The sequence below is a fragment of the Chiroxiphia lanceolata genome, chromosome Z, assembly GCF_009829145.1.
Source record: "Chiroxiphia lanceolata isolate bChiLan1 chromosome Z, bChiLan1.pri, whole genome shotgun sequence".
NCBI classification, from domain to species: domain Eukaryota; kingdom Metazoa; phylum Chordata; class Aves; order Passeriformes; family Pipridae; genus Chiroxiphia; species Chiroxiphia lanceolata.
Window position 1 is genome coordinate 23,315,647 of NC_045671.1, and position 120,718 is coordinate 23,436,364.

Below are 120,718 nucleotides of genomic sequence, written 5' to 3' on the forward strand. Positions count from 1 at the left end.
CTTATGGCTAATTGTTCTGCATAAGAGATGGTTGTCTTATTCCTACTCACTATTTTGGAAATTCATTTCATGTAGTTGCACATAATGAGCTGTAAAGAAGGTTTTATGAAGCCAATAACACAGATATAACACTTGAGGAATTCCTTTTGGATTGGACATATTTATTTTTCCAAACATTTTGTTTGAGAGAAAACGAGATTGCTATCTGCTGTTTCCTTATTTTTTTGCAGGAAAGCAAAGGGTTGTTGACTTCCTCTCCCCTCCCTTCCTTCCTTCTTTCTGAAGGTACTGTACTCATCTGAAAAAAAGAGAACGAAATGATTGTTCCTGTTCTCTTTCTTAAGTCATTTGAAACATTGTCCCTGCTAGTTTTCTAAGTTTACTGCAATCTCTGCACAGGGGGAGGGAGAAAGAGGGAGAGAGACACAGATATTACAAACCTGAGAGCAGGTAGAGTTTAGGGCAAGACTCCTTCCAGCTTCAACAATTGGTAAGTTAAGTAAAATTCTTTTATGGTTAACTTTTTAGAAGTGCAATATATATATGCTTTTGTATTAAGAAAAGACACTAATCAGATACACATTTAACTGATAAAAGGATAATAATCATATGCATTGACAAGCAGTCTATTTATGCTATAAATACCTATAGTCTGGTTTTTAGATACCGGTGCTAATACCATATGGTTTAACCTATGCTGATACGAAAGAATTTCCCAGTAAAGCTAGAAACAAAGCATAATCTGCTGTGAATTTCGCATATATATGTCCTACCAGAATCTTGTTACGGGCTTCACTAACTTTATCAGTGCAGTTTCAGCAAGAGTCACTGGGCCATTGCTGAAATATAGAGAGGAGCTGTGTCACAGGCAAATCAATATATTTCATTTACCTACTGAAGTCTGCTCCAACCCACCAACCTGTGCTATATCAGGAGAAGAATTACCAGGGCCATTGGGTTTTTTTTCCTTCTAACTGTATTGTGTTTAGGATTACACATGTTTTTCTCTACTTATCTATGTATATGATTAGTCCAGAAACAGTAGCATTTAAGAGGTGTTAAAAAAAGTTCCTGATTCTCTTGTGGAAAAAAAGAAAACAAAAAGTTCATGTTGTGTAGTATATAACAACAGTGAGGCTAATTACCTGCATCAGTAATAGGATGGACTCAATTGTTTATCTGTTGTTTGCATTGTTATAGACACCAATAGCATTTTTCATGTTGGTCATTAATGTATCACAACGATCAGAACTGTCATGTGAAATGAGTGATTGAATGCAAGGGTATGTTTCAAACATTGGAAGAGAAAAATCCCCTCCTGCACACTTTTATAGAAGCAGAATGCAGAGGTGGGGGAAGAATTGGGACAGGTGTCCCTTTCTTTGCAGAAGGAGAGTTATTCATCTTATGATTCAGTATTTTTTCAAGCTGCATCTCTCTGAAGTGCAGGGTCCTCTGCAGAATGCCCAGAGTCCAGACAGAGAGGTTACAAATGGTGAGCAGATAGGGCAGAGAGCCAGCAGGCAGCTCTAGCTGCCCCTCTCCAGCTCCTGCTCCCACCAGGGTACCTGGGCTGCACTTCCGCCCTGCAACAGCCTTCTGCTCCCACCCCTCACTGAACCAACTAGTGGAAAGGACTTTCTGCCCCACTCTATCTGGCATCTTTGTGCAAGTTTTTTCATAGGAAGGAATGATCTACCACAAATTCAGCCCAGTTTCTGGGTAAGTTGTAGATTCCGTTTGCTTTGGGAGCAGCTGATGGGTTCTGCCAAAGGAGATTAAAATAGCTTGTTTCTTGAACTTCTTAGCTTAAGGTTGCAGCTCCATTTAGTTTGGCAGCAGTTATTAGTTTTATTTCATTATATTTAACGCACAAAGAATCCTCTGCTAATAGAAAGTGTATGCCAGGCGTTGCTGTGAAAACCACTTGCCACATTTTTTGCTTGGGATATCTGGGTTTATTTTTTTGTGACTATATACTGATCCAAATTTAGTAGATTATTTGGACATCTATTTTGACAGTTACATGTTAAACACCTGGAATACCACTTTTTACTTTAAGTGAGAAGTAGAAGAGTCTTCCAAACACAAGAAAAGAACCCCATAAGCTCTACATTTGTATTTTGCTCAAACTGCAGAGTGTTACTCTGGATTGCAATCACTTGTAGGTTTTGGTCTGGTTAGTTCAGAAGTCCGGTTTGTCATATAGGTAAGAGCCAGCCGCAGCCTTTAGGTACAGACTTTGTTTCTGAAGATGATAAACATTAATGTATTATTGATTTAGGACATGTATACAACAAATTCTTTCTCTCAGACATTGTCAGAAATCTATAAATAAGAACATGTGTGTTCAAAATCATAGTAGGTGACCAAAAGCAGTACATACTATTTTAAAACCCAGTCCTCAATAATGAGCACAGAGAAAAAACATTTTTAAAGGAATGCTTAGTAATTTGACAGTAAAAAGTAGAGCTTGAATTTTGAACTTCATTCTTAGATTTTACCTCTTGGCTTTATTTTTCCTTCAAATGATACACTTTTGCAGTCATTTGGAGTTTATTTGTTTTCACTTCGTGTAATTTATTGCTGGGAGAGCTCTAACATGATTCAGTATAGCAGGAATTTGTAACAGAACTAATATCTTTCTTGAGGTATCAAGAAGATGATTCTTTTGCTGACATGTTATCCTTATCCCACATTGCTGAGATACTTGCAAGCAAAGAAAGGTATAATCTGAGTCTGGTTGGAGTACAGATCTACTACCGTCTTCTGGCACAAATTAAATATTTGTGAAATGAATTTTCAATTATTCACCTCAACATTATAAAAAATATTGGCACAACAACCAAAACCAAAAAGAGAGAGACTGTGTTTATTTTTCTTCTATTGCTTCTATTGATAAAAGCCATATTTATACATATATATAATAAATATATATGCTATATTTATGTATATAGCATAAATATAGTTGCTCCGTGTATGTATTTTCCCAGAGTATTATTTAAAGCTGTTATTTCCATTTGATTTGTTCTCAAGTATAATGAAATAAAATGTAGAGGAATTTTCCTTTTTTTTGAAATAGAAAAATAAAACCACAACAGTAATGGCAAAGTTGTTACAGAAACAGGTTGTAGCCTTGGGAATCTGAAGGTAACATATCTAATTCAAACAGCACAGAAGCTTAGAGAAGTCTTTATGCAAATGTCAGTTGCCTTTTTATGTTTAGGACCAGCTTCTTTAATGGTGAATACTATTGAGAATGGGAGTTTTGGATGCAGAACAGTAGCACTGAGTTGCATTCCTAGTAACATTTTGGCATCTTTAATGCAGAGATTTTGACCAGGAGTTAATTTGAATCTTTGAATCTTAGTGAGGTTTGGCGTTGTGGTAAGTTTTTTCATTTTTAGTTGGTTTTGGGGGTTTGTTGTTGGTTTGTTTGTTTTTAAACAAGCTCATCAATAAGAACCTTGCCTTCAGACTATCTGGATGCAGAGCAGATACTGGTGATCTGAAAGCCATGATGTGCATCTCACAGATAAACATAGTGTCATGCCTTTAAAGTGCTGTTTCTAGTAGTGACAAACAGATATACAGGATTTAGAATGGGAGAAGCACAAGGGGATGAATCATGATAGCAACACAAGATAAGCCTAAAATACAGAGGCAGAAGAGTATGGATTACTCCAGAGAATGCTTAAGTTGTTTCTAATCTTTGAAATTGCAAGGACACAATGATGCAGAAAAATGTCTGTTTGGATGAATAACTTCATTCTGCTAGGTACATCAGCAGAACAGCACCATGAGAAATAAAAGCCATAAAGGCTGCATAAGGTAATAGGGTTTTTCTATGACTGTGGTTTAAGGACACTAATTGGGTAACACTGTGTAAGGAAACATCTTATTAGTTGGCAAAAAATGAGCCATAGCTTTCGAGCACTAATGTACGTTCCTCAGTAGCAACTCATGCAATGAAACAAACTGCTCCTTCAAACAGACCTTGTAAGTGCTGTGAGACTGCTACAGATTTTTCATTTGTTTGATGGACTAATTTTATACCCCAACCTATTTTTAAAAATAGACCACCTATTAAAACCAAACAGTGGTTTTCTTCTCGAGTGCAGTAGTTTTCCTCATTCTAGTTTTCCGACCTAGAAGACCACTGAAAAGGAATGAACGTCATCTTGGACAAGAAAGAATAATAAGAATAATGGAATAAAAGAATAATGGAAAGCCTTTAAAAAGAAAGAAATAAATCTGGAAAAAATAATTACTTGGGATTATCTTTTTACTGCTGAAAAGCTGATATTCTGAAACTGAGACTGCAGCTTTCCACTGCTGCGGATAGAATGGCATTTTATGGGTGATATTCAGATTTTTATTCAGTGAAGAGGCCTAAGTTAGTACTCAGCAGTTGTTTAAAACACTGCATGCTGGATATCTGGTTTTTATTTATGTATATGGCAGGGACTAGTCCTTCTTGCTTGGCTTCTAAAATGCTAATGATCCAATTAAAAATGTTACTTAATAGTTGGTTTAGTTCCTTCCAAACTTAATACCTTTTTGACTTGCTTTTGTAAAACAAATGATTTTATTTGAGCATTACTCTGCTCTTGATAAGCAAAATGCATAATTTTCCTTCTAAACCAACAATGCTTAATGTACTGTAAAAACTTCTAATGTCGTTGGTAGTAATTAAACTAAGAAATCATACAGTAGAAGAAAATATTTTTCTGCTCTGGAGGTTATGGGAAGAAATTATGTGAATAATTGCCCCTTTTTTAAATTTTCATTCTTTATTTCCTGCTTTTTATATTAGAAACCACCCCCCCCCCCAATATTAACTATTTGCTTGAAGGATGAAACACCCTATTTTTAATTTATCTTCCCTCTCTCCTCTACTATGACATCTAAAATGCAGACACATATTTCCTTCTACTTTGTGGGTGTGCATGAATTCATCTGATTTAAAGGAAAAAACCCCTTGCCAATCTTCAAAAACTCTAAACCTGGAAACACCTAACTTTTCATCTGTATATGCTAATTAGCGGTATCAGAATTCAGAGGACACTGAAAAATATAAATGTTACTGAATTGGAAGATTTATTTAATTACAAAAACCTACAAGGCAAACTGAGTCTCCTACATTGATAATATCCCCTTTTGCTAATGAATTTGCAACAGGTACAACTGAATTGAAATTGAAAGCAGGGCTGTAAGAAGGGTTGTGCATTTTCAGTGCTAGAAGGAGAACTAATGCAGAGCAAGTAGGCATTACCCACGCAGTCCTCTGTCTGGAGGCCTGATGAAGAACAGAAATCACCTAATTTCCCTGCAATTAGGAACTTTGAAAGGTGGTCTTCCTAGAATGGAGGAGCAGGTGTGGCGGCTCTGGGATCCCAGAATGAATCACAGAATATTGTGGGTTGGAAGGAATCTGCAAGGATCTTCAAGTCCAGCTCCTGAGTGTCCCGTATGGGGATCAAGCCCACAGTTTTGGTGTTATTAGCACCATTCTCTAACAGCTGAGCTAGTCTCAGGGACGGAAGAATGTGATTTTGCTCCTTTTTGGGGAGCAGCTTGTTCTGACAGCAGCCCCTCTGAAAAACCACAAGTGTTCTGGCTGGGAGGGACAAAATGACTTCCAGCCTTCCTCTTCACTAGTTTGTTGATGTTTGTGACTGTGTAAAAGTCACTTATACTTCAGTCATCCCTGTTTAAGCTTGCAGTGTAACTGTTGGGCTCTTTTTTCAGTGATGAAAGACCTTCTGTTTTGTGAAGTGCTCTGTGCTGGATCTGCCACTAAAGACTTTGTAAATTGGAAAGAGTATGTGTTCTTACCAACACACAATACACTGGATTTAATCCAAACTTATACACACTCTAAAGATATCCAGGGAGATCATTTTGGAATGTAGTTTTAGGTTTAGTTGTTTCTCTGTGCTGCTTTCTAAAGCATCAAGTGTTTCGGCTTGCTACTTTTGCTCCAGGTAAAAATGATTTGAAAGTACTGTTTGAAAACGGGCTGTCTGTCATACAGTACTTTCAGTTAGCATATTATTTTTCTACCTGTCTTCTTTTTCTTAAAATTATTTAGAGTACATATGTAATGAAAACAATATCAGGACGGGGAAAAGGAAGGGATGACCTGTCTTTAGAGTATCTGTCAGCTTCTAAGGAACACCAGAAATTGTTTGAACCATCTGGTAGACACCAGCCCACACTGGGTCAGTTCCTTAGTGTAGATTTCTGAAGCTATGAAGATCATCCTGCATTTGTCCAAAACTATTGTCCTTTGATAGGAAGTCAAGAAAATTGTAGTGAACCTCCTAGAAGAGCAAGATGACAAAAATGTGCTCATAAGTTCACCAGAAATTAAACCCATCCATTTATAAATGTGCAGGAAAATATTTTTTCCACAGCACCACAGCAGGGAATCACACTAGCATGAATGTTATATCAAACAGTTTTCCTGTATAGTGCTGAACTCACAATATGAAGTCACCAAGATTTCCAGAATAATTTTGTATGTCTGTAGGCAGGATGCTACAGAAGTTGTCACATACATCAGAGGAATGGTGCTGACCAACTCCTCTTTCCTCTGCCAGAAAAATGGAAATACTAATTAATGACCTTAGATTCCAAATACATTAATTGATTTTTTCATGTCCCACAGAAAGCAAACCCCACCTAAACTTCATCCATAGGTAAAGAGTATCACCAGATGTCACAGACAGCACTGGATTCTGTAGGCAAATGATTGGGACTCAGGATTTACTCTAATGACTCGAAGTGGGGATTTTCACTAATTTGTTTGCTACTTAAAAATACATGAATAGGCATCCAGTGGAAGGCACTGAATATGATTAGGAGAGTAAGTTGTAACAGAATTCAGTGGGTAATGTCACCCTGCCCAGATCACAGCCTCACCTGCTACTCCTCCCAAAACACAGTAATAATTTCTATCAAGTTTTCCTGGTTTTTATATGTAATACTTGCTTTTTTTCCCAGGGAAAAATTCCTGAGTAGAATGACCGGGGATGGGGTCATGGGGATGTGGGCAGGGATTAATAGAGAGAGTTATATTAATGTATAAGGTGTTTTTTTACAAAACTTTATTTTATATTGCTGGCTGTCCATTCTTACTCATGTTGTCGTGGTGTAGAGTCGCAGTGGTTTGATGGGGTTTCTTGGTTTCCTTTTTCTTGTGATGAAAATCTGAACTGAGTTAATATCCAGTTCAAGTCTTTGTAATCACCCACGATTAGTACCCAGGATTAGTACGAGACTGGTTTGGGAAATGTTCAGAATCTCAGATTTCAAACTATATTGAGTTTCTTCTCACTCTTTCTTTTTTTTTTTCCCCTTTGGTAAAAAATAATTTCTTGTTTGTTTGTAGCTCTAGTCTCTGTTTCAGTATCTGCTGATGACACTTGGCTAAGTTTGAGCTGTCATTCCCGTGCCGTATCCTAGTTTATTGAATTCAGTAAAATTGGCATTTTATATCTGTTTCAGCTTAAAATAATTAATATCAAGAATTTTTTCTTGTATTTACCATAGAAATTTGTTTTCCAGTTGATGAAAATCACGGAAGAAAGATAAACATTTGCTTTAAATTTCAGATTTTCTGTAGTTGTGGCAACAAACTAATGCTTATTTTTAAAACTTTCTGGAAATCAAAAAGTAATTAAAGGCAATATGCAGGATTCATTTTGGGGATTGGAGAGGGAAAGTATTGTTTTGGTTTGGTTTTTTTTGCTGTTTAGTTAAGGAGAAGATTCTAGTTTGGCATCACAGGTAAAGAGCAAAGACAGAGAGGAAGGTATCTTAAATTACTTCCTTGCAGATGTTTCATATGATCAGTCAAGAATACCATTCTGTGCTGGGGACTAATAATACCCCTCTGTGTTTAAGAAAAACTAGACTTCCACTAAAAACTAATGTGTTTTGGAAACTTTCTGTGAAATCTCTCCCATACAATCATCCTCAAGCATGTGTGCATATTTTACATGGTATGTTCTTTTTTGAGGTACCTGCAATGCCCAGAACAAGCAATTTTGAAGTACATGCAATTAAATGCTAATGCAATGCAGCTGACTGGATTGAAGAACCAAGTTGAAGGTGGCCCTTAGCTACCCTTTAAGATAACAAAGAGATAGGAGGAGAACAGACCATCTCTCTGGCCTCCATATATGATAAGGACACTGGGACTACAGGAGGAAGAAAAGCTCAATGCATTTCCTTTTTAAAGGTCATGAATGCCAGTGAAAGGTTTACTTTCAAAATAACAGCACAAGCAGGACAGCATGAGGGTTATGGAAGGGCATGCCTTTTTGATCATTCTAATTTTGGATGTTCTGCATAACTGTTATTTTTCTTAAAATAACACTGTACAGCTCAAAACCTCTCTGTTCTCTTTATAGTGTTTAATGACTATGTGTTGTAGGTGGAAAGGTTATACCCAAGCTCTCCTTAAAGGACTCAACACTCTATTAAAAATCACTGTTTTACTACCAGATCATTCCTAATAGTTATAATACCTATATGGTGAGAAAAGTTTCATTAATGTTATTTGATAATTTTCCAGAGGAAAAACTATTTAATACCTAGGAATCCTGTGGTGCCAGAAACATACTATTTTAATTTGCAGTGGCAAATATGTGATAGACAGGAAATGGGGATGGAATGATAGGACTTCTATAAACAGTGATTAAAGTGACTCCACATACTTTATAAAGGAAGGGACACATCCATGGTTCCAGCCTATGACATGAAAATTCCTTATTCATTTAAGAAAAGGAAGAAATTTGTCTAATTGTCATCACCTCGTAACTGTCAAATACCAAATCTTGTTCTCAACTGTGTCACAGATTTTCCATAATTATTTCAGTACAACACAGATCACACCAGAGAGAGAATTAAGTCAGTTGCTTACAATGAATTGTTTAATTGAATAGTCAGCTGAGCTGGCCAATCCACCATTAATTCCAATTCCTAGTCAGAGCAGGATTAAATTATGTTTCCACCCTGTCTGCTGGCACCAGTTAAACTGTGCATTTAGAACTCTGCTACTACATGTGCTTCAAATGTCACCATCATGGCCAGTTTGACCTTGGCAGCCCTGAACTTTGGTCATGATCTGAAAACTCAGTACATCATTGCCCAAATGCTCTTGGGGACCTAGTCCTGTAAGAATATTTATATGTAACTCAATATACACTGATGACATCAAATTCAGGGCAAAATATAACAGGTAAAAGACGGGAGACTTTGATTCATTTCCCTCCTCCTTCCTGACGAGTTTGGTCACAAACTTCTATTCTCTTAAGGGAGTGTCCTAGCTAAAGCCTGTGAGGGTGACCCTCCCTGTGAGGGAGTTGGACCTTTAGACAGATAAAAGTGCAAGTGCCAAGGGGCAGGGAGCAGAGAGAGGTTAAACATGTTTTTTGAGTGCTGCAAACTCCATGCCTTTAGAGATAGGTCTGTTCTGCTCCCAGGTGTCACTTCTTTAGGTTTATTGAAAGTTGAAGGCACTTCACCATCCTGAGTGATTGCATTTATAGCTTGGCTATGGTGTCAGGCTTCTTCCAGTTCATTCTGCCTTGTAACCCCTTCTCTGCAGTGCTAAAACTCCAGAAGAAGGGAGTGAGGATCCAGTATGGGTGAGTGAAATTTCTTTAGGTACATCCTCATTCTAAACTCAGACCTGCACTTGTTTCCTGGAGAACAGCTCTTGGCACTCAGCCTTTCTTTTCTGTTTTATTTTCAAAACAGGTGTAATTAGTCTGGAGTAATTAGTCTAATACAATTTCTTCTTGACATGAACATAAGAGCACCTTCAAATGCAGCCCAGTGCCACATACCTGTCAGCCTTCTTGAGGTGGTAGTTCACCCTTGCCTATCCTCCAAATTTCTATTCAGAATAAGAATATATTTTGCTTTCCTGTTTTTGTGACAGTGGGGGGGAAACAAAGGAAAAGGAGAGGAATTATACATTTAAGAACCCTAACTAATAGAGACTCTGCAGTTGAACCGTTACCAGTAAAAATGATCCATCTTTACAGTGACAAAATAATGGTTTCTAAAGATGGGGCAAATGGAAGCAGGAGAGGGTCTGCTGTTCAGAGAGTTGGTAGGGAGATGGAAAGCAAGGCATAAGCGAAATAATCCACAGTATGTATGGGCTTCAGAGGACTTTAAGATAAAAAAATGGAAGTGCTTCAGGGAAAGGTAGATTGAGAAGAGTGTATGTGGGCATATCATCTCCTGCACAGTGCAGCTGTCAGAGCCTGGGCTCCTCTCTAAATCTTGGAGGTACAAGACTTTCCATCAAACCACTGAGAGGTATATCACATCCCCAGAACACAGTATCTAACTCTGTATGTCCTTCAGCTCACAAGAAACAGTTCTTTGTGTTTTTATCTTAAATAACTTTTATCCACATCCATGCTTCATTGAATAAGAAAAAGTCAGAATGCAACATCTTTAGTTCAGGAAAGCACTGAGCCACAGACCTGAGAACCTGCCTGAAGACCATGCTGGAAAGTTGACATGACACTATGTCCTATGCCTTGTATTCTTCACAAGACCAAGATTTTGAGTTAGCTATACTGCTAGCCTGAGCTGATATGTATGGTTTTACATCCTCCTGTGCCTTACCAGCTGCTCTGTTTCAGGATACACTTAGCAGGTTTCTGTGGAGGAACAGAGAAAGACAAGAGTTTGGGCCAGAGCCCACCCTGCTGTGAGCAGAGATGGGGCAGGGCTGTACTGTGAACCCAGAGGAAGAGATCTGCTGGTGAACAGCTATTCCCCCTCCCACTTCCTCCCCACTCTAAAGCAGCCTTGAATTCCATGATGGTACCAGCAAATCAAGAAGATGGAGGTGCTTAGCTGAGGACAAATAATCTCTGTCCCCGGACATACTTTTAGATTGGATGATTTGCTCTGCCTTGTAGGCTCCCGTCATGTGTAGCTGTAGTTTGGTGTGGTTGTGTATAAACAGCTAGCACTTTAGAGCCTGTGGACTTAACATACACGTTGTTATGCAGGTTGTCTACGTGTTGCTGACCCTTTTAGCAAACAGAATAGAGTGAACAACAAATGGAATACAGAAGTGAAGAGGTAAGGACATATAAGAGAAGAACTAAGAAAACTCATGAAGAGGAAGAAAAAAAAAAAGAAAAAAAAAAAAGAGAAAGGAGGATAAGAAGAAGACAAATAAAGAACCAAAACAGCAGTGAGTCTAAACTGTACTCAAAACTCACTTTGTACATACCCAGAAATGACTAGAGAGGTCCATGAGGCTAAAGTACTGCTAAAGGCATTGCCAGTAAGGCCCTAGAGTTAGGCCTAGAGTAAGGCCCCCAGTGGTTAGCCCAGCCATTCTGCTCTGAGACCTTCATCCTCTGTCCTGTTAGACAACAGAAGAGTAGTGAGAGTAACAGCAAAGGTTTCCCTAAGATAAGGACAGAGTGCACATAAAAGCAGTGAGAGAGAAAGCAAACCATTTTGCTAAACTGACAACATGGCACTCACAGTGGAGAGAAGAAATACATCTGCAGCTACCTCAGTATAGCATCTGGCAGTCTTTTTTTTTTAAAATCTAATTAATGAATGATTGAAAAGCAAATTATGCCAGAAACTACTCTATAAACATATCTGATACCACTAACAGTGCCCCATCTCTGGTAGCGTGGGTAGTGGGACAGCTCCAGACTTTCAACAGAGTCTAATCTAATCTAATTTAGTCTAATCAAAATCTAATTTAATGCTATCAATAATTACCAGAACAAAAATAATCTGTAAGTTATGGGAAAGTGAATGTGCATTCATTTTGATACTATTTTAGAGCATTTGCTCTATTACAATGAATACCAAGATAACTATACTCCTGTGATAGTGCTTGTAGTGTTTTTTTTCTCTGAAATAAGTACAAAACCAAGTTACATGCATATCCAAGATGACTTCAAAATCTACTCTACAGGCAGTGCAGCCAAATGAGTATGCCTACTAAACTTCTCTATTTCCCAGCTAAAATAAAACAAAAACTGTGCAAGTTAAAATTTGGGAATAACAAAGACAATGCAGGGAGGCTATTTCTATTACACAGTTTTCTGTATTTCTTTGTATTGATGTCATCTTGCAGACTATATGCAGCTACACTGGATAGGAAGCCCTAAGAGCAAAAGGAATATCTAAAGTGTTAGAACTTCAACCATGAAGCAAGAAAGGTGTCAAAATAGTAAATGAAGGAAAAAAATTATTTAATAAATAAAGTATCTTTGAAAATTCATTGCTTGTTTCATCTGTTTGCTGTGTCATGTTAAACTGTCAGATTTTTTTAATCAATTAAGTTTATTTGTTGTGCTATTGTATGATTTACATTAAGCTTGTCTGTAAATGTTACCATCTGCTAACTTCTGAGGATATAAATATTTTTTTCGTTTGGTTGTGCCATAGATGGGTTCATATCTCATTGGACAATAGAATCCATAACAAAAAAAATTCTAAGAATTACTTTCAGACTTCATTGGAAGTCTTCTCATAAACCTTAATGAGCTCTGATTATGCCCTAAGAAGAATTATAAAGATGATCACTTTACCAAGCATTTACTGAAAAAAAACCCCCCACATTTCTTGGTGGAAAGAAGAAGTTTTAACTTGAAGTCTGATACCAGCAGACGAAGGTAATTTCCCAGGGAGAAGTGAAAAGACAGCGAGCTCCTTGGTACTATCATACTAATGTAGGAAGAAAAAACCTGATCTAGTCCACTTCTCATTTTCAGTCATTCCAAGTCATTTTTGTGAACAATTGTTTACTTGTTTTCAATTCTAAGTCTATTAATGATGATAATCCAAAAAGGGAAGAGGGATATATGTGACAATACTTTTATCTTGATAGTGTTCTCCATTTAAGCAGATATTTGTCTCACAAAAACATGAGGCAAGAAGCCTTATGTCAGTAGACAATTATGCTAATGGTTAAATCATGGACTTCATTTGACACCAGGTCTACATGCATGTGAAAGTGAGAAAACAAGTGTTTGTAGAAGTGGTATAGAAAAAGATTTGACTAAACTCAATGACTGTTATTTCCAGCTCAAGCCTGTTTTTCTAAAGGCTTCCACAACATTTGTGTCTCTCTACAATCAGTATCCGCAATTATTGATTCTGAATACTTTCCCTAAAACCACATTTAATTTTACAAGTTAGTCCAAAGTTTTGTCTTCTCCCATCTCCAGATTGAGGCAAAAAAAGTACTCTCTTAATTTAAAATGTAAATAATATTTTAGGTTAGCTTCAAATACCGTAGCATAAAATCTTCAAGGCTGATTTGTGTACGTTAACATATATTTAGTTTACATATAACATGCACACAGTTTATATACTCAGATAGAACATATTAACATACACTCAGTATACGTTAATAGAGTCAATTTTTCAAAATTGTGTGCTTGAAACATGGATATTTATGCATGGAGAACATGGATAGAAAATACAGCTCGCACGGACTTCTCTAAAGAATAGGACAGTAGGGTTGACACTGATTTTAGAGAAGTTCTGTTATGGGTTTGAACACAATCTTTTACCTTCTGTCTGGAAGGGTTCATACTGCCACTGAAGGAAAATAGCAAGGAAAACTGTAAGGAGGGATCAGATGTGTACTAAATGAAAATACTTGATTACCACTAATGGATGTATTCACATTTATATAGGTATTTTTGGCATTTTCAAAGTCTGAAAAATAGCTCAAAACAGTGTGTCATTGAGCAGAGAGCACCTTCTCACTGTTGAAGTGAAATGGATTCATCATAGTAAAGTTTCTTTGTCAGATCCTCAGACAGATGCAAGTTTTGCAACAACAGTAAATGAGAGAAAACTGTGTAAGTAATTTGGTGCTTAGTTCAACAGTTGTATGACTGAGTACATTTAAAAACATAATATATTTGGAAGTACAGACTGAGAGCCTATTAAACCTATTAAGATAATGATAATTATCACCGTAACAATGATTGACAAAAAACCAGTGATTGAGAAAACCCCAGGTGGTAGTTGAATAAGGCTGAAGCTCAAGAACTGCTCAACTTTAGCTCAAGAAATGTAATAGTGTTAAATTTGTTCCTAATACTTCCCACATCCAACACATTTTTTCATTTTTTTCCTTATAGATGCCAATATTTCAGTTCTCAAGAGGAGAGCAAACATGCACTGTTACGGGTCATGGTTCTGCAGTCCTACATGTTCAATTAAACATGGAACTTCTCTTCCAGTTAAGAGAAGCTTTTTAGCCTATTAAGCCACCTTTAGACTTCCTCCATTTTCATGTGTTTCGCCGCCTTCTGAAAGAACAAATATAAGTGCAAACATTGTGACAAAGTAAACTATTTCCTTTTGTCAGAGGGTACATACCACTTTTGCTCACCTTGGCCTCATTCCTGGTTTTATAACTGTGTTGCCCAAGAGCAAGATCACAACAGTAATAGGCAGTGTTTAACTTTGAGAAACTTTACAACCTCACATTGTTGTAGCTGGACACATTATTAATGTACAGATAGAAGGCATTTTCATACAGGAAGAAGAATCTTGGTTCTACTGAAGTCGAAAGAAAATTTGCTGTTGACTCCACTACTGAATATTAGCTGGACACTGTAACAATCCTTGTAGAGTGAATAGCAGCATTTGCATACTTTTTTAAATCCTTTGTCTGTAGAAGTGAGCGAACATGAGAAAGTAAATGGTGATTCATATTCTGTATTAAACTCTCTTCCTCCTTCATGAAAGTTAACAACATTATTAGCTGCTGCATAGATATTTTATTTTGGAAATACTTCAACAACTATCTGAACTTATTGTCACATTTCTTTTGTTGTTTTGAAAGGACAGGAAGACATAATTTTTGGTTCTATTTTTCAAACTAGTGTATTTCCAAATATATATTTTTTACATAAAGAAAGAAACTGTGAGGATGCTTGTCTCTTCTATAGAAATTGACTTTTTAGTAAGCTCCGGAGGGCCAGGTTTTTTGGAGGGAGTGTTATATTTCAGTGACAATACAGCATGGAAAACTCTGTCTCAGCGAGTTTTCCAGACCAAATTTTCAAAACCTAGGAGCTGAAATATTATTGATGAAAGCTAGAATTTTTAATGACCATCCAATGTTTAGAATCACACTATATAGCACTACATTTTAAATATGACGTTCTATAGAAAGAAGAATACTTTAAAGTGCTTGTATAAGAAACAAGCACTTTATAGAAGACCCGTAGGTGATATTCAGATATAAAAATATTTAAATAATAATAAATATAAAATAATAATAATAAAAAAATAAATTCACCCCCTCCCTCCTAATTTGTTGTTGAGTATTAAAATGAGAGCAGCTACTGCACAGTTAGATAGAAAAAATGTATTGGGAAACTATTAAAAACTTTGAAGTTCTCTACTGAAATTATTTAAGGAAGAGGGACTCCCCTCTTATTTCACAGAATATTCTGAGTTGAAAGAGACACACAAGGAACGCCGAGTCCAAACTGAATGGCCCATACAGAGATTAAACTCGCAACCTTGCTGTTATTAGCGCTATGCTCTAACCAACTGAGCTAATCTTAGTCTTTCTGTTCCTTAACTACTTCTTGCATGGTGGTCACATCTGTCGTCTCTTCTATGGTTTCTTCAGGACTCATGTTTTTACAGAATTCAGTTCTGGACAAGGTTAAGATCACAGTTCCCTTCAAATTAGCAATGTTTTGCTGCCAGAATGAAAGAAGAAAGAATTAATTTATACATTATAGATGTTGGTAGATTCAAGGGGGAAAATAAAGCAGTAGGGCGATCCACATATATAGACTTCCCCTTTCCTTCGGAGTGCTCTTGTGTTGGATTATATAGCACCTCTGATTGTGCTGGTCACTGACTATTTAAACGCTTTCCTTTGTAGGCTTAGTCCTGTGATGCATGTAGCTGTGGACAGTGAAATCAACCCCTATGCTCAGTGAAAGCACTGAAAGGTTAGTAGCACAAGGAAATTATTTCTTTCTAGTAATTTCAAGGAGTTCTGCAGCCTCTGCCGTAACTGCGTGTTCCAGAAAGAATGAAACTGCACAAAACTGGCTGTGGAAGAAGGGAGTAATGGGCAGACAAGAGACAAGAGAGCAATTAGACACAACTCACTGTCATCTCTGTGTATTTTGGCAGCATTTCAATAATCCAACAAAAGCAGTAAATAACATAGCTGTTTCTCAATTGCTACATGCCTTTTGAAGAATTTTATACCCATATTGCTGGGAAAAAATAAGATACACAAGTTGAAAGATATTTGAGGGACAGACCCCAGAAGGAAAGATTTTGGTCTACAAGCATATTTTATGTTCAAATTGTGTGAGTTTAACTTTGTTAAAAATTATTTTTAAAGTATTTTTTTCTTGTGGAAAGAAGTGAAGAATTTTTCAGTATTCAGGTGATTCCCTTGCCTTTCTCCAAAAATTTTCAAGATCTAACTGTTCCTTATTTTGATCAGGGAGTTAGGGTGACAAGGAAACAGTAGAATGAACAGTCGATCAAAGTCCTCTCTGATTGAACATACATGCTATGTATGCATACACACAAATATAGGTGTGCAGCTTTGGGTGCCACAATACAAGAAGCATATAAAGCTATTAAAGAGTGCCCAAAAGAGGTCTGTAAAGATGGTGACAGGCTTTGGGGGAAGCCTGATGAAGAGTGGCTGAGGTCATTTTATTAGTTCACCCTGAAGATGAGAAGACTGAAGGGAGACCTTATTGCAGTCTACAGCTTCCTAGTGAGGGGAAGAAGAGGGGTAATCACTGATCTCTTCTCTGTGGTGACTAGTAACAGGACTTGAGGGATTCGCACGAAGTTTTGTCAGGGGAAGTTTAGGTTGGATATTAGAAAAAGGTTCTTCACCTATAGGGTGCTTGGGCACTGGAACAGGCTCCCCGGAGAAGTGGTCACAGCACTAAGGCTGTTCAAGAAGTGTTTGAAAAATACTTTCAGTCATATCATGTGATTCTTGGGGTGCAGGGCCAGGAGTTGGACTCGATTCTTGTGGGGCCCTTCCAAATAGGATGTTTTATGATTCTATGATTCTATTTTGTGTACATATGTGTATGATATTTCCAGTCAGTGAGCTAGAAACTGAAAGTCAAGTTATGGTATAATTATTAGATACTTGTCCAAGATGTAACAATTTTTTAATCTTTTTCCTCTATTGGATGTATTTTTTGAATCATAAGTTTAGACATCCTTCAATTTTTGCTTCAATTAATACCCCCTCTTCATGTATTGTTTGATCCTTTTGTCTAAATTTTCTGTCTTAGAGTTTCGTCATTGAGCCTTTAGCTTCACGCTTTATCTCAAAGATAATTCCACAGTCTATTCCTTCTAAAAAAACAATGTGTTTGCAAGAAGTTATTAAAGATGCCTTCTCTTCCCCATGGCCTAACTAGGTTACAGAGATCTGCTTTTATCTATCTTTAGAAGAAGGTTTATCAAGCATGGAGCTTCCTGAGAAAGAAATAGGAGTGTATATAGTACTCCATTCGTATTCTCCACCCAGCATTTCCAAGAATGATGTTATAAATAGCATCAACATGTCACAGATGATAGAGGGAAAATGTGTCTAGTTTTCCAGCCTAATCTCTGCCTGGTTGGCTAGATACATGTACACAAACACACACACATTCATATAAGTGCATCCCTCAGGAGGGCTACAAGGATGTCATGAGGTTATGCAGGGAGAAAATTGGAAGGGCCAAAGCCCAGCTAGAATTTAATTTGGCTACTGCCACAAAAGACAATTAAAAATGTTTCTGTAAATACATTCACACCAAAAAGTGGGCTGAACAAAGTCTTCATTCCTTATTGAATGTGGAGTGAAACATAGCACCAAAGGATGAAGAAAAGGCTGAGGTATTTTGTGCCTTCTTTGCTTCAGTCTTTAATAGTCAGACCTGTTGTTCTCTACTTAGACCTGTACAAGTCTATGGGACTGGATGGGATCTGCCCATGGTCCCGAAGGATCTGGTGAAAATGCTCACCAAGCCATTTTTCATCATTTACTAGCTCTTCTGTCTATTTGGGGAGGTCCCAGTTGACTGGAGGTCAGTAAATATGACTTTCATCTACAGGAAAGGCTGGAGGGAGAATTATGGAGCAGATCATCCTGAGTGCCATCACACAACAAGTACAGAGCAACCAGGGGATAAGGCCCATGGGTTTAGGAAAGGCAGGTCCTGCATAACCAGTATGATTTCCTTCTATGACAGGATGACCCAACTAGTCGATGAGGAAAAAGGTGTGGATGTCGTCTTCCTGAACTTAGTAAAGCTTTTGATGCCGTTTCACATAGCATTCTCCTGGAGAAATTAGCTTCTCATGGCTTGGACAGGTGCACCGTTTCCTGGGTTAAAAAAGAGTCAGGATGTTCAGGCCCAGAGAATGGTGTTGGATGCAGTTACATCCAGCTGGCAGCTGGTCACCAGTGGTTTTTACCAGGGCTCAGTGCTTTGTCCAGCCCTGTTTGGTATCTATATTGATGATCTGAATGAGGGGTTACAGTGTACTCTCAGTACAATTGCTAAGTTCTGTGGGAGTGTTGATCTGCTGGAGAGTAGGAAGGATCTGCAGAGCAATCTGAACATGTTGGATTGTTGGGCTGAGGCCAGTAGGGTGAGGTTCAAAAAGACCAAGTGCTGGGTACTGCACTTGGGTCACAACAACCCCAGGTAGCACTACAGGCTGGAGACAGAGTGGCTGGAAAGACACCCAGCAAAAAAGGATCTGGGGGTACTGGTCAACAGTGGCTGAACATGATCTAGCAGTGTGCCCAGGTAGCCAAGAAGGCTGATGGCACCCTGGCTTGTACTAGCAATAGTGTGGCCAGCAGGACCAGGGCAGTGATTGTTCCTCTGTCCTCGGCACTGGTGAGGCCCCACCTCAAATCCTGTGTTCAGTTTTGGCCACTCACTAAAAGAAGCAACTCCTGGAGCTGGAGCTTGTCCAGAGAAGTAAAACAGTGGTGGGTCTGGAGCACAAGTCTGAGGAGGAATGCCTGAGGGGTCTGTGGTTTTTTAACCTGGAGAGAAGGAGGCTCAGAGGAGACCTTATCACTTTCTACAACTACCTGAAATGAGTGAGTGAGATGTGGCTTGGCCTCTTCTCCCAAGTAACAAGCCTTAGGATGAGAGAAAATGGCCTCAAGTTGGTCCAGAAGAGGTTTGGATTGGATGTTAGGAAAAAACCTCTTCATGTAAAAAGCAATCAAGAACCAGACCAGGCTGCCCAAGGAAGTGGTTGAGTCACCAACCCTGGAGGTATTTAAAAAATGTAGACATTGGAGCTTAGGGACATGTTTTAGTGGTCGACTTGGCAGTGCTGACTTAATGGTTGGACCTGACGATCCTAAAGGTCTTTTCTAACATAAAGGATTCCATGATTCTATGATTCTAGAAAGACAAGGGAAAAGGTAGCAGCCTTATTTAAGATGAACCAAAATTTATAACCAATGTTTTAGATGAACCCCAAATCCAAAAAAAGACATCTGTATAATCAGTGGGATATAAAATTTTGCCAGAAGAAAATTATTAATCTGCCTCATCACATTGTATCACTAGAAAAGCTCAGAGCATTCTTAGTTGTCAATTACTGTGGAATCCCTGGGGTTTGTTGATATTAATTCTATATTTGGGTTTATAGTGGAGATTTTGCCCACCTGTTTAGAAACAAAAAAAAAACTATTAAACTGAATATAATTTGGAGAGTTGTCAAATGTCTTTCCTCCCCCAAATCTGCCAGGTAAATATCTCTGGGATTAAAACAAAGAAAATAAATTAATCTCCGCCTTCTTATTACAATACAAAGTGAGAGAAGTCAGGAAACACGGCGCAAAATCTGATGGTACACAGTGTCCTTAGATCACTTGGCCATTGTTTTCTCTCACAGTAGCACATGTTAATGATACAAAGAAGTTTAATATTTTTTGGCTTTGGCTTTTCATGTCACAACCATAATAAATGTCCACATTGCTGTTTGTATTGCCATATCCTTTAGATGCACCGCCAATTTCTAGAGACTGTGCATGCACAGCCAAGGACAGAATTTTGCCCACAAACAGCCTGTCTGAATTAAATTAAGCAGAAACACTGCCATACAGATGCAGCTGCAGAGTAGTTGTCACAGTACGGAATATTTATGTTGTAAGGATGCTGTGTGAGTCAAATTTGATTTAAACAACCAAATCTCCTTCAGGAAGACCAAAGCCTTTTTGTTCTTCACTAAGAAACTTAATTCTTCTTCAAAATGCCTTTGTCTTATATAGGTCTAAGACATTCCTGGTTGTATTTAATTAAAAAAAGCCAACAACCTTCAAAACAATAAAATAGTCAATAAAATGTTAAACCCAAAAGAACAGGAAGAAATAAAGAGATTTTGTTTTTTTGCTTATTTTAAGGAATTTGGACCACACAGAAAAAAATCGAGTATGATGAAGAACGAAGAAACAGATTTTAATGTGGACAATACCCAAGCCTCTCCCTTCTCCCGCTGCCTGCAGCCACTCAACCCTGTTACAAAGCCACACAGAACAACTCCATTTGATGAAGAATTCAGAACACACCTTTCGCATTTCCGCTATGGTCCTCCTCCTCTTGAAAACATGGAATCTTTCCAGGGGTCCTTGGAAGGAGGGTCTCGGAAACGCAAGAGCATGCCAACAAAAATGCCACCTTCCATCACCCTTGAGGATTCCTCATCACCACCAGACAGACCTGACAATCACAATGACATAGGCTCTTCCAGTCTCCCCTTGGTGTTCCAACAGCCAGCACAGCCCAAGTACAGCTCCCAGATGATTGACCTCTGCAACTTTGGTTTTCAGTTCTACAGAACTCTGGAGCATTTTGGAGCCAAGCCCATCAAGCAAGAACCAGTGAAGCCCAACATGGCATGGCCTAGTAGCCCAGCATTCATGCAGGCTCCTTACCCTTATTATCCTAAAGTCCACCCTGGTTTAATGTTTCCTTTCATTGTACCACCAAACTTTCATTTCAGGAACCCCTTTCAAATGAAAAGACCTCCAGAACCACCCTTCAGGAGGGCTGAAGTAAGAGAAAGCGGTGAAAACAAACAGAAAGTTGAAAGAGTAGATGTCAACCTTCAGATAGATGACAGTTACTATGTTGATGTGGGGGGTGAACAGAAACGCTGGCAATGTCCCATGTGTGAGAAGTCTTATACATCCAAATACAATCTGGTCACCCACATCTTGGGGCACAGTGGCATTAAGCCACATGCTTGCACCCGATGTGGCAAGCTTTTCAAGCAGCTGAGCCACTTGCACACACATATGTTGACACACCAGGGCACTCGGCCACATAAGTGCCAGGTGTGCCACAAGGCTTTCACTCAAACCAGTCACCTTAAGAGACACATGATGCAACACAGTGACATCAAGCCTTACAACTGCAGGATCTGTGGCAGAGGTTTTGCCTATCCCAGTGAGCTGAAAGCACATGAGTCTAAGCATGAGAGTGGCCGAGAGAACATTTGTGTGGAGTGTGGTCTGGACTTTCCAACTCTGGCCCAGCTGAAGAGACACCTAACCACCCACCGTGGTCCTATACAGTACAATTGCACTGAATGTGATAAGACCTTCCAGTACCCAAGTCAGCTGCAGAACCACATGATGAAGCACAAAGACATCCGCCCATACATCTGCACTGAATGTGGCATGGAGTTTGTGCAGCCCCACCACCTGAAACAACACTCCCTCACTCACAAGGTAAGCACGGGTTGCACTCTGATCTTGCATCTGAAGGTAGCAGGAGGGTTACAGGCTACTAAGGTATCTACCTCCTTGGAAAGAGAAGAGACTATACAGCCTCATGTGGCCTTTTGCCAGCTTTTGCCATACTTACGTAGAGCAGAACCCCCAGCACTGCTGGTGGTACTATAATCCAGGTGTCTCTGTCAGACTTAAGAAAGTACAAACAAACCAACTTCATTATAAACAGGAGTTCAATTAAACTACCCGTATTACTTTCCAAAACTGTATTCACATCTCTCTGGCTTCTGTCTTCGGAATGATCTTCTGTAACATAACATAATTTTGCAGAGCTGTATAATAAACACCACCACCCCCTGCCCTAAAAATTTTAAAAGAATTTTTTTTACTGAAATCCAGTTCTGCTGCTTTGTTCTCTTAATTAGGAACTAGGTCGGTTTGCAGTAGACTGCAGCAAAAGAAAGTATATTATTACTCATCAGATTTTGAAGAACAATTATAATGAGAGAATTTAAAAACAAAAAATCCTAAGGAAAATTCCCCTTCATGCATAAGTTATCCAGATTGCCAGTTAATAGAAATGGACAAGCAGGACCATAATCGCAGCCAATTCATATCAAGTGGCAGTCTTGCCACTGTTGACAATAGTGACAACACAGTCAGTTTAGGGTAGAAGCAAACTTTGGAGCACTTCCAGAAAGATTGCTTTCAGAAACAGGGAAAATGTAATTGTTCTATTCAAGAAGCTCAGAAATTGACTGTCCACCTTTACAAAAATATTGTTAAGACAAGATAAACCCCCTCATTTTAGAAAAAAAATTGCTTCCAGATTTGCATATTTTTCCTTTAAATCTTGAATTTTGGCTTTTATATGAAAAACATTAAAAATACAGAAAGCTACAGCATTTGAGTTTTATAGACATATTTTCTTTTAAAAAACCAACAACCTCTACTTCCATATTTGCTTTTTCTTTCCTGCTTAATGATTATAGTTTTTGCTTTTCTTGAAGATTCCCTGGTCTTTGGATTTACCATGCAAAATCCCACTAATTGAAGACTTTAGTCACAGGAAATGAAATGTCTCTGTGCCTTTACAGAGCTTCTGCTTCTTTGTCCACAGCTGCAGGTGGATTCTGCTGTGAACACAGTTTACAGTACTTAGCTCACCAAACCAAGCCTCACATCAGATAAGCAGACACTCAAAGCTCCTGGTGATGTTCACAGTTTTAGCTTTTAAATTAACTGTGAAAATCACTGACAGTCGTTTCATGTCTTTGTGAAGAGAGCCTGCAGGAGGAGTAATTGCTCTCAGCACCTCACTAGTAAATCCCTATACCTTCAGCAAGTCATAATCAAACTATTAAGATTTTTGGTGGCAAATTCTTTGACTTTCATAATATCTGAATCACTTTTTGAGAAGCTAACATTTAGACCACACAGGTGTAAAGAGACTGATTTATGCATTTTGTATTGAGTATATGGCATAAAGCGTAATAAAAATGCCCTATAAACCTCATATAAAAGGAGATCATTCATTAGGGTTACTGCAAACCCCACTAAGAATATATATGGTTTTTCCTCTTCTATGAATGTAAAATATTTAATCTTATTTGGTACCATTGCTTGACTACTTCTCAGTTACTTCAGGCTATTTTCTATAGCTTTCTGCAGAACAGGGTTATGACTTTTTCATAATCCAGTGCTGCTCAATTATCAAAGGCAACTACTGCTTTAGTCTTATAACTGCTTAGCTTTTATTCTTGGTCAAAAAAATGTACATATTTGACCAATACTTTACTTAAGCAGCAGAGTAAGACACGGAAGCACTGACACTGACTGTCTCATTGATTTGTAAACCAACTTCATTATTTCATTAAGCTTATATTTTGGTTTACTTCTCTCCTTCTCAGAACCTTGTAAGAATTTCTCAGGAAAAATTACATTGATACCTCTTGAACAAATGTTAAAAGTGAAATAATTTATTATCTACTTTTCTAATATGGAATAAATAATTCATAAATCGCTGTACTGATGATTAAATTATCTAAAAAACTTTCCATCTACTGAATTTTTCTTTTCTTGCAGGGTGTAAAAGAGCACAAATGTGGAATTTGTGGCCGGGAATTTACTCTGCTGGCCAACATGAAGCGACATGTACTGATCCACACCAATATCAGAGCCTACCAATGTCATTTGTGCTTCAAGAGCTTTGTGCAAAAGCAGACTCTCAAGGCCCACATGATTGTTCACTCTGATGTCAAACCCTTTAAATGCAAGGTAAGTGCATTTGGTGACAGAGGGGTTAATCCACACTTTATGTCTCTGATATTATCATCTATCAAAGAATTAGAAAAACAAGACTTGTTAACACCTACTGCATTTAAATAAGCATAAAGCATTCTGGTTTTCTTTATTTATCCAGGTTCTTCTTATGTAGTACAAAATAACAGAATTAAATACCTGTGGTTTAGTCCCTTCCTCTTCAATACCAGTAACTTTCATCCTCACGTAGTTTTGGTTTTGATTTGTTTTGTGATCAGTTAAGTGCCACAGAGGTTTGAGGACAAGACAATATCTGACATTTGCTTTGTACAACCATCCAAACAGAAGTCTAAGTCCTTAATATCTTGACACACTGCCTAAAACCATAAATCAAGTCATGCATCCTGCAGAGGATCATGGAAAAGCAGCAGCCACAACTTCACACAGTGAGGCTATGCAACACTTCAAGAAAGGAGACAAAAAAACCCACAGCAAAATACAACTACAGAAGGGATTTGAATGGGCCAAATGTAATTACCAGACTGAAATTCAGGGCAGGACATCAATATGCTAGCAGAATAACCTCTGAGACCATCTGGCTTTTTTATGATCCTTTGCAAACTCCAGTTTGCTGCTTCTCTCCAGTACATTGAAGGCTGACATTTCCTTTCCATCCTCTCTTCTCCTCCCTCCCCATAAAAATCTAAGGGTTTCTTGACCCTGTTTATCTCTAATATATTCTTTATGGATAATTCATGTTTATATTCTTACTCAGTATTGGACACTATGTAAGTTCCTTTTTCTACCTATATGGCTCCTTACTATAGTCATACCTTGTGAAGTCAAAGGTTGTAGATTTTATTCCCAATTTAATTTACTCTAATCAATAGTAAATACAGAATAGAACATATCACTCAATTTCTATATAAGACTGATTTGAAAGCAATTTCTAAAAGTCTTTCATCCTACATCTTTATGGAATAGAATATTTTTTTAAAAGGAACATTTCATCAAGAAACAGAGATGTACGAAAAATTTTAAATGGAACGATTTCACTTCAGAAACCATAGAACTTTAAAATACCATAGGAATACAAAACATTCAGTACTAATTTCAATAAGAAAATGTAAAAGAAAATCTTTCTGACTTCATTTTGCTTTGTCATTTTATTTTGAAAAAATAGCAGCAAATGTTTCTAACTTTGGTGTTTTGTTTTTTCCTAATTTATGTCCTATTAAAATGCTGTTTTGTATACTTGGGCTTACATTATTCTATATTGATAAAAAAATTTTTTTACTGAAAAGCTTGGGGAGTTTCATGTCAAGTCTGCTGGAGATTTTCGTTCTTTGAAAACATCTGGAAACCTGCCTTTTTGTTCCCATGTCGTCAAAGTCCTCTTCTGAATCCTCAAATTTCAGAAAAGAAACTCAATTGTTTGATCAGCTGTTGTGGGTGCAGTATGTGGACCCACACAATTTTTTAGGTATGTGCAGATTAGCTGGAAGGTTGTGTTCAGCTTAGTGTTTGATGATGGTGGACTATTAAAACTTGGAGATGGCAATAACTGGAGCTGGGAAATGGAGTATCACTAGAATGTTTTCCAACCAGTAACAAAAGCTCTGCAGGAACACCTGTTTTTCTTATTTTTTCGCTTTTCTGTCCCCACCCAGTGTTCCTAGGAGGAAAGAAACAAGTAAGCACAGTGAACCTGTTTCTCCTGTGGCTGAAGGGGTCTGAATCAACATCAGTGCCCCTGAGAGTGGAGACTGCAGCAACAAGAAAAGGCAGAATCAGGAATTGCTCTTGGTCATTAGGAACATCCTGACATTGCCTCTCTGACAGAACCCTCAAAACACTCTTGAAAGCAAATATTTCTGATTGGTACTTGGAGGGTTAAGGCAGTGACCAGATAGCAGCCTTTTGGCACCAAGCTCCTCCTCAGCAGAAGGAAGGATATAGCTGTATGAACAGCCTGCTTAACAATGGCTCACATGTCCCCGGGGAACCGCCTGCAAATAGATTTCATCTTGCTTTCTCTTGTACTTTTCAAAGCTTCCTGTTTTCTCACGGTCCTTTTGGACAGTTTACAGTCATTCTCCCTCTCCCTCTCTCTTTGAGGAAAGGAACACCCTTCTTATGAAGAAAAAAAAAAAAGAAGAAGAATGCAAAGGAAAGAGAGCACAGCAGTAGCCTTTCTATTTCACCACATGCAATGGTTTTCTTTACCTTTTTCTCACAGCGAAAGAAAACATGAGCTTTCCTATGAGTCTAATCACAGCTAAGCACAGACTATCAGAAGTGAGGGAGTAGCAAATAGTTGTCCCTTCTGTTTCCTCATCCAGCTGCAGCCTTCATCTGTGTTTGATTTCTCTTTGAAGAGTGAACTTCCCTGTAACATTTAAAGTCCTGAGCCCATGTTGTCGCGTTTATTTCTGTTAAAGAAAAAAAAAGACTGAAGAGTTATGAAGGTGTTACACCAACTGTTGCAACAGTGCTAATTCTGACTTGTAGAGGAAGGTTCCATGAAATTTACTGTTGTTTTTAGTGCTGGAGTAATCAGTGTTTCAGACCTCCAATAAAGAATGCAATGGATTTTTTTCCAGCCCAGCCAAATACACTTCGCAGTGGATGTTTTGAACTCTACTTTTTTCCCATCTAAAATTGTGTGTTTTAATCAAGAGTTCAAAACCAAAGAAAATGTGAGAGAGAAGTACTTTGAGAAGAAACAAAACAGGCTGACAAATCTAGAGGTGTGATACTTCATGTGGTATCTTAGGAAGACAAAATCTACCGTTGAACTAATGCAGGATTCTTCTAGCAAACTGTACTGAAGTCCCTTTCATCAGCGAGTGCAACGAAGTGTGTTCAGCAGACTTGCAGCTGAGGTCTATTTCTTCAAGGCTTTAATTTTATCTTGTCTAGAGTAGACAGCCCAACAAAAAAATCCACAAGTTCCCAACATCCCAAGTTCTCTTGCATAAAACCACATCATCTCCCTGAGCGCTATGGTGCTCTGTAGTGAGTTCTGCTGGAGCTCCATCCCATGCAACTGTCATCTTTCTCACTCTGGTCATCAGTGCTCACAACCCTGTTGTGAGAAAGGAAATCTTGTACAACCTTCTAGTTCAATATGCACACTCAGGCTGTTCATTAAGCATTAGCTGTGTACTCCAACCAGCTTTGAGTTGCAGTCTTTCAGCATGTGACCAAAAACCTGCTTCCTTTACCCTCTGGATCATTCATCCAAAAGGTGTCTTGCACCTTTTGAAAAGGAGCAGTTAAACAAAGACCATGACACACAGAAACATCATTCTGAAACACAATTTTAATATCTGCAATTCTTTAATTTTCCTGCCACACCTCTCCCTTCTAGTGCCATTTCCTCATGTATCCAGAGAAGATTTCATGGCAAGAACACATTACACAACCCTACGATACACCTGACTTTGGGAAATGGAAAAATCTGTCAACTTTATTCAGAGACAAAGAACTTTTATATTGTAAAGAACTATCCTTTATGAAGTCCCTTTTCTTTTCTTTATGAAGAAAGAGAGATAAATATTAACTTCACAGAAGAAAATAAATGCTCCTACTAGATCAGTTTTAATACTCAAGAACCTATAAAGATATGGATTTGCATGAAGTATTCTAGCCACTCGCCTATTCAACTTGGTTTTCCTTGGCCACCAGTTTAGATAGAAAAATAAAGACCTAGCTGTAGGAAAGCAAGATCTGGTGACAATATAGGTCAGCCACAACATAAGCAGATAACCACAAGCCTTCATGTAAGAGGTATTAGAAAGCTATTATTACTGGTATTCTTGTTGCAAGATTAATATTGACATATTATAGGTTGTTCCAGCAGTTGTCAGGATACAATCAGCTGCTGTTATTCCTTGCAAATTTTATGGGCTCATCAGTACTTTTCCTCTTTGTTTCCCCTCAGCACTTTCAGAGTATTTTTTTGGTGCATTCATTGCTCTGAATATAAGCAATCCTGCATATTATCTTTGTTTGAATGCAAAGAAGAGATAATACTCTTTCCTAAATGGATGGATGACCCTTGGAACCAGATATCCTTATTTTAAAAATTAATAATTCATTTCCAGTGGCTTTTTTTCCCCCTCCTACTGTCTTGCTGATAAATTTATTTGCTAGAATGTTCATTTTAGCAAAATTGCAGAGAGAAAATCATGGAAGAAAACATATGTAGCTGAAGCAAATATTTGTTTTAAAAACAAGTGAATATTTCCAGAGTCTTTGTTTTTGCAGCACTGGCTCAGCTCTAATTTTAATTGTGAAACAGTACACCTGCAAAGTTTTGGTATAAATGAACTGATTCAATTTTCCCTCAAGAGAGAGTGTAAGATGCAAAACACATAGTACTGTTTCACCAATGATAATGCCACTATCTACATTTCATCCAGGTGTTCCAGGTGATGACTTTCTGAATATGAATCTACAAGTAGCATATCAGATCTTCTACAATATCAAAAAAAATAAAATTAGAATTCCCATTATACAAAAAATGTGGTGGAATCTTAGTAATTTCTTTTTAGTAATTTTCTGCCAGATGATTACCCTGCTAGATGGAAGTTTCAGTTACTCAGTAATGGTGATTCTGGCTCATATAGAAATAAAGATCATTTTAAAAAAATAAAATCTGATGGTAGAACCAGTCAGAAAAAAAAAAAAGGAGCTGAAGTAGAAAGCACATACAGAAGTTTGCAGAGGATGGAAATAGCCACTTGAACATGAATAAAACTATAAATCCTGATAAGGAAAGACCAGAAGGCAAATAAAACTAGATACTTGTAATAGTGATGTCAAACTCTCATGTCTTGAGAATACATTTGTTTTATAAGAGTCCAGACTACAAAAGGACTCATCTAGATAAACAACAACAATGAAAAAAACTGACCCTTATTGTTCCATCAAAGGAAAAATTGCAGGATCAATGGCTTGAGCTGGCAGGAACATGCTTCAGGGAAAGCTGAGTCATTCTTGCAGCCTCATGACTGTTTACATTCCAGCTTACTCACCAGAGACATCAAAACACAGAATTTGATAAAAAAATGATAAAGGGATCAGAGAAAAAAGGGTGAGCAAGAAACAAACTAAAATAAGGAATTGCTTTTTCTAGCTTTAAGCAAAATATGCAGCTGTTTAATTTCCACTTAAGGAGAAGTAATATTCTGTTTGACTGTGTCACAGAAACCCTTAATTGGTTTTATTTTTTATCTCCATCTCTGCCTGGCATTGTTCTTGATTAAAGGCTAGATTTATAAACTACAAATTAAATGCTTCGCCAGGCCAGAAAGTTATACTTTGAATGTCATTCAAGTTAAGAGCCTACCAGATTACTCACTTAAATCTCTCCCCTCCTTACAACAACATTGCCTGCTTTTGGGGAATCCTTGACTGTGTGTCTTGGTCACCAAATTAAATAAAAGCCAGCACTGCAGAGGGCTTTAGGTACTCAAACACATATTCTTGTCTGTAGGATTATTGCCTGGAACTTTGAAAAACACATTGCAGCCAAAAGCTGCCAAGGCTAAAGTAGAAAAGTGTAGGTCTTACTTCCTTTTAAAATGTTCTCCTAGTAAATACTGATTCAAACTAATAATTTTCATTTTTACTGTTTTTACAGCTGTGTGGAAAGGAATTTAACAGAATGCACAATTTAATGGGACACATGCACTTGCATTCTGATAGTAAGCCTTTCAAGTGCCTCTACTGTCCCAGCAAATTCACCTTGAAGGGGAACCTAACCAGACACATGAAAGTCAAACACGGGGTCATGGAAAGAGGATTTCATTCGCAAGGTAATATTTTTCAGAAAGGTTGTTTTCTGTGAGATCTGAAGATGCATATCAGTGAACCCAAATGGGCTTTGTACTACAGATCCACAAACTTGAACCATGGATCCTATGCTACTGCCAGTGATAGAATCCCATAAGCCTGAGAAGTTGCTATTAATTATATTACTACAATGTTACAGATCAGAGATTCTCAATAAATCATAAATTAATCCTAAATTGACAGAAGCAGAAAATCTAGAACATTTATGGGTCTTGCTCACTGCCTATTGGATTCCAGTCTGGAATGCGGATGGAAGGCTGAGTGTCTCTACATCCAAGAGCCTTGGTTATTCTGTACTGTATTGGCACAGCTGATGTCAGGTGAAGGCCATAGGCTCAAGACCCAATTTACAAAGGAGTACATGAACAGGAGATACTACTGCCCCATTTCAAAGTACAAGGATTTTTGACTACCCACGGTATCCTGCAAAGCATTTCCTGTCTGCCATCTGCCATGTACCATTCCAAAAGTTATCCTTATGTATGCACACATGTCAATGCTAACTAGAGAAGTGGAGGAATTAGGGAAGATTGTTTTGAGAGTTTGATTTTCCAAGATGTGTTTTTTAAGACTTGTGGATAAATAATTCTTTAATGGGGAAGATTTCTTAGTGTTCCTCAAATTCAAGCGTTAAGGCAGTCCAGCACATATGTAGAACACTCTAATTACACTACATTACTCTAATGACATTTGATATAAAATGTACAAACATCTTAATGGGTAATTAAATAAGTGTGTTTTTTCTGTAAACCTCCTACAGCACCATGCTAGTTAGACAGTTACTTGGAACTGGAGGTTGCTAAGAGCCTTTCATTGTACAGAGATTCTGCATCCCTTGAGGCTTATCAGGCAGAAGATAATTTGTAAGGCCTGCCACTTGCTTATGAACCATTTTAACAAATACAGTCTGTTGCAAAGTAGTATCTGTTATCTTATGAGACTGCATAGATTCTTCAGAAACTGGATTCAATTACCGAGGGGAAAAAAAACAAACAAAGCAAACAAAAGCAAGTAAAGTACTGACTTTTGTATATATTTACTATGAGGTGAAATCCTCGCCCCAGTGCTGTCACTAGTCTTTAATGAAAATGGTCTGTGCCTACAGTATCCCGATCTTCTTCAGTGCCTCCTGGTGCTTGCAGCATATTAGAGTCAACAGTTGCCTCCTGGGTAACATCTATATTTCCAGTAAGAGGAAAGACACTCTGACAAATATTAAGGCAAATCAGATCCAGGAGTACATGTGGATTTACTCTATACTGCTTGAAATCATTATTTGTTTATAATGATTTCCTCAAGCTGAAGCACTATCTAGTGCATAGAGCTTTTCAGTTGATTGGTTTCTCAGTGGATGAAAGGAAAAATTAAGGAGAGTGGAGGTCATAGACTGCTGAGACTTTATTGTCTTTTCATTCTTAAAGTATTAACTTTGAATTGGAGTGTCCAGAGAACAACTACATTAACACAATTTCAGTATCTTCCACTCCTATGGAAAAATAATATATAAAACCTGAACTTGGATTATCTACTGTAATGCTTTAGATCAAAGTTTTCATTTAAAAAAGAATAGGAAGGAGGAAGTGGATAGGTTCACTGGTAAAAAATAGCTTATAAAAGGACAGACCATTTCACTTTTTTTCCTAGCTGCCTCATCAAGAGTCTGGTAGGTATAACACAATGTTTTGCATGTCCTGACCTGTCTGTGAAGTGTATAGAATAGCACTCCTTTTTGCAGCATCTCAAAGGAGATGCCATGAGATGCAAATAGTGAAGTACTTGGAGGTAGCTGAATGGAAGACAAAGGTAAAGTATGAACTAGAAGGCCACCTCAGAATCTGTTTTTTAACCATGTATCAAGTAGTAAAATTTCCAATATATAAATTTTTCCTCTTCTCCTCCCCTCAAACCACTGCAAGGTTTTGGAAGAGGAAGAATTGCTCTGTCGCAGACAAAAGTCTTGAAAAGTTTGGAACAGGAAGAGCCTTTTGATCTTTCCCAGAAAAGCCAAGGGAAGGGAATCTCATTTCATTCTGATGGCGAGAGTGCCAAGGGAAGCTCGTGCCAGGAAGAAGAGGAAGACAACTGCTATGAGGCAGAGCGGTACAGCCCTGTCATGTATCATCATGATGACAACAAGCTATGTGTGGCTCAAGATCTCTCTGGCAAACCCGAGTCCATGATGAAGGACTTCAGAGAGTCCTCCTGCAATGAGAAGGAAGAAGTGCTAAGTGAGGGAGGACTGAGGAAGAGAATAGGAAATTCAGACAAAGAGGAGAGCCAAAGAGAGGGAGAGCTTGCAAACAACAAAGAACATCTCAGCTTTAGATCCTTTGAAAAGGCCAGAATTGGCCACTCTTTCTCTGATTACTTGTATTTCAAGCACAGGAACAAGAGTTTGAAAGAATTGCTGGAAAGAAAAATGGAAAAACAAACAATGCTTATAGGCATGTAAAATGGACACTTTGAAACAGCTGGAAAATGGGAACCAGAGAGTTTTTAACATGAACTGTAGTTTACCAGGACCTGAAGTCTGTAGTATTCTTTAGAAATAAACAAGCCAAATAGATAAAAATAATTTAGTGTAAAACACATACATTAAAAGCCACTGAGAAATGCAATAGATATTGAACAATAACACTTTTATATTTATCCATTTGATGTAAAAGCAGACAATGGGTTAGGTACAGAAGTTTATTTTCTATTATATGGGGATAGATACTTACATGCAATTTTCTAGTTAGCAGAAAGCAACATACTTTAGCATCTGATTTATTGTCTGACTAGCTATATATGAACACTTCTAGCCATATGTCTCAAAAACATTTGAAAATACTAAATATTTCACATTATAAGCCAGAGTACTATTAAATGTGACACGGATGAAAATGCTGTCAACATTCAGAACTAACACAGTCCAAATACTTTGATTTACTGAAGTGACTCTTAATTCAATCACTTATAGTGAGAACTGGGAAAGAAATTAAGAAGAAATACTAATGTCTTGGGACGCAGTGAAGGGCAGCTCCGTAAGGCTTTGAAAGGACTGGAATTTATTACAAAAGCTCTTCCTCTGGCACAAGGAATGTTCATGTTTTGTTTCAGTCAATATGAGAGTATTCAGTAATTCTTCAAGTGAAATAGCATAGACTGTGTTGACATTTCATTCTACTGCCTGCTCAGACCAACACATCTAATGGGCAGCAGCAGCATGCAGCATTCACAATCTTGCTATAATTACACATCAAGAAATATGAGTAATTGCACTGAAAAAAATATGCAGTTTTGCCATTTATCTCTTCATTTTTTCATGACTAGGAAGGATAACTTTGAAATACACAGGTCTGATCAATTTTTATTTTAGAAGGTAAAAATAACCCCTATAGGACAAGCAGTACCTCACAGAGTAAAACTAGTTTTTGATTTTTCGATTTCCTCTTATTGAAGGCAGAAATTTTCCCTTATCAATGTGTCTTGAGGAGGGTCCATGCCTTTCAGAAGAATTCACTTACACTGTTTTTACCGTCACACCCAGCTTTTCATCCTCTGATTCCCATACAATTACATGTTCATAACAAAGATGCTTAAAGCATATTCCGTTCAACTTTTCATTATTTGCATGAATAGTTTGGTCAGCATATTAATTTCTGCATCTTCAAGATAGAAAGCAAACAGCCTTGCACCATGCTATTCCTTATAAAGAAATAAAAATTTAATAAGTCATAAAATTTGTCTTATGTCCCTCCCACATCCCAGCTTAAAAGGTTAAAATTCTCTTCCAAATACTACTGCCTTTTTCACTTACCTGCCAAGTTCTTGATTTGGAATACATTGCTATCATGTTCAACACATAGCAAGTTATAATTAAATATAGTCATATACTTATGTTTTGCTAAGACTATAGTCAAGTAGCTGCAGCTCTCTCCCACTATAAGAAAACACATACCTTTCAAACTAATGATTCTCACACCTACCAGTTAATCAGCATTCACAGCACAGAAGTCTTTATTCCTCAAATAAAACTGGATTTGTGTAGTCCAAGGTTGGGGAAGGTGGTTTCACTTTCCAAGGCTCAAACATGGCATAATAAATATTCTGAATGAAAAGCAGAAAAAGCTGTTGATAAAAGAAACTGTAACATATGGGTGACTCTTCTAAATCTAATTAACTTACATAATTAAAACTGATGTGCATTTTAAAATATAAAGGGTATGCCAAATTGATGTGGAATGTAGGTCAGTTTAAACCTAGAATTAAAGAAGACTTTGAAAACTGAGTGTATTTCAGTTATAAATAGCCATGATTTTCAGGAATGAACTGTTTTACTGTATACACTCTTCCTTGCTGCAGCTGTAAGATGACACCTCTTGAAAAAGGAGCTATCCTTCTTTCAAGGAAGACATTGTGGTCACGCAGAAGAAACTGAAAAAAATTTTTTCATTATTCTGAAAAAAATTCAGAATAATGAGTGTAACTGCATTCTTTCTTAGACAGTAGGGGAAATGATCCAGCAAAAATTCAACATAGTCTAGGAGATGGTCCCTTAGAAATGGGAACAACACCTTCGGTTACCTTCTTGGCACTATCTTGTCTCTGTCAGACAAAAGCTCCCATTTGAGAATGTATACAGCCAAAAGCTGGGAGTCACTGAGTCTTAGAATTGTCTCTGTCTCAGTGGTGTAGTTTCCAGCTATGCATGATTACAGATCAGTCCACTCCGCTTTTGCAGCCATATTAGCTCTCATGATGGGAAGAACAAGCAAGAGATCAGAAATCTCTTTGCAATTTCTAGAATGGTAATCGTGCAGATGGGTTGAACTTAACAAATCCTTCACTTCTGTGGTGGGTAAAGCAGGAAAGCACTCAGTCCTTCCATTGCAAAGCCTTGTTGTCTATTCATTGGAGAGTGCTATGGGACAGCTAACCAATCTTTACCAAGAAAGAAAGAAACAAACGATTATGTACCAACAGCAGTCCAGGCAAATGGAACAAAGGAGAAATTTTCAGCAGAGTTCAGCTCACAGCAGCTAATATCATAGGATGTTATCTACCTGGACTTTAGCAAAGTCTTTGATACTGACTCCCATGGCAGTCTCCTGGAGAAGCTGGCAGCCCACAGCTTGGATAGGTGCACTCTTTGCTAGGTTAAAAACTGGCTGGATGGCTGAGCCCAGAGAGTGGTGGTGAATGGAGTTACATCCAGCTGGCAGCCGGTCACCAGTGGAACACAGTACTCCCCAGAGTACTGGGGGGCAGCCCTGTTTAATATCTTATTGGTGATCTGGATGAAGGGTTCGTGTGCACCCTCAGTACATTTGTATATGACACTAAGTTGTGTAGGAGTGTTGCTCTGCTGGATAGTAGGAAGGATCTGCAGAGCAATCTGGATGGGCAGGATCAATGGGACAAGGCTAGTGGAATGAGATGCAAAAAGACCAAGTGCCGAGCCCTGCACTTGGGTCACAACAACCACGGGCAACGTTACAGGCTGGGGACAGAATGACTAGAAAGCTACCCAGCAGAAAAGGACCTGGGGGTGCTCGTTGACAGAGGCTGAACCTTATCCAGCAGTGTGCTCAGGTGGCCGAGAAGGCCAGTGGCATCTTGGCCTGTATCAGCAATAGTGTGGCCAGCAGAACCAGGGCAGTGATTGTTCCTCTGTCCTCAACACTGGTGAGCCAGGCACCATCCCTGGAAATGTCTGAGAAATGTTCAAGAAATGACTGTGTGGCACTTAGTGCTACAGTCTAGTTGACCTGCTGGTCTTCAGTCAAAGGTTGGATTCAATAATCTGAGGTATTTTCCAACATAAATGCTTCTGTGACACTGTGATTCTGTAACCACATGAATTATGTCTACTGAAAGCATGCAGACCAGAGTTCCCTTACACATGTTGTAAGAGAATGTGCCAGTTGTGTCCTTGGGAAAGGAAATCACTGCAAAACACTCTGGTTTTCTAAATGGTTAACTTGAATTCTTTCAACCACACTGTCACTGCAGACAATTTACCCTCTTCTACAAATGAACTTCTCACTGGAGCAGAAGCATCTGACAACCACATACTATTTGCAAATAATTCGTATTGGGAGTCCCTTTTTTTGCTTTTTTCCTAGAAAGCAGAGAGTATTCCATTACAATGAGATCCTGAGATTCTGCCCAGTCACAAAGTCACACTAAGCTAATTCACAAACATCCAAGTGTAATTCATGCTAGAATAGTAAAGAATTCATCTAAAACTGTAAGTTACCATAAGAAGAGTTGCAAACAAAACTATTACTGAAATAAGGAGACAGTGCCAAATGACCCAAGCAAAGCGATTAGATGACAGTCATCTCTGCTGTAGAACATAATGCAAATGGGTCTAAGACACTTGTTACAAAGAGGTCTCAAGGGACAAATTAAAAGTGAAATAACAGCCTTCATTGTGAAGCACCTTGCTTTTCAAACATGAGTTATTTTCATGCTATTTACATTGGCATCGCTTTAGGAACAGACAGTAACAGCCTTTGCTTTATAATAGCTTTGAAAACGCTTTATAGAAATTTGCTCTAATAATGAAGCTATTTCCCATTTCTATTTTTCAAGGGATTAGCTTCCTTATTTTGCCTTGTATAGAGGCTCAGAAGTCCAGTAGAGACATTACCTGTGTCCTGGACCTTGGGGGATATATTTTCTTCTTTTTCTGATTTCTGAGTTTATCTACCTTCTTCTTGCTATGTTGTGGGAAAAAAAAAATATATTTATCTTACTGTTCTCTGCTATTTGGGTCTTCAGTGTGTGGTAACACATGAAACTAAAGCCCAGCCTCTAACATCTCTATGTAAAATCACATACATACCATTTCCCTGCATTGTTAGATGAAGTCCAGCTTCATCCTCTTGGAGAGCATAACAGCAAATAAGAGGGGCCACAAACTCATGCAGCTGAGATGCTTCAAGAAGTCATGCTGAGGAAAAGTAAATTGGCTCTACCATAATGAGTCTGGGCAAGTGAAGGCAGGTGGTTTGTTAAATTAGAGGCTTTTCTGATGTTAAGGGCAGCAAGGAGAATTCTGCAAGACACTTTAGAGTACAGAGTAGGTGGAGGAAAAGCTAAAAGCTGAGTTACTAAAAATTAAGGACGAAGATAGACAACGTATTTATGTGGAAAGAGAAGTTATAGGTGACCCTGGAACAAGATGCTTTGATTCTAGCCACTAGGACTCAGTCATCTCCTTGTGAATCAGAGTTTTCCTGGCTGCCAGACAGGTGCTCTGTGTTCAGAGGCTCAAAATGTAAAACACTTCATGATAGTATTATAACTGATGTTTATCCTGTGCTGTTTCTTCTAAAACAAGTTACCGGAAAGACCAGGTAATTCTATTACACCCACGCTTTTACAACTCTGTTTCTCTACTACCTATTCTTTGATATCTCTCTTTATATGGTGCTGCTGGACTCTGCTGTTTTGAGTGTACAGTTAAGAAGTAATATAAGTACTGTATTTATTATTCCAAGAAGTTTTTAAGAATTATTAACAGTTTTGAAAATAAGTCATGTCTGCTTAGCTGAACAAGATGTAACAGAGCTAACATTTTGTACTCCTAACAGATTTTGCAAATAATGTGTTGCATATTTATTTTACATAGAACATTGAGTTCCTATTTAAAGCCACAACTCAAAAACCAACTATATGTGAATATTTAGTTTCTGGCTTTCTATCTCAATAGTAAAAGCATGTATGATGTATTGTATTAATTTAAGCTAATAAATACATACTGAAAAAGCTGCTGTACTTGGTATTGAAATGCATCTGGAGTTCTTGGCATTCTACGCATTTTATATAGTAAATGCATGGGGCTGGTCTGACGAGGTCATGCTTCACTCAGCACCACTGAAGAGTGGGTTCTTGTAAAGGGAAGCCTAAATCAATGATGGACAGTTAGTTAGAAGACCACAGCAGAAGAATTACCAGGTCCTCTGAGGCAGAGGACATAAAGAATGCTCTGGAATGCTTACGTTATTTGTCAACTTGTCTTCAGACAAGCTAAAAAAGCAAGATTCTTATGTTAGACACATTTGAAACACCTGCATGATGTAAAAAGACAGGAAAAACCAACCAGATATATTGTAAGATTGAAGTTAAGAAAATAGGAATACTTTTATAGGTTAAGGAATAAGCAGAAGACTGAACTCAGAAACCCATTGTCACTGTTTTTAAAGGAAAGCATCACTTTTAAGTGATGATTAAACTCTTGAATTTGTTTGTTTTAATGAGATCCTGATTAAATTGGCATTATCAGATTTCACAAAGAACACTTCTGTTCTCTGAGCTGTTTCTGAGCACAGAGAGAAAGCAACTGGAATGTTTGCTATAAAATAAATCAAGTAATAACAAAAATAGAGATATTCTGTTTCTAATTCTCTGAGGTAAATGCCTTAAAAAGTGCGAAAAGACTTATGTAAATGCTAGAACTACATGCAGGAGGCTAAATAAAACAGAACAAAGCCTTTATTTTCTTTCCTGTTTTCTTATTTTCTTTTTTTCCCCCTCATGTTTTGATGCTAGGTAACAACTACTATTAGGATTATAGGCAACCTCTACATAAGGAGGACAAGGATATGCTGGAGAGTGACCTAGTTCATTCCTATGGGATTCAGTATCACTGAATCTCAGATTCCACTTTGCCAGTCAAAAAAATTAATTTAGAAAAATGTATGTTTGGTCTTTTTCATAAATTTCCAGGTGAAAAATGAGCCTATGCTCTCCTATGTTTCCAAGCAAGCAGAAATTAGGTAGAAGAGAAATTGAGCCTCTCAGATGTTCCCAGAGGGCTTTTCTGTGACTGTAGTGACATGGTGGAAGGCCCACTCCATCTAAAGGTATGGAGACAGACAGATCAATATCAATGGTATGACAAGAAGTGTGGAATATTAAAAGGAAAACCAACACTAGTTCGATACAAATGATATGAAATATCTCTGAGAAGAACAAGTCACTGTCAAGTTGCAGTGTATTAGATTTACAGATTAAAATCCTGGTTTAAGTAACAAGTTTGCATACACAACCTCTTACCAAATTTGTTCCATTAATACGCTCTTAGGCTCATGTAGTGTGACATGACTGAGTCTGTTTGCCCACAGGCTTATAAAGTGAAAATCTGATCTAAAAATATATGCAGGATGTCAGTCATTTCACCACCTGTAAATGATGAAATATCAAGTAGGGCTCACTGCTAGTGCTGTTTCCAGATATGATAATGTGTGATATGATGTTGTATTGGATCATATAGCACAAATTTCCCAAATGATCAGCCTGCAATGAAAGTATAGTTGAATAGAAAACAGCCACTTTACAAATAAATCTTCTGGTGTCCTATCATTCTGATTAAATACTGAATACTTTGAAAAAATACTTTACATCCAATCCCATCATAGAAGTGATTTAATTTGAATGGAGCCAGACTTTCCCTTTACTGAATTACTTCCTGGACTAAAATATCTCTTGTAGTAGAAACATTTTCATTCAAAAGACCTCTATAAATTTATATCACTCGAAGATATTGGCTTGTGGTTTTGGAGATGGGATTGTCTGTTTGTACTGCACTTTTTTCAGTCCTTAAGTACCCTTATAGTTCTGAATGGAAAATCATTAAAGAATAAATTATCTTCAAAACATTAATTAGGCAACTAAAAAAAAGGTTGTAGTAAAATGAGAATGATGGAGTTGTGTGAAAACTAGAAATGCATTTTATCCTGTGGAGAGCTATTATAAAATAAATGGAGATAGGAACTGTCTAAAAATGTCAGAGAAGATGTCACAAAAATGTCTCTAAAAGAAATAGAGTTAAATAAGTGGCAGATATAAATGCAGAAAAATATTTATTGATACAGAGTCATATGCTGCAAGAGACTTCTGCAAGCTGCTCAATTCTTTACAGACCTTGCTATTTTCTACTACAAATTATAAGACTTTTTTGGAAACACTAACTCTTGATGGTTTTTACTTGTTTCATAGGTAAAGATAATTTTTCAAAATCAGTATATAAAGCATTTATGCAAGATAGAGAACCCACTCTCCAGCCAGCCACATAAATATAATGAAAATTGACAACAGTGGTGAAGACCTGCTGTGCAAAAAGTTACACTAAAATTGAAACAGCATTGTGCCTAGTACAATCTATCTTGAAAGTCTATGACAGTAGCACCAAGATCAGACAGGTCCAAAATTATATAGGTTGATAAATGCACTTGCAAACAATGCCTGGAAGTTTAGAAAGAAACATGGTCTTACTTAGGCGGAAAACATTTAAATCTGTTCCCTAATGAGAATTTTTATTAAACTGGGATTAACTACATTGCAAGGTCCAAAAGGATTATATGAGACAGACTTCATGTGAACAATCAATTAAGACTAGACACGAGCAAAATTAATTCCACTGAAATATTTCCTACAGAAATGTCTGGGGTTGCTCACAACCATATTGGGTCATACTACTCTGTGGGAGGCACCACACCACAGCCAGCTGGTAGGATGGATCATGAGAGAGGATCATGCAAATGTCACCCATTCCAGTGCAGTTAGTTAATTTTAAATGTATTATCTCCAGGTTAAGCAAACCTGTCTAATTTCACTCTGAAGTGGATGAGGCATGCTCGTGCGGCCTGTTCAACACACTCTTCCATAACATGCAGCTGTGGGATAAAAATATTTTAAATAGCTGCACCGATGTCACTAATGAACATCTGATAAGGACATACACTAACGCTCACGATTTCAGCAGTGAGGTCAGTGGACTTGTATTAGCAGATACAATATCTGTACAGCATGAAATCACTCAGCTACTCATTCTCGTTGGATAATATAGGGTCTTTTAATTTTTATCATGTCAGTGGTTCCATTGCAGAAGTCTAACAGCCGTATAGTTGATAGTTTGACCTATTTCCTCAGTTTCTTACAATCACACACTTACAGGTTTATTTTATTCCAGGGCTTTAATTATGCATTTTTAGTCTTCAATGTAGAATTAATTTCTGTGTAGATCCTATCATTCATATGAGGGAGAGTAAAGGTGAGTGACTACTTGTATGTGTTTTCAACAGATAGTGGCAAAATAGAAAGTTATATTTTATCATTCTTCTGCTTTTTTATTTTGTATTTTTTAAAAAATGTTTCTTCTCTTTTCATTTTACTTGTTCTCATTAATTCTTTAAGACTGTAGTGCATAGATCACTGATTATCTTTCTACAGGGATTCTAAATGTGTGGCAGTGAATATAAACAAGACCCTCCTGGGATGATGGAAAATGGAGAATCCTTTATTAATGACTGAACAAGTTCCTATATTTGAAAAAGGCATGGTTACAAAACGTGGGGGGCCCAGCGCAGTCCTGTCCAATCACTTTAAAGCTTCTTCCCAGGACACTTCTAATTGGTCATCTTTTTGCAGGCTTCCGTCAGACCTTCAACTCCCAGCATACACCGTGACCATTACAGAACAAGCATCCCATATTAACTCGCTCATAACCCCACATAAGTGGTCGTGGTGATCTCTGAGAACACTTCTGCAGAGCCGTTTCCATCCTGTTCTTATTAAATGCTTGAAAGAAAAAAGAACCCACTGCAATGGACGAGCAGACAGAGTGACAGACCCATGTGCACTCAACATAATTTCCAAGAGCCAGTACTGTGAGTGCAGCACATTAGTCCTTGCATCTAAGCAAGTTGAAAATCTGAATATTTTTAGATTAATTTTAAAAAACTATTTCAGTGTTTCAGGATTTGCACTTTTCAGCTTACAGACTGAATATGTGAGCAATAGCAGACAGTGGGAACATACAGGTTCACCTGTAGTCGACAAAGATTGTTAATCTTGCTTTTATTTTTATATCTCACGAATTAACAGTCTAGTCAGCCACAGTATATTTATAATGCACCAATTTCCACATGTGAAATGCTTTAAGGACACATAAAAAAAATACTTTTGGTTTGACAGCAACCATAAAATCCTGCAATCAGGTTATGAAGGGTGGTCCCATCCCATTCGCATCATCCCAAAACAATAGTTTTATAAAGCAACACAATCAACAAACCTAGACTCACTTTTGTTATGTAAATGTGGGTTTGTTCCACAGTAAAGATCTCTTTGCCCAAAATTATCTGCTACTTTCTCTTTTCTGCAGCTCAAGCACCTCAGTTACTTTGTTGTCTAAAACAGAGCAGCAATTGCCTGTACATGAGAAGATTTTCCCCATTTTGATGTTTTGTTTTCAAGAGTTTTAACTTTCACTCTAAAATCATATCCCAAACTGCCATGAGTCATCCAAAAAAACAGTTAGGGGACCTGGGAAAGACAACATAATAATTTTGAAGATCACGTTGATTAAAAAAATAAGTAATCTTACCAATATTAAATGCCTTCCAAATGTATATTAAACATCTCTAAAATTTCTCCTATTTTAGAACTGTTTTGAAGACAAGGCCACCTGCCCAGCAAGTAGAAAGCTATCCTACACTGTTCAAACCTGAAAGCCCTCTAAAATAATTTAGTTAAATGAGTAGCTTTCCAAGACTTATACTGCATTTTTATTTTGCTATATTGTACATTCCTATTTCTGACCCTCCTCCTGCTTTCTGATTCAGTTACACAGGACAATGCCTGGAGGTAGGGCCATTGGAGGAACTATATCTCCCTTGCCCTGCAGCCCTATCCCCTATAGCCAAGGGTTTTTACAATCTGGTTACTGATCAAAAGCTTTCCACCTTGGTCTTGTGGAGTATAAGCCATTGCAATAGGTTTTACAGGAGAGACGTGAGGCTTTTGCCCACTGTGATAGAGAGTGACAAGCCTCAAACAGACCCCATGGCTCCCAGGGACAAAGTGGCCAGAATTGCCCAGAGGCACACAGTGAGACTGGAGTCAGCCTCCCACTAGTGGGAAAAAAAGATGCAAAAGGTGTACAAGAAAGGACTACATCTGTATGTCAGCACTACCATGAGTCACTGCTTCATCACCTATTGTGCCACAAAGCTCGGTGTCAGTGAATGCAAGAGACAGGGTTTTGATCAGACCTGCTCTGTGCATTGGCTGGAATTATTTTAGGAAATGTGTCTTTCAGGAGAGCATAAATACACACAGGAGCAGTCAGCTATGTTGAAAACCAGCCCCAGAGCTCAATCAGGGGAGAAACATGCAGTCATAACCACGATACAGTTGTGTATTTTACTACTTCTGGCTTCTCCCTTCACTTAGCTCCACCTCCATTTTCTCAGGAATCTCCAGCAACCATTTTGACAAGGATATCCAGTCCTTATGCTCCTTCTCTCATTTTTTTTTACAGATTTCCAATATCAGTAAAACAAACCTGCAAAACCCGCAGTATTAGCTGCAAGCACTGGGGAAACTGGATTTCTTCCTTCCAGCTCTCTTGAATGCCCCTCTCGACCTTGCTGTTCCCACTGACTAATCTCTGTTACTGAGTGCATAAGCTCTCTTGGTTTCCATGTTGATGGGGGCACTTCAAATGACTCCTTGCCTGGTCAGAACCCATCTCCTCACACCTTCTTTATTTCTGCTAACCTTTGGGTGTTTGACTTTACAATCTGAATAATGTCCTTTTAAAACATCCATTTAGTTGTTATGGAACTCTCCTTTCTGAGAGGAGGAATAGCATTACTCATCTCCAGTGCCATTAGCTGTCCTTTCTACTTTTTCCCTTCTGCTCTTTCTTCCTTTTGCTTATTCTTTCCTCTAGGCAGCTGCTACTGGTACATCCTCCTGACAAGTAGGAAGCAGTAGGTGGTTATGTTATTCAGACTATAAGACCAAATATAGAGCAAAACTGCTCTATATGCAAATATGCTGCTCCAACTGTGCATGTTAAGGTTCACTGTGCAAGAAAGTAATAGTAGCTTCATATTTTTGGTGAATGTGATTGCACTTTCCATCTTTAAATGAAAGTTTTACTCTTGTCTTCTGCCATCCTATTGATGTTGTTTTTAAAAGGGTAAATTTTAAAACCATGATCTATGGGTCTGACTTTTAGAACTGACTTTTGCTTTACCACAAACCAAGTGTAACAGATGTAGGAGTAAAAAGGACTTCATGGACACAGTTCAGAATGCTTGAACAGCATCTCAGGTCTGTCTCCTCTCTTTAATGGGCAGTAGATTTGGCCTGACAACCAAAGCAGTGGTTACCTCATCCAGTGGCAACGACAACATCAACCTGAGCTGTGTGTCCTTAGGCAAGGCATACAGGTGGAGCTTGCAGATCAACATAGTCCACCCCACAGTTCAAATGGAAAACAGCTTTAGCTGTCAGTTGAGACTGCTGCCCGAGGTTTATGCTTTCAGCCCATTAACTGAGGAAGGGATGTACCTAAAACAGGTGCCACTAGACCTTTCAACTTTGAATGCCTGACCAGCTGCCAGTTGTCTATTTACAATAGAAGATAAAATAAGGTTTCTGACAGCCAAACTTCCTTTGCTCTCTATTCCTACTCCCATGGCTGAGCAGACTGTGATCTGAAAATGCTCCTGTGCTGGCTAGACAGCATTACCCTGGTAGAGTGCAAACCTGACCCAGTTTGACTTGGCTGTTCAATTTTTAATGGCATATAGCCAACTTGCTACCAGTTAGGCTATTCATGCTGCAATAGGAAGCAATCTTCCTGACATGCAAACTTCCTTCTCCTTCTGCCTGAGCAGCAGTGCACGCGAAGATGCTGAGCTAGATAAAGAACAATTTCACCCTGTAAAGATATGGGTCTTGAATAAGGCTTTACTTTGACTTCATTGTGCTAGCCAACTGCAAAAACCATCCTTATGTGGCAGTAAATCTGCATTATATGGGAAAACTGTTGTTTAAACATGTCTTAAAATGGCTTTTGGTGGTCTCTTTGCAAACACATGCTTCTTCTTCCCAACACCCCCCATGACAAGTGTTATCCCAGGCAAGAATGTCCTGAGAAGATATCCTGAGGTGTTCTCATTGGCCCCTTTTAACCCCTTCCTATTGGTTGTTAATCCCTTCCAGCAACCTGCAATTGGTTACTCTGTGAATCCTTCTAAGCCTATAAATGTAACACCCCCAACAATAAACTCTCTCTTGCCTCCTCTCTGTGCCGGCCATGGAATCACGTGGGTGGTGGAAGGAGGGGAGGGCACCTCTCCCCTCCAGGCTCAGGACCTGAAGAAATCCCTGATGCTGGAGTTCCCTTTCCCTATCCTTCAAGACGTCGGAATGGTTCCTCAGATTGAAATGGAACTAGAACTGGGCCGCCCCACGCCATGGGGGGGGAAAGGGATCCAGATCCTTACCCATGGCAAATCCAAAAAGACAGGATCGAGTTCTTGAAATGGAGAATCGCACCTCATAATCAGATGTAAATTTGTCGTCCAGAAATCCCTGGCAAAAAATGGACCATGAAAAGTGATAATCAAAACAGGAATTCAAGGTGCCACTGCAGAGTTTGATTACATTTAGCTTGTCAGGAATATGAACCTATTAGAAAGGCTTTATCACTTGTTTAAATTGGTTATATGAGATTGCTTTCTTCCTCTCCTTTTCCATCCTCGTGGAAACTCTTAATCCTATTTAAAAAGAAGCCTGCAATGGGTCTCACAAATCAGTTTCTGGTCACTTGAGCTGATATACAGTGTTCTTTCTGGATGACAGCAAGTTAGAAGAATTATCTGTTCCAAGAACACCAAGACACCCACGTAAGTCGTGTCTGAACAAGGCTCTCCTTAGCTCCTTGTCTGAAGGGGAAGAAGAGGCTTGGAATAGCAGCAGGAAAGACATGGGCAGCCTTTATTTTAGTTTTCAACTGAAACAAAGATATTCTGGTACAGTCTACACCATAACACTCTTATATTTTTTACTGTTGTGGTAGTTTAGTCTAGGCCTTCCTTGGTGACCAGTTTGTAACCAAGGAAGTGCCCATTTACCCAGTATTCCCTACGATTTTTACATAAGCCAGGGTATAAGAAGAAAGGAGCAGAGGTCTTCGCTCTTTCCTTCTGGCAACTTGGAGGTGCAGGTTCCCTGCTGTTGAGTCTGCCGTGTTGGGGAGTGAGGCCTGGTAAGGCCTTGTCGACCTTGGGAGGTGGAGGGTGCTGGCGATCGTTCCAGCGCGACTTTCTGTTGTCCCAAGGAGAGTAGTAAGATATTCTTTTGCTAATTCTTTTAGTTGTTAGATCTTGGGCTATTGATCGTGTATATTTTATTTTGTTTGTGTTCCTTTTTCCTTCCCCCTCCCCTTTCCCTTTTCCCTTTGAAATTGTACATATATTTCAATTGTATATAACTGTAATATAAGTGTAAATATATTTATATATATTGCTTTAGCTGTCTCTCTCTCATTTCAGTTCTCTTGGGTTTTTTTCCCTTCTTCTCTCTGAGATTTGGGGGGGGTACTTCTTGTGGTAAGGTTTAGAGACTTGGCAGGGAGCCAGCTTCAAACTATATCAACTGTTCAATTGAGCAACTGGAAATCAAAATCAGTGATAAGAAATTCCAACAGGATGAGGTTCAACAAGGCCAAATACTGGGTCCTGCACTTTGGCCACAACAACCAACCCCCTGCAGTGCTAGAGGCTGGGGGTAGAGTGGCTGCAGAGCAGCCAGGTAGAAGGGGACCTGGGGATACTGACTGACAGCAGTTGAACATGAGCCAGCAGTGTGTCCAGGTGGCTAAGAAGGCCAATGGCATCCTGGCCTGGATCAGGAACAGTGTGACCAGGGAAGTGATTCGTTAACTGTACTTGACAGTGGTGAGGCCACACCTGGAGTACCGTGCCCAGTTCTAGGCCCCTCAGTTCAGGAAGGATATTGAGGTGCTGGAGTGTGTGCTGGAGTGTGTCCAAAGAAGGGCAACAAGGCTGGTGAAGAGACTTGAGCACAAGTCCTGTGAGGAGAAGCTGACAGAGCTAGGGCTGTTTAGCCTGGAGAAGAGGAGGCTCAGGGAGACCTCATCACTCTCTACAACTACCCAAAAGGAGGCTGTAACCAGGTAGGGGTTGGTCTCTTCTCCCAGGCAACCAGCAGTAGGATAAGTGGGCACAGTCTTAAGCTGCATGAGGGGAGGTTTAAGTTAGGCATTAGGAAGAAGCTCTTCAGAGAAAGGGCATTTGAGTACTGGAATGGGCTGCCCAGGGCAGTGGTGGAGTCACCATCCCTGGAGATATTTAAGAGACTGAATGTGGCATTTAGTGCCATGGTCTAGTAGATAAGGTGGTGTTAGGTCATACGTTGGACTCAGTGATCTCAGAGGTCTTTTCTAATCTAGTTGATTCTGTGATTCTGTGATTTTATGAAAGTGTTTAGGGAAATTAAAATAATTTGAAGTTTGTGATACCCCACCGTGGTCTCTGTAGTGTACAGTGTATTTGTCTAAGCCAGAGGGATAAGAAATCCACAACAGGAATAAAGTAGAAGTATTCATAGAAGAATAGCATGTTTTTGGCAGAATAACATCCCATCCAAGCTGCTTCAGCATTGTGACCATGGTGTTTTTGAGTCAAGTGCTCATGAGCATCTTTTACCTCTTGCTGATCATTTCCACTAGTTTCCCAGAAGACTTAGAGGTGAGTTCAGGCAAGGGACACTTTCGCAAAGCTGCTTTGTTGCAGAGTAGGATGTGGGTTCACGGTTTGAGAACAGCCTAGGCCAGCACCCAGGGAGCTGCCCCCAAGAATGAGGACTCTATGTTAACCATCTCCTCAGTCAATTTGCAGATGACACCAAATCGAGTAGGAGTGTTGATCTGCTGGAGGATAGAAAGGCTGGGATCTGGACAGGCTGGATCAATGTGACAAGGCCAATGGAATAAGGTTGAAAAAGACCAAGTGCTGGGTACTGCACTTGAGTCATGACAACCCCAGACAGTGCTACAGGGTGGGGACAGAGTGACTGGAAAGCTGCCCAGCAGAAAGGGACCTGGGGGTGCTGGTTAAACAGCAGCTGAATGTGAGCCAGCGGTGCGCCCAGGTGGCCAAGAAGGCCAGTGGCATCCTGGCCTGTATCAGCAATAGTGTGGCCAGCAGGACCAGGGCAATGATCATCCCACTGTACTCAGCACTGGTGAGGCCCCACCTCAAATCCTGTGTTCAGTTTTGGGCCCCTCACTCGAAGAAAGACACTGAGGTGCTTGAGCAAGTCCAGAGAAGGACAACAAAGCTGGTGAAAGGTCTGCAGCACAAGATCCACAATGAGGCAGCTGGGGTTGTTTACCATGGAGAAAAGGAGGCTTAGGAGTGACCTTATCACTCTCTGCAACTACCCGAAAGGAGGTTGCAGCCAGGTGGGGAGTTGGTCTCTTCTCCCAGGTAACAAGCAACAGGACAAGAGAAGGTGTACACAAGTTGCTCCAGTGGAGGTTTAGCTTGGCTATTAGGAAAAATTTCTTTACAGAAAGGGTTGTCAAGCACAGACCAGTCTACCCAGAAAGTGGTTGAGTCACCATCTCTGGAAGTATTTAGAAGACATGTAGATATGGCACTTAGGGAGGAACATGTTTTAGTGGTGGACTAGGTAGCATTATGACTCAATGATCTTAAAAGTCTTTTCCAATATGGATGACTCTATGATTCTGGAGGTGTGCTCGACATCACCAGGGAGCAGCACAGGGAGACAAAGACTAGTGACTTGTCCTGCTATTTATGTCAGTGTACACTATGCACAGGGAAAAACACAATTTGCTTTTAGATTCTTGAATTGTCCATTTTTTTCTGCCTGAGATAAATACTCACTTGTAACTGTGTAAATGGAACTGAGGAGTAGAGTTTGCAAAGACAGTGGGTTTTAAAAAACAGTAGCTTTGAATCAAATATCAAGTACCCTGAGGCATATAATTCTGCTTTCAGCCATGAGTTTTTAGGCAAAGCACGTTAAAACTGGAAGTTTGCAATTTGGGGGGGGTGTTGCTCTCTGTTTACAAAGTACATACACAAAACTCTCTCTCTTTGAATCCAGTTGGGACAAACAACACGCGACGGTTTCTTTGTTCAGAAAATCAAATCTCTTTTAAGCCAGCATTCTGGCCAAAATTAGAACATTGTTTCCCACTCTAGATTTTTTTCCAGGACTACTCATATTGCTGGTACTTCCTTGGCTGGCTCTTTTTGACTGCATTTTTGTTAAGTTCATGTCACATTCACACAAATGCATCCTTATGATCTAGTCGGTGTTTGCAGAATATCCCGGAGAAAGCTTTTTTGGTTGGTACATACCAGGCTTTCCTCAGGACATCACTGATCTGTGACTTATGTAGCAGTTTCTATTGTTTCATTTGTTGCTAAATAAAAAGGTATTGAATAATTTTCTTCCAGACTAGAAGTGTTGTATTCACTTGAAGGAAACCAATGCAGGAGTTCAACTGGCAACGTGATGGAAATTGAGAAATTAATTTGAACTATAAAGAAGTACGCATGTAAAGTGGAGCATTCTTACAGATTTAGATTATTAAGTGCTAAGGTACTGTGAATTTAAATTCCCTTTGAATTTGAATTAGACTACATAAAAATTTAATTCTTAAAAACAGTACACAAAAAGATTAAATGCAGCTTACCTTAGCACTTTTTATAATTAATTTTGTTTCACAACTCTGAAGGTCACATTGTATGTCTAAACTTCCCTGACTCCTTCCATGAAATGAAATACATCTGGTCAGTGTAATATTAATATATACTGACATGCTTGAAGTAGTATGTAATAGACATTCAGCATTGTCCTGAAAAATTACTCCAGCTGATGATATACAAAACAGAAGGTATAACAATGTGATCCCTCTGCCAAAATTGCTCTTAGCAGCAGTGATTTTCAGATGCGAATCAAGAACACTGTGATTTAGTAAATGCTTTGCTGCTTGGAAGTGTGTCATATCCCTAGCTAGCCCATTTTGGGAATCAAATAGGAGAGTTAGTTAATTCATCAATGGGAAAGGGGCATGAGCAAGCTGGTTTGTTGGTCCTAAAGCCACCTGAAATCCACTTTAATGAAAGTGAAAATTTGATATTTGTTTTATTGATAGTGTCGCTGAAAAGTAATATGAAAGATTGCCTTAGAAAAATGCTTTCTGAGCTGGAGCTTTTCTAGGATCCCCTTTTAGCAAATGACAGGCAGTAATTGTCTCAGCCTCCAAATCTACTCTCTCAGTTCTTGTGGCGCACCATCAGAGAATACAGACATATACATCACTTTCTCTGCCGGCTGTGCAAGAAGACTGGCTTCCTCGTGAGCAGCCAACTCACCTGGGTAAAAGTTTATAGCATATATACCAGCTTCTTGTTCACAATATGTTTCAGTATAAAGCAAATCTGAGTCATATGTTACACTAGCAAATGGAAAGTCAGTTTCTATCAGGTGCCCAGAAGCATTAACAACTCATGTTATTTATGTAATCTCATCTAATGATATCAAGTAATATTTTTGTTTCAGAAAAGATTCCAAAATGCAGTCTGAATCTTTTCTGATTTAAAACCCTTTCCGACTGCAGAAATTTTCACTAAAAACAGTACAGCTTTGCAGGACAGAAATAGGTTGATTTGAAACAGCTTTTTCTGACAGGAGTTACTCAGAAAGCATTTTTCAGTTTTCCTGACCTTATAAAAACTTTAACTGTTCTCTAAAACTGGAAAGCTGTGACGGTTACATGTGCAGTACTATGTTCCTTTGACTTTTCCCCTTCCTTTAAAATGTAAATCCATGGCAGATCCTCCTATTTGTTTATCTTTCACAGTACAGAGCCATGCACATTTCTTGTCCTATACAAATGATTAATAATGTCATGACTTTTAAGCCACTGACTATGAAGAAACACTTTGCTTCTTACCCTCTGCTTCATAATTTGAAGTCTCCCACCCCCATCCATGACACACAGGCCTGTCATTCTCTTTCACTGTCATTTCCTTCTATTTTATCTGAGTGTTTCAGAGTTTTCCCCAGGAAATTCTTTTCTACTCATTTTTAGTGCTTATAAGGGAGCAAACAAGATGAAAGCTTAAGAAAAAAAATATTGTCTTTCTGGACATTGTAAATATAGCTGATGTTTCCCTTTCTGCAACTATGTGGGATGCAATCTGAGAACTACTAGGGTAAATAGCAATTACTGAAGCCTTGGTTTCACAGCACAGCAGACACTGCTGAAACTGAGTATGTTTTTTAAATCACTTAAAAAGCATCACAGAATCAGAGAAACAGAATAAGAGATTTCAATAGATGTCTAATACTTATTTGCTCCTCTCAAAAGCAAGTAATGTAAAACATTTAACTATTTGTTGATTGTTATTAGTACCTTCGAACCCAGGAAAAAACTGGATTGCCTTCTTATGCTATAAACTAGGAATAACTCATTTAATATTGGGTTATTCTTACATGGGAGGCTGTTAATGAGACTCCAGTAAAACAGAGGATAATAGTTTATTTTTCTCTAGCTACTTTTGTGCAACACGCAGATGGTAAAATGTCTCTCCACATGTTTTACTGGCACCAACAGCCTCTGTGCAGACAATTTACTGAACGCTGTCTTCCAAAATCCCCATCTGATAAACTAACAGCATGGTGAAAAAAAGAAAATCCTGTAATAATCAGGAATTCCTTCACCATCACTTAGGTCTTCTTGAAACATGGTAATTAGCCTAATAAGCAGGAAAAATTGAGAAATAGGAATTCCCTTTGTTACCATGGAAACTACTAGTTGTCCGACTGACAAAGGAATATAGATTTGTTGTATTAATAACTTCAGCAGCTGAAGAGGACACAGTATTTATAGAACTGGAGAATCACAGGACAAATGAGGTTGAAAGGGACCTCTGGAGGTCATCTAGTCCAACATTTTATTCAAAATGGGTCCAACTAGATCAGGTGGTTGAGGATGTTGATCAGTTGAGTTTTGAGTATCTCCCAAGGACAAAGACTCCACCATCTCTCAGGGAAATCTGTTCCAGTGCAATGCAAATTATCCAATGAAAATTGTTTCTTATTCCTGTATTCTGTTCCCTCCAGTCCTGTCACTGCACTTCCAGGAAAGATTTGGCTCTGGCTCTATCTGCAAGTGCCTCACATCTTCCCTTGACACAGTTGCAGATGGCACTAAAAAACACTCTGGAAAGTTAATTTCCAACCACTCATTCCACTCTCTCTATAGAGTTGCAGGAGTTACTCTCTACCAGGACTTTGGACTTGTCCTTGTAAACATTTTGAGGCTCCTGATACCTTATTTCTACAGTCTGTTGAGAATTTCTGCTTCCTCTCAGAATGCCCTTCACCATATCTACTGTCCCCTGGCTAGATATCACTGGCAGGCTTGCTGAGGGTGAGCTTCCTATCATCCAGGTCATTAACAGAGATGTTAAGCAGTATGGGTCCCAGTCCTGGTTTTCTGAGGGACACAGTGAGTAAACAGTGAACACTTGGAATTCATACTCATGGTCACACAAACCCTTGAGTCCTGCAATCCTGCCAATTTTCCACCTATTAGACCATCTGCATAACCAATCTCTAGCTCACCAACTTGGGTACTAGGATACTATATGAGATCATGTCAAAAGCCTTGCAAACTGTGGTGCAGCCATCTCATGTTAGGAGTCAGTAGGTTTAGTGGTAGTGACCTTTGAGCTGCTAAAGATTCATTTTGATTTATTGTTTTTTGCCTAGTTATTTTAATTTCTTTTATAGTTTTGATCTTGCTATTCGTATTTAGCTAAAGCTTCTGGTTTCTGTTGTCCATTTGATACAGTACTGTTTGAAAACTCAAAAATCATGTCAAAAGAGGAGGAACAGGAGCCTATGAAAGGAGACCTGCACTGTCTTATGGTTCCTGCTAGTTGGTACGACACAGTTGCTTTTGAGACATATTTTTCAGCCAGAATACTATTTTTTTTTACCGACCAGGATCTCTGGCTGTCTGAAGTCTCTGAGAAGGCACTATGTGCTCTCCTCCTCTGAAAAAAAAAAAAAGAAAATTTTGTTCTGTGCCTGCAGAGCCAAGATGTGTGATAGATGATGTTGTTTGTTCATTGCTGATAAGCAACACTTTGCAAAGACACTATTCAGAAAACAGGTCTTTATTTCAGTTGAAATATGATAAACTTCAATCACAATGAAAACCTCTGCTGATTTCTATGAATTCTCCTATTTGTCCAAAACAGAGATCGATTTTTCTTCATAGAAGACACAAAATCCTTGAGGTAAAAGTCATTAAAAAATTTAGTTTTCACACGAAAACCAGTTTAACCAGAAAATATTTCCAACCTGTCAGCTGAGGGTAGGTGTAGTGACTCCCTGGAATCTAGTAGAAAATTAAATCCTGTCACTGAAAAGCAAACATAGAACTAATGACACTTATGTACCCTTCATATAATGCCCCAAGTTACTCTAAAAATGAATGTCTGCTATCAAGCTACTATTGAAAGTTTTGTTGCAATTATTCAAATACATGTTTCAAGTATATGTTTGAATACCCAGTATAAACTACCACTATCACTATTATTATTATAAAACACATGAAAGGGTGTGGATAGTCTATTTGTTTCCTTACAAATCCCTACAATGAGGAGAGCCACACAGACTTACAAATATTAACATTGTTTTGTGATGTCTCAAATGTCCATATGACCTCGTGGATGCCTGATATGCTCTAACAAATTTCCATTGCATTCTTTCTCACTATGTTGTTCTTGCTTCCTTGTACCTTACAGAAAAAGTATTAGAATAGTAGCTCCTGTAACATTATCCTTGCATGACATCAGTTCTTGCAAACACCTTATTAACACATATCTAAGTAGTTTCCATTTGAATTTATGTAAACATTTCTTGCTATTCAACTAAAAATCACTTACTTTTGCACCTGTCCCTTCCTCAGTTTAAATAATATACACATATTTCTCCTTCCTGCTATTGTTCTCCCATATAGGAAAGTAAGAAGATCCACAGTGTGCAACTTGTGAAGGAAATTACATTAATGTATATTGGAAAAGTGCATTAATAATAACTGACTTAGCATGTAGAATAGTCAGTCAATGTGTCTTAATGTCTGTTTGACTCTTAATTGGTAAATGATGACTATTTATTTTGCATAGCTGCTTTTTCTAAGGGAAACCACCTTCCCTCCAACCACATACAGAAGAGAAGTAATTGTAAGAGGACAAGTTCCAGAAACTTTGTTTTCAAATTATTGGTAGAAAGTGATTGGAATGGTTAAGGTTTTTTGTTGTGGAGTCTTAAGCATCTCTAGTCACCCCTACAGCAAATACATGGGAGGACACCAGTATCTATCTAGACAAACTGTAGATTTCACATGACACCTCTCTTCATAGTTGAGCATCTCAAATAGGCTGGAAAAATAACATTTTCGTACCATGATGTAAGATCTCAGATAGAGCATATGGAACATAATTCCTTCAGTGATGAAACTTTGGTAACAGTGGTCTATTTTTAGTCTTGCTGCAGAGACAAGGTGTGAGAAGAAGTAACCGACTTTCTGACTTTCCATTTAGTGAAGCTAACTTACAGTTGTATTCACTGAAATGTGTTAATGTAGCATGTGGGCATTTTTCAGACATTTCAGGAGTTTCTCTAGTATAATATTGCTCAGTTGACTTCTGAGAGCCATGGACACCAAACATGGTGTCCAATACAAAACAGTGTAAGGTATTCAGAATAGAAAAGTCCATCAAGCTTAGCACCTATGATGCGATTTTTTTTTTTAATTTAGCAATTTGGTAATGCGTGTACTGTGTAAAGAGCAGAAAATATCTTTAACCACAAAATTCTTCTAACTGTTCTTTTATGTGTAGAGGTGGATGGCTGAAGGTCAGTATTACCCCTGGGCCACCTTTAAAACCATACATAAATAACTTTTAGCATTATTTTGTATTTCCATTACTGCTTGAAACTATTCAAAAAATGCAGTCACTTTGATAGAATTATAGTTTGTGAAGCTCTTAAGAGTTAGTATCCCATACTGTAAATGATAAAGGGCATATTTTTACTGTATTAGTGTCACAGTAAGATAAATTTTATTTTGTGAACAAAAGTTTTTACACAAAAAGATGTTTCCTCAGTGTTACATCTCCTGACAGCTGAAAGGTCATAGCCACATGAAGTTGCAAAAGCAGCAGTGGAGTTTAAGCAGAGCATCTTCTAAGTATGTGCAAATTTATTGTAGTCAGTAGGTGCCTGTTCTATCAGCAAGTGCAGTACAGAATTCAGAAGGTATGTAATACAAATCAAAAGTTGTATTTACTTGCAAAAAATCCACAACAGCAATTTTGTCGCACAGGTGTTGAACACAGGGCAGAACCATGTTGAAAATACCTAAAATATGGCAAGTAGTCAGACTTAGGTACTAACAGTGCTTACCGGGTCAATGGCAAACTTGCAGTTGCCCCCCTAATACTTCAGAAACATTAACTATATACTTCTTTACATCTACAGTATGTAAAGAATTAATTTTATTTATGTGTCACACAGTGGACTCAGTAAACTTAAAGTAACTATTTCCCAGATGAAACACTGTTTCCTAGTTATATACGTATATATTTTTAATTTTTTTTTTCAGTAGATGAATAGATTTTGTTCTGTGGAATAGTCAGCATAATTAGCACTACTAGTCTGGGTTCCCAGTTGAAGAACGTTTCTCCTGTGTAGATAGAGTTTGCTCAAACTGGTCACTCCATATTTGACATACAGGATTTTGAGATACAGCTCTTCTTGCAACACCTGGAGAGTTCTTGCTTTGTCTTGCCTTCATTTGTCTTCTGCTGCTGCTAATTCAGCATGATGATATCCGTATGGCCAGGTCTGATTCCCGCTGTAAATGCTTTGTAATGTGAGCTGATCTCACATTATTTCATCTACCATGCTTCAAAGTGCACATGCAACTATCTGGTCCATGAAAAAGCAAAATATTCTTCTGTGGATTTGCCCAGTTTCTGTCCATGCTGCTGAAATTTATAGCCTAACACTACAATGTAAAGCTTATGCACACAAAAGGTTGTTCTATGCCAGAAAAGCAGTATCACATTTTTCATTAACAAGAGGAAGTGCACAAAGCACCAGCCAGCTTCAGTGGAGTATGCAAGCAGAACTTTTTCTTTTCTCAGCCCTAGGGCCTTTGGCCTCACCAGTTCTTGAACACTTGAATCCATCAGTAAACTTAATTATAGTCTCACCCTACCTTCACACAAAAAGTCACAGGAGGTTTCAGATTTAGCAAGACATCTTTAGCACCATTTTTCTGTAAAAATGGTGAATTCAGAGTCTCAATTTATTCCATAAATGTAAAGAAACAAGAAAAAACAAAGAACGGCTACAGCTACAAGCAGCAGCAGCTGCACTTGTGGGATCCACAAAAAAAGATCGGTCTATAGCAAAGGTAAAAGTTTCTGCCTCCTGTCTTACTTGGCAAAGCCTGAGGCAGGTGAGAAAGAGAAAACTGTGCACAGATAAAGATCAATACTGGGAAAACTGCTTCCTTGGCATTCCAAAACAACCTTGCCAATGATGAGGCATAAATCTTACCAAAAAATGTGGGTTTATTCACTTACACAATGAAGAAAATAAGTTATATTAGACAAGGCAAACAGTAGCTTTGTGCAATAAATTGTGAATCTACTGTGGGTTTTTCTACACTTCTGGACTTAATTTGTCTCTAGTACTCAAAATGTACTAGAGTACTCTAGTACTTTTAAAAAATGTCTGATATTCTCAGTTTTATACTTTCATTTTTACCCTTAAGGTCATTTAGGGAAACAGGAAACATTCTTACTCAATAAGGTTCTCCGTATTGTTTAAACAATAACATTCACTGAGCTGGCCTTAAACCACATTTACAAGGTCTACAAACTGGGTTCTTGGTGTTGGAATCCAATGGAAAATCCTCTAACAGCAGAAGTAATCAGAGCTCAGATGAAGCGAAGTAACATGCAACTTATTCCAGTGGAGGTCTGGCTTCCATATTTTCTTGAGTTTCTACAGAAACCCAGGGGCTTCACATATCTGAATGAAGCCTACTGAGATACTGTAATACAAAATTACTTCTGTTTCAAGATATGGTATGTTTCATGGAAGTTTTCAGGTTAATTTCCAAGATTTCAGGATCTTTGGATTTAAAAAGCATGTAGGAAAAATTCAAGATCAGATCACTTCCCATCATCCTTCTACACCTCTATTTCTGGCACAAAGAAGAGCTTACATAGTAAAACAATTTGGTTAAGAACACTTAAAGCAGGCATGTGACTTGACTGCCAGGAGCTATTAATTCATTTCACAGCAGGAAGACACCGAGATACCATACAGCTTGCAGTCAAAGCTGTCAACAACACTTTTACAAAAGGCATCTAGTCTGATGGGCCTCATTTTTGGGACACCTTACGTTGTTTGATTTTCTGAGCTGCCAGACAGTATAGAAAATCTATGTGGAAAAGTATCTGAAATTCTGTTCTGAAATTTCCAGAGATGATCTCTTAAAAACTGAGGCAGATATCAAAAGCTTGGCTATAAGTACATAATTGCTTCTAAAATACATCGAATAATCCCATCACATAAATGTTACTCCTCAGACCCTCAGTCTTTCTGTTTAGAAACTGAGGAATCAGGATGGCTAAATTATCTCAGGTAGTCCCAAGGAACAGATTTCAGTTCTCACATGAGTTATTGGTTATGGGCATAGCAGCATATTGAGAATATATCTCTTCTTGTGCTCAGAATCAGAAAGACATGGCAGTCCCTCACGACAATCACAGGAAATTTTCTAAGGTATTGCACTGCATAGTGGAACTGATTCAATTATTCAGCAATCAGTAATTTTCTATGTGTTTTCTTTTAAAAATATATTTATTGGAAGCATATTGGGCTATTTAATAGGGTGTCACAGGTGTTGAAGGAGATGGGTGTCACAGGGCAGAAATTGTGTGAACAATTTCTATTGCATTTCTGAGACCTTTGCCTTGGCATGGCTGGGTGCAAACACTTAAAATACTGCACCACTAATATGGCTGCAGGCCTTGTGCCAAGGTGAAGGAGGAGTAGTTTTGGCAAGAAAACAAGTTTTATGGACACCTGCTGTTATCCAATTAGTGCTGTACACCACAGTATGTTTCCCTTATGTATCCAATGTAACCTGGGGAAGAATCACAAGCCTGTGTGTCACAAGCAGCATATAAGCTACCTTTCCTCTAATAAAGCGGACATTTTTGCTATTCATATTGATTCATGCACATTTCTGTCCGACCCCCTCTGCCTGTAGATGGGAAACACTCTCGGCATATATATGAACCAGATGATTTGTTACTACTCTTCATTTCTTTTGATTTGCCCTAAGTCACATCAGGAATTGTGACCACATCCAGGATAGGAAAACAGCTCTGATGAAGTAAACACCCAGTGGTGTGGTTTTCTTCTGACATGGAGAAGCAGGTCTTGCTTTCTCTTCTCCACCACTCTATTTTCACAGGTCTCCTTTCTGAACTTGCAAGTTTAAGGATGCATATATTAAGAAAACAGATGGAAGAACAACACAGTATGACTCTTAACTTGCAGCTCCTGGGATGTCTACATGAATGTCTAGACTAATTATATGAGCAGTCTTGTTCAAAACACACACTAATGGCCTGACTCACTATTTATAAGAATGATCTTGAAAATTTAAAAGACAAAAACCACATGTGTAAATTATTCCCTGCAGCTAACAGGAAGACTAAGCATTTATGCAAGCAAAATGCTATAATAACATGGATGATAATTGGCAAATTGAGCACGGTGTTAGACCTCTCGGTAAGTTACAGGCAAGTTACAGGATCGAGCAGAACACAATGGAGGGGAAAAAAAAATCACACCTGGCTTTATATGTAAGCACAAGAGAGAAGAAACCTGACACCTTGGGACCAGAGAAAACATCTGACTGCTCAGATCTGGGGAGAAAACAGATTATTATTTGGACATCCAAACCTGAGCAAAGGAGAGGAGGCAGCACAGCAAGTCCAATATTGCTCATAAGCTTTAGACACAACACACACTCACACAGGAATAATCAGAGTCATAGTGGGATATTGCTTCTTATTGCTGCTATTTTGGCAGTCTTTCCTTGATCTGGATATTTCTAGATATGTCATCGTGATTTGGCAAGAGCTCTTTAGACAAGTATCTTTGGGAAAAACATCACTAACACCCCAATCCCTAGGACTCAGAGGGAAAAATGGGCTAACTATATAAGTGCTCCATTAAATAACTGACATGGGAAGTCCTGACTTGGTTCAGGAAGTTATGCATACACTATAACTCCAAGTAAAAGACATTTAAAAGTAGTTTGTGTAAATATAAAAAGAACATTAATGGAATAAATGGGACTTCAAATTGTGTATTATTTAATCATAGATTCACCTGTAGCAGAGCGTGACTATTTAGCCAGTAGGTAAAAAATAGATGTGGGCAGAATAGAATGGTGCTACAAGAGTGAGTTACTCAAAATCATCTCTCAATGCAAGAACACCTCTTCGCTCCACTCCCTGGAGCTCAGAGGATATTTTTAGGCATCCTGGCTTAGGGAGAAAACAATAAAAGCTAGTTACTATTGCAGGCCCTGATTTGGAGAGGTTTTCAGCCCATACTTAAAACACACTCATTTTAGGAATAGGCAGGAACAAGAGCTAGCTGTAAACAGGTACGAAGCAAGACAGTTAACTGAAAATATATGTCTCTTAAAACGAATAAAAAATGACAGAACAAGCTTGGTTTCACTAGCAGAAAAGGGAGCTGCACCCATATGGCTACAGTTGCACAGGCAAGGATTTTAATTTCCTTTCTCTGACCTAATGTTTCAGTGCAATTCTCTGCTGATATATAATGAGGGGTGTACAACGGATTAGTGGGACGGGGGAGACTTCCAGGCCCTTGGGTGCCAGCCCATAACCTGGAAGGTGAATGCCCTTCCCCCCTGCCCCCCGGCATGTGGCCCGTGACCCCGTAAGGAGCTCACAGACCACCAGGGAGGGACGGACAAAAGAGGAAGTTTATTGTGGGGTAGGGGTTTATAAGGCTTTTAGGAGGGTCAAAGGGGAACCAATGACAAGTTCAGGGGCATACAGAAAAAACCAATCAGGTAAGGGGTCAACAGCCAGTAGGAAGGGGTTAACAAGGACCAATGAGAAACACCTCAGGATACCTTCCCAGGACACTGCATGGGAGACAAGATGACCTCCAGAAAACTCTTCCATTTTAAGTTACTCTACAGTTCTGTGATTAGCTTGCAAGAAACAAAAAAATTCAACCCAAGACACGGGTGTCACTAACATGGTTACAAACACATGTAAACCAAGAAAAATACAAAACTGTCTTTGGCAATGTAAATATGACAAGGCACCACACTTTTTCCATCATGTTCTTCAAGATAGCAAACTATTTTGTCTGGATACCCACAGCAGATAAAGATACATGGCAACTCAAGTGAGAAATACCTTGCAGGCTGACCAGTTGAGCCCATGCAAAAATGTATATGGTGTAAACTTTCAGGCCTGAAATTTGACATGCTGATGTTTTCACCTGTGTGGCTGTCCATAAAGAGCTGCATTAGGGCTACAGCCACCACGGGCTCTTTTCTAAATTCAAGCACACACTTGTCTTAGCATTTTGTGAGGAATTTTTAAAAACTTTTACTTGCCAATGCTTACAGATCTTAAACCCTTCCAAAGGGTAGTAAAAGTGCAGCAGAGCAAATTTTGTGGTCTGAATTTCCCCTGAAAGTACTTAACCACTACAGCTATTTTGTAGATGCATCATCCTTTCTCCATTACAGTTCTCGTTTTCTGTCATTCTGATGTGAGAACTGATAAAGCTTCGAACATAAAGAAGAAGTTCTCGACAATGTCTCTGCCTTTTATTTCTCCTTTTTTTCCCCCCTTCCCTTTACACCTCCCCAAGTGATGGTACTATAGAGAAGGAGGATGAGAAGTTTCTCAAACTATTTTGTTCACGCTTAACCATTCTTTGGACTTTTTTAATTATGTAAAGTGAATTTGTGAACTGATTCCCTTTCCCGTTCTAACAAGTTATGCTGGACTCTCTGTTTCTAGTTCTGCAGCATATGGTGGCTGAAAGGAGTGCAGAACCACTCTCAAACAGTTAAGTCAGCAACAAAAACCCCTACTATTAAAATCCTACCATCCAGAGGAAGGTCCATTTACCATCACAAAGCTGAAAGAAATGTTACAGTACTAGTAAGTAGTTATAGATGAAATAATTACCAGGGAGTTGTTACCTGGTGTGCTGGTTTTGGCTGGTATTGGGCTGTGTTTTGAATTTGTGATGAAGACAGTGTTGATAATATAGAGATGTTTTTGTTATTGCTGAGCAGCACTTACAAAGAGCCAAGACCTTTTCTGCTTTTCATACTGCCATGGTGGTGAGGAGACGGGGGGTGCGTGGGAGACTACGAGGACACACAGTTGGGACAGGTGACCCAAAATGTCTAAAGGGATATTTCAGACCATATGACATCATGCTCAGTGTATAAAGGGGGGAGAAGAAGGAGGAGTGGGTGGACACTTAGGGTGATGCCATTTGTCTTCTCCAGTAACCACTATGCATGATGGTGCCCTGCTCTCTTAGAGAACTGTCCTGGCATTGCTTACCCACGGGAAGCAGTGAATGGATTCCTGTTTTGCTTTGCTTGTGCGAGCAGCTTTTGCTTTCCCTATTAAACTGTCTTTATCTCAACCCAGGACTTCTTTCTTGCTTTTACTCTTCTGGTTCTCTCCCCGATCCCACAGGTGGGGGAGTGATCAAGTGGTTTCGCGGTACTTGGTTGCTGACTGGGGTTAACCATCACACTTGGGAATTCTTGCTGCATTCTCTCAGCTGTTCCAAATGTTACTACTTTTCCATGATTCTTTCCTAAAATTTTCCATTGAGATTGGTGCAGCCACATCTCCTGCTACAAGACATGTCCTGTTCCTAAAGTAAATGTGATAATCTGCTCGCCTGAATTGCATAGCAGACGCAAGACTGGAGATGAGTAATTTTCTATTTCATTTTGATTTTGCAGTTTCTGCTGGATATGGCTGAGGCTCTAATCTCTCTTCAAGCATTTTACATCGGTCAATGGGACTGAGACTCCACAAACTTCCCTTAACTGCTTTGAAACTGAAAACAATTACCAGCTTACAAGTTAGGGAAACTGCACATGAAAAGTTCCTCTTACAGTTTACCTAGAATACAAAGCCTTGAAAAGAAAGCCTTTAATGTGAAATAAGAGGACAACATCTTTTTTGGACTAGGTGCTGGAGTGGATGCAGGGGCAGGTTGCTGCGAGCACATATCCCCTTGTGACTCCAGGAACAGAATCACAGCAGTTCCAGGGAAACAAGTGTCACATTGCCTGTTCAGTGATACCATCAGCCCAGGCAGCTAGGTCAAAGGTTTGTGTTTGACAACAGTGAGTGCACCTTTTTCTTCTTATTCCTGAAAGTAGTGGTTATTACTTGAACATAGAGCTGTGGCTTTTTGTCAAGAAAACTAGAGCAGCCTGCTGGTGAAATGGTGCAAGTGAACACCATTGTCTGCTTTGATACTGCATGTAGAAAGCTGACCCCTTAAATTACTTCAAAGATGGCAAGAAACATGAAGACCATTTCTCTGATGGTCTGTTCTTACTGATATGGTGAAAAAAAGCTCATTTGAGATGTATGTTTTCCTTTACTCTTGTAAATTGTGAAGTTTCAGAAGACTGATAGTCTTCACAGTTAGCTGTCTGTGAAAACTTTGTACCAGCATCTCAAGCCAAAATAACAGGAGGACTATAATATTCAAATGAACCAGAAAAGGAGAAATAATTCTGGGTCTAACTGGATAATCTTGCAATTGAATATTTGAGTTGAAGGCTGAGGACACTGGTTTGTCTAGAAGAATCGCAGTAGCAATACAATGTTGATCTTATCCCACCGCAAAAGGAATTACATTTGACCATACACTACAGGTCCTGTAAAGAACTGTTGAAAAGACTATTCATGCCCATTTAGGATGTGCACAGGATCCTTGCTGATTCTCAAGACCACCTTGTTGCTATTATACCAAGTCTAGCTAAATTCAGTGGTTTCCAGTCTGAAAGGTAGAATTACCAGACTAGCTACCATCATGACTATTTGTGAGCACATGATTGTCATATGATTTGGAAATTTGCACAGTTATATTCTGTACGTCTCCCTATTTTCCATACGGCTGCAAACTTCTAACAAGTCTTTGCTTCATGTTACTTAAACTCCTATAGAAGGTTTATCAAATACATGAAAACTCTTCTTGAGGCCTGGAGCCACTCCTGCAATGACTATGCCTTTCACCTCCACTTTTATTGTTTTGAAGCAGAAAATTAACTTGGGAGAAGCACAAAGAAAGTGATCCTCCCTCACCAAGACTCAGGATATTTGTGGAAAGAAATATGAAAAACAAAGTATTAACTTATGGAGAAAAGCAGAAGCATCTACAGCAGAGGAATGTCAGGCCTTTAGAGACTGCACAAAATCCAGATCCCATTTGAATGTAAAAATGAATGCTTTTACAATTCAAGTCAGTGCCCAACTTTCTCTTAAAGGTAAAGCCTGTATAACTGTCATTGGTGTACAAGAAGAACATCAACACCCTGTCTTCTAGGTCATCAATCAGTATTGCTACAGAATACTGTAAAAAATGTATTATGATCATGAGTTGTTTCAATAAATGCAGTAAAGTTTCAAATTAAGTTCTGCAAATCTTCAGGTCTGCAGTCATCATCAACCATCACTGACCACTCGAGGCAACCGACTGTTGCCTGGATTTTCCATTTTAACATGGCATGCATTAAACACAGGGCAGACCACTCATTCTGCCCTGCCTTTACGTAAGTGACACTGCAGGCGAGTTCATCCTTGGAAATAACACTGGCAGCAAAGTATGGTCAAGAAACGCCACCTGCTGTCTCTTGGATCACTGCTCCAAAAAGCTACTGGGGTGCAAGGACATGCACAAAAATCACGTTGTCTTTTACTGGACGAAGAACATTTGAATATGATAAGGAGCAATCCTTTTCCACACAAGAGGTCCCAAAAGAGGCCTCAGATCCTCATCTGAGCTACTTACTACATAAGCAGCACTTCCTACCGAATCTCTTGCAGTGAAACCTAGAGAAAAAAATGTAGCAATTCACTTTGAAATGTGAATGCCTTGTTTTTTTTCCAGATTGTTAAAAAAAAAATCTGTTATTGAATTTAAGAATGTTGAATTCTCTTTTATTTCAAGGTTCATAATTGAAAAAAAAAATTATTAAAAGCTGCAATGACATAGTGTGGATCCTATTGTCTGAGGCTGTCTCCAAAAAAACCGTCTAGTAACTCAGCCACTCTGACCCAGCAAAATCTCTAAGTATTCGCTTATCTTTAGATAAGTTTGGTCTCCTGATCTTGGGTGCTTGGAAACCACGCGTCAGCACAATCTAATAACAGTCAACTAAGCACAAGGATGAAGATTTTTCAGCACAAAAGCCAGTGTGCTTAGGACCTTGATGCACCAAAATACAAATTCATAAATAATCACTCAAATCCAAGATTTCCCACTTAACAAGTCTCTGCACCTTGTATGACACAAATTTGACTTTGTTGGAAATCAGCTGCATAAATACTAGAAGTTGCTTATTTTTCCCAGCTTTCTTTTTTCTGAGGGATAATGTTACCAGTCTTCTAAAACACTTCAACATTCAACATTCTAATTTTAATTGTCTGAATTTTGTGTGTGTTTCTTTGAATGTATTCTTTAACATTCATTGAGTCCCTGCTTTCTTCTTCTATTAAAGTATTTTTAGTTATTTAAAGGTATCTCCTTTCTTAAGACAAAGACATGTTATTTCTTAAAAAAAATCAATTTGTTACTTGGAGTAAATAAACCTCAAGAAAACAAGTAGCCAAGAGAACAAAGAATGGAAACATCAGGTATATTGACAATTTTAATAGAAGTTATCATTACTTCAGTTGTAGGTAGGAAGCTATCCTGAACTATATGTGGAATGACGTGCTACACAATACTACAGAAAAAGTAATAGTTGTGTTCTTAGACTAATGTATGTAGTATTTAGTTCATGCCACCACTCATAAACACTGTGCATGTGATTCACAAAAATGTAATACACACTCAAATGATTCTTCACTTACACTTGTATGAAGTTCCCTCTACTGTGTAACAGTTTTTGTGCATTTTAGTATTAACAGGACATATTGTGACAGCAACAAATCAGAGAGTTAGAGTCTCAGACGGAAACCTCTGGCGTGCTGTAGCCACATTTTCTTTGAAGCCATAATTCTGCATGGATGGGTTCCTGTTCCTTCACAGTGCCTCACTGGCTTCAACAAAGTTTGATATACCATGCACAGATTCATTCATAGAAAGTATACTCTGAGTTCTGACATTGCTCGACTGGGGCAGAGAGAAAATAAAAAGAACAGAATCCAGAGGAGAGAGAATGCAGCCCAGCTTGGAGAGTATGAGTACCAAGCTGGGCTCCAACTAGTCTAGTGCCTACAGGACTGCCAAGTTCTGTATCAACAGGTTCATCACTTCATAGGCAGAAGTAAACCAAAAGCACGCAAAGGCCAGCCAAGGTATAACTGCTTCCGACTCCTTCTACTCTGGATGGTGAGTGAGTACAGATTTTTGGGTGTACAGGACTCACAGTTACAGATCAAGCACATTTGATCTGGAGCCATTAAAGCCATCACAGTCATTATAGTCTAAAAATGTGATCGTACTTGCTCTAAGAAACTTTGCAAATTTATGCCAAGATCTGCTGCGCTGGGAAGCTTAATATCAGAAAATTAGAAGAGGTCACTTGCTCATTGTGGAAATCGAGAAAAGGCATTTTATTTGAACCTGGCTTCTAAGAGATGTTATCACCAGTTCAGTTTGCCACCAAATACTGAACTATTCCAACAACAGATTTGACTGAAGCGGATTAGCAGCGTGATAGCCCAATTGCTTCTGACTTAAAAGCTTTGCAGTAGTCTTCTTTGAATTAGGAATCTGGAAAAGCATGTCTTCTAGTGTGCACATGGTAATCTGTCCAGAAGCTTGTAGTTTTGTACAAATATCTCCTAATTTGACAGAAAGGTTAGGGTTTTCTTCCATCTTTTCCCTGACTGTAGCCAGCTGAGGAAGAGAAATTGTTACAGTTCAGCAAGTGAAGATCATGTTCTACCATCATACTGAAGACAAGCAATCACTCATCGTAAACAAACAAACACACAGCATAAGATAGGTTGCTAAGGCAATGATTTTATGGAACACACATTATGCATCACCACACAATGGTGGAAATGCACTGGATATCTATCAGAGAGAGTTTATTACTTTTAAAACTTCCTCGAAGTTGTACATTCCTATTTTCAGTCCTAGTACAGAATAACACAGTTATTTTCTATTTAAATCCAGGAAACTTAATTGCTTCCTGGAATCTACTTTTCAGATCAGCACAATTCTAATTATTATTACGCATCTCAGTAAATGTACAGTACAGAAGAAATCAATAAGTCAGACTATAGAATCTGACAGACCACAGACTCAGTCTACAGAACTGAGAAGTTCTGTATGCCATACACAGAGTATGAACTCAAGTGTTAAGTAAATCTCTTAAAAAAACGTTATTTATCCATAAGCTTTTGTGGAAGGGAAGGGTTAGGACTAATGCTTAGTCTTTTTATGCTTGTTACAAATTTCCCAAACAAAATCAAAATACAACACTGACGCATGCAACATTTATTGCAAAGACTTTACAAAACAAAATGCTGCTTAAAGAATTTCTGTTTGACATAGCAGTTAATATATATGGGCTACGCCTTGAGAGGAATACCCCCCTTCTACGTGATATTTTACATATCAGTTACAAATTCTGTTTAATAGGCAGCAGTGAATGGCTAAGTATTTAATTATTCTTGCCTTGTTCTACAGGCACATTCAAAAGGAATTCACTGATGAGTTTCAGGAAAAGCAGCAGCAATGCTGACAAACTGATAGAGGCTACATATGTGCTATGAGAAAGCCTTCTTGCTGATCAAGACTGTAAAAACAGTTTTCACAGTAAAACACAGTTAAATAGCAAAAGCTACTATTTCTCATATCACACTTCCCTGTATAGCACAGATCTTTGCAAATATTACCAATCTAACAATATCACTGTGATCAGAAACTTTACTCTCATTTTCATATCAAATGAAAATAGCATAGAAAGCAAGGGATTAAATTATTTAATGCCACTAGGGAGGGCTTCACTTACATTCAAATGAAGTATAAGCTTCCAGGAGCAAGACCATGGAAAGTGAACAGCTAAGTGTTTTGTCCAACAGTACAGGAAGTCAGACAGGTGCTTTGGCATCAGAACCCAAACAACTTTAGTAGGGTGAACTTAGGTTCTGTAGGTACCACCATTACCAGGTCTCAGTCAAGTACCATTACTGTGTACTTACCACCTGCTCAGAAAACTCAAGTTTTTTCACAAAGGGAGGAGTATCTACTTCCACTGCTGCCTCTAGTGTCTTTATTGCTTCTTCTAGCAAACCAGATCTGAGCTGGACAAGAACCTTAAAAATAAAATAAAAATACACCACACAAATAGTGGTGGTTACATTCATCAGAATGTAAATTTTTTAAAAAGTGTTTGAGAAAGACATGAGGCAAAGCAGGACAAAATACATTTCCAGATGCTGCACTGATAAAAATCCACTCATCACAAAGAAAGCAGATGGAATGATCAATTTCCTCACTGTTTTTTTTCTCACAACTGGGACATGGAAAGGCAGGGTGAGTCTGAAGGTAGAGCTCCTCTGATGAAGCTGCATTAGCTGTTCTTGAATAAAGTGGTTTTTGCCACAGCTCAGGGAGGTTGCTTACATGGCACATGCAGTACACTTTCTCTGAGGTTATAGACTGTGCAAGTAAAAAAAAAATTGTTGTACGTACACATGTGGCTAAGGTCTGTAGGGCTGAAGGAGGCCTAAGTGGGCAGAGCACAGCTAAAGAAGGCATTTACTTGGAGCTGTGGTTTTTTTCAATCTTTTGTAGCAAGGAAGCAAAAAGCGTCATAATTAGAAATTGTTCATGGTTCTATACCCACAGATGTAGGACTGGTCTCATCTATGGTAGGAAGTTATTTTAAAAAATGGGTGAGGATTGTTAACAGTTCAGAATTTGCTGACTCAGAAACAAGCTCATCAACACTACTAACATACACATGTGCTAAGAAGCTGCCCCTCCATTACTTTGCACATGGAAGTTTTTTGTCCAGTATAGCATACTCCTTTGCAAGATTTTAATACAAAGCAAGCATACTTACTTTAAGATTATTGTATAGTTTGTGCTCTGTTTTCATAATCTGGGAGCAATAAAGTTTGGCTTGCGCTACATCATTCTGGGAAGGAATTATAAATAATAAAAAAAAAACAGTCAAACATGCATCACAAACTTTTGCAATAAAAGTTCAAGAGAAAAAACAGTCCTTCACAACTTTTCAGTAAATCACAAACCAGCATTTAAAACCCCTTCACCATGACCCATAGACACCAAACAGCATGCAGCCTGCAAAAGAAACACCCCATGCTGCATTTCTCATGTCATCTGGGTCTTTACTACAGTGTGTTGCACGTAACCAACACTGAGCATGAGATCACCTAAAAGATACAAGATCTACACACATGCTCAGTTTGACACATTTCAGAGGACTTAAATGAAGTGCAGCATATGTTAATGTGGATATTTATCCTGCCCAGCCCTTTTAGCCTTTTGGACATACACATTTACAGTACTTATCTACTGTATACAATTGATTTGTATAGACAGTTAATGTTACACTGGCATTTACTAGACCAAGCAATGTTTCTTGAGATCAAGAAACATCTTACTCACAGCAATAAGTACTGACAAAGATCATGCAGCTTAAAGAACAGTTAAATATAATGTGGAGCATTACTCCGTTTGCAAAACAAGAATTTCACCGGATTTTTACATACAGCAACATCAAGCACATTTCATTTTGTTTCAGAGATAGAGATTTTGTTTTTACTCAATGATTCTATCATGTCATCATGCACATGAATAAATTTATTTCAGTGTTGCTATTGCTCAGTGTCTCTCTTCACAGAGACAGAGTAAAAAAGACCACACAGTGCACAAGAAACCTTTAACAATTCTACTTCATTCATTAAAATTTGTGAATAAGACCAAATCTGTAGTCCTTTCAGTGTCTCTGACCTCTGTTTTAACATGAAATAGAGAAGGTTCAGAGCACACCCATGCTGTATACACAAATTAATTGCAGAGATTTATTCCAGCCTTTAGAATTTCCTAAGTGTTATTCTCTTGCTCAGAATTTGACCCCGTGCTGCCTCAGAGCCTCAGTGCTTAGGCACATGAGGTATACGAAAACCTCCCCGAGCAGAAACATGTTGTGAAGAAAGACAGGCCACCTCCCATGCAGTGGGGCCATACACATCATAGCCTTTGAGCCTGCCTCCCAAGATAACCATTTTAAAGAGACGATTACATAAATATTTTAAATTATAATTTAAATTCTATTTAAAGGAAATCATCACCAAATAGTAGTATCTGCAGGAGTAGATCCATGGTTACATCTAACCTGTTTGCCTAACTCGTTCGTTTTCTAGTAATATTCTAGATGGCATTGTCACTAGCACAAAATACATTAGACTCAAGACATGTTTATATTTCAGAACTTCCAGGTTCAAGTTATGTTAAAGTTGTCTATAATCACACGGTTTCAGGAGCCTAAAAGTTTCAGTACTTGAAGTTGTTACATAGATCAGCACTTTCTCCATGTTAACTGTCTTTCACAATAAAACCATAGAGACCCAGGCAGAACCTAAACAAAAGGCATTGTACCTGCTTGAGAGCAGTTGCCATGGCAAAGCAGTACGCTCGCAGCGACAAGGTGTCACCTTTCAGCTGCGCTTCTTCAAGCAATTTCGCAGAGATTTTGGAAGACTCCAGGCTGTCCTGCATAGAAATTTCAAAGTAAGTTGCACTTGTTATTCTTGTGATCTGACAGGACTGTAAGCAAATGCAATCACATTCAGAAGGCACGCAGAAGTCAACATACTGTATGATCACCAAGGCAATACGTATCTAAACCCAACCAAGTAGGTACTGTGCAGCACTTCTTGAGAAACACAACATCAAAATATGATATTTAAAATGACAGAGGTCAAAAGAAGGTAAACATAACTTCCATTCTTTTAAGAATTACACCTGGCCCTGTTTTGGCTTCTACAAGAGATAAAACTGTGGCAATATCCTAAACCAAACAGACTTTTCACTTTTGAATAATTCCAAAATCAGGAAGGAAGATTAATTTTTGTCCTTTATTCTAGAATCCACATTAGGTAGTTACTAAAAAGTCAATATTTTCTAAGCATTGAACTACTCAGCACCACTACACTAAAGAAGTCTGTATATGAGCAAATTTGAGCATTCAGCCATTTTTAGCCTCTCTTACAGATCAAATCTTGAAAAATGTTTCCAAAGCATATATTCTAATATGACTGTTTAGACATTTGCATGTTTTTCAACACAGAAAGCTTCCATTATTCCTGGGACAATTTTCACTAGAGTCTATAATAAAAGCCAATGAGTTTAGCTGGTGCTACCTCACAAACCACCAACTCTCCAAACCAATACGGTTCACACTGGAAACTATGGGTGGAACTGACTGGACTCCAAACAAAATTATGGATAAGAGTCCTCATATTTGGCGCTGATTTCTGTTACTAGTGTTCAAAGTGTCATTCCTGCAAAATGTGGTTTAAAACATGTTCTTAAACATTTAGAAACATTCTGATCACCAGAAGATTGATTATTACATAAATACTTTGTTGTCATCCAAAGGCCTATAGCTCTTTCCTGCACTAAAAGAAGGACCATCAGAGGATAGTAGTGCCTTATAGTGATTTAAAAAATCCCAGAAGTGTTTCAGAGTTGACCTGTAAAACACCTCTGAACAAAGATTAAACATCAATTCCTTTGTTTATCCACTGGCAATAATCTGAGCTTTAAGCCTTGTACATTTTTCTGTACTGGTCTCTGTCAGGATTATTCATAAAAACCCAAAAATTAACCTGGTAAAAATTGAGCACAGCTCTTAATGACATCACTACCACTATTTTCATTATTCAAGTAGTGCATATTGAAGATACTTCCCGTCAAGATTTTTTCTGACATTTCTTATCTTGTAGCATGCACAAAAGTACTTTTGAGCTTCATGGTTTCTCCTCCTCCTCCTAACAGATGAATCAACAGATTAAGCTTCTGAAAGACCTCCACCTAATCCTCTTTAGCGCATATAGGGTTACTACAGCTTATTCCTCTATTGGTAGTATTTTATCTCAATGAAAAAACCCATGAGTTTATTGTGGCTGTTAAAACAATCGGGTGACAGTTTAGAATTGTTTCCCCTCTATTTTCATCAATAGTAATAATGGGCTAGATTCTCTATTGAAAACGCATGTAGGGCCAGATGTAGTGGAAAACAGAAGCCTCGGGAACCTCTTCCTGTTGCATGTGCCATGGGTCCAAGCCTTCTGACTGCAGGCCATGTAAAAAAACATGTAAAGGTTTTAGGAAAGAAGCTACAGCAGACCTAAAGACAGGGCTAACTTATTAGAACTGAGAATTGCAGAAGCACCATGTAAATTACTACTGAGGTACTATTTTAGGTCTACTCCTTTTTCACATACGCACTCAGTTTCATTTAATGTTTAACTGAGAAAACTGAGGAAGTTTAGTCTGGTAGTATAACTTCTTCCTCAGCTAGCATCTTCGTAACACATGAGAAAACGGAAGAAAACTTTCTAACTGAGTTTGGGAAGGGTCCACATTAATATTTCAAACTGCAAAACCGACTCAAATCTGGAGAGGAAGATCAAAATAAAAAAGTTCTGGGATCTCACTTTCCTACAAAAGGAAAACAGTTCTAAGGAAACACTCGTAAAACCAATGTAGCCCAGCTTCTCACCGTGTTCATGCTCTTTTTCTTTGAGACAGGTAAGCTCAAGGGCAGCCTGTCTCTCACTAGAGGCATTCATTTAGGTTTCTTTTTGCCACTCAGCTGTCCATTTTCATCAGGCACGTAGGGAAAAGATTAGCTTTGACAACTCTATTCCTTGTCAAATTTGGGTGCAATTACAGAAATGGTTCAAGGCTACTTGTAGGGGGAGGGGGGAAATGGGGGATGTCTGACAAACAGACCATATCACATATTAGCCTTGTCTCTTAAGGAAACCAGACTATAAAATCGATATTGAGGCTCAAGCGCACAGTATAGTCTGAAGAGTTGTAAAGTTCCCAGAGAAAGAATACTATAAGGCTGTAGCAAATTTGTTCCTCACTGCTTATGTTCAGAGATTTGTTTTGTGATATTAGTTTGTATGGGAAACTATATATGGGCACTATATCATGCACAATGAAGCAATTTAGGACTTAAATATGTCTAAAATATTTCCAGTAGACAGAAAATCATGACAGGGAAAATATGGAAATTTTAAAATCCAAAAAAAAAGGCATTTCAAACACTTTTTCACAATGTAAATTGAAAATACTTACCAGCTTATAGCATATTGCAAATGCAAGTAGATATGTTTCTTTGTTGAAAGGTATACCTTGTTTTTTCATTTCTGCCAGAACTTCCAAAGCACCTATCAAAAATATATTAGTCTTACTCACTTCACAAATTTATGGCTATACCTTTAGTAACTGAAAAAAACAGTTCAACATGCTATGAGCTCAGTAAGTCTATTTGCAAATAAGAATGCAAACTGAAATCTATTATTTTAAAAAGAAAATAATTCAAAAAGTTTAATGCATGGTCAGTTGGATATAAATACCTCTTCTTAGCAAGGAGGTTTTCAGTCTACAGTAGAATATGGCCTTACTCTTTCATTATTTTTATATGAATCTGAAGCTAAATTCTAGATACTTGACAAAGTCACCCTCATTCTTCCTAACTGCCCAGAACTCTTGCACCACTTTAGGAAAACTCCATAACATCCCCTCAATAACTCACGTGCCTCAGCATAACGGCTGCATTCAGGTGCTGATCTCGTTATTTTTACAGTGGTTCAGTCTCAACTTCTAGGGCAGCTGCTGAACTTACATTTGCTAAACATCAAGAGATCAAGTGCTGCGTATTCAACAGATTTCAAATAAAGGGATTTGCTTGAAAAGCTTATTCCATACTCAATTTAAGGTTTTCTCATGGAAAGTCTTTTAAGTTAGGTTAGATGATTTTTCCTTATCCTCACAAAGGGCCAAACTGATTTGAAGCACTGGACTTAAACATTGCAGTAGCCACTCTGTGTGACGGCACTAGTAAGACAAACCAAGAGAAGACCACAGTTTTGGAAAAAGGGTATTCTTCTCTGCACTGACACTAATGCAGAACAGCCAAAAAACTGTTGAAGAACATACCATTTCAAAACCCACATAAAGCAAACTCTGAATAGGGAAAACAAAATGCTATGGGAAATTACAAAGCAAAAAGAAGTTAGCACTTTAGAGAAGAGGGTTTAGGAGACAAGGTCTCCTGGATAAAAACAATTCCAGGTAACTTGAATGGCAAGAATACTGCAGGAATTAGAAGACCAATACTGTCTTCCATTTTTATTACATGCTACAGTGCAACTCATTCCCATCTACACTTCTTTACATGATGTTTGGCCATCTAAAACCATAGCCAACTAGCAACATTCATTAAAAAAATACATATATTTATATACACACACAACACAGACAGTGAGAAGCATCCTCCTCAAAATTAATTTGTCTTAGTAAACACAATACTTACTTTCAAAATGGCCTTTTTTAAACAACATAGTCATCAAAATATGGAATGATGTATTCTCTGAGAAAAAACCATGCAAATTCTGGTAAAAAGTAGAGTAAACATAAAAAAGGTCAGGAGAGTGAGCAGTCTTACTGTGCACAGCATTTAGCAGGTGTTCCTACTGGAATAAGTCTCATACAAGTTCAACGTTTAACTCTCCGGGTTCCCTGACTGTCTGTCCCTCTGTCAAGTGATCTCTAAAATATCAGTGACTCAGTATGGTCAAAAGCTCACCAAAATTAAACAGAAATTTCCCAGAGAGTCCTCCTATCATTTTTTTAATGACAGATTGTAACCCCTAAGTCACTGCAAGTTGAAGTCCCTGACAGCTTGCAGCTGACGAACAATATCTTTGTAGTTAAGCACATCGCCATGAAATTGAAAGAATTTTTTCCTAATCACAATATCAAATGATGAACAGGTCAGCACAAGAGCTTGAGTGATGATGATAAGAGTAGCAGAAGAAAGAGAAATTACATATTATGTTCTACTTCAACCACACTGTGTTGGGAATAGCCAAATAAAATATCAGACATATTAAATTTAAATTTCTGTAGCAGGGTCTGAAGAAGTATCTCAGACTCAGTATCTCAGTATCCACCAGTTACTATGTCCTGCAAGTACAGCAGGACCTGTCTAATGACATAGATCCCAATAAGAAAAAAAAAACAAACCAAAATAAAAACTACATACTTTTACATGTCTAATTTAAGAACAGAGAAAGACTTCTCCCATTTCTTGCTGGGTGTATCTCATGCCTTAATGAATTAGCATCAGAGACATGACTTTTCACTGGCTAGCAGACAGTTTTGAAGGCACAACATTATTGCACACACTGGGGATGATTAATATCTTGCCTTAATAGCACACATAAGAGTTTTAGACATGTTCCAAAACAAGTCCTTAAGTTTCTTTAGCACTAAAATGGCCAAGTTCCTGAGCTGTTGAACATCATACCACCTCTACACAGTTCAGAGGGAATCTGAAGTAGAGTACCATGATAAATCTGCTGGTACAAATAACACAAGGGATTTCAGAGGGCTACCACAGAAAAACTCAGAAGCATTCATTCCAAGAGTGATCTAATGCAATACAGGATGTGGGAAAACATGCATCAGCCATGCTAACTTAAGTAATTATTTTTTCATCAATATTTTTTATTCAATTTTATCATACAGAAATAAAATAAAGTTACCAGTCAAACTAGCATTTAATTTCCTTTTAATTACTGTTTTGCTATTGGTAGCATACCATTTCTCATATTTGAGAATACATTGACTGAGAATATATTGACTAATAATAACAACAACAACAGCATTTTTGAAATATAAGGGGAAGTACCTGATCTTTGATAAGTTCTACTGCAGGTCTTTCAAGGTCTAGCTCATAACATAGCCTCATAAAGAGGGGCCCAAATTTAAAATTCTGTAAGGCTGTTATTCCATTCTGTTCATGGTACCTGTTGGAAAGATTAAAAAAGTTAATCACACAGAGCATGGAATTTGCCAGAGAGAACAGCTTTAAACAGGGAGCAAGATCTGTACGTGCAATGACAGAGGCACACTCCTCTATCTGCACCAGCCCAAGATATTTAGATAACAGGAGATTAAATTTTAAGGAAAAATACAGTTTTGATCAAACTAATAAATTAACTAGTAATAAATAATCTCTTCTATTACCAGTAGAGTAATCTGCATTAAATCAATAATAGAATGGATCTCTATCTAAAAAATTCCCAGCTACTTTACCTTCTGTTCATGGAACGATAGCACGAAAGTTGCAGCAGGCTATTTTAGCAGCAATACCTGCTAAAATACCTCTACAAAAAGAGAGTATTTTAATTTTTACTTTATAGGTCCTACACTGTAATTGCTGGGAAAGTTTTCACTCACAAAACCTCCTGCCATTAATCTGCCACTGCTGGTTCCAGAACCAGTTTATAATCAGGCATGTCTTGGCTGGAAAAAAACCCTGAAAATACATCTGCTTCTCAGCTGTGGGATGATTTTTCTGTGTGGTTCACCATTCATTCTGCAGTAGGACACCACTTTGCTCTCATAGTTTGACCCTCCTTTGACCTGAGAGTCTTTGAAGGGTTTGAAGATCCAAAGAAAATGAAAACACAGCCTTAACTTAAGGGATTAATTATGCCTATAGCCATTGAATCAGGACAAGCACTCAACTGCAGATATAACCTGGGATGATCTAATAAAAGACAAAAAATAAAGACAGAAGAGAGTGTTACCTGGATTTTAAAAAATACCTGTAAATAACTTTTCTGGCTAATTCCACATCAGATGAAGTCTGACATAAATGCAGCAAATTTTTTAATTCATTTTTGAGAATTATTCCATTTTTCTTTAGTTTTTCTTTAATACTTCTAAAATATGGATCTGAAAATAAAATACATAACAGGAGCAGTCTATAGACAATTCCATTACAGGTGTTGCATACTTGGTACCTAAAACATGGAGACTCAATGAATCAGAAAGCTTGTTTTTTCACCAAGAAAAATGCATAAAGCTTCTCACAGACAAGTATGCCAAGCTGTCTCCATGAAGTCACGTCAAACTTGGAAAACCAAGAAGATGCATATTGTGAACTTAATTCATTGTGTATGTTATGGAACATATCTGGTAATGGAAAAGTTATAATGAAGAAGAAAGTTTTGTGACATTTTTTGTTTTCTGTTCTTTTTCTAAAGAGCAAGCAAACAAACAAAACCAATTCCACACAGCATTCAAACAACTGTAAGAACTACTCAACACTGTTCATACAGAAGACTTAAATTTCTTCACAGTTCCTATATAATCTGTGTTTTTCTATACACATAGAACTTAAGAGTTGCTTCCCTTACCCTGTCCCAAAACAAGATAGTTCTCTATCCCACCCATTTTCCTATGACAAATCAAGCACAAAGATGAGTCCTCCTGTTGGTAATCTCAATCCTCTGACCAACACACAAGATTAAAATCACATGTACCACCTGACAGCCTCATTCCTCTCATGGTGCTGACCATATCTTGGAGAGAGAAGCAATCTTTTTTGTAGCAGTTGCTGTGCCACTAGTGCAAGCTAGTGAGCTACACAAGAGGTAAAAAGTAGGCACCACAGGGAACAACATATTCAGTTACTGGATGCATATCTGTTGCTACATGCAATTGCAAGTCCTTACTTGAGACTGAAATACAGAGCTGAATCCTGGAAGTTGGAAGAATGTACACATACAAGCAGGCATATATAATGCTTGTGATGTGTTCAAAGGTGCACAGAAATTCAAAAAATACCTGGGATCTGAATGGTATTTATACTGTTGTAGGTAATTGTATAACTGCTGTAGTTAATAGTATAACTATTGTCGTTAATGGTTGGATTATAACTACAATAAATAATAGCTATTATATATTCTGTGCAACAGTTATTACTGCTTTTTCCATTACTAAACCAAGTTTTAGTTAGCTCTAATTACTTATTCTCATTTTTCACAAAGTACATTAAACACTGAGTACAGAAATTATTCATACATTCACATAAACAGATGTTTAGCACAATGTTTTCATCAGTTTTCAGAGGCAAGTATTTGTATGAAACTAAAAGGTCAGCTGTGACCTGTAAAGCCAAACATTTGGCTTCTACAAATCTGCTTTAGCAAAAGTGATTGAACCACAGCAATAAATTCAATGTATCTCAAGTATGGGATGAATAAACTACAATATGTCATCATTACAGCAAAATATAATAACATTATGGCTTGCAACTGCACAGTTTAAATTTTACTAAATATAGAAAAAACTGTCAGGTTAACTTTACTTCCCTCTCTGTCCCAAAAGACTGATTTACATAAAACTAGATTTGTTTATTTGTCTCTTCCTTGTGTTAAAATTAAGTACAACCTTTGGAACACTAGAACACCCACACATGATAAAACAGGAGTTTTGCCTAAGCTTTCTTAAATAATAAGGGCAGCTTTATGTTTATATCTATGTTCCTTAAAGAAAGGAATTTGTATACATTTTAAACAGCATGACAAAATCCCTGCCAGAAAAAATCCACTGATTCTGCTCCTATATTGGTTTGGAAAACCTGAATTTGTTTTTCATATTTGGTGTAGCATATGTCAGCTGGAAGTGGGTGTACAACTGAGAACTTACACTAGGCAAAAGAAAAAAATCTAAAAGACTATGCTAACTAAACTTACAGAACAGATTAAAAGAGAATTACCGGTGAAGGCCTTTTCTGGATACTTAGGTAACTATTTGGCTTTGTGTTTCCCTTCTCTGTTGATGATGTATTTGAAGCGATATTTGTAGACTGAAACAGTATTTTCTATTAAATTATCTTAAAAAATTAGAAAAGGGAGGACATAAACATTTCGGGTCTTATGCAAACACCCTGCACACATGAAAGCTTCTCCACACATATTCTCAACATAGCATAACTAATATTGTTTCATTTTACAAAGTCTCAGATCTTCCAATAATGGTAGATACAAAAAATTTGCAGGAGGAAGACATACATTGTTTCTTTAAATGGGATCAATTGGTGTCATACTTTTGTAACTTCGACTGTTTTGTTTCCTAGGACTTATGCTAAAATTGAGAATGGTGACTATGAAATAAATTGTATACCTTTATTGCCATGAACTTCATTCCTAATTGCCACTTTCATCTGTTGAAATTCTTGTAACTTTATATCTTCTTCTGTTAGCAGATACCGCTTCCCTATCACAAGAAAAAAAAAAAAGAGGAAGATTGAGTTTTATGTTACACTGTCTGATTTATTACTACCGAACCTTGCATGTATTAATTACTGACTTCAATTTTCTGATGCCAGACCATTGTCAGTATGACATTAAAAAACAGACTGCAAAACCTGAAGTTGTTCATGTCACAAACAAAAGAACTCAAATACTGTGTTACAGCTCTATGGACTTTATGTGCACAAGGATGAAGAAGTATTTAGTTACTGAATGAGCACAAGAAAAAGTAGAGGCAGTATTCCTCTTCACCAGGGAAGAGGAGCATTCTGCTCAGGAATAAGATCTTTCCCCCCTTTTATACTTTCATAATGATTTTCTTGTCATTTCTTTATTGTTCACAATTCACTAGTGGCACAGCTTGCTTTCCCCTTAAGTGCTGTCCCCACTGCTGTAGAACGCATCATTCTGGAAGCTCCAAATGCAGTAGGAAGACACAAAAAGCTTATTTTTTAAATTTATAAAAACACCAACTGTATTACTTGGATTCCAGTAACACTCAGGAGACCTAGTGAAGTTCTGTTGCACTCCAGACATAGAGGTAAGACAGTTATTTAATCTAGAAGCTCAACATTAACTTTGGGTGCTGACCTCAACTGTACTGTGTTGCAAGCTGCTTTAATAAAAGTGTGAGCTGTTTGACAAGTTTTTGCTGTTACAAAATCAGATGTCCATTAGATTTTTATTTGCAACTAATGACTTTGTAACAGAGAGTCACTGTAGTAGCTTACATTGTTACAATCTAATATTTTAAAGTTTTGGCTTCTTAAAGAATTATTGGAACCATGAAGGGACAAGAACAAGTATTGAACTGAGTTAGGTTGTTTATTCTCATTCTGCATTTCCCTAGAAAAATGTAACAGGCCATGCAAAAAACCCCACTTGTTTTCTATGCAAGCAAAGCATGCTAATGACACACTTCATAAAACCTGAAGCAAAAAATCCACTAAATAGCACATTCATCCATTAAATTTAATGGAAACTGTTCCAATGGGAAAACAAACACAAATTATCCAGCACGAAATTGACCTGTATTAGCCACCATTTGGGTCCCACAGATCTGGTCTAACAGCGAAAGCCCATCCCAGTCCTGGGCCTCTCCAGAGCTGGTGCAGGAATCATGCCAGTGCCTGGGATGGGACCAGCACACTGCATATCACAGACACTCAGTGGTCACGGACAGTGTGAGCAGAGAGTGGGGGGCAGCAGAATTTTACCCTTCTTGAATTCAATTTGATGAATTCCACTGCTTCCTTAGATTCATACCTTACAGTGTTACAGAAACAAACCAGTGCAAAACCAAGCAAAGGGACCTCCAATGAAAAAGGAGGGAGATGGATATGACTGCTGGCATGTGCAGGTGGTGCAGGCTATGCCAGAGAACTTAACCAACCAACCTGCTCTGCCTCACAACCCTCTACCAGGCTTGCCAGTGAAGAGGGGTGGGCAGAGCACGAGGCAGAACGGAGGGCTCCATGTCTCTGAGGGGTCTAACAGAGCTGTAACCTGAGTGAGGCCTCCACAGGCCAGGAGCCCAGCCAGGGCCTGGGCTGCAGAGCTCTGCAACATACATCTCTTTTCCATGTGCCCTCATTTCCTTCTCTGGGCAAGGGAGTGCCTTTGGAAGGCCTCTGAAGCCCAGAGTCTGGATAACACTGTCATCCTCCCAGAATAAACACACATTTATGAAACTGCACATGTGTTCCGTTGGTTGTTTCCTTTTCAATGTCACATCCTGACAGCAGCAAGTAGGAGATTTGCTCACTAACACTGACCTCCAGGGTGACCTTACTGTGGCCTTTCAGTACCTGAAGAGGGCCTACAGGAAAGCTGAAGAGGGACTTTCACAACGGCATGCAGTGCTAGCACAAGGTTTAGATTAGATATTAGGAAGAAATTCTTTACTCTGAGAGTGGTGAGACACTTGAATAGCCCAGTGCATGTTCCATCCCAGGAAACGCTCAGGGCCAAGCTGAATGGGGTTCTGGGCAATCCAATCCCGTAGAAAGTGTTCCCATGGCAGGAGGTTGAAACCGGACGATCTTTAAGGTCCCCTCCAACCCAGGCCATTCTGGGATTCATTCCATGATCTTGTAAGGCCACTGCCCACCTCCCTGCACGGCCTGCCCACCAGGAGCCCCTCGGCGCTCCCCGCCACAACACCACGCGCCGAGAAGGGCATCCAGGTAGGAACTACAGTTCCCGTCAGGCACACGCCTGGCGGCGGCGCCGGACCTGCCGAGTGCTGCCGTACCCGGTATCCCCCGCACCGGCGGGCAGCCTCGCTCCCCGGCCAGGCTTCCCCCGCCCGCCCCCGCCGCGAAGCCCGCAGTACCTGCGGGCACGCAGCCCCAGGCGCCCGGGGCGGGCAGGCGAACCGCCGAGACCCGCGCCGTCTCCCGCGCCGCCCGCCGGGACCCGCCCGCCAGCACCGCCGCCATCTCACGGCCCGGCCCGCGGGGCGGGGCGGACCGGGGCGCTCGCCGTCTCCCCGCGCCGCCCACCTCCTCCGGACTCGGCACCATGGCCGCCCCCGTGCTCCGGCGCGCCGTGCTCCGCAGCGGGAGGGCCCTCGGCGCGGCCCCAGGTCGGTGCGCTGCTGAGGGGGCGCGGCGGGGCGGGGGACGCGGCCGGGGCACGGCGCTGGTGGCCGTGGTTGCCGCAGGCGGAGGTGGGAAGCCTGAGCACGGGTGGGATGCTGCGCCGGGACTGCCTTCACCTTCCCCCGTTTCTCTCTCTCTTCGTATATCTGTGTGAAATTGGAGGCAGCTCTGTGGACGTCTTATCGCTGGCGTGCAGTGTAGGAGAGTGTTCGCAGTTTGTATTTTAGTGGATCCTCCACCGTGCGGATTTCATAGTTCGACATTTTAGGGCCTGCCCCTTTGGGCCGGGGGAACCCACGCGGAATTGTATGAGAGGCCGCCAAGCCCGCGGCAGTGAGTACCCAGCACAACCTGGTAACGCCGGTGACAGAAAAGCCGCAAGGCTGATGTCTTGGAAGAGACAAAAATGTGACCCTTGGGAAGAACTGAGCTCAGTAACGTTTGCCTGAAGAGTGGTGGCACAACTCCGTTGTGCCTTTTCACACGCGGAGCACGCTTTCCTCCGTTCTGCTTCCTGGATGCCCAGGGTTCAACCACGCCGCCCTTCCCTCTGGCGCTGAACCGGCGTGAAGAGCTCAGCCCTGACCTCGGCTTACCCGAGCATAGAGCTGTCAGGCGGACAGTTTTGCTATAGAAAATAGTTCTGTAAAGCCTCATGCTTGCTAGTGGCATCCTTTGCATGAATAAGCATACAGTAATTTATCCTAAAAAAACCCCAACCAAAAAATCCCCAGAAACCCACACCAACCTCCCCAGGTCTTCTGTATGTCTCTTTTGTCAACCTAATGAAAAATAGCACTAAAAGAAACAGTACTAACCAAACAAAAGTACCTTATTTTCTGTTTGGTGAAGTGATGTACATACTCTCATATTCTGACTGTGGAATTCTGTGTTCTGGGCCTTTTTGATAGAGGTCTGCAAAGCTGTTCAGAGGTGGACATGTGTGTATAATGGTGTGTCAGAAGGATGAGGAGAAAAATTGTTTCACAACCAAAACTAAACTTTCAGAGGTAGCTGATTTTCAGATTAAAGCTTTAAGGTAGTTGCTTAGACTTCTGTGTAGCATTGTAATGTCTATTTCTAAAATATTTCATATTTCTTAACATTACTTTCTGCAACCTTCTACATGTATTCCTGTATCTTCCTTCAGCAAATTTTGTCCAGGTCTTCCTCATGCATTTTCAAGAACACATCATCTGTGGCTGATGTACAAATTTTTCCAGCTGAAGCATCTTCTGTTTTGTTTCAAAAGCTAGTACAGCATCTTGAGCAGATTTCAAAGGTGGTACAATGAGTATTTGGAAAAAACTTCCAAAAATGTTTCCGTGAATGCACAATTCACAGGAGATGGAAAAAATGGAGAATATTAAAAGGGAAGTATTTCCAGATGAGCATCTAACTTTCACTTCCAGTGAGACAAGTCTTTACAGGTAGAAAAAATAACTATCCAGCAACAACAGAAAAGCCTTTTTGTGCATGGCCATGTTTTGTGCTTATTTTTTTTAGCCTACATTTAGCTAATTGATAGCATTTGATAAAAAAGGTCTGTGTGCACAAAGAAACTGCTTTTATTGTTCTTTGGATTTTTTTCTGCCTTTACAAATTTGTCCTTTTCTTAAATAGAGAGTTCAGGTTTGGAAATATTTGTTTCGTGATGAAAAAAACCTTATAGGGGAAAGCTTTTCTGTTTTAAATATTACAAGGAAATAATAAAAATAAATAAAAATAAGTATAATAATAATTAAATACTAATTAAAATAATAATTACAATTAATCAGAATTGTTACAGTAGTAGTTGCTGACTGCTATGTTATAAAAACAGCTTAATGCATCCCACTCAGTAAATGGGACAGTAAAAGATAATATCTAATAAAGTGTTACTTTGTTTAGAGTTGTCTAAGTAAACTAGCTTACATAGTATTGTCTTTCTTCATTAGGTAGAAGATCTCTTCTTTCTGCGGCCTATGTGGATAGCTCAAAATGGGAAAAGAGACAAAAAGAGGAGCATAACCTGGGTGAGAAAAGTTTGTTTCTTGTCTCCACTTTATCAAATGAATAGCAAGTTAAACTAATTTTTTACTAGCTCATCGTCTGTAAATAAGAAAATGTGTGAAGCATTTCTAATGTGTGTGAACCCTTTTAAGGTTCTATGTCAAAAGGTGTTCAGCATATTAAAAATTTGTCATAAATATTCAAAGGTATAATGCAGAAACAAGTTAGAATTTGCCCGTTTAATTAATATTTGGTTTCTACAAGCTAGTTTTTTTCTTTCACAAAATCCAAAGTTTTATGGCTCTATCCGAGTGTCATCTTCGTTGACATTGTTTTAATTGTACAGCAGTGTGAAAGAAAAACTAGGTATTGCAGAGCAGTCCTGTTTAAAGACATTTTTTAAAAGGAACATTTTCCTCAGAGTTTTGCAGTTTCTTGTTGAATTACAGATTTTTTTGGGACGGAATGAAACTAAAAGTTTTATTTTCAAAAAACTAAACTGTATCTGCATACGGAACTGAGATCTCTAGTGCGTGTTTTATAGCTAAATTATTTGGCTATGTTACATTTGAAATTACATTCCACCATCTTTTTGGTGACTATGTTAAATAGAAAACATCTTGCAAAACATATTTCCATGCTAAAGATAGATATGCGGTATTTTGTACCACAGGTGTTTGGAGGCTCCTTAATGCATAATCCTTGTCTTCTCTTTTTCTTTCCTGAGCCCCTGAACCGTAGTTGTTGCTTACAATGCAGATTATGAGGCTGAAAGAAGAATCAGCAGGTGAAATTCCAGGAGTTGTGTCAGGCAGGAAGCCAGACAAAATGATCAGAATGATGGTTTTTTATGCCCTGATTTGTTTCTCGTATTTGCACGTGAGCATGTAGGGGTTGGGATTGCCAACATGTTATACTGTACCTGGATCAGAAACAATTGGTGGGTCCTCATGGCTGTAGCTAGGATCCTGCAGAGGCTGTTAATACCATGTTACCCTTTGCTGTCAATAGGACTGCTCGTGCAGTGTTTTTTGGGCTGGAGCCACAAATTTGTGCCCTGTGATGTATTTGAACCAGTCACCTTCAGGTGAAAATGGGTTATTATTTTGACAAATGTCATAGCCAATAGAAATCCACCGTTGAAGAAAACACTGTTGTGCAAGTGCTGGTCCAGTCCGTGTTTGGCTTTTCCCAGGCCTGGCAAGATCTTCTGTGACTGTTTGGCAGGCACAGTTCTTGCTGCTCCTCTGCTGATTATCTTGATCCAAAGCAGATGTCTCTTCCATGCTTTTCAAAGAACTGCTTTGCATTTTCATTTTGTGTTCACAGAAAAGAGAAAATAAGTTAACATGGTGTCAGCTTTATTAGCATTTTCAAAGAGGAGACAGCCCTGCAGACATCTGCTCTGTAGCTGTCAGTTGTGTGGTTGCACATATAATCTTGTGTGGTAACTGCTGATTATAGCTTGAGTGAATTCCTTGTACTGAGGAGATGCTCTTTTATGTTCTTCAGACATTGTTTCAGAACTGTTATTATGCAAAACTATGTTGTGAGGATACTTTTAAAGGAAAAAAAAGTATTTAAGTATTTTCTTATTTAAAGTCAATTCCATTTCTCTGCTGCAATAATGTGACATCCCAGACTTGAACTCATTTACTGCATCCATGTAAGATACACTTTTATTGTCATCTCTGTAATCTCAGTTTAGCATTCCAGGCAGGAATGAGTTTAGCAAACTTCAGTACTGAAAAATGTGTGGGAAAGAACAAGTCTGTATTTTGTATACAAAAGGGCATTTGTTCAAAAAGATAGGAATGGAAAATATGTTAATTTGGAATTTACAAGCTGCTTGCTGGTAGGAAGATACCTACCTAGATGTGGTTTGGACTCCATTTACTAAAAATGAAGTATCAAGGAAACAGAAGGCATGGCTTGGCTTAAATTCTCTATTGCTTCAGTTGGTTCATCACTAACAAGAATGAAAGGAAGGCACAGTAAGCACCTTCATGAAAAGAAAAACAATTACCAGAATCCCAGGGGATGGCTTGTTAGATTCAGAGTGCCTAAAATGGCTCACCTGCAACACCAGGTGGCAGTGCTGCCTTTACAGTCTTGAATAACTTCCATTCAAAGCCTTGTTCAGTACAAAGCTGTTGTTCTTTCCAGAAGCTGCTAGTTCTGTGGAAATAAAGAGAAATGTGGAACGTATAAATTGTAAGGTAAAATATTTGCCTTAGCCTTCCTTTATATTTTAATTGGATCTTTAAAATAAATCAAGGCTTTCCTTATATTAAATGGTTAGCCTATGAGTTAGCTCTGCCCATTATTCCCAGGACAAGTAAATTTTGCACCACATTTGTATCTTCTTTCGCTATCACTGGATCAAACCACTTCTAAGAATACAAGGATATAAACAAAATAAAAGTGACCTTATGTGGTGGTTAAACGTGCCACTTATTGATAATGTTCTACTTGTTGATGTGGCTACGTTCTGTGGATAGGTACACACTGTGAACCAAACTGATACTGTGATGATTTCCTAGGCCACCAAACTGGTGTTAGAAGTCATAACCACTGACTTGGAAGGTGACGGTCAGTATTTTCTCAGTCATTGTCCTTAATCACCCTGTTGCAGGCAGCAAGACACTGAGTTTATGTGAAAAAATGAAAATAAAAGTGAGCATGAAGTCTAAGACACCGATCTTCTAGAGACCACTTGCCTGGAAGTTTACCTCAGCTCATATTTATGGTTTGTTTTGTTAGTTTGTTTAAATCCATTAGATTCTTCAATATACAGAACTATGTTTTTAGAGAAGTTTAGTTTTGAAGGAGTTAATCTTGTAGAAATGTATTTTTAGGCAGTGTGTATGAGAGATTATATACAGTAGTGTCCTCTTTGGTAAGTAGTCACATAAAAGCACTTGCAACATGTGTCTGTTAAAATGAACATAGAATTTTGATCTGTCTGTTAAAATATTGATTTGGTTTATATACTAATGTTAGCACTCAAGTTTTACTACCAACAGTGACAGGAGATTTGGGCATTCACGTACTTGCATTCTAGTACTTCTGTCAGGTTTTTTTGACGAAGAAGAAGTTTTAGTCTTGATTGTTGAGTAGCAACAATGGAGAAAACTTGACTTACAAAAGGTAGCTGAATTATTTCAAACTGTGAATATGAGGAAAAAAAAGTCTGATTTTAGATGCTCTTCAGAGAAAACAAACCGGTAAAGAATTACTCGCTGCAAATTATTCTTATCTAGTTACTACCACAGAAACAACAGCTTGTATGGAAACAAAACTGAATTTCCCATTATCTTAATTTGTCTGCTATTCTTTTAGATTTAATCAACTTTCAATTTATTGTGACTCTTACACTGGAGTTGATTGATAAGTGCTTCATGTTGCTTTCCATACTATAGTTCTGGTGGAGAGTTCCAGCTTTGTAGGCAGCATTAAAGGTCAGTGATTAAAATTCTGTGTGTGAACTCTCCCAGAGGATGCTGGTGTATAATGGCTAACAGTCTTGTGATCTTGCATTCATGCCATTGTATTCGTTGGGTTTATATTCTGCTTAAGTACTCAGTGGGCTGTTCATCTTCATGAGCACCTAGACAAAAGAAATGCCAAGCTCAGGGCTTGAGTGTGGCCCAAAATGGCTGTAGGGATCACCTAGTTTTCAGAGTGATGCGTAACAACTGCAGTTCTGCAATAGATAAATGAACTCCCAATATGTGCAGTTGTCTGTTTCAGGCCCACATTGCTGTGTCCAGTATATCAGATTTTGGGACGAATACTTCTTTCCAGCTGTCTCGAAATGGAGATGAAGAATGGTGGATGACTGTTGGCTTGGTACATTTAGGCAAGGACCTAGGCAGTCTTTGTTCTGGATAAGTTGACTTAGTCTTAGCATCCCTTCTCTCTAACTTCTGTCACCACTGGGAAAGCTCCCAACGCCTTTGCCCGTGTGTGTCATCATGGTGTTTGTGACTGCTAGAGAGTTGGATAATATAGAGTCAAATACAGACACTTCTTGTAAGGCTATTCCCACTTAAATTTCTTTACCAATCAAGAAGTCAATCTGCTTTTTAGTGGTTATCTGGTGTAGCATGGCCTTGGTGGCCCACATCAGCTCAGCATCCTTTGTTGTCATCTTCATTTTCCAGGAACAGTATAAAACTAAAACTCCAAATTAAATTAATTTAACTTCCAATTAAATTCATTAAATGTAGCAATGGTTGGCTACCTGTTCAACAGTCAGAAGTTTCAAGTTGTGTATGGTTGAATTAATATTGTTATATGACTGCTGAAGAGAATGCTATAAAGTTAACAAGGTACTGGCACAGTGCTCAATTTGATTAATAGGATTTCTTTGTTTTGCTGTTTGTGACGGAAGAGTTTGTCAGTATGGTACTGCTGGTTTCTATTTCTCATTGTTTTACTGTAAAATAAAAATCCATGCCAAAAGCACTGTCCAGCATATGCTAGGCTTGAAACCAAGTGGGAATTCTGAGGACATCTGGTCAGTTGTTTTTTTTAGATGAGTTATAGTAGTTATATGAATTTCATCCAGCACATTATAGGGTAGTTTGCTTTCCCCCCATTTTACTAATAAGTTAGGATCATCATGTTGAGAACCTTTTAATGTATTATTTTCTGTTAAAGTATTTAACAATAATTGAAAGTACTGTTTTCATACAACTTCAAAATGAGATGTTAAAAAGTAACCAGAATTTGATTTTGTGGATACAGGTTCTATTCAAGGTTATATGATGGCTCTGCAGATTTTCCTGTAATGCCAGTTGATTAAATGTACTCTTTTTCTGCTTTCTCCAGCTGACTTGGCCCACTTAATGGACAGAACCTATGAAAGAAAGCTGCCTGTCAGCTCTTTGACAATAGCCCGGGTAAGAAAATAAATCCCAATCATGAAGTCATAGAAATGACTGTGGAATGCTTGTGTAATCAAATGAGCTGAGAAGGAATAAATGATATCACCTCAGTTGGGAGTTCTGGGATCATAAATGTCTTGCTATACTGTTACATGGCTGTATAAAGCCGTTTTATTGTTACTTTAGACTCATTAGTTAGTATCTGGACCGTAGGGTCTTCAGAACAAAATATTTCTTTTTTCTGTAAAATCAGGCCTCACTATTAGTGGGTTGTGTTTTTCCCTAGTATATGTTCCCAGCCTTCTTGTGGTTTCTGTCTTTGTGAGAGCTTTAATGCCTCGTCAGGCACTGCATAAGAACCCAGGATGCTAAGGGAATGCAATAAATTAACACCCTGCACTGTCTGTCGTCCTCCACTTCCAGACTTCTTTCAGTGAGGCAGAGGTAGACGTATTTTACCTCTGTAGTTTTCTTTCCTTGCAGCAGACTGAGGCAGAACAAATGCTGACAGGGGTTAAGCAAAGCCATTATTTTTACTTGAATTAGTAACCAGTTCCATCCTCTGCATGGGTTAATCTGGAGAGGGGGAGCGAAAGCAAAGATGTGAGCTGTGTTTTTAAGTTACCTGTGTAAGAGAGTTTGTATTGAAGAAGGAGAATAAATGTCACTTGTTTAAAAAAAAGAAAACAAACAAATTTCAGTCTTCAAAATTACCACAAAAAACTGAATTACCACCCTTGTACCTCAGTAATATCATTAATTAGGATCATTTGCACCACTGACTGAGGAGTCACAGAACCCTTTGTTCAGTTATAAGAGCAAGCATTTTTACCGATCAAGCATTCTTGATCATTGCTTCTGAGACAGGGTCCATGAGAGAAATGAGTGTTCCTCTCCCTTTTATTAAATAGCTTTATTCCTTTCCTGCATTCTCCTGCTTTGGGGTACCTTTTTTGTGGAGAAATGGCATTTTCAGATTGTCAAACAGCCTCACTTTCCAATACCTGAAGCTCACAGCAGATACTTATTTTCTAAAAGTTAGATAAAGGTCCCAGGCATGCTATTGCCACACTTAAAAAATGAGACCTATGTATGTGCAGCATGCAAGGATAATTAAGAAATGGGAGATCAAATACCAGTCAGCTGAAATTATTATTTTTAGCTTAGGATACAGAGAAGTACTGACCTTGAGAACATATTTATATGTTCTCAGCTAGAGGTATTATATTGGGAAGACTCTAGTGTTTCGGTGTCTTTATGTTAGTACAAGGTGCAGGAAAACAGGATGCACTTACCATAACACAAAGTCTGGGTGAAAACTTGGCTTGTATTTAGTTGATAGCACTGGGAATTTTGTAAGATTGCCTGAAGAAGACAGGGTTGTAAATGAAAGGAAAATTGTGTTTTATAGCATGGGGTTTGATTTTTTTTCGTACCAGTGTTTATATGCGTGGTGAAATGCAAAATGCTTTTGCTCTTGTCCTTCAGAATATATAGTAATAGGCACAACAGTCAACTTTAGAGAAAAAGATATTTTTTTGAAGAGAATTAAGGTATGTCAAGGCTCACTTAAAACTGTAGCAAACAAACCTAAGGACCTGAATGTATTCTTAAAATAAAGGATGTGATTAAGAGAAAAAATTCAGAAGAGCACCAAAAATACAGGATACTAAACTCTGGAGACTTAATCCTCAAATGGTCTGCAAGTTGCATAAAGTTTCTGAGAGGTGAGGAAGGGAGTTGTCTCAGTTTAGAAAGATTTGACTTCTAGCAGTTTAGAAGAAACCAGAGTTAGGAGCAAGCAAAGATGTGAAGAATTCCAGTACTGTCAGACAGCTAAATATGCTGACAAATGTATTTTGTTATTGCATTTTCTTCTAATATGCTTTGTGAGTGCTCCATCTTGAAGCTTTTGTTTCTTATGTTTTAATCAGTTTGTTGACAACATTTCTTCACGAGAAGAAGTGGATCAGGCTGAATACTACCTTTACAAGTAAGCATCTTTTCTCCCCAGCAAGAACTTTGAGTCATACAAGTAAATACCATGAAGTGTTGTCCTTTGAAGAAGACTGACCCTTTACAGACCCTTGATTTCTCTCTAGCAAAGTATGCTCATCTGCTTGTCTTACGACTCACACCTAAGGGCTTTCTTGGTTGTTATGGCTGTCCTCCTCTGGACCTCTGGCATTGATTCCTGTCAGGCATGTTAGTCTGAACTACTGAACAGCCAATGCAACCTCCAGCTGTGGTTTACATTAGAAATTATAAGGAATTATGTTTGTTCACAGCTTTTCCTTCTGATAGTTTTTTATTACTAAGTCATTATTTATCTAAATTTGCTATATGCATATTTGTGTGTTTATGTATAGGACTCAATGAAACTTGTTTCCTTGGAACTAGCAAAAATGAAAATGGGCATCCTATGGTAATGATCAGGTCAAGGTTGAATGAAGTGTAGTTTTTATCCCCTTACTACTTTCGTGTTTCCCAGATCAGCTGTGTGGTTCACCTTATGCGTGAGTTGTTAGGGTTTTCTGCAATTATTCTTGTGTTGAGTGAAGTGTACAGGGTACCTTTACTGCTGGTGTTAGGTTGAATGCTTGCTTGCTTGAAGTCAATACCTCTCAATATTGACTTTAAGAGGGCAAAAATTCTTGCTGATCACTAAAACAAATTAATTCCTTTATGGATGGTTGCACACACACGTTGAAAACTAAGTCTGAAGAGATGGAGAGAGTAACTCACGTTGTCAAAACGTGTGAGAAGGCATCCTTACAAATAATGTCAGGTTGTTATTTGTAAATAACAATGATTTTTATTTTAATTAAGATGTTTGCTGGATGGCTGTTTTAATTGAATGCATAGTTTTAAATACATAATTTCATTAGAATTCAAATCTCCATAACTCGCTGATACTAATGGGACAGTATCTGAAACTAGTAATATCCTGTAGTGAAAAAATAAAAATAGGAAGAATCTCTCACAGAGGGGAAGTTAGTGGAGCTTTCATTCCTTTTGATCAAGATTTCCTTAGTCGTGTCAGAATCTGTGGTCAAAAATGAATTTTGCATCCTGCAATGGCAGAGATGAAAACAGGACAAGGTAAAGCCACTTTAATGCAAGCCGTCTGGTACCTTTGAGTAACATTATTGAAGATTGAAAAGTATTTTGTGCCACACGTACTTAAGCCCTCTCTGATTGAGTCAGGGCCTCTATGATCAGGGATGTCAAGAGACCTTTGATTTCCCTGACATGCAGAGGCAAGTGAATTACTAAGTCTCAAAATGGTACAGATAAAATCCAGATAGTGAGACATCCATATATAATGTATCTTTCAGGTTCTTTATTCTTACATGTTCTTTCTTTTTGAAAAAAGTTCAAGGAGAGTGACAAAAAAATAGAAGCAAGAAAATGGTCCATAGTAAGAGGTAGAGAATGGTATGGGAATCTCCTAACATGTAAATATCCTTTTTACTTTTCATCTGTACCTGGCTAATTCATCAGTTTAAAATACAAGGTTTCTATCTTAAGAACACATCCTTGTGTAGAGAGTTGCAGTTCAAGAATAATTACAGTTATTTACCATTTCCCTAAGAAATAATTCTCCCATGGCTGGTGAGAATATAGTTATGTGCACATCAAATATGATCATTTGTATCAATGTGGAGAGAATAGAGAAGTACTGATGTGTCATATGGCTTGTCAGACATGCTTTAGCTGGAATTTTTCTTTGTGTCTCTGCAATGCTGCTTTGTTTTGGTGTTGCAAAATGGTTAGTCTTTTGGTGATGTTAGCAACGTTTTTCAGTTCATTCCAGCATCGATCCATGAAACTGTTCTCAAAAATGCACATATATACAGGTAGTGATTGGTATTTGCAAGACCCCTTTAACTGGTCTTTGCACTTAGACTGGAGTTCAAATGAAGGACGTGTTTATAAAGATAGGCCTTTGCATCTGGGAGCATGTTTGGCACAAAAAAGTCCTGAAAAAAGGGCCACACCAGGAGACATAAATGAAGGGGGTAGAGAGGGAGAATTAAGGAGCAGAGAAGCTTTGACAAGTAATCTCTTTTTATGCCTTCATGAGAAACAGTTCCAAGCACAATTTTTGTACTTTATGTAAGGAGAATAAGCTTTTAAAAAGGAGAAAGGCAGTGTAAAATAAAGACTGGTTTTGTGTCCTCTGAGGTATACAAATCCATTGCAAACAAATGTCATGTACATGGTCTGGTAAGTTGACTGTATGTGCATTTTCCTGAACATAAATGAGAGAATGCTCCCAGAGTCCTGTGTTTTTCCCCTTAACTGCTTGTAGAGTATAAAGAAGGGATTTTGATATCTCTCCCCAGTGTTTGGTGCCTCTGGCAACCTGAGGTGAAGGGTAGTCAGTTCCAAGGCCCCTACAAGGCTGGAAGATGTTCCTGGTACAAAAGGCAAAATCCCTGCAGGAAGAATCAGGGGAAAGTATGCTTGCTATCTGGAGGTTTTCTGAAGACAGGAGTGACAGAACTTGTAATCGTTAGCTTTGTAGACTGGAGAGTTTCCTTCTGTTATGTCAGATGTTTCAAAAAGTAGTATTCTGGAGCATTACCATAATGCATTTAGGGTTCTGAAATACAATATATGTATTATATCTAGACCTGTTTCAATTGTCTATCCTTTTAAAGCAGTGGATCTCCAACCATACTGTCTCCACAGAGGCTCTTGAGCTCCCAAGAATAGCTGTGTGGAAACTGCTATGCCACATTGTGAAACATGTCAGTAAGATGGTAAAGGCCAGTTTGAGGCATGACGTCATCTGCTTTCAGTGCTCCTCTTTTTGTTCTCTTCTGAATACCTCCCCCCCTCTGTTAACTGTCAGACTTTAAAAAATCCTTTCATCTCCTAGGATCCCAGCAAAAATTCTAATGAGAATGCAGAGCCCTTTCAGCTAGATCAAAGATCTGCAGTTCGCCTTACTTTGTCCTGTCTCACTGAGATGTCACTATTTCACACATCAGGGTGTTTTTCATATGATGGAAACATTAGCATAATGGAAGGAGGTTTTGTGGTGAGGTAACTGCTGATTCTGTATGTAGGTTTTTGCCAACAAAGATTTTCAATGGGTATGAAAGCAATTGGTGAAGTTTTATGTTGAGATTCCTCAGGAGAATTTTTAATTGCATTGAATGCATGACCCACTGTAGATAAAAGTATACACACTATCTGCAGAACACGTTTGTGTGTGCATGCGCTCTGCAAATTCTTGCACAATCTACCTAGATCTTTTTATTACCTTTCTGTGATTGATAATTGCTTTTTACCTGGACTCCTTACTTGATTATAATCACAAAATGGGACAATAGTCTATTAGAAGTTATTCTTAGATTTAAAATATATATATATATGTAATATCTTCATAGAATTGTTTAGATTGGATGGTAGTAAGTTACAGCTTTGAAGCCTGATTTCAGCCTTTAAATCATTTTGGGACTAAGATGGTCCCAAAATACTCTATATATATGAAATTGTGCTTATTCCTTAAAATGCCTGTTATCAGTAGTTAATGCAACATTACATGCAAAATAAGTTTCACCTACACTGTCTGTATTTGCATGTCTGTTTTGTGGGTGCGGAAGTTGCAGTTTTTAGTACTTTCATGCCAGTCAGTCAGTTCAGTGTCTGAAAATGTTATTACTATAAAGTATTGTTTATAATAAATTATCATAATGGACCAAAAAATATGTATTCCAGAGTTATACTTTACATGGCATTCATTCCCACTAGTATGCTATTTAGTTTCTGTATACAAATCTACTTTATGTAATGAATACCATTGACCTGTTCCAACACAAATATAAAAAGGAGAAGAGACAGTCCTGTAACATATTTAATTCTTCCTTTGAGGTGTTTTCTTTGTCCTAAAGCTGTAGCCAAAATAGACTTTGTTAGTTGATCAGATCTTGGTTTTAAGTCCCTCCAGAGAAATATGTGTGTTAAAAAAGAGGTGTAAAAATAAATGAGTCAGAAATATCTGCCTACTATTCAAGTTATGCAGCAGTTATGTTTTGAGATGGTATTGAGAAGTGGTGCAAGAGAAGAATACACTTTTGCAGGCAGAATGATACTTTTTACCAGTTTGGACACCTGCCTCAGCTGAGCAATCTAAAATAAGTCTGTTTGCAAAAAATTTGGGCTGCTCTTTGGCAGGTTGGGGGACAAAAGGAAGGGAAGCACCAGAGAGATTAACCTCATTAGAATGTTTACTCATTTTCATGTGAATGACAGAAATACCAGTGTTTAGTGCTGTTTCACTATGGTTGTCAGTGTGTGATGCTGCTTTATGTGAAGAAATATTGGTCGCTATCCAAGCCAGTGCTGTCAGATGTAAGTGTTCTGATTGTAGAGACTCCGCCACTTCTCTGGCTCCAGCATTCACTCCTTTCTGCACAGAGAGGCACATGTTCTTATTCTCCCTGTCATCTTTCACAATTTCTTTGTTGTCATTGTCTCTCTGTGGTTTTTGACAGCATGAGCTGTAGGAATCGACAGAAAAAACAGCTAGTAACCATATTTCAGAACCTGGAGCCAAATTTCAGCGAGCCTTATCCTGTAACCACATCTAATTCAAGTGGGTGTGCTCAGAGTAACCATGCTGTGCAGCGCAGGAGAACTCTCAGTAAAGGTACAACACTGGAAAGCATTTAGAAATATTTCTTCCTGTAATACATGTCTTTTCAGTCACCTGCTTTGTAGTTCATCTGTCCTTTTTATAGAGTTTCCTTTAAACTTCACAGAAACTGGGCAAGAATATCCTAGGCACTGCATATAAAAGCACAAAAAGTTGGAAGACTTTCCTTCAGCACTAGTCTCTTTTTTTTTTTTGGTGCGTTGCCAACAGTAAAGGGATAAGCATTTGGCTTTTAAAAGCTTTATATTTAAAACAAGAGGAAAAAAAAAGGATTCTGCTACAAACAGAATGCAATATCAACATTATGGGGTGGTTCCCTCCTCCTGCTCTGCAAAATTTCTGGAGTCGTTGGGAAGATAGGCCTGTCAAATTCAGAAATTAAAAGAACTGACTCAATCCACACTCCATATGGATACATTTTTCGCTTAGTATTGGGAGAGAGGCTTTCATTATAATTCTTGCAAGAAAAGAATATTAGCAGAATTTTTATATCCTTCTTGCCAACAGCAAGTGTTGGCTTTCAGATGTCCTGATTCTTTGCATAGCTTGCCACAGCTGTTATATTGAAAATACTCTTGGGTTAAATGTACATGTTGTAAAGCTGATCCACTTACCTGGATTTACTTTGTATTTTCTGCTACAATTGTTTTCTCTTATTTGTAACTAAAGTAAGGCTTCTAAGAAAGTGGGATTGGACATCCACTAAGAATGAAACATTCCAGGACATATTACACTGTAGGATAACATGGAAAGGGATTTGTGTCTGCCTGGCTTTCTATTTCTTTTTCTTTACATTGTGTGAAGAAAAATTTCACTAGTAAAATCTCTGCAAGCAGTTTCATGTTACTGTTGGTTTTCTACCATGGAAGCAGTATCAGATCTTGTAGGGTGCGTGGAAGCAAAGCTGGAACCAAAGCATCTCTGACATTCCAGTGCCTGAGAATTCCTGTTCTGTACCACACTTACTAAGAAAACCATCAGTATGGTTGAATGATGTCAAGTTATGTACTACTTTATAGGGCAGACTGATGGAGAGAAGGCATTAAAATGTTTTTTCCTGTCTTACCTTGGCCAAGTTGTGAAATGCAAGGCTTATGCACTACTTCAATGAGAACTTCCCTTCATTTTACCATGTACAATGAAAATCATTGTTACGTTTAAGCTTGCTGTGTTACACAGGGCTTTTAAAATGAACATGGTCTGATCAACCATGTAAAAAAGGGACTGCACCATATTATTGGACTTTGTAGTAGTCAAGAAAAGCGTTCTGTGCTATGTTGGTAACAGTGAAGATGTTCAGCTTAGTAATATGACGCAGTAGAGTGGATCCAGTATGATCTGTTGTGCTCTGAGAATAGGTGTGGTTTTGATGCATGTTGCTGCATAGTATGTAGTAACAGATAGCAGATGTGATGCAGGTTCCAGAAGGCGAAAGCCTTTGGAAATGGAAAGAGCATTTAAGATGACCATGATAAAGGATGAACTAATACACCACAGTTACACATCTGACCTTATTTTGTTCTATTATACACCATTTTATATAAAGTCAGTTTATAACAAAATTAAAATTATTGTGATGCATCTTTCTTTAGCTTGTGAATGACTGGGCATGTTAATTTTCAAACACCTGACTTTTTTATTTACAAAAATTGATGGTTTTGCTTTTGTAGGACTGAAAACATTTGGTCAACAATTGGTTACCAGATAATTTAGAAAATTATCTGATTATATCCAGCAGACCATAGATTTCTTTTTGGCTCCAGTAATAAAGAAATTGGAAAAGCCAGCTTATGTTGCTTGATTCCAGTGGCTCATCTTTTTTCGAAATATGTCCATCTTCTTCAGAAACATCCAGAATTATTAGAGTGCAGAACAAAAATGAAAGTAGGTACATTAAGCTTGTATATGTGCTTATTTCTGCATATACATTTGTGCCTGTGAAAAAGTGTTCTACTCCCTAAGGGCAGAAAAGGCTTGATTGCAGACAGACCCACAAAACAATGTTTTGCTGTAATTGAATAGAGTAATATTGACTCAGTAGATAAGCAAAGGTCATGGATTAACATTTTCCTGGGGTGATTTCTGAGGTTATTACTCTTTCTCATTGTTTTACAGAAATGAGAAATTAAAGTGTGAATTTTTGAATGTAAGATACCCAGTAGCAATGTGAAAAAAAAAATGGTTATTTGGGGTGGGAGTTTTTTTGTTTGTGTTTTGTTTTCTTTTTTTGTGTGTGTGTGGTTTTTTTTTTTTTTTTGGTTGGCTGAGGTTTTGTTGGTGAGCTATTTTTAAAGATGCATTCTCCGGATAATCTATCTATATTTTCTGCTGGAATGAGTCCAATTTAATTTTTGGTGCTTCTCTGTACCAAGCACTCAAGTTACTCTGCTCAGGTACCCGCAGCTGTTCCTTCTGCCATAGACTCTGTTATTTCTTTCTATTTCTGACCTCTACTTGGTAAATCTTTGGTTCCTAGGCAGATTAATCCCTTCCTTACCTTTTTCTTTGTTTGTGGTTTTGTTGTTTTGTTTGGTTGCTTGGAGTTTTTTTGTGGAGGGCATTGGTGGTGGGGGAAAACAGTATGGGGTTGAGAAAAGCTTGGATAGAAGTCCAAGCCTCTCTTATTAGCTAATCACATCCCCTTACCTATTTCCTAAAATCCTGACATGTCCCCTGTCCCTGAAGGAGAATGTCCCCAGGCTTTACAGCTGCCTCTCTGTCTTCCCTTTGCTACCTCAGTTTGAAAGCATGGGGGAGCTTGTCCAGTGTGGAGTTGGTTTCAGAAGTAGTAGTGTGGCAGCTCTCAGTGGTTGGTTTCCATCTTCACCACCCTGACTTACTCCTGTGGGATGCTGGGCTGCACATCCTTGAAAGGTGCTGAGGTTGTCCTTGCCTCCCAGCTTTAGTCTAATTAATGATCATGTGCATGTGTGATGTGCCAGGTCCTCAGCTGATTGAGGGGGAACCACATATTGTCTCTCTGAACCAGGTGAGGATTTGATCCAGGATCTAGTTCAGGGAACATTTAATCAGCCAGCAAAGAATGCTTTCTTGGGTTTGTTGTTAAAATTGGAAAGGGATATACTAGAGAGCAGCTGGTAGAAACTCCCGTTTGCTCAGCTGTAAATGTAGACACAATAAATAGTCCTTTCTCTTGCTGAAAAATGAACAGGGATTTTGGTTATTTCACCCCCACTCCACTGTCTTCATTCTAGGGCTTGTCAGGCTTGCAGTACGGATTTTGGCAACTGGCTTTCAAGCAGATTTTCACCTTTATGAGAAAAATCTTTTTTTTTCAAGAATTGGTGGGGATATAAAGCTGGCTTTAATCTTTAAAGTCAACTAATTCTGATCTCTCTTCTGTCATTACTGTTTTCATTTCACAAAGGGGAAAAATACTCCTTTCTTCAGTCCAAGTTCCATTAGGGAGTGAGCAGAGCTAGACTAAATAAAGCGAAAAGCAAACTAGATGGCCTCTGGCAGCAGACATCTGGGAGTAAAACGGACACCATCACCTTCCGCCTTGTCTACACTTTTTGTGCCAAAGCTCTGACAAACCAGACTGGCTGCTGGTGTGTGTAACTGGGGGTGGACAAGGTATGGCAGGTATTGTGAGAGCACAACAGAGGAGCAATTGGAGTGGGAGTGGTACTGTCTGCTTTATTGGCAAAAGGGTTTCTTTTTTTGTCATAATTCAAATTACTGTCCTCCGGTGATCACCTCTTTTTGCAGTTTCCCTTGCCTAGATTAAATCATAAAGTGGCAAGTTCCTCTTGCATAAGATACTACTGTGTTATTTTGAAAGTCATGATTCATTAGAGAAATAAAAGAAAGTCAGACTTAAATGAGTGTGGTATTTAAATACCACATAGTTGTAATGTTTTTCCCTCTTGCAGTGGGTAATATGACATATATAAGAGCCCTGTACCATGACTTGCAGAACTGTGTGCTTTTAAGTGTCAGTTTAGGGCCTGAATACAAGATCTGAGTAGGCCACTGCAATAAGACAGAGTAGCAGGACATCCTGGCCTTGCATTACAGAATGATCATCAGCAGTACCAAAACCAGTAGTGGGTTATCATAGAATCACAGAATATGCTGAGTTGGAAGGGACCCATCAGGATCATTAAGTCCAACTTTTGACCCTATGCAGGTCAAGAATCACACCACGTGCCTCAATGTTGTCTAAACGCTTCTTGAAAGCAGACGGGATTGGTGCTGTGACCACTGTATTTCTAACTAGCAGTCTTGGCTGTATTCCTGTCTCAAAAGGGGAAAAATTACAAAATATCCCTTTGCATTATGAAGTCTCCTGCCTGTTTTGGGTAGCACAACCTCATTTTACTACACAGCTTGTAGCTACCTACGCAAGGGAATATTTGTCCTGCAGTACATGCAGTACTTAAAGGGAAGTACCTGCTGTCTCTCTCTTTAAATAACAGATCTGACTGCACAATCTTTTTCTGAAAAGAGTAAAACAGTAACAAAGCTGGTTAGAGCCCACAAATTTCAAGCTGCCTGACAAAATGCTTGATCCAGTTTTGCCATGTTTATCCTTGATTCATTTCCTGGTCCATGTGATTGATGTGATACACAATATGGATAAAGGACATTTCTGTCTCAGTGGTCTTAGGAGAAGTTAAGTACTAAGAGATATGCTGAATATAAGCTTCTGAAGTGCTGTCATTGGGTAACTTACAGTGGTTAGGGAACAGATAAAAACGTATTAAGACACAAAAAAATACCAGTAAGCTGTTGTTCATTGAGACGTGACATGAGAAGTAAACAGATTAATGGTGAACTACCTGGTAGCCAAGACTTGGCTGTGCACCAATAGTTGACCTTTTGGAAATGTTTGCCTTTTTGACAGTGGTTGTAGCTGAAACTACAGGTATCAGGTGTTTTGACTTCTTTGTTGCAGATGTTTATGTTTAATATGAAAACCTTATTTGTTTAACTTGACAACTTACATAACTGATATATGCCATTTTTTACAGCTTTGTGTTAATTGGTTTTCAAAGACCCAGGTAAAAGATTCCAGCAGAACTGACCCTTTCTTGAGCCTTTAAGCAGCAGGTTTTGTCCTGACACACTTGGAAATTGCTGAGATTAAAAAAAATTACCTGAAGCAAGAAACGTGTGTTGTATGGTTCTTAATTTCTCTATGTTTTTGTATGCCAGGATACCAGGAAAAGATATAATTAATGGAAGAGTTGGTTTTAAATTAGGCTTTATTGTGGTTGCATGGGGACAAGGAAGGGCACTAGAGAGAGTCTTATCAGAATCGCTATGGCAACAGCTTACTTAATCGTTCCTATGTTTTTCTCAGCCTATAATATTCTCTATGCAATCACTAGATTATTAATGGCATTTATATTCAAAACCAGTAATTTTACCTGTAAGTCCAGAAGTATTTGTCACAAAAAGCTGTGTCCTGTACAGTCAATAGTTTAAGGAAATATCGGGCTTTTGATTATTGTTATTATTATGATACAAGTTTTCCTTTTTCATCTTAACTGTTACTCTTAGAGTGAATTTCAGCTTTATGGTAAAAGTAGTATATATTCTTCATGTGTGTGAGAAGAAAACTGGATTCTTCCCGACTGTCTTTTAAGAAAGGAGTGGGAGAGGTGAAGGGAAGTGGATAATTCTATTATCCTAGGACGAGGAGAAAAATAAAAATACTTCATCAAAGAGTCTGTTTGTTTGGTTTCTTTCATTGCAGTTCACTTCATCATTCTGTTAAGCCAAAAAAGGGGTTTACTTTTTTCATAGTTTGCATTTGAAATTAAACTTCTGAATGTCTAGAAATTTATTTTCTGCATGAAATGAAAACCAGGCATCACCACCTTTTTTTGGTAACAGTGTTGTTTTATCTACCAGTCATGCTGAGGATACCCAAATGACCAGTTTTAGTGAGCTTGCTGGCAACCTTCTCTTTAACCTAGAACACTGACATGTGTTGATGCTGGATTTTTAAATGTTAAGACCTTTAGTTTCTAGCTAGGTAAGGCCTGTTGAGGCATGCACAGCATGCTCAACCAAGCTGACACAGAAGAAATCCTGACCTGTGTTCTTCTTAGAAGTGAACTTCATTGGTGTCCTGCCAGAGAAAGCAAAGTTCTGGAGTATTTTGAAACTCCATAACTAGAGGAGATTTTTAGGAAGCACAGCCTGGAAGCATTTTCCCAGGGACAAGGAGCGTACAGAGTGTATGTTGTTTGAGCCTTGGCGTTGCTTTCTCAGTCTGGTTATGAACTGATTAGAATGAAGGTTTTAGACATTTGAGGTGAGCCCATGGGATGCTGAAGTTGATTGACTAGTCTGAAGTATTCCTCCTCTGTGCTTTGCTATTGATTCTGGAGGGGTTCAAGGCTGCTTGGTGTAGCCTGGTACCAGAAGGTTGGAAGAGTAGCTCCACTGCAGTTCTGTTATATTCACTGCCTCTGGATGGAAGGACTGGTAAATAATTCAAGTATTTTTTCAGAAATACCAGTAGTTGCTTCGAACTGTTGCAGAACCAGGAATACCAATAAGTTGCTTTAAACTTTTCTGTAGGCTCCTTATCTGTTGTGTTACTATGTTGTGGTGGTTCTTACATCCATTTAGGTATAAGCAATGCATTTCTTTCATACTGCTGTAAACTGCTTGGGCATTGTCCATTATTTTGAAATTTATAACATTTATCTAGGATTTTGCAATTCTTTGATACTGTTTTTTCTTTTAACATAATGAGGCTGTTCCTGTTTTACTCACAAGGGTACCTTAAATTCATCAAAAGGAGGAAGAGCATTTAGTGATAGAAGAGATTGACAACAATGGGCAGAAATGCTTGTTGTATCAGAAATTCAGCTTGTCATTTATTAAGCAACACTAAAAACTGTCAAAGTAACTAGGTCAGTAAAGGATAAAGTACATCCTAGCTACCATATGGTTGATTGCTATGTGATAGTTATTGTTAGAAAGAGACTTTGCAAAGCTGAGCTTTCTGTGCACAAATGTGGTTTTGAGCAATGCAGTAGCTACCGTGAGACTACTGAATGGTGAATTTTCTCTCTTCAGTTGATAGGAGAGGGTGGTTACCAGAGTGATCCTGAGTCTTCCTCAATAACTGCGTAGTATGTACTTTGACCCAAAATATGTCCTCTTCCAGATTTAGTCTTATTACCAAGCCTAAGGGTTAAGGAAAGGTAAATCTGTAACATTGGAGTGAACAGAATTAAAAGCTAAATATGGTATAAAATGAAAAAAGACCTAAAACAAAAAATATCCTTTAAGTCTCCTGTTCAGCCTTGATGTTTGACTGTGCTGTCTGTATTGTCATTTCTCCATATCTAATCATTTAGGTCTGTTTTTATTTGATCATTTAGATCTGTTTTGGTGCCGTTATCAGGCATTCATCATGGTGTTAGAGCTCTGTGCAAGTCCTCAGAAAAAACACTCTGCAAGAAATACATGTTCATGTGGGGATGGAGTGAACCTAATTCAGAAGAATTAATTTTAGCATCAAAGCAATTGAGTAAATTAGTTCAAAATAAAAGATGGGGGAAAGTCAATAAAAATTAAAATAGAATAGTGGCTGTATGTGGGCTTTTTCTCAGGGAGTCTGCAAACCAGTTCTCTACTTGTATAAGATTGTACCTCAGCATTAGACTATCCTCTGTTATCCTTGACGTGTGTAATTTTTTAACCTTATTGCTGCTTTTGATAGTTGATTTCTTATAGTACATATGCTACTTGAGTTTTTTCTTTTAACACAAAAGCAAAGTGCTCCCTCTGTTTTTGAGTGTAGGTGGTTAATGTGTGAGGTATTTCCTATAGGACTGATAGGTTTATATATGAAATTTTAGAAAGGATGTATACAAAGAAAGGTGAAGGCTAAGATGCAGGCAAAGAAGAGGTGGAAAAATAGAGTTTTGTTCATGTTTAAAAGGAAATTTTGGTCAATAACGATTGTTTTTTCAGGGCTGTTGCCTTTGACACCGACACATGAGCAATGCCCCTGGGTCCATTTAAAATGCAGATGATTTTCCCCAAGGCCTGTGACTTGAAATGACAGACAAAAGGAGAGTTTTGGATGACAGCCTTCCAGTTTCCAAGCTAAGCCTGCCTGGAATCCATTTGATCAGTATGCACTGTAGCTTAAAAAATGTGCCTGAGAAGAAAAGAAACATGCATTGCAAGGGAGTTTCTCAGCCCTGTATTACTGGTTTAAAATGTGGAGTTGCTTTGGATTTGTTCCCTTGAGAGAGCTTCTTCCTGGCTTGCAGAGGTATTTCTTACTATATTTATTCATTTTAAGTCTCATTACATTTTGCTTTGGGACTTTTTAGAATTTTATGTGAATGAGAAGAAATCTGACACTCTTCCCCCTCCTGATTAAAGTAAATGAACATGCAGACCCATATTTCTCTCCAGTTCTAAAAGAAGTAAGGCAAGTAGGAAGTTAGGATGTGTGGATCATTACAAGGTACTTTCTCATTAGGTCAGGTAAATGTGGAGAAAGGAAGGGAAGGAGAAAAAATAGTGTCTTGCACAAGGACAGCCTCTGGCGGTACCAGGAATTGGATCAACCCTTAAGAAAGCCACAGAGTACAAAATGGAGCTTTTGATCAGCAGAGAATTGGAACTGATCTGCTGAGCTGACTTTCCCTCTGTACTACCAGGAAGAGAACAACAGAGCTCTTCCTGGTAGTATATTACTTCTGCAGCACTTTCTCTTCTGTAATCCAGCAAGTTTTCCTTCAATGTCTTCCTCATTTGTGACTGTCCCCAAAGCAGTGTACTCCCTTCTACCAAACGTACAGAAAAAAATATGATCCAGCAAGAGGTGCTTCTGTTTGCTCTCAGGGTTGCTGTATTACTTCCCTTGGGAATATAAGGTGTGTGAAAGCAGCACAAGAGTGCATCACCACCTGATGGCACCAAACAAAATTGAAAGAACCTTTGAAGTAAATAGGGAAGGAACTCAGCTTTTCTGCAGTGTGTGAGGGCACCAATATAAGTAAGTCATGCTTGCTGTAGTACTACAGCACTCCATGAAGCGCTCTCAGCCTCTGTTAAATTTTTTCATTTTTCAGTTTGTTTCACACAGTATGAGTACCTCAGCACTGTTGTAAATCATAAGCAATAGGGCTTTATGCAGGAACTTAGTAAACAGACGATGTATTCTTAGCCCAAGGTGCTGGCCAATTTGTGAGCAAGAGAGTGTAATTGCTTGGCTAAAAATGTTCTGGTTGCCTTGTACTGAGGCAGTATGCTCCCTGTATCTCTTCCATGTTATAATCATTTGCAAGAGTACAAAGCAACTGTTGGTGAAAATTGAGCTTCTGGACTGCATGACTTGAATAACTTTTCAAAATAAGGAGAATTCTAGAACCACTGCATTATTTGCTGTTAGATTCACAATGACCTTGATATTTCGGGATCTTCTTGTATTACAGATATTCCTCTTCATGTTTTCTGTGGGGGCAGATGTTCTCAGCTCAGTGACTGAAAGGATAACTGTATTGATTCTTCGACCATTAACATTGAAGTGTACCAACAGAGAGCTTCCCTAATACTGTTACAGTTGCTTCTCCTTGTCTTTTCTGAACACATTTTAAGACTCCTGTTCTTCTTGGGTTTTTATTAGTTCTCTGAAAAATGAGTTTCAGCATCAGGCATCTGCAAGATAACCTTCTGGTTTTTCCATTAAATACACAGCAATTGCTAGAGGCGTCCTTTATTTAATTCCTTCTGAATCCTCTGCTTTCTGTAGTTTTAGCTTCCTTTTTCTTTTCATCTGTCCCTGAACATATTGCCTTGCGTAATTATATCCTGTTTTGTGGACAAAAAGAAGGAAGAAGATGTTAATGCTTATCAAAATGATGAGCAACCTCCTCTTTTCCCTGATTCCAACTGTAAAACCAGATAACTGTTGGTTTATCTTCTCAGCTAGCAGAATAGAGACAGAGCTTATCTCAGCCTGAAATGGATCAGAAACAATCAAAGATTGCAGCATACTTGTTTCCCTTTCACTTCCAATTCTCCTACATCATGGATTAATGGAAGTGTCTAGTGTTGAGGATCTTGTACGTACCTATATGGTGCATTCTTGCACCAGCCCCGTCTCTTCGTTCCCATGCAACTGCTTTATAATTGATTGTTAGAATTAAGTAGAAAACTGCTTAACTGAGAAGTTATTTGCTTTTCATTTGCATAGCACCTAGTACAGTGGAGACTTGGTCTGAGCAAAAAATCCTGATAGTAACATACATACAGTAATAATACATGAGATATCCTATGGGTCACCATACACATGCGCACTCAAATCATTCCCAGCCCTGCCAAGCTCATGCAGATTTTTTAGGAGTTTTTATAACATGCCTCTGAATTTTGTGCGTGTTGATTCCAGCGATGAGTGTTGACTGCGGATCAGTTTCATTCTGTTTCTAGACTGCATTGCATCCCTGTTAGGCCTTTTTCTGTCCAAGTGCAATTTGACTTTAAACCTAGAAGCTTTTCATCACTACAGTAAGTTGTAGCAAGCCCAAGGTGTAGGAAGTATTGGGATGCTCTCTCTCACTGTGGTGTACTCAAGAGAATAAATAGAGCTCTGCAAAGAGTTGAATATTTAAACCCATTAAAAACCTTTGGCTGTAGTTTTTTGTTGGTGTTTTGTTTTGGTTTTTTTTTACTGCTTGCTTTCCTTCTGCAAAGATTTTATCGAAAGAAAGTCCTAGGTATTTGAGAGCATCAGTGTCATGTTTTTTGAAAGATGAGTCTTTTATTTTCCTCTTGTGAAACTATATTAGCCATTTAATAAAACTTTAAAAGATGCTAGCAGCTTTATTGCTGGGTGCTGGTGTTCCAGTTTGACCCTTCTTAAATTGCTGGTGAAACAGTCTGTAGCAATTAGATAATTTTTTTATCAAAATATGATTAAATCCAAATTCCTGTAATTGATGCTTCCTGTAAGGATTATTGATACAGGACTTTATTGAAAGCAAATGTATGTTTGAACTCCAGAGGGAAGAAAATGGAAAGCAATTACAGCAACAAAGTGGATGTTGTAATGTAATATTCAAAGCATGCTTTTCGTTGTCTATTAAATTCTAATTTAATGGGGAGATTTCATGTGCCACTTAAAACCCCATATATTTAGACTCTGCAGTGATTTAGCTCCACTTTTGGCACAGATGTCTCCTTCATCCTGAAGGCTCTCTAGGCTGCAGTACTTTTCCAGGCTTGGTCATCTGTGTAGCCCTCAGCAATAGGCAAGAGATTTACTGAGGGGGACAGGGAGTTGGTGGCCACGTTAATCTGATAAACGTTCTGGAAAGCATGCTCGCTCAGATGGAAGAGTCAGCCCTGCCTCTAAGTGGTGCTGGAGCTTGGCTTGGGGCTGCAAGCATCTGCACATGAGCTCAGCTCAGTCATTGGCATTTTCTAGGGAATTGGCAGTCATTTCTGTGCTTATTTTTCATGCATACAAATTGAACTGAGAAACACTGCATGCATCTCTTCACACTGGGGTGTGAAATTCAGCCCAGGACCAAGGCAGCAGTTTCTAACATTGGACTTATAACTGGTGTTTGACTGTTGGCCAAAGTTAAAGCTCCATGTGCTTTTTGTCACCACTTCTCCAAATGCAGAGCAAAGTGCATGTGTGTGAATAAGGATGAAATAAAAGAGGCTGAACTTAAAGGTATTCAATTTTACAAATTGGTCAAGCACTGGAGTAGGTTGCCTGACAATACTGCTGAAACCATGACATGAGATATGTCAGAGTAGGTTGTCAGTGCAGAGGGGCAGGGAAAGGCTCTCAGCAGAGTTTCCCCTTGCATAAGGTTTACCTCACTGCTGAAGATTTCTAAGGCAAATGGAGCGTGAAAGCAGCTCAGGGATGACCTGTGTTGAGGCATAATGGATTCTTAAGTGGTGAAGTGAGGCATGAGTTAGAGAGTATGGGAGGGACCAGATTACACAAGCTCTAAAGTTTCAGACTCAGTTATATTTTGATGTAATTCTGATACTTGTGGATATCATCAGCCACATCTCTTTGACGAGACCAGCAACAATACGATGTTATAGAATCACAAGGACAAGGTTAAAAAACACTACAGTATTTATAGCAGTATTTATATATGAAGTTGATCTTCGTACATATACCAAGCTGTTATTTTATGGTATTCATCTTTTCAGGAGAAAAGCAGTAGGCTTTCTGGAAAGTGAGAAGTTTAAAATATACATTTGTGAGAAGGTCCAATTCCCCTTTGTACATACTGTTAGGGTGTTAAAGTTTCATTTCTTTTACTTTGAAAGGGCTATCTGGAACTCTTTAGAGAGCGATGATTGACTGCAAAGGCAAACACAGGGAGATTTATATCTGACTTCATGAATGGTGGGGTTTTGAAACTCACAGATCTTGATTACAGAATTTGTTTCTGTGATAACAGAGTCATATTGTCACCTGAACTGTTTATCATCTTTTAGGTTTCGTCATAGTCCAAATTGCTGGTACTTGAGAGACTGGACCATCCACAGCTGGATCAGACAGTGTTTGAAATATGGTGCTCAAGACAAAGCCTTATACACATTAAAAAACAAAGTAAGATTTACAAAGGAAAAGCCATGAATATGTTTGATCAACTTTTTGAGACAAATGTGGCTTGACTGGAATTCCTGTTGCAGCCAGGTCCTGTACACTGTGGTTTTAAGTTCAGATATTTCTTTGTCAAAATAAAAATTAATGTTGCATTTGAATTTTAACTCTATCTCTTTACAGCTTTTAAAATCCTCTTCTTTCCCAGGAAGCTTTTTGGTTTTAAAGAGCATTGGTGTCCAAAACATGCTAGGTGCAGAAGATGCATAAAAAACATGACAGGCAATGCCATTCCTGGTCCAAAAGGCTTAGATAAAATGCCAAAACAAATGCAGTGCATCAAAAGCTGGAAGGTCTCCATCACAGGAGGCATGCTAATCTCCTTGTGTTGCTTGACTGTACATTGCAGCAGTGTGCAGCGCCATGGTTCTGGTCTTTCTGATACCTGTGGGGCTGTGCTTGGGAAGATTTGTACAGCACGTTTGCACACTGAGCTTTTTCATTCTTCCATTTAGGTTCAGTATGGAATTTTTCCAGATAATTTTACATTCAATATTTTGTTGGATTATTTTATAAAGCAGAAGAAATATGAAGGTAAGAAAATATGTACCGATACTGAATCCTCTGTTGTATGCTCTTATATTTGCAGAGCCTTTCTTTGAATTAACAACTTTTAGCCGTATTTTTTCTGAAGTCACAGTGAAACGTGCCTTCTCCTTCCTTCAAACTATTTTTCTGCGTTTTTATCTCTTGTTTCTGTTGGGTTTTTATTCATTATAGAATTTTGAAACATGTAAGATTCACAGTTTCTACTGTTATTAATCCTATTACAAATGTAAACCATCTTCTTCAGTTTTTACAAGTCTGATTTATGTGCTAATAATGTAACAGGAGTTATTAGTGACAATTAATTAGAATATTATCAGAATCAAAATGCATATTGGTAGTGTTCATCTTCCATACGTTTAGCTGTTCAAAAAGCTACGTATCTAAACTTTGTCTAGGCTTTCTGTCTGTCACTGGAGCAAGCCAGCTATACTGAATTGTCATGCTGGGGGTACATCTCACTACTGACTGTTTAAATGTTCAGATGAATAATCCTCTTGTGTTTGATGGCATATTAAAGATTTTAATTTCATTTCAGGTCTTCTAGTACTGTAGACTTACAGTAAGCTTTCCTTTGCATAAAGCTCTTGTAAAACAAATAACTGAAAGGAACAACAGCTTTTATCCCGAAGGTTATGCTAAATGGCAAATTAATACATGTATTTATTTTATTTTGAGACACACCCCGATCTTTGAATTCCCCCTTATTTCATCCATACTTCTTTTCTGTGTGAGGCTCAAGGCCTTTTGTTTAACAAACTGTCCTTTCTGACAGGGAGTGTCACTGGAACTCCCTGCGGAGCTCCTTCAGAGCATTGTTTGCTGAATACAGAAGACTGCTGTGGGTGATCTGTGACAACATTTCTGCTCCTTTATACTCTCCTGTCACCCTAAGAGTAGTGAAGTTAAGCCAGTCTTCTCTTGTTTGTAATCAAAACACAAGAACAAAGAAATAATTTTAAAATATTTTTTTAAAGGTTAATAATTGAAGAGCTGAGCAAAGAAGGGCCAATTGAAGAGTGTAGAGCTAAGATGATTTTGAGAGCTCCTTTGCTGTAGTTTCATGCTATCAGCTCATTCTTCCTTCTTGCAGTGTGTTTGAATAACCCTAATGAGTAAGACTCATTCTGTAGTTGTATCCTAGATGTAAGAAATGCTTAACTTTCTCCCTAATTATTTCAAAGCATACTACAGCAATAAAGTATGGGTGAACGTGAATGGGTACAAAAGGCAACTGTGTACTGGGAGCTGTGCTGATTATGTATTGTTTTCCTCCATAGATGCTATGTCAGTAGTAACGGAGATCATGCTCCAAGAAAGTTTTGATGAATTATCAACACAGCTTCTTTCTCTCTATGTTTTATACCAGTATCTGGCAACCAAGTCTGATCATGCGGTAAGCTGACCACACTCAAAATGATACACAAAGCCTCTGCTTCTGAGTGTCATAATGCAGTCAGTTGGGCATTCAATCATGAATATATTTTATTTCCCCTGACTTTACCTGGAAAAAATAAATACTCTATAGCTTTCATTTTTTTTACAATTGCAGAAGAAAGGGAAAAAAACCAACAAAGTGTGAAAGCCGTCAAATCACTTGTCAGGCCTTTTGCTCCTTTCTCTGAAAGGGAAGATGTGTTGGGATTTTCAGATGTAATGTATTTGAAGGATATGAAATGATAGTTCAAAGCAGACTCTTATCAGTTACCACAAAAAAACTATGATGCATATTGTATAGGACCCTGTTAAGCTGAATGTTGATGATGGTGGTGGTGTGGAATTATAGAGCATTTTCACTAGGTTTTTTAGTATCCTATTTGGCTTTGGGTGTATTGTTTCTTATACATATTCATTTTAAAACTAAATTTGTTACACCCCTCCTTTCTCCTAGGATGAGGGGTTTGTTATTCACAGCTTGCTTGTTTAAGGCCAGCATGACAAGTCAGGGTCTTGGAAGTTGCATTATTCTACCTTTGCACAAGGGGCTCAGTCAGCAAAGGGCTCTACAGTGCCCATCACTTTTAGGGAGCTACTTTTCATGTAGTTTGGCACAAGCTTTCAATAGCGTGTTGTCATGCGTAAGGAAAATGCTTGAAGCCTCCATTTGTCTTACATGAATCATCTTCCAAAATGCATATTACAGGTATCTTAGAGTTTTACACAGCTGGGTTGTAATTTCAGTTTTCACCAAAGAAAAGAGATGCGCATTTGCCCTGTTGGATATTCTTCTTTGTTACCCAGAAATCAAGTATGCTCAGTCACTTTTATATGAGAAGCGTAGGCATGAAAATCTCATTTTTCTAGTGTGTTTGTCCACACCGTTTGCATATCCTTACTGCAGAGACAACTATTTATCAGTATGTGTAGGGTTTCATGAAAGCTGAATGTGCAAGCAAGAGTGGTGTGACCATACAACATGTTGAAGGCAAGCGTACTGACATAGCTGTGACTTACTTAATATGCATTTTGAAATAACCCCATGCAAAGACATCAGTGAAATCGTATTTTTATTTGTAGACACTATTTAAAACGTCATGATGCTCAGCACCAATTTTCTGTGTTTGATTTAGGAAGTGGGGGCAGACAGAGTAAGGAGAAATGCTCATCTGCTCCTGAAAATCCCATTTTTTTTTCCCAAGGTGCAAGACAGGTCAGCCAGTGTCCTGTTGCAGATAGGTCCTTGACTCTAGCTTGGGGTCCGGCAGCCTAATGAAATGTTTTTTAACTTTGAGAACTAAATCTTGGGCAATCTGACTGTATTAGTTCTTAGTGTGTATAGCAGTGGTGATAGGGAGCTTCCATTTCTCTGTTGTTGTACACATCACTGAAAGCCGGACTGGTCTTGGCTCTCCCCAGAAATTTTCCTCCTTGAGAGTTGCAAATGATCAGTATGATTGTTGCCTTCTACTGCAAAGCAGTCCCGCTAGCTCCCAAAAGAATCTAGGCTGGTAACAGCCCTGTTTTTCTAGTTGCATCTGATTTTCTTATAACATTCACCTGGAGTGTTGAATTCAGCACAAAGCAGCCCTGTTCCCTTGTATGCTTTTTCTGAGTTGGGCAAATACCTTGCCTGGCTGTCAGGTGCTGGTATTTTGTGTCAGAGAATAACATGCAAATTTTTGTAGCACCTGAATGGATACACAAAAAAAATGTTGTACCTTGAAAAGAGAACTCTAGTAAAACCAGAAGATCGAAATTTTTGTGTTTTTTAAGGCTCAGTGTGCTTCAAGGATTTTTTTCAGAAAGCTGCTTCGCCAGGGGTATTTCTTTCTGTTCATAAGGTAATCAATAAGACATTGAAGTACCCTGTCACAAAAACCATGTGTTAAGATAGTCAGACTTCCTCCAGTCCGTTGCCTTTTATAGCTTCCTTTTCCTCATTTTCTTAGCCATGGGAGTTGTTCACCTCCTTTCACTTGCAATAAAGCTCCTTTTGCTTCTCTGGTCATGAAAAATGCACTGTGCTGTGGAACAACCTAAACAAAATTTACGCTACTCTTGTGGTTTTAACATATTTTACTGATAGGGCGCCCTTCTTTAGCCATCACTGGTGGTCTGGCTCAGACAGCTGGTACATCTTTGTAGCTGGAGAGACAGCTGTACTTTTAATCCTGTGGCATGGAGGGGTCTTGGTGAGTTGCACATGCTCTTTTCACAGAGCAGATTTTGCACTCAAAGCAGCCATTAGCTGCATATGCTTCTCTCAGCATTTTCATATTCTAGTGAGGGGTAGAGGAGTGTGTATCTTGCCACATACTTTAAAGAAAAGGCTGCTGTAGTACAGAAGCCATGTAATAGTTTTCTTCAGCAGTGCTAGCCTGAAGCAAGTGGTAGGACATACAGGACAGAGACAGAGCTTGGCCAGTGTAAAGCAGTGTAATCCATTGTCCTGAAGAAAATGCACTGATTGACTTCCATGCAAAATTTCAACCACTCACATTTTACAGTCTTATGGGAAGAGAGGTGTTCCTCTGTATAATGTGTACTGCTCCTGTAACTGAACACTGGACACGTTTAATGATTCTTTACTTTATTGCTAAGACATCTGATGAAAGCCACATGCTGTCTTTGCTGCCATTTTTTGTGTGTTTGTTCAGGAACGCTTACTTAGTTTACATTACTTGCAGTGGGAAGAGGAGAGAAATCTTGGAGCATCGCTAGTGCTTGCGAGTCTAAAGCAAAATAGCACTGTGGGTTTCAGCTCTCAGCTGTATGGCTATGCATTCCTTGGTAAGTTTCACCTCCCTCAATCATCTTTTCCCTCATGTCTTCAGAGGCTGAATAAAATTGCCATCTTTGCTTTATTAAAGTGTAATCAAGGAGAACACAAAGGGAAAAAAAAAGAAATAATGGAAGGACAGTTTCAGAGTTATGAGTGAATCTTTTGTAAGCCTGGGGGGTAGTACTGACTTGAATGGTATGCCCTTCATCAGACAACTTCAGAACCAGCTTTAGGGTTCCCTGCAGGTTTGGATTGGCAGCTGAAAGAAAGAAAACATTCTTAAAGAACACAGGATTGGTTTCTTGGTTGACCAACAAATTTTAAAAAATACCCTAAAAGTACAGATTTCCATGACACAAATTTAAGGTTAAAGACAATAGACTCTTTTTCTAGTTATTAAGTGTCTTAAAATAATCTTTAAACTTTAGGAAGTCAGAGAGCACAGCCTGAAAAACACTATGTTTAGAACATATACTACTCACTGTAAAGTTAATGTTTGGCTTGTGAACAGCAGATAATAGTGCCTTTATCCTGTATCTGTTAAGGAGTCTTCACTGCTAATGATTTGCTATATTATTAAAGAGAAGTTAGATCAGAACATGTTCAGAATCGGAGAGAAGGGGAATGGGCAAGTAATTCTTGAATTTCCTCTAAACCTTCAGAGGAATATAATGCAGATAGGTTTTTTCCTTCTCTACAAAATGATTATTTACTAGAAAGAAATTAATTGATTTACAATTTATTGTAAATTGTTGTTCCATTACTGCATTATTGAGAATATAAGTGGATTTGTACTTAAAATGTGGCCTCAAAATATGATGTGTGGTGGCAGAGTTAGGGTGCTGACTCACATTTATCATTTCTGTAAAACAAAAAACGTAATTTTCAGTCAAAAAGGGCAGTAAATGTGAAAATTAATTTCAAAACAGGATTTTCCATAGAGCTGTAGTTTGTAGTCCAGTGGAGATACTGATACAAATAGGGACTTTGCTGTCCAGTTGGCATTCATGTTGGAGAGTTTTTAATGTTGTATGGATTGGTTGAGTAGTGGCTGTATTTCACAAATGCACTTCACTCTTGTCTGTGAGCAGTAGTGCTTGTTTCATGACATTGACATTCAGTAGATCAAAAGCTATTTACTGTTATGTCACATATTCCAAAGTCTTGCCAACACTAATGGAACCAACCTCTCAGAGAGTGAAAGATGTCTGTGGGCACAGACTGGCCTCAAGCACCTCAGCTATTTTAGTTTAGCCATAGTCCATAGACTTTGTCTGTGCACTTATTACCTTGCTTCTCCTAAACTGTTCTCTTCCATGTAAAGAAGAGTAAGGTGCATTTCATAGTTTTGTGTCATTATAGCCAGAGTGCAGATTAGATTGAGAGCTTGGACACAACTCCTGTGAGCTGTATTTGAAGGGGTATTACTTATTACATCAACAGTGACAAAATCAAAGCCTTAGAGTGACATTCGTTGTAAATTACATCAACTGCAATGTGATGTGCATTTTGTCTATTATGTAGGAGTTTCATGTTCTCTAGTAGTTACTGTCAGAAGAAAAACCACATTGTCAGTGGTGCAGTACATCACAGGTCCTGCTAAAGTCAGTGAACACCTCAGTGCACAGATTGTCCTAAATCAAGAACCAAAATTTCATTTTGGCAAGTCTCCCCTATTTTCTCTCCGGAAGCTCCAGCAGAAAGAGGGGTACTAAGTTGTATACTTAACCAGAGCATTTGCTGTAATCTGTGGGTAAAGCCTAAAGTCCACGGAGTTGAATCCAGAAAGTCAGATTTAATGCACATGTATTCCACAGTCAGTCGCTGAAAGCTAAGGAGACATTTATCTGCCATCTTCAGACATCCTTCTGAGAGCTGGTATTCCAAAGCCAGACAACCAGAAAAGCTGGCCACTCTAGTCTGATTTCCATCTGGACAAAATTTCTAGGTGAGGCAGAATGGGGAGGAATCAGAAACAAGCACATAATAACCATGAAGTTGTGCAAAAAGAAGGTGCCTTAATAAAATAAGGTAATAGTTCAATCAAAGCAACTTTATAGAAGTGTGTTGTTTTTACCACAGAAGCTGGGATGCTTGCTGTCACTTCTGAAAACCAGAACCAACCTATATGGATTCTGTTAAGACTCAATTATTGAAGTAGTAACACTAAAGTACGTTTTTATCACAGGAAAAGTGGAGTTGAATAAGGGACTAAGAGCTGTATACAATCTAATGCCACTGATGTGGACACCTGGATATTTGAATAGAGCCTTGCAAGTGATGGAGATTGTGGCTTCATTGTCAGGAGGCAGCAAAATCTGCAAAGAAGCTGTAAGTATGAAGGCAATAACCCACTGAATAAATGGAATTTTATATAAGTCAAATCCAGTAAAACCTGTGAATTCTGTGCCTTGCTAATGAGAAGATGCCTGGCAAACTTCAGAGGCCTTTGCAAGACAGAAGTAATGTTTAGAACAAAATCACTGCTTCTACTGGCATGTCCTTGGCAATGAGTGTGTGTTATTGCCACAGACCATTTAAGTATGTTTTCTAAGCCTTTCCCTCCCTATAGAGACGTGGATCTGTGTGGCAGGGAGCACATGTCTGTGGGGGTGGGAAGACACCTTTGTTTCTCAAGTTTTTGAACTCGCTCAGAGACATACTTCTTAGCAGTGAGGATGAAATACCATATATTCTTACTCTCACAGCTATGTCTTCTCTGCCCTCTGAGATGATGTCCTGAGTGGTACTGGTCCAAAAAGTCAACAGAGTGATTTCTAGAAGGTATTGCCCTCATTTGGGGAGAGTGGATAGATTCAGTTCATTTATGAAGTCAGCAGTGACTAAGGGACTTGAGGCTTAGGAGTGTTGTGGGGCATCAGACTGACCCTGGACTCAGATTAGGAGTAACTTAAGAAACCACCACAACATGTGCTGAAACACAAAAAACATCGCTGAGGTCTCACCTCCTCTTTTAGGTACTTTTTCCTGAAGGTGTCCCTGGTCATGGGAGCCTCCCTTTTGCTCACGTAATTACTAGGCTTGCAGCCTCTCTTGAAACGGAAGGGCAGGGCACTGCTCAGCAGGTTCTGCTGTCTGTTGCTCCATTTTCTGAAGCATCTCTGTAATACATGACAGTACAAGGACAGGTCACATCTGCAACTTCTACCATTTTGAGTTACCTCTTTTGGTGTATGGTTTTGGAGGTATCTTTCTTGCTCCAATCTAAAGAACTCAGCCTAATACATTTAAGCAGTCATGTTTTCTGCTTACAAACCCTAGACAAATTGAGGAACTCATGAAGTTGTTTGAATACATGACAGTTGTGTTACTCATTGTATTTCCAAACTGTTTATGCTTACCGTGACAAATGTGATTGTTCAGATTGATGCCCTGGAGACCGTTTTACAGTCTGTCCTTGAAGCCAAACCTGGTCCGGATTCTGCTGAAGAAGTCAAGGGATTAGAGCAGAAGTCACAGAGTGCAGAATCAGAAGAAACAGAGCAATCTAAAGCACCTGAGTACTACAGTCGATTCAAAGTAAGAGAGTTTCATTTATTTAAATATCCTAAGCTGTAGTATATCTCTGTGATACATACTAGAAAATATATATGCTGCGTTACTGTGGCTAATAGACTGACACCCCTTCAGTGTCAGTCTATTAGGAGTCCCACTTGACGTTTTTGAAACTGATGTCACCTTACGTTTTCACTTGTTCAGTCAGGAAGCAGCGAAGATGTAAATGCTCAGGGCCACTTGTCTTTTGTCTGTCTGCTGGGATTTTATCTTCACTTTTCATACATCAAAATGATAAATCCAGTCCTGTTCGCATAAGTGTTATGTCATTAGAGACCCATTATTTGACCTTGTGTGTGCTCTTGCTCATTAAAATTAATTATAATAGGCATGAGACCATCCTGAATTTATTGTCCATTTGTGTACACTACAATTATTTAGAAATGTTGCATCCTGTACTTTCAGTCTGGGGAATTAAGTCAGGTTTTATCACCTCTCTTTTATCTTTAGATTGTCATGCTGATGATAACAGTAAGAAAAACAGCTATTCATTACAGCGCATCTGTATAACAAGTGCATTTTATGTAATCATCTCATAGCTATAAAATGAGCTTATTTTATTTTATCATCTCTGATTTGTGGTAAAAACCAAATACGCTAGGTTGAAACTCATCTGATTTATAGTTCCAGGAGCAGTACTCATCTCATAGCCCATCAGTTTCCCTTGCTGCTGTCACCTGAATGGCTGTGACTTTACACAGTTGTTCTGGATACAGACTATTCTGAAGAAATTTCCAGAAGTTAAAAGACAAGTATTCTATGGTTTCACCTCACACACACAGACTTTTCCTTTCTTTAATTTTTATTTACACAACTTTGCCACTAATCTTTAGATATTAAACTTGCTTTGTAGGCAGTTAGAACTTTTTAATTAAAGTATTTGGAAATCAGTGGGTGTTCAGCATGTGGTAATTAATGCCTGGATGAATTACAGTGAATTAGGTGAACACAAGTGCCCTTTGAAAGAGGGAGTGAGACATTTTTATGTGTCTCTCATTGCCTATCCATTGTCTAGCCTTGAAGAAAATAATGCAGAGTGCTCAAAACAAGGCCTAAATATCAAATTGGGGACAGGCTAGTGCCAAGAGGGTAGTTTTATTCTCACCTCAACCTTTTCACAAGTTCCATAATTAATCCCCTTTTCAGGCATTCATCGGTGTGGCAGTGAGTGCCCTGACTTTGGGCCGAAAAATTACAGACCCATTGCTTAACTCCTAAAGTCTCACCAGGAAGGTCTGCATATGAGAAAGACATAGCCCTCATGTGGAGTCTAGGCATCTAACAGTAATTATATGTCTATAAGCCACACTTTCAGGTTTTCTGAATGAGAAAAGGGGCTCTCAAGTCAGAATGCCGTTTCAGCCAAGCCTGAAAGAGTTCTGAGGCTCTCCTCTCAAATCCATCAGGACAGCAGTAGTTGCTCTTCCCAGCTTAATCCTGGACACTTACAGGTGTCGTTCACAGGGTAGAGTAGTGCACTAGAAATCCATAAAAGTGTGAGGGAAGGTGGCAGCTCTGAAGCAACCTGGTGCTGTGTGCATTCACAGCTGCTGTCCCAGGACAGATCACCTGCTCTTCTGTGTAACCCCGGCAAAGGGTTTGAACTTCTGCTGCTGAAAACAATTCAGTTGCACTTTGTTCAGCTCTGCATTAGCCAGCATATCCCAGTCTTTCTCCTTGAACTCAAAACCAGTTGCTTCTGCCTCCTGCATGCCCAGTTCTCTTTCACAAATCATACACCTCAGAATACAAGGAAAAGCATATGGATTTGCTCCAGACACACACATACTCCTCCATTATATTCCATGGAATGGACTCAGTGTCTCATACCAACCTTCAGAACATTTGTGGAAGTACCTGAAAAAGCCGTTGCAGCCTAACAGGTACGGATACATGTCCTTCACTTCCACAGAAACAAACAGAACTTGAGGGCATTTGGCTCTTTCTAGATAAAGCCTTTAGAGCTGTAATCTAGACACCGACACTGTCATTTGTGTTGTAATTACCCATTTTTGGATCCCGTATGCTGAGACTACTCAGTACAATGCTCCTCAGGCAATTCCTTCCATCTGTGAATGATCAGTGGGCAAACATTTCATCACATAAATGCTGGGAACACCTCCCCTAACTGTCTGCATGCAGAGCCCTGGAGACTGCTTATGAAAATCAATGATTTAGCCATTTAAGAATGTGCTCTTGTAGTACCTGCAGGACATACAGCCTTCTGCTTTCCTAAATTAGTTTTACTGATATATCACAGAAGAGCAGTGAATATTCCAGAAGTTCAGTGATACCAGTAATGGCTTAGGAGACAAGACCTGCTAGTTTCCAGGTTGCCTTTCTGTAGTTCAGTTTCATACTGTTCAAGTTCAGTGCATAAAGCCCCTTTTCAGCACATCCTTGGTAGAGTCTAATAGTAAGAATCTGAAGGATGTAAACCAATTACATTTAAAATGCATATCTAGTCCATAAACATGAGCATAATTGTCAAGTTCCTTCCCAAAACCCAAGCTGTACTGTCTCCTCACTTTTCTCCCTGATTCCTTATATACTTACTGATACCTCAAACAAAATAGAGACTAATACACCTGAATAAGTTTATTCAATTTGGTTTTAGTCCATTAGCTTTGAAGACATTGCCTTTGTTTTTATTCTTTATCATAAACTTAAAAACCCAGACAGAGCCAAATACCAAGCCCCTCAGACCTGCATGTCTAGCATTTTAAAGAGTCTTTAATCTGCTCTCTGTCCAGTTCAAACCTTCAGGGGCCTAATAAAACACAACAAAGCCTGCAGTTGTGCTGGCTAAGGGACAGAGAACTGGAGAGGCCTCAGAAGGGATGTAGTAGTTTCCTCCCTAAGAACAAGGCAGAGCCTCCAACCAGGAGCTGAGAAGAAGTGCCTTTGCAGATTATTGCCAGCATGGGCTCAGGTAAAAGGAACACTGTGGGCCAGCAGCACAATGCATAGGCTTTCAGTTATAGCTGGAAATCTGGATATCTGCATCGCTCTAGAAGTGCCGTTTTGTTTGGAGGTGAATGATTCCCACATCTTCTTTCCATTATCCTTCAATGCAAAACAAGAAGTTTTATACAAATGAAAGAAGTATGGATGTACCTTTCTTTAGAATGCATGCTTACTTAAAACATTTCTGCAAGTGCTGGGCTCAGTAAAGTCTTTCATTTAAAAGAACAATCAGGAAAATATGTATAATGAGTGAACAAGGGATACAGAATCTTCCAGTGCAATGTCATCTCCTCTTTGCTGTGTATCTGCACTTTTAAGGCAATTAATCAAAGTGTTAGTTAGCCGCCAGGCTAAAGATTCCAGAAAGCCAGAAACAGTATCACTGGATGATTCATCATCCTAAGTGAATTAACATATGCTGCATGAAATCTAGATAAGTAAAGCTTGAGAAAGAAAAACTCCAGTTTCTTACTGATTTGCTCTGCTCTTAGTTTCAGTGTAGAATATCCTTGAAAAAAATATCACTTAACAGTGTTGTGTAGTCTATGTAAGCGTAGTCACTCTTTGGATCCCAGTAACTTAGGAAGAAGAACCATGGGAGTTACTTAGTATACTGTTAAAACATTTGAAATTACATGCATCTGTTGAGAGGGATGCCGATGCAGGCAGTGTAGATCAAATTATCGGGCTGGTTTTGAGGTAAGACACAAAACCAAAGTGTTTAGATTATATTTGTTATGGTTGACTGGTCAGCTGATCTTTGTTAATATCAAATAAATGAACTTGAAAAAAGAAGACATTTTCAGTGGTTAGTGAAACTAGAAGTTCGTTGGTTTAGTTTTGTTGTTCAAAAAATAATATTCTTGATAATAGCATTTCAAGAGATGGTACCAATTACCACAGTTCAAACACTTTGATGTGATAGTTACCAGGCCTGTATAGCCCAGCTAATAATAATAATAATAATAATAATAATAATAATAATAATAATACAACAGTGATGTATCGGTTATAGGGAAGTATTTTGTGGCTGATTATTTTGTGATTGACTGGCTCTTTCCTTCACACTCCCTACCAAATCTCTTGTCACGACAGGAGCTGTACTCCAAGCTGTATTCACTTGGCAAGGTTGAATCTGAAAGCCTGTTAACCCTGACCACCCAACTTGTCAAGGAAAAGCTGCCAGCATGTGAAGTGGAAGACATTGCCAAACATGAGCAGAAGCTAAAGGAGTGGGAAGAAGAACAAGTACTTCTCATTGAGAGAGAAAGAGAGTTCAGAGAAAAGGCTAAGCAGGAAATGGAAGCCAGGAAACTGGCTAAAGCATCTGCTTAGTACTGGAACTAGGAATGCAGAGGTGTGCATTCCTCTGTCTGTGAACATAAGTGCTCACCATTTTTAATATTTGACTTCAGTCATTCTGCATGTGTGACCATATTTGACTCCTGTATGCAAATTAAACATCCCATTTTGTCTGTTTCCCAAAATAAAACACGTGTGGTTTAGAAATCTTCATCCTGTATATGATGTGTTTTCCTCTTACCATTAGCCAGGCAAGGGATGGGATAGAGACAACACAAAGAAACAAAGGCATAAGAAGTAGCTTGCCTGTGATGAAGGGTCTAGAGAGTGGAAGGAACAAAAGAAAAGGGAAGAATTTCAAACACAAGTTGTTTCAGTAGGGGTTTCTCACAGGAAAGAATGCCATTGCTACTCTGAACTTCGAACACTAAGAGGATTAATGTATACTGATTGCTTTTTTTTCTTTTTCCCAATCCATTTGGAAAATTCAGGCTACTATGCATGGAGCTGGAAGCCTAACTTTAGGCTGTTTTTAAAACTACTCTTGAAGAGTTTCAACCTAGTGAGCCAGCACTTGTACAGCACTCAGATGTGCCTTTCCTGTAAGAATGTTAAAAATTTCTGACTTTGCCAGTGCTGCTTTGCTCCATTTCTAAGGTCACTAGAGAAACATGCACAATCATCTCGGCACGCACCAAGGAGCCTCATACTGCAGTGCAGTTTCCTTTTATAATCTGGGCCCTGTTTCAT

General features: G+C 38.6%; 3 protein-coding genes across 16 annotated transcripts; 2 read left to right on the forward strand and 1 right to left on the reverse strand.

Moving 5' to 3' along the window:
* Positions 1-359: 359 nt before the first annotated feature.
* ZNF366 (zinc finger protein 366) lies at positions 360-35,173 on the forward strand. Of its 7 annotated transcripts, none has more exons than XM_032676044.1 (7): positions 360-490; positions 11,049-11,121; positions 15,938-16,007; positions 20,468-21,796; positions 23,885-24,076; positions 29,712-29,886; positions 31,840-35,173. In XM_032676044.1, exons 4-7 carry the CDS (start codon positions 20,498-20,500, stop codon positions 32,373-32,375), a joined length of 2,202 nt encoding a protein of 733 aa, XP_032531935.1. In that variant the 5' UTR covers positions 360-490; positions 11,049-11,121; positions 15,938-16,007; positions 20,468-20,497; the 3' UTR covers positions 32,376-35,173. The 7 variants fall into 7 exon arrangements, with proteins under 7 accessions (XP_032531935.1, XP_032531932.1, XP_032531937.1 ...); XM_032676043.1 differs by lacking the exon at positions 360-490 and adding an exon at positions 10,749-10,795; XM_032676045.1 differs by lacking the exon at positions 360-490 and adding an exon at positions 10,836-10,882.
* Positions 35,174-64,993: 29,820 nt separating this feature from the next.
* On the reverse strand, positions 64,994-81,529 carry PTCD2 (pentatricopeptide repeat domain 2). Of its 6 annotated transcripts, none has more exons than XM_032675270.1 (10): positions 81,507-81,529; positions 78,425-78,517; positions 76,042-76,189; positions 75,138-75,255; positions 73,758-73,836; positions 72,518-72,609; positions 69,803-69,916; positions 68,241-68,315; positions 67,375-67,488; positions 64,994-66,061 (listed from the first exon to the last, which is right to left on the reverse strand). In XM_032675270.1, exons 2-10 carry the CDS (start codon positions 78,462-78,464, stop codon positions 65,837-65,839), a joined length of 1,005 nt encoding a protein of 334 aa, XP_032531161.1. In that variant the 5' UTR covers positions 78,465-78,517; positions 81,507-81,529; the 3' UTR covers positions 64,994-65,836. The 6 variants fall into 6 exon arrangements, with proteins under 6 accessions (XP_032531161.1, XP_032531160.1, XP_032531156.1 ...); XM_032675269.1 differs by lacking the exon at positions 81,507-81,529 and adding an exon at positions 81,272-81,445; XM_032675265.1 differs by lacking the exon at positions 81,507-81,529 and adding an exon at positions 80,888-81,177 and having other exon boundaries at positions 76,060-76,189.
* MRPS27 (mitochondrial ribosomal protein S27) lies at positions 81,024-120,181 on the forward strand. Of its 3 annotated transcripts, XR_004354431.1 has the most exons (12): positions 81,024-81,139; positions 83,093-83,170; positions 87,984-88,054; positions 89,974-90,032; positions 107,187-107,301; positions 107,811-107,889; positions 109,182-109,297; positions 112,029-112,131; positions 114,312-114,454; positions 115,508-115,663; positions 118,453-118,631; positions 119,762-119,834. XR_004354431.1 is itself a non-coding variant. In XM_032675272.1 (11 exons), exons 1-11 carry the CDS (start codon positions 81,076-81,078, stop codon positions 116,378-116,380), a joined length of 1,041 nt encoding a protein of 346 aa, XP_032531163.1. In that variant the 5' UTR covers positions 81,024-81,075; the 3' UTR covers positions 116,381-118,389. The 3 variants fall into 3 exon arrangements, 2 of the variants coding, with proteins under 2 accessions (XP_032531163.1, XP_032531162.1); XM_032675272.1 differs by lacking the exons at positions 118,453-118,631; positions 119,762-119,834 and adding an exon at positions 116,324-118,389; XM_032675271.1 differs by lacking the exon at positions 118,453-118,631 and having other exon boundaries at positions 81,026-81,139; positions 119,762-120,181.
* The last annotated feature ends 537 nt before the right edge of the window (positions 120,182-120,718 follow it).

What these genes read in the sequence shown, in the direction of transcription:
- ZNF366 (XM_032676044.1), top strand. Translation starts at nt 20,498, where the DNA reads ATGATGAAGAACGAAGAAACAGATTTTAATGTGGACAATACCCAAGCC. An exon ending in AACACTCCCTCACTCACAAG is followed by an intron (nt 21,797 to 23,884) that starts GTAAGCACGGGT and finishes CTTTTCTTGCAG; the next exon opens with GGTGTAAAAGAGCACAAATG. An exon ending in TCAAACCCTTTAAATGCAAG is followed by an intron (nt 24,077 to 29,711) that starts GTAAGTGCATTT and finishes CTGTTTTTACAG; the next exon opens with CTGTGTGGAAAGGAATTTAA.
- MRPS27 (XM_032675271.1), top strand. Translation starts at nt 81,076, where the DNA reads ATGGCCGCCCCCGTGCTCCGGCGCGCCGTGCTCCGCAGCGGGAGGGCC. An exon ending in TATACACATTAAAAAACAAA is followed by an intron (nt 107,302 to 107,810) that starts GTAAGATTTACA and finishes TCTTCCATTTAG; the next exon opens with GTTCAGTATGGAATTTTTCC. An exon ending in GCAAAATCTGCAAAGAAGCT is followed by an intron (nt 114,455 to 115,507) that starts GTAAGTATGAAG and finishes GTGATTGTTCAG; the next exon opens with ATTGATGCCCTGGAGACCGT.
- PTCD2 (XM_032675265.1), bottom strand. Translation starts at nt 81,077, where the DNA reads ATGGTGCCGAGTCCGGAGGAGGTGGGCGGCGCGGGGAGACGGCGAGCG. An exon ending in TGAAGTTCATGGCAATAAAG is followed by an intron (nt 76,190 to 78,424) that starts GTATACAATTTA and finishes TTTTATTTTCAG; the next exon opens with ATCCATATTTTAGAAGTATT. An exon ending in AACTATACAATAATCTTAAA is followed by an intron (nt 67,489 to 68,240) that starts GTAAGTATGCTT and finishes TTTATTTTTAAG; the next exon opens with GTTCTTGTCCAGCTCAGATC.